At 48.9% G+C, this 126,135-nt stretch overlaps 5 protein-coding genes across 8 annotated transcripts in view; 3 read left to right on the top strand and 2 right to left on the bottom strand.

The window, feature by feature from the left end:
• Positions 1-7,912: 7,912 nt before the first annotated feature.
• Positions 7,913-15,595, bottom strand: TMEM74B (transmembrane protein 74B). Of its 2 annotated transcripts, none has more exons than XM_032420159.1 (2): positions 15,487-15,595; positions 7,913-11,519 (listed from the first exon to the last, which is right to left on the bottom strand). In XM_032420159.1, the coding sequence occupies exon 2, from the start codon at positions 11,476-11,478 to the stop codon at positions 10,777-10,779; it is 702 nt and encodes a 233-aa protein (XP_032276050.1). In that variant the 5' UTR covers positions 11,479-11,519; positions 15,487-15,595; the 3' UTR covers positions 7,913-10,776. The 2 variants fall into 2 exon arrangements, with proteins under 2 accessions (XP_032276050.1, XP_032276049.1); XM_032420158.1 differs by lacking the exon at positions 15,487-15,595 and adding an exon at positions 15,235-15,312.
• Positions 15,596-29,422: 13,827 nt separating this feature from the next.
• CUNH20orf202 (chromosome unknown C20orf202 homolog) lies at positions 29,423-33,606 on the top strand. The gene is made up of 3 exons (XM_032419941.1): positions 29,423-29,464; positions 29,687-29,782; positions 33,373-33,606. The coding sequence occupies exons 1-3, from the start codon at positions 29,423-29,425 to the stop codon at positions 33,604-33,606; spliced, it is 372 nt and encodes a 123-aa protein (XP_032275832.1).
• Positions 33,607-49,334: 15,728 nt separating this feature from the next.
• Positions 49,335-73,238, top strand: RAD21L1 (RAD21 cohesin complex component like 1). Its single transcript, XM_032420104.1, has 13 exons — positions 49,335-49,504; positions 50,643-50,772; positions 52,224-52,317; positions 54,639-54,745; positions 57,866-58,036; positions 58,933-59,028; positions 60,013-60,120; positions 61,719-61,945; positions 62,183-62,282; positions 63,124-63,248; positions 65,164-65,259; positions 67,782-67,859; positions 72,801-73,238. Exons 1-13 carry the CDS (start codon positions 49,361-49,363, stop codon positions 72,987-72,989), a joined length of 1,665 nt encoding a protein of 554 aa, XP_032275995.1. The 5' UTR covers positions 49,335-49,360; the 3' UTR covers positions 72,990-73,238.
• Positions 73,239-82,510: 9,272 nt separating this feature from the next.
• Positions 82,511-115,907, top strand: SNPH (syntaphilin). Of its 3 annotated transcripts, XM_032419363.1 has the most exons (7): positions 82,511-82,647; positions 82,907-83,012; positions 106,628-107,077; positions 107,178-107,274; positions 107,875-108,081; positions 111,250-111,399; positions 114,409-115,907. In XM_032419363.1, the coding sequence occupies exons 4-7, from the start codon at positions 107,225-107,227 to the stop codon at positions 115,583-115,585; spliced, it is 1,584 nt and encodes a 527-aa protein (XP_032275254.1). In that variant the 5' UTR covers positions 82,511-82,647; positions 82,907-83,012; positions 106,628-107,077; positions 107,178-107,224; the 3' UTR covers positions 115,586-115,907. The 3 variants fall into 3 exon arrangements, with proteins under 3 accessions (XP_032275254.1, XP_032275252.1, XP_032275251.1); XM_032419361.1 differs by lacking the exon at positions 106,628-107,077; XM_032419360.1 differs by lacking the exons at positions 82,511-82,647; positions 82,907-83,012; positions 106,628-107,077 and having other exon boundaries at positions 107,093-107,274; positions 107,974-108,081.
• A 5,948-nt stretch (positions 115,908-121,855) lies between these two features.
• Positions 121,856-126,135, bottom strand: part of SDCBP2 (syndecan binding protein 2) — an 8,699-nt gene continuing 4,419 nt past the window's right edge. The window contains exons 4-6 of the mRNA XM_032419939.1: positions 123,148-123,306; positions 122,406-122,581; positions 121,856-122,326 (exon numbers count right to left, since the gene is read on the bottom strand). Of these exons, the coding sequence (XP_032275830.1) occupies positions 122,005-122,326; positions 122,406-122,581; positions 123,148-123,306 (657 nt within the window). The 3' untranslated portion in view covers positions 121,856-122,004. The remainder of the gene's footprint in view (positions 122,327-122,405; positions 122,582-123,147; positions 123,307-126,135) is intronic.

Genomic DNA, 126,135 nt, shown 5'->3' with positions numbered 1-126,135 from the left:
CCACATTTTCTTTATCCGCTTAGCAGTTAATGGACAGTTGTTGGGTTGTTTCCGCTTTTTGTCTATGTGAATAATGCTGCTGTGGACATTTGTGTACAGGTTTTTGTGTAGAGCTAGGTTTTCATTTCTCTTGGGTCTATACCTAGGAGTGGAATTGCTTGATTGTGTGGCAATTCAGTTTAACTTTTTGAAGAACTGCTAGACTTTTCCAAACTGGCCGCACCATACCCTACGGTGGGCATGAAGGTTCTAGTTTTTCCACATCCTCGCTAGTACTTGCTAGTCTTCTTGCGTAGAGCCATCCTAGTAGGTACGAAGTGGTATCTCATTGTGGTTTTGTCTTCTGTTTGTTTTTTAAAAAAAGAACTTGACCTAGGCTGAGCAAGATAGAGACCAGAACCCGTCACCCCTGGGGAGAAGAGCATGGCTTTGGTAGGAGCCACCTTGGGGTGACCATGGCTGGTAAGCTACAGAGGGGTTGGTTTAACTTGGAAAGGTTCTGGTCAGGATGTGCTATAGGATGGGTCTTGTCTGTAGGCAAGTTCTCATGACCTCTCCAGGTCTAGTGCAGTTCATGGCACTGCTTTTGCTTGGTTTGAAATTTCTGTGTTTACCCAGTGGCTTACAAGGAAAAGAAACATTTGATTCCAAATCTTTATCTTATGGTGACCTGCCATAGACCACTTGTCCTACCTCTGGCAGCCCCCACCTCCCCATCTTCTGTTCCTTGCCTTGTTTCCTTCTCACTTCTAGAGCTGGCCCTGTTTCTCTTTGCTTCTCTCTACTCCGTGTCCTGGGTCTGGCTGCACCAGGGCCAGGGTAGAGAGGACTACCGCAGCCACACTTCCCAGCTTGCCTGGGCTTAACAGTCTCCTGTGGTGCTTGCTCAAAGTACACAGTACATCCTGGCCGCAACCCACACCTCGATCCGGATTTCTACGGTCGGGCTTTTAAATCTGTTTTTTATGAGTTCCTCAGGTGCTTATGATCCGGCAAGTTTGAGAACTCCGGAGAAGGAAAGGGAAGACTCTCTATATCCTTGCTACTCAGACCAGCTGCACCGGCAGCATCACCTGGGAACTTGTTAGAAATGCAGAATCCCAGGTTCCACCCCAGACTTAGTAAACGAGAATCTGCATTTTAACAAGTTCACCAGGTAATTCACGTGCACATGAAAAGTTAGAGACGCTCCGGTGTAATACCTGTATCACTTCCTTTCACCTGGCTATCAGGTGCAAAGGATTCAGCCAGTCTTCTTGGTTCATGACACACTATGACTAACGTATGCAAGAACTCCCTCATTTTGTTTTTCAAGTTTTGGCCCCATACCCATTCCATTCCCTTACCCCCGTGGGTCACTCACATGTGTTTCATATATGTGTCTAAATATGCATGTACCCTTGTAAAATAGCATACGTTATATCTTCAAATCGTAACAACCATAATGGGGTAGTGTCCTCATTTTCTAGATGAGAAAAAGAGGGTTTGAAAAGGTCCAGTAGGCTTGGCTTGCTCGAAGCCAAGCAGGAGTCTGAGCATCAGGCAGGTATGGGTATGACTCACAGACTTCCCTTTGCTGGTGTGTGGCCTTATCGGCAAAGTCAGCCATACCTCTACCTTTAGGATTGTTGCAGGGTCCTACCAAATAGTGTGTCTTATACAGATAGTTGGAGCTCAGTGGGTGCCAGTTATTATTACTGAGGCCATACGGATGGATACAGCTGAGGGCTCAAGATAAGGCTGCCCTCCAATGCAAGAAACAAGCATTTATCTGGTGCCCACGGTGTGCTTGGTTTTCCTAGTCTCGTGTAGTACTCTAGCCACCCGCAAGGTAAACACTGTTGGCAGCAATGGTTGCCGTGCTAGGCTTGCCCCTCTAGGGATGGCAGAACCATGATGGGAACCTGGGTCAGCCTGGTTCTCAAGCCAGTGCTCTTTCGTAGAACTGCTGTACCCAAATCCCCACACCCTCTCCAGGGGAGAAGCATGGATCTCTGTGCAAAACCCATTCCTGAAGCTGGAAGTCTCCTTCCCTTCCACCTCCCTCCCCCCTCAGCTAGGCTGAGTGTTAGAGGAAGGGGCCATCCAGGTTCAGCACCCTGGTCAGCACCATCCTTCTGTGCAGCTGCCTCTGGGCCAGGGTAAGCCCGACCGTGGTGGCTGCTCTCCAATCCAGGATGGCCCACTCCTGGGGCAGGCAGGCATCCCTAAGAGAAAGGGACCCGGACCTAGGTGTTCTGCTTCCAAGACAGTCCTGCCCTCCCCTCCTTCAGATTAGAATCACAGGAACGCAGTTTCATCCTGTAGGCTTCCTGGTTCCCAGGACATAAATTCAAGTGAGAAGCCTATGAAGAAGAGGGGGACAGGCAGAGGGCCTGAGCCATGGTGATGCTGGGCAAGTCCTGCCCCCTATGGGTTTCCACATCAGTACAATGGGGTTAAAGGTCGACCTGTCTCTAAGATCCTGCCCATCTGTGAGAATCCATGATTCTTAAGGGGCCATGGGCCTGGCCCAGTTCAGTACTCCCCTCCCCGCTCCTGCCCTCCGCCTCTCCCCCACAGAGCTTCCCAACACACTGAAACTACAGGCCTCAGAGTGGCAGCCCACGGCCCAGATCCACCCACCAACATGCTCTTGCCTGCATGTTATTAAATGTAATTAAGCATGATGGCATATTATTAAATTTGAGTCTTGACTCTGCTGGGCACCAGCCTGTGTGACCCTGGGCAAGTCACTGAACCTCAGCTTCCTCATCTGTACGATGGAAGTAATGACAGCACCTACTCTGCAAGGTAGTTGTGAGGTTTAAATGAGCTACTAGAGGCAAATGCTTAGAAGAGTGCCCGGCAGAGAGAGAACACAGTATTTCACTTACAAATGGGATGACTGACGTGTGTAATGCATAACTGGTTCAATGAAAGGTACAAACAGGAAGTGTTTTCTTTCATCCAGCTGACCTCTGTCAATGCCCCCTTTCTCATCTCTACATCTACAGCCCAAGCAATAACTACTGATTTCTTTGACTCTCAGACTCAGTCTAGTCCAGTTAGAACCGCAGTTGCAAGAGGTCTCCCCTGACCTCTTTTAGACCTTTGCTGCTCCTCTGTGGTAGGATGAGGAGAAGGAAAACAGAGAAGCGAAGTATCTCTTCACTGGCCTGATGCAGATGGGGTGGGGGGGAGGCGCTCTTGCTCTAGTTCATACTAGGTGCTTTGGGTGGGGTTTTTGATGCTGGGGTCCCCAGGTAACAGCAGGCGTAATTTTGGGGGGGTGATGAGAGCTTTGTCCTGAACCCTCGGATAGGATGGGAGCTTCCGTCTAGTCCACCAGAGGCTCACAGCCCATCTGCTTCTCGAATCAGTGTGCTGGCTTCACAGCCGCCTGTGCCCCCCCCCCCCCACAGCTCCAGCCTCCCCTCCCCTCTCTACACCAACACTCGGGGCCCCTCCAGCCATGGGGTCCTCCATGTGCCTACCTTTCCGGGCTTCAGAACACCAGGAGGGAAGGCAGGACTGCCTTTCCTCCCCAACACCACTGTCCCTTCAAGCCAGCACAGGCCACTTCATGGCCTCCCACGTCAGAAATTTTCCAGGGCAGAAACAGACCTCATTTACTTGTTCACAAACACCTCCTGAGTTCCAGAAGATATATCTCAAGCCCTCTCCAGAGTACTCTCTACGTTTTTCATCTGGTCAGTACTGTATCTCCAAACCTAGCAGAGAATTGGTGCTCAAATCTTTATTGAAAGAATGAATGAAGGATCTCGGATGGCCAGCACTCAGGTGGTCTGCAGGCCTTGCACTTCCAGACTCCAGGCAAGAGGCAGAGGTCGGTCCACTTGTTGAGGGCGTACCCATCTCTCGGAGTGACTTAGTAAGCCCCGGACAGGGGGCAGGGGGCAGATATCTGGGCCCGGCGGGCAGCATCTCATCAGACACTCCCATGTCCTCCGTTTCGCCTCACAGTTCTCAGGCCGTGGGATAATCCCTATCAGCATCCTTTTACCCACAATGTCCAGATGCCCAGTTGCTCTTGACCAATCAGGAGCTCTGGCAAGCCTGAGCCTATCCACCATAGGGCACCAGCCAGCCAGAGCTGAAGCAAGCGCCCCTTTAAGCCTGCCACCACTGACCACGGCCTCCTGCTTCCTTCGTGACTGTCACCTGCTGAGCCCTGCAGGCATGGGCATGTGGGCTCTGCTTTCATCTGTGATGGGAGAGGGTGGGGACTCTCAGGAGGGGAGTCGGGGGTTCAAAGGGAGTCAGCAATAGTAACAACTCACCTGTGGGCCCCTAACCCCCAGGAGTGGCTTCAGTGAAAGAAAATGTGGACACGAAGAAAGGAGCCAAAGAGGAGGAAGTTAAGGAGACTGGAGGAGGAGGAGAAGAGTTGGGAGAGGGAGGGACACGGCCTTTTCTGAATGCCCTTGACACTAAGTCAGTATTGGCCCCAATGCCCCACCTCCCGGGAAGAGGTCAGCACGGCAGCCCCTTCTTCCCCTGCCCTCCCTATTCCCCTGGGGCCAGCTTCCCTGCCAGAAGATCCTTCCACTCGCTAACCTCCCCCTAGGCCCCGGTGAGCAGCAGCCAGCACCTGACCTTGGCAGCTTGAGGGTGCAGAAGGAATGGGCTGCCGAGCCGGAGCCTGGAGGTCGAGGTCATGTCCTCTGGCTGCGGCTGGAGACCACAGTCCCATGGGCTGGCCTCCCAGTGCCAGTGTCACCCCTACAACACATCTGCCATCAGAAGAGTCTTCCTGCCACACACGTCTGCAGGCAGTCACGATGGTCGGCAGTGAGCTCTCTCCGTGTACCAGGCCCCGTGCCCTGCCCTATACAGTGCAAACTCAAGAGTCCTCATAACGACTCTGTGAGCTGAGGACTGTGGTCACCCCATGACGACATGCCTGCCCTTCAGCATGCTTCCTTGCAACACTCCAGCACAGAACCTCCAGACCCACTTCCCTCACTTCCCCCTCCCTGGTAAACCCCAGGCTTTGTATGCCACTAAGCCTCTGCTCATGCTGGTCCCCTGCCCAGTATACCCTTCCTGTTCCCCACGTCAGACACTCCTCGTATCAGACACTGCCTCCCTATTTAAGATTCCTGTTAGTCGTCATCCCTTCCAGGAAAGCCTTTTCTGACCCAACTCAATCAGATACTTCCTCCGCACACTTGTTCGTGCGCACGCTCACACACACACACACACACACACACACACACACACACAGCCTGATGTGCACTGTCCTGTTTCCCAGGCAGTCTGTGACTAACGTAGGGGCAGGGGCCATGTGTCCCCACAGTGTCTTGCTCAAGGAAGAATGCTGGTTAGATGCGAATGAATGAATGTGAATAGCTAGTCGTATTGGCTTTACAATACAAATTGGCTAAGTGCTTTACAGGTGTCTCATTTACTGCTCGCCGTGCTTTCTGGGGAAGGTGCTGTTATTAGCAGCCTGTTTTACGGATGAGGAAACAGAGGCTTGGGGACGTTAGACATCCACCAAGCATCCTGGTAATCAGACTCCGGAGCCAGTTCCCATATACTCTTACCGGATGGGCCATCTCAGTCAACCCCCTCCATGAGGGGCCCTGCCCCCAAACCTCTGAAATTTGAGTAGGGACAAAGCTCAGAAGTGCAAGGCCTCCTGGGAAAAGGAAGGCAATAACCCTGCCACCTGCCGCACCATTCAGATACCCTGGGCCTTCTCATTTGCTCCTGGATGACCTGACCCAGGAAGAGGAATGATCTGGGGAAGAGGGTATTTGGGCCAAAGACAAGAAGATACAGAGGGCCAGGCTCTGGCCATTGGGATGTTGGCTCTCCTTAAAGAAGGGAGGTTGGAAGCTGGGGGAGCCTCTTGATGAAATCCTCCCCAACTCTACTATGCTCCGTCCCTAAAGATACCCAACACCTGACCAGTAATCTAACATACCTGCACTAACAAGGAGCTCCCTGCCACTCCAGCCAGGACAAGGTCTCAGCAAGCTTCTCCCTCCCTTAGCTGAAATCTACCTCCTTGGTGACATCAAGGGGAGTCTACTCTCTCCCAGAGAAACCAACAGGCCCAGATGGAGGGCATCTCCTTGACTTTGTCAGTGCCACCAACACCCTACTTCCCTCGCAGACAGAACCCATAGACAGAACTCCAGCTCCTATGGCTTCATAATGCCCCCCTCCCCCTCTCCTTCTGCCCCTCCAAAGCTCTCCAGACACAGGGTAACATGCTCTTTACTTTGGAATGCCCTCTGCTTGTGTTTCCTGATCTCCTCAGTCCCCAGACAAGGCAGAGTGGGAAGGTTTCCAATTTCATTCTGGAGGACCAGAGAGGCAGTGACTGGCCCATAGGCCCCCAGGGAAGGGGTGACTTGCAGGACCCAGCTCATCTGGTCCCCAGCCAGGACCACACAGTCTCCTCCCCAAATGCCAGGTGGAAACACTCCACAGATATCTTTCCCCCTTGGCCCCACAGGGAAGCAGGAAGGATAGGGACACCAGCAGCACCTGGACAGGGGAAACTTGACTATTGCTGTGAGGTTAGCATCCTGGGAACTGCAAGGCTTGTGACTTCTGGAGAAAGAGAATACGTTCTCAATAATCCAGAGGTTGCCGTGGCTTGGAGCTGCTTCAAAAGAGGATGTGTCCTGGCTTCTGAGCTAGGTCAGACAAGAGAAAGTCGTGTGTACGCGTGTGCACACGCCCACACGTGCATGCACAAGTATGTGCTCCTGCACGTGTGTAGGTGTAGGTGTGTGCATGTACCGAGGGGGACGTTTTAAAGAGAATCCCAGAGAAGGTCATGCTTATTCTCAAGGAAGGGAGCAATCACGGTAGAATCTCAGACAGCAGGTATTTTCAGCCTGAAGACTCACAGGATGCCTGGGGGGTCAGTGAACAGAGGTGAGGGTAGACACTGTTTCAAAGGCCCAGGCCTGGGCACTCAAGATTCTTGAGTAAGAGAGAATCAGGCTGGTGTGTCTCACAGGCTCCTAAATATCCAGTAAATGTCCCCCAAGACTAGCTGGAACCCATCTCCAACAAGGCTGGGGAAGAACCGCCTTCCTCCATCGGAGGAAAAAGCTCTCTACCTCTCCGACATGAAGCAGTACCAAGGGCCTGAGAGAGGAAGGCAAATGGGTTCCCAAGCTCCAACTTCAGGTCCCAGGGGCAAACTCTGTCCCTACTTCCAGCCACAGGATCTTCTGCATGACTATCTCCCACCCCTAGAGGGGGTCCCAGGGGGTGAGGCAGGGCCTGCAGGTCTCTGGGACCCTGCCCAGGGAGGGCCTGAGTGCAGTGCAGCAGACAGAGAAGCTTGGGTTACATTCATTCATTCGACACGGAATACCTACCATGTGTCAAGCACTGTTCTAGCCCTGGGCCCTCGTGTGGCTTGCAATCCAGTGGGGAAGGTGGTGGGAGAGAGAGACAATAAGTAAGTATAAAACACAGCAGTGGCGATGAGTGCTCTGGAGAGAAATAAAGCAGGGAAGGAAAAGAGAGAATGAGGTTGAGATGGGGGAAGGGTGCAATTTTAAATAGGCGGTCAGCAGGGGACTCACTGAAAAGGTGATATGTGAATAAAGCCCCTAAGGAGGTGAGCGAGTGGGCCTTGCACTTATTAAGGGGAAATGCCTTCCTGGTAGAAGGAGCAGCAAATGCAAAGGCCCTGAGGTGGGGGGTGTGCCTGGCAGGGTTGAGGAATGGCAAGGAGACAAGTGTGGCTGGAGTGAACAAAGAGGCAAGGGGTGAGAAATAAGGTCAGAGAGCCACAGGGGCCGGATCGTGTAGGGTTTCATGGGCCACCGTGGGGGATGGACCCACATCTAGGGAGACCTGAATTTATGCAATTTAAGGGGCCATCCTTTAAAAAAATCAAAATTACAAATAAAATTTTGACTCAGGGCTTTGGAAGGTGTCTGGGGCGAGTGAGGGGCCTGGACAGTACATCCACCTCTGGTCAGAGGGAGAATTTTGGCTTTTGTCCAGAGTGAGAGGGAGTCATAGGAGGGTTTTGAGCAGAGGAGTGACCTGACCCAATTAAATCTGTCTGGCTGCAAAGTGGAAGATGAACTGGGCACAGAGGGTGGACAGGAGAGAAATTAGAATAGCAATGTGCAATGTGGAGCAGGTAATTGTGGCCGAGGACTGGGCAGGGAGCAGATTCCTAATGTAGAACCAACCAGATGTGCTCATGGGTAGGATGAGAGGTACGAGAGAAGGCAGGCAGGATGTGGGCCCCGAGGTTTCAGGCCTAATCCAGTTATCCCTAACTGAAGTGGGGAAGGAGGGCTCTTAGTGACTGGACATCATACCTCTCCCGCTTCACAGACAGAGAAGACAACAGAGTTGGAGTAGCTTGCCCAAGGTCACAGAGCCTGGATTCAAAGCCAGGTTTACCAACTCCAAAGTGGCTATCAAACACACTAGGGAAGCAAGGTTTGGGGGACCCCAGTAGCATGTCGGGTAGGAGAGGCAGTTCCTGCACGTGAGGCACGTTCCAGTGACCACAGGGTCCCCTGGGACCACATCACACCTACCCCCAAAAAAACCTACAAAGAAAGTTCTCGGCACCCTGCGCCATGCTCCTCCAATTCCTTCCTAAACCTGTTTCTGCCCCACTGGCTGGGAGAGCTCAGCTGCAGTCTTGGGGAAATGTTTTTGGCATCGCTCAAGTTTTCTTAATTTACTGACGAGGTAATCACTGCCTCGATCCATTGTACACATTTTCTAAAGGAGTTTCTGCAGGAAGATGCAAAGCAGGCTTCTCTGGCTTCGAGCAAACCTGGGATTCCCGGGATTCCATCTTCCAACAGATTTAGCCCCTAAATACAATTCACTGCCTTTAAACTGATAGGCACTGATGGTCCCAGATGCATCCACTCAACAGGCTGGAGTCAAATGAGCCCCCGCCGTCATGGTAGTCCATATGGCTTGGACCAGTATTAGTGTTATCATCACTGTAGGGATTGGAAAGGCCTCAGCCCATCATTTGGGATGTTCAACTCGACTGTAGTTTACCTAGAACGGCTCCTGCCACTCTGTGCATCCAGTCCTCTGGAGCACGGGTGGGGGCAAGCGACACATCAGGGAAGCCCTGACTTGTGCATCTTTTACCCACTTGAGGCTTTGTTCTTTTCCAAACCGCACCCCTTCAACGCCAGGAACGGAACCCCGCAGGCCACGCTGAACAGCCCTTGTCCCCTCCAGTCCTCCCCCAACCCTCTACTCCTGGCAAAACCTGCCAGCAGGAGCAGATATTTGATCTGTCCTAGCAGCTGTGACGTTACATTGCCCAGATGTTCCGCTCGCCGGATCGAAGGCTCGGGTTACAGCTAATCAGGACGGCTCTATAGCCTACAGACCCCATCCCACCCCACCCTCCACCTCCAAGGGACAGTTAGGATCCAGGGCCCACCTGGCCAACTGAGATGGAGTGAGTAGGACCTGCATGGGGTCGGGGGGCTCACGGAAATGATGCCTTTAGAGTCTTCACACCAGTGGGGCCTAGAAGGCACGTACTCTCCAAGCCCCCGAGGGCCGTTCACACCAGGCAATGCCTCCCCCAGTCCTCAAGGACCTGTATCTCCCTGCCCCCTAGGGCCCACTTCCTTTCCTTGTCACTAGTTGAAAAGAGTCTGGACGGAGCCTGCAAACATGCCACAGGAAAAAACGGAACACAAGGTGGTCACTAGGAGCTTCTAGGCCACCAGAACGTGCCTGATTTCTCCCCACATACACTGGGGCTCGCTTTACTGCTAAGGGGGGGAAGGGAGGTTACAAATTCAGCATTAAAAATTTTTTTTTCCTGCTACCTGAATAAGGTGAGGCCCAGAGACAGTATTGAGAAGGGGGAGGTACTGGAAGCCCACATCATGTCCACGGAAATACAACAAAGCCCTCACCCTTTCTTGTATGAAAGAGCCCTCTTGTCTGTGCACTTGACCTTGCAAGATATGTGCTGAGATCTGGTCACTGCAGGTAATTCGATCCCAAGACCCAAATCAGGCTGTAGCCAACTTTGGACTTGAACCCAGCCTAACCAGGGGACTTAGGGGGCTCTTCGGCAGGACTGTGTGGGCTGCTACATGTATGACAGTGGGGGCCACCAGAGCCGGGCCAGAAAATGGCACCGAGAATGGTGAGCAACTGCCAGACACCACCCTCCTTTCCTGTAAGAGTGGCCAGAAGCAGAGATTTACTGGGCTCCCATTCCTAAGGCAGAACTGGAGGGGCCCTGGGGATCATCCAGTCCAACCCTCTCACTTCACAGGCAGGGGGGACTGAGGCCCGGAGAGGGGACGGTCACCTCAGTGTGGATTTCTCCTGTCGTCAGGAAGCCACCTCCCAACAGATGGTCAGGGCTGAAAGGGGGTCCCTCCAAGGTCGCCCAACACCCACACTTGGCTGATGAGGACCGCAGAGATCCCGGAATTCCCCAAGGCATGAGGAACAGAATGGGCAGCCTTTCAAAGGGCTCTCAATCCTCGGAAATGCCAAGAAACCTCATCCTCCAAGGGCAGTGGTTTCCAAATTTTTGTATTTTTAGCAGCAGAAGCCATCCTCCAAACAAACCTTAGGCAAAACCTCAAGCTGCAAACAGATCAGGGGACCGCTCTCCCACGTGCCGCCTGGGCCTGGCCCCGGGACTCCCCCCTCCAGCACCCACCCAAGGCTCCTTCCGCAGGGCCCTCCGTGGAGCTCAGTCTGCAACCCCAGGCTCTCGGGGGCCTTGGAGCCCTGCAGCTGAAGCAGCCACACGGGGTGGGCTCTTACTTAAGACCCCTGGAGGGTGTGGCTGGTCTCTGAGACCTGGACAACTTCGTTTTCCACCAGGGCCTGGCCCCCGTCCCCATTGAGCTGCCTCATGCGCAGGTTAATGGAGCCGTAGGTCTTCCTGGAGCCCCTGCCGGGGACGAAGGTGGGCCGGCGGTACAGCTCGCCCTTGCACAGGGAGACCGTCAGCAGCACTGACAGAAGCATGCCGCCCACGGTGAGCAGCCCCAGGCCCGCGATGATGCACTTGTCCAGGTGGGAGCCCAGGCGGGCATAGTACATCTCTAGCCGCTCCATCTCCCGCGCTGTCACTGTGTCAGGGTTGACTCGGGCCTCACGTGGGATGGCGTATGCTGTCACCACCAAGAGGATCCCACTCACCAGAAAAACGAGAGCAGAAACAAAGCCATAATCCACCGGGCGGCTCACGGGCTCTAGGCCTGGCCCCTCTTCTGAACGCAGGGATAGATCGTCCCGCTGGGATCGGGGCCATGAGGGGAACCCCCCTCCGGGGGGGCTGGGGGATCTGCCCAGTCTGGTGTCCCCTGGGTTCTGGAAATGGGTCTCACGCTCCTCTGAGGAAAAGCAGACATTCTCCACACCCTCCCTGGGCAGAGCTGCCGGGCCCACAGGAGCTGGTCTCCTTGGGATCTGGGGGCCATTGCGCAGTGTCTTCAGTTCCAGACCGGGGGGAGATGCCATTGGGAAGGAAGGCCCCCGCTCATGCCTTGGCCTCTTGGCAGCTAGAAGAGAAAAGAGAAAGTCAGTCGAATTTAACAAACCTCTACCAGGAGCCTGCTGGCACCAGACCTCAGTTGTGTGAGGGCGGCCGGGCACAGTTCCCACCTGGGGGAGCCTGCCAGACGGAGGTGGGGATAGATGGGGAATCAGACAATGACAGAGTGGTGCCATCCAATCCAGGCCAGGACCCTGCTTCACCACCGGCTGGCGCGCGGCTTTGGGCAATTTACTTATCCTCTCTGGCCTCAGTTTCCCTGTCTATTAAGTGACAATAACACTACTCCTCCCTACTTAATGGGACTGGCGTAGGGATTGAGATCATCCATATAAAGGACTCAGAACAGTAGGTGCTCAGTAAGTTATCATTAAGACAGTGGCTATCACGTTCAAATCCCAGCTTCACCACTCGAACTTGGACAAGTGAGGTGACCCCTCCAGACTCAATGTTCTCATCTGTTAAATGGGAATAAGTGAAACGCCTCCCTCCTAGGGTTGATGCGGGGATTTCATAAAATAATGTGAGGCCCCAGCCAGTTCAATTAATGGACACTGTCATGATGAAATGAGGGTGACTGCGGGCACGGGGAGGGGCAGAGATGATGACGATGGTGTGGGGACAAAGAGGAGAAAGTCAAGGAAGTTTCTAGGAGTTGGTGGCATTTGAACCAGACCTCAGAGGATGAGTGGGAAATCCCCCAGCTGTGGGGGGTGGGGGGTGAGGGCATTCTAGAGAGGGGTGCCTCAGAGGTCAGCTGGGACCAGCTTTCAAAGGACTCTGGAGGCCAGGCCAAGGAGCCAGGGAGGCGAGGTGTGGGCGCAGAGAGTGCTGATCTGCCTAGGTTTCAGGAAGCTCTCTCGGGCTCCTTCCTCCATGGAAGACAGAATTGGAAGGAGGAGAGCGGAGGTCAGGGGTCCAGGGAGGGATCTGCTGTGGTCAGGGGTGGAGGGATGGTGGCTGAGAGGGCAAAGAGGAAGGAGCCCATTCGAGAGCCATGGCTGAGGTCAAAGCCGAATGCCTTTATGGAAGTAGAAGATGGGGAGGACCTGGATGGGAACCACAGAAGGGGAGCTGAGGGGGCGGGGGGAAGGGGTCAGTGTCTGCTCAAAGAGGAGATACCCCACCCAAGTATCCGAACACACCCGCCCACACCCAGGCGGCACACGTGCATTCCCGTCAGAGAATGCCAGCTTCAGCCAATGGACCATATTTGGCTCGTCAAAGTTTTGCTTTTTTGTTGTTTCTGGTCTGTTCACTTATTTTTGAAGTAGTTGCCAATATATAAAAAGCAAAAGATTTTACATTTTAAACTCTGGATTCCTGGCTTCGCTTGCAAAATGGAAGAATCTGGCCAACGTAGGCCCTCATTCCCTCACAACCACCCTCAGCCGGAGTGGATGATGCGTCCTCCCTTTGGTAGATCCAGTGCTGCCCCCGCTCCCAGCACCCACCTGGCATCTAGAACTCCCGACCCTTCCCTGTACACACCCACATCCTGGGGGCACATATACCCAGGGCCCAGGCACATAGACCCAAGTGTCCGTGCTGTACAGAGACCCCCAGGTACAGAGTAGCTCGCACACCCTGGTATGTCTACACACACATATATACGATTCTAGATGTTTCTCTGCATTCCCACACCTGAGTGTATTCTCCCGTGCCCTGTGGTTCTGTGTGTGTGCGTGCATGCGTGTGTGTGTGTGTGTGAGAGAGAGAGAGAGAGAGAGAGAGAGAAAGAATATGAGCAAATGAAGTGCAAATGAATGGAACGAATGAATGAATGACACTCAGAGAGCCTCAGTGCAAGAAGGCACGTTTTTCAATCTTTCTGATCTTCCCTCCAACGTGGACTTTGCAGCAGATACCTCCTCTTAGCACACACAGGGCCTTTCATGTGAGTACAAAGCCCGTTTCCACTTACAACCCATTCCTACCACCACGTCCCTCTTTCCCGAGTTCCAATTTAATAAACGTTTGCTGAGCACCCGCCCACCCTATAGCCAGGCACTTCACTCGGGAGTCTCTCCTGTAACCTTTACCAGCCCCGTGAGCAGGAATTACTACCTCTGCTTTACAAACCGTGGCAGGACCCCTGGCATGCATGTGGGGGCCACAAGTTGAATACAGTTTCCCTAAGAATTGTTATCACCTACAAACCTGCAAACCCGCATTCTCTGCACGCGTGGCATCATTCCACCCTCCCTCCCTGGCTCTTCCAGCCCCCACTGGTAGACTCTACTTTGTCCCACTGTTGAAGACCACAGGGAGCAGCTTGAGGGCAGGGATGTGTCTGAATTCCGTCCCGGTCCCAGCCCCCTGGCTTGGAACACAGCCAGCCCTCAGGAAGGGCTTGGCAACCGGCCCAGGCAGACAATCCCTCCCCCGACCCGGGGTAGTGGGCTACCTACTCAGAGCCAGGCTCTGCCCAGGCTGTCCCCACTTTCCAGTAAACGGAGAGGAGAGGTGTGGTGTGGTGTGCTGGCTGGCTTTTTTACTCTTGGCACCAAAAGCATTTTCCTGAGTGCCACCACAAACAGGGAGGGGCGGTGACCATTCCCGCCCAGTGGGTGTCCAGATGTGCCCCCCTCCACCCAGATCTTCAGCACCCTCCACAGAACTCAGCTCCTGGAGTGGCCCAAAGAACTCCCCTCCCAGACCAGCATGCTGATACCTCCATATCCCAAGGAAACTCAGGGCACCCAAATTCTGGGAGCAGGGCTTTCTTTCACCTAGCAGGAACCCAAAACTTTTTCTTAGGATGCCAGAGTTAGGAAAAGGGCAGAGAAAAAAGAGGCTCCCTGTCACCCAGAGTTGTGATGTCTCCACACAGATTCAGAGATCCCCACCAGTCCCCACCAGTTATACAAGGGCATGCCCAATTACCCCCCCCCCAACACACACACACACAAGCAGAAACAAACTGACAAAGACGCTGGTGTCCACTGCTCACCGCACCGCGGCCCCGCCAACCGTACCAGTAACACTCCAATCACTCAAATTTCATCTGCAGTCCAACAGGACCCGAAAGACACAGCCCAGATCCACATGCACACTCCCAGGAACCTTTACCACAGGCAGCGCCCACAGACATGGGAAGCGGCGCAGTGTGACCCCAAGATCCGCAGACCACACTGGGACTCACACCCCGGGAAGGGGCAGAGCTGGTTACGCACACACAGTGAACTATCCCCGGACGGCACCCACCGAGACCCGCCTGGGGCCCAGCACCCCACCCCACCCCACCCCCGCGCGCACTAACACGCGGGGAGACAGACGCCCAGCGGCCGTGGGTGAAGCTTCACAGAACCCCATCGATACACACACGCACGAGTTGTACACAAAGCCTCGGGGCGCGCACAAACGCACACGCAGGTCCACGCTGTTATACCCAAAGTTCCGCGCAGAAAACCCCAGCACCCCGGCTGCCCGCCGCATCCCGCGCGCCCGCCTGCCCGCACCTCACACCCCCTGCTCCTGCCCTTGACCACAAACGCGGCGGGGCCGGGCCAGGCCGGACCCGGCCGGGCGGCGCGGGTAGCAGGGCGGCCAGGCGGCCCAGGGAGGCCCGGCTCCCCGCGGACCCGCGTGCGCCCGGGTTCCCCTCGCCGCGTGTCCTTCGGCCGGGCCGCGAGGTCAGGCTAGCTCTCCCTCGCCGGCCCTCCGCGCCCGGGGCCCTCGGCCTCCCGCCGGCCCCCGCCGTTCCCGGTCCGCGTGCGTACCTGCGCCGGGCCTCCCTCCCCGTCTCCGCGCGCGGGAGACGCGGGCACCGGCGGCCCGCGGGCCGGGGCAGGGGCGCGTCCTCCCCGGGCGCCCGCCCGCCTCCCCGCACCGGCGCCCGCCCGCCGGTGTCTCCGCTGCGGCGCAGCCCGGGCGCGCGCGGGCCCGGCCGCCACCGCCTCGCCCTCCCCGGCTCCCGCCCCCTCCCCGGCCCGGCCCGGCCCGGCCCGGAACCGCTGCGGAGGCGCACGTACCTGCTGGCGCCGCGCCGGGCTCTACGGCGGCGGCCGCTGGGGCCTCCGGGGAGGGAGGGGCAGGGGCGGGAGCCGGGGAGCTCCGAGCGCCGCCGATCGAGCTCCGCCCGCGGCCGGCGAGGGTGCCCGGAGAGTTAGCGCGGGGAGGGAGCGGGAGGCGGGTAGCAGGCTGGGTGTCGGGCCGGCGGGGGATCGGGCTCCTGCCCCTCCCCGTCCCCGGAGGGCTTATCTGTTTCGCCGGCGCGCCAGCTCGGGGAACTGAAGCTCTGAGCCCGCGGGGCCGGGTGCAGGAGCGGGGCGCGGGGCGCGGGGGTGGGTGCTGAGGGAGACCCCTCCCCCGCCGCCTGCCTCTCCCCCACCCCCAAATGCCCCGCTGGGACGTCCCTGCCGCACGGAGCCGCGTCGCTCCCTCCGCCCCCACCCCGTCCAACAAGCACAGCCCCCAGGTGGGACCCGAGTCCTCTCCCAGGTCCCTAGGTCGGGACAGTCTTCCCAGGCGCGAGCGGCTCCGTGGCTCAAGGGCGCCACCTGAAGGCTGAAAGGAAGCTTCTGACGAACACCCCCCCCCCCTTTCCCGGCTCTTCTTTGTGGGACAGTGGGGTGCGCAGTCCAAGGTGGGTGTTCTCTTGGGGAATTGCCAATGGCTGCACACACGGTCGCCCTCCCAGGCCCAGCTGCAGTGCCTCCTCCCCTGGGAAGCCGACCTCGGGCCCCTTCAGCTGGGCTGGCCCTTTGCCCGCATTATCGCTCTGATCTCTGGAAGTTATTTTCTTTGCGGGTCAGCCTCCCTCATCCGACTGGCCGCTCCTGGAGGCCAGGGCCCGGGTCTGATCCCCTAGAGCCCAGCGCAGTGTGTGAGGGTGAGAGGTGGGTAGGCGTCACTGTTTCCTTTACAGGGCCCAGATTAAGGTGGAATCAAGGGAGGTGCCCAGAGCACAAAAGTGAAGGTGACACTCCGTCTGTGGAGGCCCAGGACAAGCCCCGAGAGAAGTTCGGTCCGAAGATCGTGGGGTTTCCACGAAGACTTGGAGGCCAGCTCACTTGCATGTCCTCAGCTAGGTCATCCCATCTCTGTGAGCCTCAGCGTTCACCTCTGTCAGTGGGATCATGAAAATGCGGGCTCTGGGGGCTTTCAGAAGACCAGCCGGGGTCGACCACCTGGAAGGATAGGCAGAAGAGGATGCCCTGTCCTGGCTCCTCAGCCACCTCATGGGAGAGCCTGACACGTCCTGCTCCAAAGGCCTGTGCAGTCCTTGTCAACCAGGATGGCCTGGAAACTGGGTGTCTGTGCCTTTGAGGCCTGAGTGGTGGAGCCCTGGGTGGGACCTCGGGGGTGGGGAGGCTTCAGTCTCTCCCTGCCTTCAGAGGCTGGCCTCTTGCTCAGGACCTTGAGGGGAAGCTAGCTGTGACCCCAGACTCCCGTGTGCCTCCCGGCACTGCCACTCCCAGCCGTGTGTCACCTGGAGCCCAGCTTCTCATCTGTGAAATGGACGTAGTAGGGGCTCTGGTGATTGGCTGAGACCTCCGTGTGAAGCGCTCCCTGTTCCCCCCCTGCGTGTGCAGTCCTGCTTCAGAGCCTTTGCCTTTGCTCTTCCTTCTTCCCAGGACACTCTTCTGCCTGATATCCCCAGGGCTCGCTCCCTTCCTTCCTTCAAGTCCTTGGTCAGATGCCCCCTTCTCGGAGACACCTTCCCAGACCATCCTTTTTTTTTTTAAAGATTTTATTTATTTATTTGACAGAGAGAGACACAGCGAGAGAGGGAACACAAGCAGTGGGAGTGGGAGAGGGAGAAGCAGGCTTCCCGCGGAGCAGGGAGCCCGATGCAGGGCTCGATCCCAGGACGCTGGGATCGTGACCTGAGCCGAAGGCAGACGCTTAACGACTGAGCCACCCAGGCGCCCCCAGACCATCCTTTTAAAACTAGCAGTGCCCCAACACCTTTACTCCTTAACTCTGAATTTTTCTCCATAGCATTTATAAACTCCTGACATGAGCTTATTTGTTTTTGTCACACCCACTAAAAAGTAGATACCAAGAGGCAGAAGCTTTGCCTGTCTCCCTCCCTCCTGTATCCCCAGAGACTAGAAAAGGGGCCAACCCATAGAAGGCCCTTGATGAATATTTATTAAATGAAGAATGAAGCAAATGAGCCAGTATTTACTGAGCACCTGTCATATACTGGTTAACTAGATAAACTGCAGCCCTACCCTCAAGAAGCTCATATTCTAGTGGGAGGAAAGGGTGAGAAAACGTAACACTGCTTCCGTAGTAAAGGCCATAAAGCAAAAGTACGCAGTGCTGTGCTGAGCCTGCGGCAGGGTGCTGACCTAGTCCGGGAGATGGGGATGGCTCCCCTGCCCAAGCAAGGATTGGGCTGAGGTCCAAAGGATGAATAGGGGCAGCCAGATAAAGAGGGCAGGGAAAAGAGGCCTGCCCAGCAGAGGGACTGGCATGCGCAAAGGCCCTGGGAGAGAAGGAGGACGGTGTGAGGCTTGGCAGAGGTGGCTGCCGTGGAGGAACATGGGAGGAGATGAGGCTGGACTGTCGGCAAGCCAGGTGGCTGCAGAGCTCGCCACGGAGTTTGTTCTTACCCACAGAGCCGTGGGAGCCACTGATGCGTGTGAGTAAAGGGTTAACAAAACCTCTTCCACTTTTGCATGAGAATTTGACCTTTGGTTAACTATCTAGCTCTGTTTCCTTGGAAACAGATAACATATGTCCACTATGTTACTAGGCAACATTGCTATAATAAAAATGACCCCTGAGGAAGAGGCTGGGATGATCCATATGGTAATTGATTAGAAGCGGAGATTTCAGGGGCGCCTGGGTGGCTCAGACGGTTAAGTGGTTAAGCGGTTAAGCGTCTGACTTCAGCTCAGGTCAAGATCTCAGCGTCCTGGGATCTAGCCCTCCACTGGGCTCCCTGCTCAGCAAGGAGTCTCCTTGTTCCTCTCCCTCCCCTTCTGCCCCTCCCCCTGCTTGTGATCTCTCTATCTCTCTCTCTCTCTCTCAGATAAATAAAATCTTTAAAAAAAAAAAAACTGGAGATATCAGTATGATCTCATGTTTAGCTTAATTGAGACGCAGAAGATTACATACAGAAATATTTATAGATACGTGTATGCACACAGGTTAGTATACACATGTACATTTCCTTTCTCTATCAGCTCAGAGAGCCTAGACAATGATACTGGACAGCAGCAAGCACACATGGTACCCAAACTTGGTTTCTAATACCATCCACCAACACAAGGAACCAGGGAGAAACAGCTGATTCTGGAACTGGAGCAGGACATATACAAGATGAGCATGGAGTGCCTTAGGGTGCCAGGAAGGAAGGAAGTCCTTCAATACACTCACACACACACACACACACACAAGGATGGGGGTGTGTCAAAGGACATCGGGAGCACCTGAAAGAGCTTTCAAAGGCTGGACAATTTTGGTCAAATAAAATAATATTGGATTGTAACCTAAAGTATGACAAATGAAAAAGAGGGGGAGAAAAGATAAATCTCCCATGCACAATTCCAAATATATAGGATACTCCATCCCCAAGGAGGGGGGAACATAACTCCCCAGTTCTTAAGGGTGGGCTGAGCATAGTGACCTGCAGGGAGCACAGTATGAAGAGGGAGTAACTTTACAGGAGAGATACGTAACAAACCTGACTACCTCAGCCACGTGGTCAAGGTCAACATCAACAGTCAGATTATGTTGATAGCATGTACCTTGATAGGCTATCATGAGGATGGCACTTTACCTCTGTGGTCTTCCTCCCAAAACCCACAACCCCAGTCTAATTATGAGATAAACATCAGACAAATCCCAATTGAGGGACATTATACAAAATGCCTGACCAGTTCTCCTCAAGACTGTCAAAGTCATCAAAAACAGGGCAAGTCTGAGAAACTGTCACAGCCAAGAGGAGCCTAAAGGGACGTGACAACTAAATGTAGCGTGGTATCCTCAGTGGGATCCTGGACAGAAAAAGGACATTAGGTAAATACTAAGGAACTCTGAATAAGTACGGGCTTTAGCTAATAATAATGTATCCATTTTGGTTCATTAATTGTAACAAATGTCCTGTACTAACGTAAGATGTTAATAATAGGGGAAACTGGGTGCCAGGTCTGTGGGAACTCTCTGTACTACCTTCCCAATTTTTCTATAAATCTAGAATTGTTCTAAAAAATAATTTTTTAAAAAACAAGGATCGAGAGATTGGTAACCTACATCTGGACTGGAAGGAACAATAAATACCTGGTGGAAAATCATACTTTGGGTTTCCTGAGCACAGTGACTCATGTAACTGGGCAGGTCCAAAGATGTGGGCTCCCGTGGGGCATGAAGCTTTTAAGCTAGGATGGCTCCTGCACCCACTGATGGGATCCCATTTCCTTGAACCCGTGCTTTACTCTGCTGGCCGGCAGGAAGGACCCCCCACTGAGAGAAGTGCCTGGTGCTGGCATTCATTGAGGGCCATGCTAGCAGGCTAAGGTTCCTGTCGTATAGGCTTCAGAGTAGGTCAACGCCAAGTGTGGCTTATGGTCATCTGTTGAGTGTGAGTGTATAGTTGAACCTGAGGAGACCCCTCGTGCACACTGCAGTGGGTGATAAGCAGGGGAGTGATGTGATCAGATTTGCATTTTGCAAACGTTCTCTCTTCGGCTGCTCCCAGGTGCAAGGGGACAAGAGAAAAAACAGAGACCATTTGGGAGGTTATTGTGGTCATGTTGGCATGCCACAAGTCTTCAATCAATTTCCTGCTTGTGCATCTATCTGGTGATGTCTGAGTCTGTGTGTGTGAGAGAGAGAGAGCTCACGCTCTTCTAGAACATTAGAGCGTCACTTAATCCAGAATTTTCCAAGAGTAATGATGCATAACATGATTTTAGTTGTTATACAGATAAATGTGCTTTGGTTATATATTGCTGCATAACACACCACTCCAAAACTTAACAGCCTAAAAGAAAATCACCATTTATTTGCTCAGTTTGCAGTTTGGGCTGGGCTCGCCGGGGACAGCTCAGTTCTGCTCTACACGGCGTCAGCTGGAGTGGTCCACAGTGCTGGGAATTGGCTGGAAAAGCTCAGACATGGCCATGTATCTGGGACCTGGTTCTCGCTGTCAGTTGTCAGCTGGGTTTTTCTGTTTTCTTCCACGTGGTCTCTAGGTAATTAGCTTGGGCTTCCTCACACAATGATGGTCTCGAGGTGGTCACAGTTTTTATACAGCACTCAACTTTCCCCAGGATACAAAAGAAGGAGCTGTGGGAGTTTCTTAAAGCTGGGGGTTGAGGGGCACCTGGGGGCTCAGTCAGTTAAGGATCCGACTTTTGATTTCGGCTCAGGTCATGATCTCAGGGTTGTGAGATGGAGCCCTGTGTTGGGCTCCGTGCTCATCACAGGGTCTGCTTGGGATTCTTTCTCTCCCTCTCCCTCTGACCCTCCCCCTGCTCTCTCTCTCTCTCTAAAATAAATAAATAAAATCTTTAAGAAAAAAAAAAAAGGCTGGGGGTTGAAACAGGCCTAGTGTCACTTCTGCTGCATTCTGTTGCTTTACTGCAGGTCACAGTTCAGTCCAGATTCAAGGGGAGGGGTCTACATAAGGGTATGAACAAGCAGAGGCCTGGGTCACTGGGGACCGGAGCAGTCTCCCACCCTCTAGTGTATATTGATATCTGTACCTAACACACATGCCTATATGTATATATGTATTTATTTTAACGGCTAGGTATTTATTTTAATGTATTTTAGAAAAACATATAACTAGCCCATGAAATCAGAGATATCATGGATATTATTGCTTAGAGTGAGAGAGAAAACTATATGAGTCTCTATAAAATTGGGGCAACGTAATCTGCTGGTTTCCTCTAATATTTCCTCTCCCTTTCTCCCACTGATCAGTACCTGGCACAGTGCCCTTGAAATAAGGACTCCATTTCCCAGCCTCCCTTGCAGTTAGGTATGACCAAGTGTAACAGTAAGCCGTTAGACTGACAGAGGAGGTGGTGTGTGGGCAAAATGTATTGAGTGTTCTTAAAGGAAGGGGATATGCTCTCCTTCTCTTCTTTTGTTATTCCTGCTGCCAGGATGCAGACCTGATGGCTGGAGCTTGTGCAGCCATATTGGACCATGAGGTGGAAGCACGTTAGGATGGAGGAGCAACAAAATTGAAGGAATCTGGATCCCAGATGACCATGGGACAACCAGCTTAGGATAGTTTCCCATACTTTTATTTGTGAGAGAAATAAACTCCTATGTTATATAAGCTACTATTACTTGGGATTTTCTGTCACTCAGAGGAACTATTCCTATCTAATACGGTGAGTTTAAAGACAAATATAAGTAAATCAAAGTAGAGGTGGTAGGCAAAAATTGAGAAAGAGGTACGTGAGTGGCTGAAGTTTGAAAAATACAGATCCAATCCACCCCCCTGTGTTCCAAGTGAGAAAACTCTGGAAACAGTGTGTCCAGGAGGGTGATACGAAAGAATAACCCAGGTAAGATTGAGGTTTTGCTACATGAAGGAGGATGGAGAAAGGAAAAGTGTTCCTGGAAGAGGTAACAACACTTAAACAGAGATAAAGTAATAGTGACGAGTTGTGTGTTTGACAAACACTTACATAAACTTCCCCATATGCCAGACACTATTCTAAGTGCTTTACAAATATTAGCCCACTTAATCACCTTAACCACCTTACCATATAGGTGCTATTATCCCCATTTTAAGCTGAGGAAACTGAGGCACAGAGAAGTTAATTACTTGCCCACAGTCAGTATACCACAGACCTCGGATTCAAATCCAAACCTCAGGAGGGCCTGGGTGGCTCAGTCGGTTAAGCGTCCAACTCTTGGTTTCGGCTCAGATCATGATCTCAAGGTCATGATCTTACCGTCATGAGATCAAACTCTGCCAAACTTGAGGCTCAGCACAGAATCTGCTTAAGATTCTCTTCTCCCTCCCCCTCTACCCCTCTCGCCCCCCCCCCACCACCCCCCTGGGGTGAGCGTGCACTCTCCTCTCTCTCTAAAATAAATAAATACATAAATAAAATCTTCAAAAAAAAAAAAAAATCCGAACTTCAGCTCAGCGCCCATAACCACCATGCTGGGTCCCATCATAATTTTCAAAGCACATGTAAAATTTCCGAGTTATTGATATTATTCCCATTTTTACATTTGGAAAAATTGAGTGCCAAAGAGAAAAGAGATTGATCTATGGCCACACTGAGGGTTAGTAGAAGTGCAAGCAGAGCCAAGGACCTCTGGGTTCCAGGTTGATTCGGGGACATCAGGCAGACCTAAAGTTCCAGCGCTGATCGGCCACATGCCCACTGTCCCCCACCCCGTTCACTTTCATCTGTCTCTGGGCATCCTGCTGAGTTCTGGTGTTTGGGTATGTTCACTTGTTTTATATTTACCCTCGGGTTCCAACCTGGCCCATCTGGTTTTCCTGGCGCTCTGATGCTCTTACCGAGAGGCTCTAATGTCACGGTAATGGGACATGGTTCAGGGATCAGAGGAAATGAATTGGCACGGGGTTCCCTGGATTTAAAGCACCCCCTGGGAGATGGTGGGCGCACGAAGAAAGGAGGCGGGGGCTTGCTGGAGCCCCTCCCCTGTGCCACCTCTCCCCATGCTGCACACCACTTGGGTTAGCTCCCCTGCGCCCATGACAGCTTAGTCACGTGGGGCTCATCCACCAGGGGAGGGAACTGGAGCTGCCTCAGAGTCACACCCATGTCCAGCTGGGGTCCAGGACATTCTTCCCATTGTCCCATTCAGCTTCACCAGAGTCTCTAGTGCCTCATCGGGGGCAGGGGCTACGCTTGCCTGACCTAGGATGTAGGACTGTGTACTGGGTACCTGGCCGAGGACAGGTATGTGTAGGACACCTGTGTACCACGGGGCTAGCGCACCGTGTACAGGACGCTCACGTGCAGCACAGGTGGGCTCAGAAAGAGGTGCATGGGACTCGTGTGTATGGGGCACGCGAGGATAGGACGTGTTGTAGGTTCGGTTCCCCCAGAAGTAAACATGAGATAAGAATTTGAGGGCAAGTGGCTTTTTCAGGAGGTGGTCCCAGGAAGCACAGTAGAGGAGTAGGAAGGCGAAGCCGAAAAGGGAAGGCCTCCCACACACTGCAGGTGCATCGACGAGCATGTGACTGCTGTGGGCACCTGGGCCCCATCCTGCTGGATTCCTGAGAGCCAAGGGAAGGGAGGTATTCATTCACCCACTGGCCCCTGTTTGTCATTGGTGAGGGTTGCTCCCATGCTCCAGCCCGTCCTCTGCATAGGTCAAGCGTGTTTCCTAAGCAGAGAGTCAGATGTGCTTTGCGGTAGGAGGCCTGGACACATATGGAGAAGGTGGGTGTTGAGGGGCTATGGATGGGGCTCTCGCAGCATTCGCTACAGGATACGGGGGTACGGGGCATGTGCTCAGGACCTACAAGTGCAGAGATGCAGGGCAGGGGAGCAGACAAGTGATTGGATTACTGGCCTTGTTGGTCTGGGCTGAAGGGGGGGCCTGCTGGAAGGGGATAAGCAGCCACAGAAGGAGAGGTGGTGTTGGGCCCCCCATGCCAGCTGGACTCCATCTTTGTGCCCCCTCTGGTTGGTGTGTTAGTGTGTGCTTGCATGGTGGGACGGGAGGCTGGGAGGGCTCGAGGCTGTCACAATGCGGAGGCTTCTCTCTGCTAAACTTCCACCTCACTTGTATTTTGAGAAGCGGGGATGAGGGCAAAGGTGCCCAGGGTACAAGAAGGGACAGCACCAAAGGCTGGGTAGGACCCTAGACTAGGAGTCAGACATGGAGGCAGAACTAAATGACATCTCTGAGCCCACTTGCCCCATCCAAGAGATGGGAATAACTCTGCCCATGTGCCTCAGGGCAGGTCACCTACCATTCTCACCTCCTGGGTTCCCTCTCTGCCCAGTGAACATCACGGACATCCTGTCTCTGCTATGGACTTCACAGAGTTGTTGTGAGGAACAGATCAGGTCATGAACAAGAAAACATGTGGGAGAAAATAAAATATATGGGGGGGGTGGATTACGGAAAGGGCCTGAGTGGGGAAAATCAAGGAGCCTGGCTTCTGCTGCTGGCTCTGCTGCTATATTTTTAGGACATTGGCTTGACACCTGTAATAGAGACCCAAAACAATAGTGTTTTCAATAAAACAGAACTTATTTCTCCCTCACGTTAAAGTATACTTGGCAGTTAAGGCTGGCGTGGTGGCTTCACCAATCACAAGAGATCCAGGTTCCTTCTATCTTGTTGCTCTGCCATCTTCCCCCTTGTGGCCCAAGATGGCTGCTCCACCTCCAGCCCTTCTGTCTACGTTCCAATCAGCAGAAGGAGGACAAGGGGAGGGGGCAGGAACCCTTCTCCTTCCTTTTAAAGGCACAACCCAGAAAGTGGTCGCATCACTTCCATTCATATCCCATCAGCCAGGATTTAATCACATGGCCACACCTACCTGCAAGGGAGTCTGGGAATGTAGTCTTTCGCCATGTGTGAAAGGGCGAAGAGATATTGAGGGACAACCTACAATTTTTTCCACAGTTGCTGACTTGTGTGGGCAATTCACATCTGCAGTGGAGCCATAGTTTCTTCGTTTGCAAATTCATTCATTCATTATAATATAATACAATATAATATAATGTAATATATATATATAATATAATATATATATAAATTATATATTTATATATAAAATAATAATATATAATAATATAATATATAATTATTTAATATATACATTATATATTATATAGTATATTTTGGCATATATATTTTATAATATGACACATAGATATCATATGTTTTGGCATATATATTATATAATATAACATATATTATATATATATGCCATGCTTGTAGTATAAAGAACCACTTGATTGCTAATGGATCCTCTCACTAGCTGGACCATAGGCCCCCAAGGTCTGGTGTGAGGTCTGTCTTGCTCACCGCTCTATACCCGCAGCTTCCAGTGCAGGGACCGACACGCAGAAGCCATGTTATTAGCTGCCCATGGATGATGAATGGATGGCCGTTCTGGCTTTTGTATTTGGTGAGGACATCTTTCCTCACTCAAGGGTTTAAGTTTTTCCCTTTTCAGGCCTCCTGGCTCCACCACCCCTTATCCCTGTGTGCCAAGCCTTGCGGAGCCTGTGAAGTATAAAATGTGCTGTGAGCCAGAATCTTGAGAGTGGGATTAAAAATAAATGAAAGGGCATCAAAACAAGTCAACCACAAGCAATGGCTTTCCAGGGTAATTCCAGGGTAATTAGGCCTCAGTGGTAGATGCAAGGACAGAGCGCAGACTCGAACTGCCAAGTGTTCCTATCAACACCACTACTGTGTCAGGCAGAGAATGCACTGGGCCTGGCTTGAGCCCTTCCATGACCCTCCACTCCTGGGAGACATCAAGCAAGACCGTCCCGGTCAGGGACAGGTCAGGGAGGACAGGTTCTAGTTCTAGGCCTGCTGCTCACCTGCTGGATGGATCCTAGGAAGATCCATGCCCCTTTGAGCCTCAGTCTCCTCATCCATGAAAGAGGTTAATAATAGGATCTATCTATTATCAACTACCAAGCACGGAAAACAAGGGTACCCACCTCATGGGCAGAAGTTCACAGCACCCTTAGCATCTCTGCAATTTTTTCACAGTGTGCCAGGCTCAAAGAAATACCAGAGGGTTGGGGCGCCTGGGTGGCTCAGTCAGTTAAGCGTCTGCCTTCAATTCAGGTCATGATCCGGGGTCCTGGGATGGAGTCCCGTGTCAGGCTCCTGGCTCAGCAGGGAGCCTGCTTCTCCCTTTCCCTCTGCCCCTCCTCTCTGCTTGTTCCCTCTCTTTCTCTCTCTCTCTCTCTCTGTCAAATAAATGAATAAAATCTTAAAAAAAAAAAAAAAAAGAAAGAAATACCAGAGGGTTGGTCATTGAGCAGTTAGGTTCAAACAACTTAATAGTAGTTTGCCCAGTACCCAGCAGATATCATTGTACCTCCCTCAAAATTGTAAAATATTTTGCAGTGTCTCTGTGAGTTGTCTGCAGGGACTCGGGGGTGCCGGGGCACATGGTTTGGGAACTGCAGCCCTAAGGTTTTGAGGCTGAAATGGGGTTATGTGTGTCGGGGGCTTAGCATGATGCCTGGTCTAGAGTAGATCAATAAATGTTGGTGGTCCTAAATTATCCTTCAACTGTCATTCAGAAATCAGCATCTTTCTCGTTTTTTCTGCGTCTCCCGCCAATGCCACGGCAATTCCTTCTGCCTCGGGCTCCTGCCACCTCCTGGTTTCTGCTTGCCACCTTCCCCCGGGCCCCTCTGCACCCAGGGCCCCTCCTCACCGAACTTCCTTCCTGGTCTAGAATTGGGGCTCCCACTTCTCCACTCCTCCCTGACTCCACACGCTTGGCAGGATCTCTTTGCGGGCAGAGTGGGCGTCCCTGCCTCGTCACTTTGGGCCGGGCCACGTGATTCCCTCCGTTCAGTGGTACCCGGCAAAGCGGTAGCGCGGCAGTCTTGAGTCTCGGCCGTAAGAGACATTGCAGGGTTCCACTTGCTCTCCCATCCTTTGCCATTGGCAAGAGAAAAACCCGCTTAGTGATTCCAGTGGCCCACGCAGCAGGCTCAGAGCTGCACCCCTGCAGACCATCCCAGTCAAGAGCAAAAAGAAGTGATTGTTGTTGGAAGGTATGGCGTTTTGGAGAGCTGTGTCACACAGTGTTCCGTGACAATCTGACCTCTCCATCAGTGGCAAATTCCCCTTCTCTGAGAGAAGACCTGATTGAGTCATTTGGTCACCACGCAGGACCCAGCTTCTCTCACACCGTTTCATACCCGCAAACTGTCCTGTCCTGTCCTATCTGCAGACAGCTGCCTCGGGCTGGGGCACCCACCTCTGACCCAGGCAATTGCCCTCTAATTACAGGGCCATGGGACACACAGCCTGGCGACTTGCCTGGAAGAAATCATTTCTGGCCCCTGTGGTTAGGAGGTAATGTGAATGTGGCAGACAAGAGTTTCTCAGACCCTCTCTGGTTCTAAAGAGTGACCGCGGAACCAGGAGAAATTGCACCTAAAATTTTCTCTGCGTGTGGCAGAATGCATCTCAGGCTGTAAACCCCGGGGCACAAGAAAGATAACTTTTTTTTTTTTAAGATTTTATTTATTTATTTGACAGAGAGAGACACAGCGAGAGAGGGAACACAAGCAGGGGGAGTGGGAGAGGAAGAAGCAGGCTTCCCGCGGAGCAGGGAGCCCGATGTGGGGCTCGATCCCAGGACCCTGGGATCATGACCTGAGCCGAAGGCAGACGCTGAACGACTGAGCCACCCAGGCGCCCCGAAAGGTAACATTTCTTACAACTCAGTTTGGTAACTATTTTGAGTCTCATTCTACCTAAGATGGAAAAGATGAGGCCCAAGTTCACATAGAAAGTTTGGTAGAGCTGGGGGTTAGATCCCAGGTGTCCTGGCTTCCTGTAGGGACCCCTTTTCTTGCCTGGTGGATCACAGGCTTGCCAGGACCCCCAGGTCCCGCCTCCAAGACAGTGGAGGCCCCCCCACATCATTCAGGCTGTGCCTCCTCACTCCACTGAGTGCCTGCTGAGGAGAATTCTGCACGGCACTTTCCTCCTGCTGAGTCCCAATCTGCCTCCCTAGGTCCTGTACCCACCGCCCTAGCTCTGAATCCAGGACTACTCTAAAGGTACACTCTTTTTTTCTTTAATTTATAAACATTTGCTTTCATTTTTACTTCTATGAATTTGATTTAGTTCTTTTTTGAATCTGCCTTTTTTAGTAATCTTTTCTGTTTTTTATTCCTTTTTGTAATGAATTTAATTCTTTCCAAAATACTTTGTTGTTATCTTCATCTGAAGTTGTTGGGAGAAGAGGGGCCTAACCCTGCTGTTGACGGTGTTTGCTGACTCTCACTTATGGTGGCTGGTTCCTTGTAATTCTGAATTCTGAATTCCTCTGTAGGGGAGCTTTGTCTCTGGGCAGCTTGGGCAGCCTGGGTTGAGAGCAAGTCCCTCCAAAATGGGTTGAGTTGGTTTTACTGGTCCCCTCAGCTCTTTGTCTGGGATCACCGTGTTAATTCTTAGTTTGGGGTTCCTAGTTCATGTGGCTAGAATAAATTATTTTAAACCCCATGTGAGAATATACCTTATTTATTTCCATCATAATATTAATTTGATTATTGTTTGTTTCCAACCACTCCAATGTCCTCCAGAAAAGTGGGACCTATGTCTCTCTGATTTGGGGTCGTATCCTCAGTGCCTAGAGCAGAACTTGGCACATGGTAGACACTCAATAAGTGTTAACTCAAAGAAACAACTAAAAAATACCCACTTGATAGTGTGTTGTGAAGAATAAATGGTGTGTCCGTAAGCCTGTGTTTGCCCAATTAAAAATGAGGTTTTATTGTCTCACATAACAGGCCAATGCTGTTGGCGATGCTGTGACTCAATGGTTTCTAATGTCTCTGCAATTTTTTTGGCCTTTGTCTGAGGGTGGCAAGATGATTACTGTAGCTCCAGGCATCACGTCCACATTCCAGGCCAAAGGAAGGAGAAGAAAGTTGGAGTTTAGGGGGAGCTTCATTGACATTTTTCCTTTTATCAGGAAGGTAAGTTTCCCTAGAAGTCTAACAGCAAATTTCTGCTTTGATCTCCTTTTCTAGAAATGGGTCACAAGGACACCCCAGAAGCTAGGGGACCTGGAAAGTGACTCTTCGGAGAGGTGAGGAAGGAGGGAGGGGTTAGGGACACAGATGCAGTATCTGCCCCAAATGGGGTCCTACCTATGTAAAGCACTTGGAGAAAACTAAGCCTTCAGAAAGGGACACCTATTCTCATAATTATTAATTCATAATTCATAATATATTGATAATTATTATCATTGAAAGCTTTACAGTCACTATGATCCTGTTGGCATCAGACTTTGGACTCTGGAACCACTGGGTACTGAAGTGCCCATACCCCAGTGGTCTCCCTCCCTCCCTCCTTATTCTGTTCAGAGCACTGAAGCCCTTTAAAAAAAAAAAAACCAACTACATTTTTCCAACGTAAGCCACGTCCTGCTCTCATTAACTCCATCCTCAGTGACTTAGCCAGACCCTGCTCCCTGCCAGAAGCAAGTAGGAGAGACTGTACAAATCAAAGGTCCCTTGGGCCCATCAACAGGTCAGCGTCAACTTTCCCTCCAAGGACGCTGCGATGAAAACAGAAGAGCCAACCCCAAGTCTTGGGCAGACCCTGGAGTGGCTGCGAAAGGAGCTGGTAAGGCTTTGCATTTCTTTTCACCGGATGACTCCACCCCATATCTTCTCAGGTTCCCTGGGACCCCCTCGCAGGAGCCCCCCGGCTGGGGCAGAGGCTGCAGCTAGGGTGTAGGTCCTGTGGGCCACCCCCCACCCCCGATACCAGCCATAAAGCACACAAGCGCTGTCTCAGGCGCCTGGATAAGTAGGTCGTGGCCTACATAGGAGGAGGCTCCGGGTGCAGTGCCGGCCAGACTGGCCTTAGAATTACACCGAGTCCTGGGAGTGCGCCCAGCTCTGTACTGTGTGGCCCCGCCGGCGGCTTTACCTCTGTGAGCCTCAGTTTCCTCACCATACAATGGGGATGATAACAATACCGACAGTGCAGGGGTTATTGTACTAGTTTGGGAAGGAGACAGGTGTAATCCACTTCGTGTCTGCTTGGCTGTCACCACCGTTGCCCAGCACACCCACTGTCCTGGCCCAGACCCTCTAGAAAGCAGAAGCCCACACAAGGATTGGGGTCCTAACGATTTATTTGGAGATGCAGCTCAAAGCAGTGAGAGCGAAGGAAACAGGGAGCAGCGGCAAAGGGCGATGCTATGTGAGACGGCGCCCCTTGTCACCAAGCAGGCCACCACTTTGTAAGGGGCCTCAAGAGGCCCAGCGCTCTCTCAGCAGCTGGTTTTCCTGGCCGCAGGTTTCTCTGCAGGAGGGCAAGGGGAGCTGCACCCCGGGGGGAGGGAAGAAGAGGAACTCGGCCTGCCCAGCTCACTGCCGTCTCCTGTTTGCTGTGGTAAAGATCCACCCCGGAGGCATTAACTCTCCTGAATTTATGGATTATGTTACTTGGTCCCTTGGGGGCTGCTCAAGAAGCCAGGCCTTATGCCCCTCTTTGTGCTGTTTTCTCCAACTCCAAAAATTGAGGGATGCCCCCAAAGTGCATGGGGACACCAGGCAAGAGAGAGAAAGAAGTGGTTCGGGGAACCTCAAAAAGCACCCAAGGTTTGGATCCCAATAGGCCAGCTTCTCAGTCAGGGGAGAGACACATGGGATTATCCAAAAATGACCTTTCTGGGTTGCCAGGTAACAGACCAGCTGGGACCCAATCCTGTCCTCACCCTAGTGGGTAGGGCTGACCCAGTAGGGCCTCTCATGGGACCAGGGGACTCCAGCAGCAGGAGGGGCAGCTGCTCATAGTCCACAGGGATCCAGAGGCTGGGCAGGGGACTTCCCTATGCTCCCCTAAACACTGGGCTCCCACACTGAGTCTGCTTGGTGCCTAAACACAAAAGGCCAATATCCACCTGATAAGGTAACTCTCTCTCACCACATAAAGAGGGAAAACAAGGCAGGGCTGGGGGAAGCCCACCTGGGGCACAGCCTCCCAGGCCCAAGCACCACCCCCACATGATGCCAAGAGACGGGAGCCATGAGTCTCCACTTACAGATGCCAGACTTGTAAATTTCCCAGGCGAGGCTGTTTTATCCTCGATCACATGGAATTTACATGACTCCAAAAGGACACCTAAGCTCAGCCAAGAGGCTCCATTTGACGGTCAGGGAAGGATCAGTCCTGGACAGTGACTTCATGCAGCAGAAGGAACAAATCGGTAACATGACTACTATGGACAATAGTCCGGTGCTGTCCCCTCCCTTTATGGCCCTTATGTGATGAGGATCATGGAAGCCCCAAAGATCTGGTGGGATCTAAAAGAGGGGAGAGAACTGTTGCCATCTTGTGACAAGGCAAACCAGCCTGATGCCTAAGGGACACTCACTCAGAGGCAGGAAAGAGCTTTCAGTGCGGAACTTGAGCAAACTGAGCCCAGAGCACACCTTATCACCGCAGGACCTCTTGCCCCGTGCGATGGGACACCTCCCTCCTGTGGAAGCCAGTTTGCTCAGGATTCCTGGCCCTCGACTCCAAGGGCATGGAGTCTCCCACCTCCCTTACCACTGCTTCCCCGCTGGGTGCCTCACTGTGTTCTCGAGAGCATGGGCCCAGAGCAGCGCTAAAGGTTGAATGATAAAAACGTGTGGGAGGACAACCCTAAAATTGAGAAAACACAGACTTAATGTTTTCCCAAGAATTTGGGAAGGCATGGCAAGGGTGGCCCTGCTACCACTCGCACTGCAGCCTGGGGAGCCCCAGTGTTCTCAGGAGGTGGTTCTCCCTCCTTCCATCTACTCTCTTGGAAGGAAGCTACGGCTGGAGTGCAGGAGATGGGCTTAATCTTCACACTGTGAAAGAATTAGTTTGTCATGAAAATAAAAGGCTATTCCAGTGGAGAAATAATGTTAATAATTATCTCTTGGAGAGACAGACAGATGGGAGGGATACTGTTCCCAGTGACGCCTCTGGGGGAGCAGACTGAGCTGCGGGCAGGGGTGGGATGAGATGTGGGAAACTTCCCCACATGCCCTTTTGTAGCTTCTCAATTTTGCATCATGTGTGAGAATTACCTAGTCAGAAAAGGAAAGTTTTAACGTCTTATTATGTGAGTTTATCTACCAGTGTGGACAAAGGAGAAATTTTTAGTGTTTACTTAATGCATTTAAAAAGAACAATAGTAGGGGCGCCTGGGTGGCTCAGTTGGTTAAGCGACTGCTTAGTGATCCTGGAGTCCCAGGATCGAGTCCCACATTGGGCTCCCTGCTCAGCAGGGAGTCTGCTTCTCCTTCTGACCCTCCTCCCTCTCATGCTCTCTATCATTCTCTCTCTCAATAAATTTTTAAAAATCTAAAAAAAAAAAAGAACAATAGTAAACTCCTTAACGGTAGAAAACTGCTGGGTTCTCCTATCTGCTTCTGCATGCAATCAGATACCATATCATGCATCACGTAGCTTCTGAAAAACTCCACTGTAGGCTCATAAGAGGATGAAAGGGCAGACAATATCTTAGTATTGTAATGAAAGTCATTTTGACCTTCTGAACCCCTGAAAGGGTTTCTGGGATCCAAGGGTTCCCTGGACCTTACGTTGAGGATCACTGTTCCAAAGGGCTCCTGCCTGCCTATAGGGTGCACTCCACTTTGTTTTAATATGAAGTCACTTTCACCTTAATACCTATAAAGTGATTTGTTTGTTGCAGTGAGGATTAAAGCATACAGAGGGGGTGTAAATAAGAATAACATTTGATAATGATGATGATGATGAAGATGATCACAGAGCTTGGTAGTTGAGCATCCCGTATTTTAAAGATTTATTTATTTATTTGAGAGAGAGAGCGCATGAGTATGGGGGCAGAGGGAGAGGGAGAGAGAGAATCTCAAGCAGACTCCCTGCTGAGCGCAGAGCAGGATGCAGGGCTCAATCCCATGACCCTGAGATCATGACCTGAGCCCAAATTAAGAGTCCGAGGCCCAACTTACTGAGCCACCCAGGCGCCCCAAGCATCTCGTATTTTAGAGCACGGGCTAACTCATTCAGTCCTCCTAAGGGCCTTGAAAGGTAAGTAATTTGCTTTCCACTTTGCAGATGAAGAAACTGAGGCTTGGGTGGACACGGCTTCTGCGAGGCTGTGGGTTTGTCTCCAATGAGACAGTGATGTGGGAATAAGCTTTCTGGGGAACGCCCAGCCCCCTCACACTGATTCTCTCTCCCAGGCTGAGATGCAAGTTCAAGACCAGAGACTCCTGCTCACACTGAGGCATCTTCACAGTGTCCTGCAGGAGCTGCGCACTGAGAGTGCCCCCTGGGAGGACGCCAGGTCCAGCGGAGGGACGTCCCCCCGCAGAGCTCGAGCAGGCTCGGAAAGCAGGGGCCGCCCCCCCATCTCCTCCCAGGGGCTCGCCCAGCTCCTCCAAGGGACAGACAGCAGACGAAGCTCCCTCCCTTAACTGGTCAGGCCTGACCCTGGTGCTTGAACCCTCCCACCAGCTGTCCAAACTTCGACTGTGATGTTGCTGGGGGAGAGCACTACAATGGGAGTCAGGGAGCCAGGGCTCTGGGTTCTTCTCTGCCCTCATCCGCGGCGTGTCCCTAAACCCGTCACTCGACTCTTTTTCTGCTGTTCCTCAGGGTTTTTGGTGAGGCACAAATAAGATATCAGATGCGGACATACTTCTTAAACACGCCTCTGGCCAGTGCCATGACAGCAATCCTGCCCTCCGGCATTTAGAACAAAGAACTCAGTGTGCGCCCAGGATGTCTCGCGTTGCTATGGTGAAAAACAGAGCCCCCGCCCCCCTCATAGTGACTCAGCCATTGTTTCCTGGCTTCCCGGCACACCTGCCCTTTCCTCTGTCTGAAAGCCATAGGCGACCACTCTGGCCCGAGGGATGGCCATGTGACCAGGCCTGGCCAATAATAACTCACGATCACCCTAACAACATGATTGGCCCAACCGGGGACCACGGGACTCAACAGAGCAGCCAATCACAGCCCTTCTCTGGGATCCCTCTCTGGATGGTCTTGCCGCTGGAGTTGCAAAGCGGGGGACGGCCAAGGGCCATGTGCCGTGCCAGGTGAAGGACACCTGAGCGCAGTAGGAAAGAAAGAGAGGTAGAGGGAGGGCCACAGAGCTGGGCAGAGAGGAAGGTGCCAGCTCCTTTTAGTCCCTGGTTTCAGGCCCTAGTTTTGTGAGTTACTCCTGCATTCTTTGCATGACAGAAACCAGTAAATCCCACCACCACCATCCTCCACCACACACACCAATTTGGTTTTGCCTAAGCTGACTTGAGGAGGGTTTCCCTCCAGGTCAACCGACACGATCCTGAGGAACACAATCCAGATATTCCAAGAAGCAAAGAGAAATGCTGAAAAAAAAGGCACTTTGCTCACTCAGGGTTGGCAACAGCCCCGCGGCCGCAGACCAAGGTCTATGATGTGGCAGAACGCACAGTTGTATGGGGTGCTGGCCTCATCACTTTGACAGATTATGTCTGCCTATAAGAAAGACTTTAAATAAGACAGCAGAAAATTTAAAAGGTCTCATGTTAAGATGGCCCAATTCTTGGGGCGCCTGGGTGGCTCAGTCGTTGGGTGTCTGCCTTCAGCTCAGGTCATGATCCCAGGACCCTGGGATCGAGCCCCGCATCGGGCTCCCTGCTCCGCGGGAAGCCTGCTTCTCCCTCTCCCACTCCCACTGCTTGTGTTCCCTCTCTCGCTGTGTCTCTCTCTGTCAAATAATAATAATAATAATAAAAAAGATGGCTCAATTCTTGGTAGGACTTTTTATTTTTGAAAATCCACTTGCATGTTGTAGGAATATCATTTTTATGGCTTTGAGAAAGTAAACCCATTGTATACAGAGGCAAAGGGGGGAAGGTGTGTTATATGTACAATGTTTATAGTCAGACTAACCTGGGATCTTAATACAATATTTGATAGTATAAAAAATACTTGTCTAGCAACAGCTGAATGCGTAAACAAAATGTGGTACATACATAAAATAGAATACCGGTCAGCCTTAAAAAGGAAGGAAATTCTGGCATGTGCTACAACATGGGTGACTTTTGAAGACATGATGCTAAGTGACATGAGCCAGTTACAGAAGGACACTGTATGATTCCATTTACATGAGGCACCTGGAGTAGTCAAATCCGTAGAGACAAAGAGTAGAAGGGTGGCTGCCAGGAGCTTAGGGAGGGGGCAATGGGGCGTTAGTATCTAAAGGGTACAGAGTTTCAGTTTTGCAAGATGAAAAAAGTTCTATGGATAAATGCTGGTGGTGGTGGTATAACAGTGTGAATATACTTGATGCCACTGAACTGCATGCTTAAAAATGGTTAAAATGGGGACATCTGAGTGGCTCAGTCGGTTAAGCACCTGCCTTCAGCTCAGGTCATAATCTCCAGGTCCTGGGATGGAGCCCTGCTCAGTGGGAAGTCTGCTTCTCCCTCTCCCTCTGCCCCTCCCCCTGCTCATGTGCACTCTCTCTCTCTCTCTCAAATGAATAAATAAAATCTTTTTAAGAATGGTTAAAATGGTAACGTTTACCTTGTTATATTTTACCACAATTAAAAATAAATACTTAAAAAAAATACCTGTACTGTGATGCTGGATCTGGGACCCCGAAAACTACATTTCTGTGTTACCAGCTGCTCCGGGTTTGACTTTGAGAGGCTTTGCCAGCAAGCAGGGTGAACCTGGAGGGACACCGCAGGGCTAGAGCAGAGAGAACGAGCTTGCTTCTTCATCTCCGTTCTCTGCCGCTGCCCATGGGCCCCAGTTCCTGGGAGCACCAGCCAGCAGGGCTGCTTCTCACAGGAGCATTTCTCTTCCCAAGGTTCTAGGTCCCTGCCCCCAGGGGCCCTTCTCCCAAAGCCAGAGACACCAGCTCCGGATGGCCGGAGGCTCCTCCCCTAAAGCCCAGTTGCTGCCCCATCTGGGCCTTCTTGAGTGGGCGAGACATGAGCCCCAGGTGAGCAGAACTCCCTTCTTAAATTTCTGAAGTTTACTCCCCAGGGCTCCTCCTCTGTTTCTAAATTTTAATAATTTTTACCCTCAGCGCTGGGGTTGGTAAATGCTTCCAGCAAGCACTACCTTCATTATATCTTAGAGTTCTTTTTACAACCCTTCAGCCACCTAGTTAACAACTTTATACCTAGTTAGCAATTCTTTTTTTTTTTTTTTTTTTTTTTTTAGAGAGAGTGAGGGTGCATATGAGTGGGAGCTGTGCGCAGAGAATCTCAAGCAGACTCCCCTCTGAGCACGGAGCCCAACACAGGGCTCGATCTCATGACTCTGAGATCAGGACCTGAGCCAAAACCAAGAGTTGGATGCTTAACCGACTGAGCCACCCAGGCGCCCCAGCAATTCTTTATGTTAAATTCTCTCCCTTAGATAACGGGGGCGGCTTCTGTCTCCTGCCTGTCTCTGACTGACACAGTTCTGGCTAGTCCTACCAGTGCTGCTGGAATCCCTGGTGTCTAAGTCCATGGGTACGCAAGAACAAGAGTTTCTCCAGGGCGTGTAATGGAGGGTTGAATTGGAGGTAGGTGAATGCTCAAGTTTACGAGAAACCCGTTTTCCATGGTGGGCCACTTACACTCCCAAAAGCAGTGTCTCCGAGTCCCTGTTGCTCCACATTCTCACCAACACTTGGTATTATCAGTCTTCATTGTTGCCAAGAGAATGGGTGCAAAATGATATTACATCGTGATCTTAACGTGCATGCTCCTGATTACAAACATGGTTGTTAATCTGAGTTCTCATTCCAGCTCCACCATTAACTTACTTTTTTTTTTTTAGGATTTTATTTATTTATTTTTGAGAGAGAGAGAGAGAGAGAGAGAGAGAGCGTGCACAAGCAGGGGGAGTGGCAGGCAGAGGGAGAAGCAGGCTCCCCACTGAGCAAGGAGTCCCATGCAGGACTTGATCCCAGAACCCCAGGTTCATGACCTGAGCTGAAGGCAGACGCTTAACTGAGTCACCCAGGAGTCCCTTCTTACTTTTTTCAATTAGTTACTCAACCTCTCTGAGCCTCAGTTATCTTATCTGAAAAAAAAAAAAAAAGGATAATATCTACCTCCTGGGATGACTGTACAGATTAAATGAGATAATGCATAGAAATCACTTGACCCAGCACTTGGCATTGGAAAGGCTAATAAATGGCAACTTTGTCGTTACTGTCTTGTGATTATGTGCTAATTCATGAAACTGTGACTATTACATTTAGACAAGCTTGTTGGCAAGCATCATGGAGCGAGATACCTGCCTGGCCGTGCAAAGCAGAAGGACACCGGTCTGCCATGTCCAATGTCAACCACGAGCACCCACTGCCCCTCCCAGCTTCCCACAGCTGGGCCCCAAGACCAAAAACCCATGCCAAGTGTCCCTCTACCAATCTAGGAAGATAGACCCCTGGCCTGTCTTCTCTGCTGGGGTATTTGTTGTTCTCCAAGACCCCACATCTGGAGCCAAGGTTCAGTTCCTGATCCCCGGTCAGAGCAAACTCAGCCCAAGCCTAGAGGCTGGGGCACGGGGACTTGGAGTATAAGTGGCATCTTCAGCATGGGCTCCTAGAGGGCTGGGCTGGAAATCACGTATGTCCGGAACGGACGGTACGCACCAGAGGGAGCATGACATCGTGGTCTCAGAAAGGAAAATCCAATGTTTTCTCTGCTAACGCAGCAAAACAAGACTATACACCCAAGCCTTGCAACCAAGGGTGAGGAGAGGATGGGACAGAGATGTGAAAAAGAAAGATGAGGTTGGAAGCTAAAAAATGAGGAGCAGGAAGAAGAGCCATTCAAGATGTGAATAGCCAGAGTGGGTTAGGGCAGGCAGCTCAGGACTTACACTGTGACTAATGAGAAATAATCAGAGGCTCACTTTTGCATGGTGTCAGCTTCCAGTCCTGGGCCAGGCGGGACACCTTGCAGGGCCCCCTTTCTGGCTGTCTAGTATGTCACAGACTGTCCCCAAACTTAAAACGACAATCATTTTACTATTGCAACAACCCGTCATTATTGTAGTAGATCATATTTCCCACATTTCTGGGGATTGGCGGGGCTCAGCTGGCGGGTCTTGCTGCGGGTCCCTTGGGTGGCTGCAGTCACGTGGTGGCTGTGTGTGTGGCTTCTTCGTGTCTGGCAGCGGATGCTGGCTGTTGCTGGGGACCTCAGCTGAGGCTGTCAGCTGCAATGCCTACAGATGCCCCCTCCGTGTGGCCTCATAGAGTGGTGGCTGGTGCCAAGAACATAGCTTTGGAAGTCACATGGTTTCACTACATTGCATTCCCTGCAGTAGAAGTCAGGCAACAAGAGAGCTCATATTCAAGAGGAAGAGAATTAGACTCCACCTCTTGAGGGAGGGTGTAAAGAGTTAGCAGGCATGTTATAAGGCCAGCACACCAGAAGGGCCAGAGATCTTCCTGGTGGGGCACACGGGCTGCAAGGAATGGCGCTAACTCAAGCGGGGCTTGCTGTAAAGACAGGCAGCTTGATAAGAGAGGTAGAATGTCATCACCATCCAGGAGCAGAAACTCTTGGTGGTGAAGGACACGCCTGGATCTAGAAGAGTTCACTCTGTTGTCCCAGCTTTCCAGTGTCACAACGTGGTACCGACAGGTGGGCTCAGCTCTGCTGCTCTGACAAACCCTGGCAGCTCAGTGCCTCAACACAGCCAAGGTCCACTTCTTGCTCACGCCACGTGTGCAGGTTGGTCGGGGAATATGCTCCTGCTCAGGGACCCAGTCACCATCCGGAATGTCACCAGATGCCACAGCAGGGAAGATACATCTGGAGAGTCACTCGCTGGCTCTTTGACACGTCAGCCAAGAAGGGATGTATGTCCCTTCTGCCCCCAGCCCTTTGGCTAGACTTAGTCATGTGGTCTGTCCCAGCAAAAGGCTGGGACGGGTGGGGAGTGGATGGGGAGCACCCTCACCTCAGACACACGTCCCTTCTCTCTGCGCAGATCAGCTGTTCGCCCTGTCACAGCGGGTCCTCATCAGTCTCTCATCAGAAGCTCCTCGGGCACACGTTAGAAATGCTGGCACTTGGGTGCCACCCAGGCCTGCTGAATCTGAGCTGCTGGGTGAGGGCCTGGGGACCGAGTCTGCATGACCCTACCCGCCACCCCCCACCCAGGGGAAGTCTGGGAACCGGGGCTGTAGCCTGTTCTGCACAGTCTGTCCTACCCTGTGGCTTCCGCTTCTGGTCACTGTGCCTCCTGGGCTTTACTTTCTGGTCTTCTCTCTGCATCTTCTCAGTCTCCACTCCTATGGCGAAAGATTTTGCCCTCCTGCTATCTCTCTACGTCAGAGTCTGTACAGAGGGGACTTGATGGATCCACTCAAATTTTGACACCTGGACACACTGTAGGTTGTTAGCGAAAGGTAGGTTTATTCTCCCCTCGTCCCCCTCCTCCTCCGCCTCCTCCTCCCTCCTCTCCTTCTCATTATCATCAAATACACAGGTAATATAATGTAGAGATTAAGAGTGAGGGCTCTGACTCCAGGCTGCCTGGGTTTGAATCCCAGGTCTGCTCCTTACTAGCTCTGTGACTTGAGGCAAATCACCTTTCTTGCCTCAGTTTGCTCCAACATCAAGTGGGGTAGTAACAGAAGTTACCTCATAGGGCTATGGAGCAAATGAAATGGGTCAACATGATCTTGGCCACATAAATTTGTTATTATAATTCATAATAGCTACCATTTGGAGCACCTGCGTGGCTCAGTCGGTTAAGCGCCTGACTCTTCATTTCAGCGCAGGTCAAGATTTCAGGGTCGTGAGATTGAGCCCCACACCTCGGGCTCTGCGCTGGGTGTGAAGCCTGCTTGAGATCCTTTCTCTCCCTCTGCCCCTCCCCCTGCCCTCGTGTGCAAATGCTCTCTCTCATAAATAGATAATCTTAAAAAGAAAAATAACAGCTACCATTTTTAAAGTCAGCACAGTGTAGTGGTTGTAAGAACAGCCTGGAGCCTCACTGCCTCTGTTCAAATCCCAGTCACTAATTATGTGCCCTTGGGCCAGTCGTTAGACTCTCTGTGCCTCCGTTTCACCGTCTGTAGAATGGGAACAATAATATTTCCTACCTCCTGAGGTTGTGGTGAGGAACAAATGAGTTAATAGCGTCAAACATTTACAATGGTGCCTGTCATCTAATAAGGGCTGTGAATGAGCCACGTAAGCTATTCATTTTCATTGTTCATCACTCACCCTGACTACCAGCACCATATGAAACACTGTAAAGATTTTATTGCACGAACCCACTCGACGGCTCTGCAAGAGTGATGTTACATCTCCATTTTATGGATGAAGGAACTGAGGTTTAGTGGAGCTAAGTTGACCGAAACAACACAATGAGTCAAGGTCAGCAGTGGCATTGAATGTTTAGGGAGACGTATCTCCTGCCAGAGCAGAGCTCTTACCCCGGGATGATGCACTCTTCTGATCAGCAACAGTTGCGGGAGGGCTGCCGTGGGAGAGAGGAGGCAGAAACGTCGGGCTCATGTGCCCCATCTTCCTCCCGCAGGGGCTGGGTGAGAGGGTCTGTGTGGAGGAGGGGAACTCAGACGCATCCCTAGGACAACCCCCCCCCCCCCCCCCGCCCAGTGCAGTCACCGTGGTTAGTAAGCTGACCCAGAATCTGGTGTCCCCAGTCAGGTACCTGTTCTCTATCCCCAGCGTCTCTTGAGCCCCGGCTCTTAGGTGGAGTTCTGCCCTTCCTCCGCCTGTCCTGCCTCTGCCCCGCGGGCCCCAGTGAGTGTCTGGGCCAAAATCAAGGTGTCGGCCAGGCCTGCACTCCCTCCAGGGGGCCCTGGGGGAGAGTGCGTTCCTGGCCTCTCCTAGCTCCTGGTGGCCACCAGCAAGCACTCCTTAACTTGAGACCACATCACTCCCATCTCTGCTCTGTCTTCACATTGTCCTCTAATCTGTGTGAGAACTCTCCCTCTGCCTTCCTCTGACGGAGGATATATGTGAGTGCCTCTAGGGCCCACTCGGATAATCCAGGATAATCTTATCTCAAGATCCTTAACTCAGTCACATCTGTGAAGACAGGCTCCCCTTTCTTGTTTCCATGTAAAGTAACATTCACAAATGCCGGGGATTAGGGTGTGGGGGTCGCTTTTCAGCTACCACCGTAGGTAATCAACAGAAGGGAATTTCCCCTCATTCCTTCTGGAAATCATACTCTGGCCAGTGTGCAAGACTGAGAAGAATTCTGTATAGCTGGGGAGTGCCTTGGGCCCTGTCAGAATACCTACTATGCACAGGCACCACATATCACCTGGCTAGGGACCACATATTAATATTCCAGTTTGACAGAGGAGAAAACTGAGGCTGTGTGAGATAATAGAAAATGTATATTGATCTCTGCCCTTGGTTCCTGGTAGAGAGCTTCTCAGTCCCTTGTAATCTCTTCAGTGATAAGAGCACTAGGAGCATCTCTTGTTCTAATATTTATCTTTGACCCTGTCCCTGACACAGAGCACCTAAAACCCCTTGTAAATTCCTAAGTGATAAGAGCACTAAAGGCATCTTTTGTTCTAATGAGACGACTCTGGTGGGCTCCTGGATGGAGACTGGTCACCAGAAAGACTAAGCCATGAATAAAGCTTGGAATTTTCAGTGCCCTTCTCCCATCCTCCAGAGGGGGGGAGAGGGGCTGGAATGGAGCTCAAAATTGATGGTGCCTACGTGAGGAAGCCTCCATGAAATCCCAGTATTAGGGGGTTGGGGGACTTCCAAATTAGTGAACACAACCATGTACCAGAGGGTGACATACCCCAACTCCACAGGCACAGAAGCTCCTGTGCTCGGGACCCTCCCAGACCTCATCCTATGTATCTCGTCCTCTGGCTGTTCATCTGTATCCTTTAATAAACTGGTAAAGGTAAGTAAATGTTTCCTGACTTCTGTGAGCCATGCTACCAAATTAATTGAACCAGGGAGGGGGTAATGGGAACCTTCAATTTGTAGCCAAACCAGACGGAAGTTCTAAGGGCATCTGAAATGGGGAAGAGAAGTCTATGGGACTGAGCCCTTCACCTGTGGGATCTCCAAGTAGATAGTGTCAAAACTGAGTTAAATTGTAGGACACCCAGCTGGTATCATGGAGAATTGCTTGGAGTGGGGGAAAAAACCACACCTTTGGTGACCAGAAGTGCCGCAAGTGTTCTATGTATAAATAAAGGAGAAACACACAAGTGTGGAAAACTGGGTTTTTCCCCACTCGGGAGGAAAAGACCACGTTTTTCTATCCAGGACCAAAGAGCAATAGCCAAGGAAGCAAATGCAGGACAGTTGAGAGCAAATTAAAGGGGCGGTTCAAAGTTTGATTTTTGACAAACGTTTTTTGCGTTCCTTCCCAAGGACTGTCAGACTGGGGGAGCTACTCTGTGCACGGGCGCCACCTGGTGTCCATGCAGAGTAATTCCTCCGGAAGCGCCTGCTCTGGGTTGTAGGACTGGCTCCTTCACCATCTGCTTTCTTGTGCAACAGCTTACCGGGAGGGCCATAGAGGATGAGGCTTTCTGGTCCTCGAGCTCTGGGTTTGAATTTCAGCTCTGCCACTGACTGAGTGACCTAGGGCAAGTCACATTGCCTCTGATCCTTAACTCTGAAATGAAAATGACACCTCTCCGAGCTGTGGAGAGGGTCTTGAGAAAGTGCTTTGTAAACTGGGAATAATTGGAGGCAATGGAAAGAAGCATTATCTGCAGTCGAATAGGCCTGGATTCAGTTTTAAAAATATGAATTGTGCGCTTGCTATACGCCAGGCAATATTCTGGATTTGGGAATGTAGCAATGAATCAACAGACAAAATGTATGTTTTAATGTACTTAACATTCTAGCATCCAGTTTCTGAGTCATTCATTCACCTACAAATATTTTTCTGATATTACTATGTGCCAGGCACTCTCCTAAGCAGTGGGCATAGAGGGAATCCAATATGGCTAAGAACAGGAAGCAAGGGGAATGGGGTTGAACAGGGACAGGACCAGATTTTATGGGGCCTGAAGCTTTTAAAATCTAGGGTATTCTTTTCTTAAAGAAACAGAATACAAGTCATTAATACAGAACTAGTTTAGAAAGGGAATTTTTAAAAGAATGACAGAAGAAATAACAAATTACAGTTTATAAAGCTGACAACCATCACAAACATCATACATTCTAGAGACATTGAATATTATTTTTAATAATCAGCTCCACGATATAGTTCTATAATAAATTTTCTCTACATTTTTTGCTGTGTATTCTTTGATTATCCAGTCATAAAACAATGATTTTTTTTGTCTTTCTATAAAGATAAGGAAGATAATTCAGTCTTTACAAGATTGATTAACATTTTTGTGGCTAGTTTAAACAATTTTCTTTAAGTTGTAAAGCTTAATGCCATGTAAAATTTTCAGAATATTGTCAAATTTGGGAAAACTTCTAAATTTCTTTTATGTATGAGCTGTGAGTCTTCTTATGTACAGTAGGGACTAATTAATGTTAAGTTGACAGCACCTTAACCAGTTGGTCAGAATCAACCCCCAAAAGATGAAATCTTTATCCGTGTCAGTATTTCATGTCAAATAAGGGAGAAATTTTCATCTTTTCCCAATGAATTTTCTAATTCACTCCTTTAAATTAACTAGACTATTAAACAATCCAAGTCTATTTATTACTTTGATTTGAAATGTACCTATTATTCTTAATAAATCACTGCTTTTGTTATGATCTGCAGGCCATTCTATCAGTAAGCACCAGACATTGCTAGGACAGAAATGCTAAGAAAGACATGACACGATACAATGAGGTCATGAAACACGCGACTTCCCAGACAGATGTACTAGCTGTTTGTAATCCTGCCAAGTGTTTGCCACATGGCCTATAAACCCAGGACTCCAATATTTCTAGTTTGTGCAAGTCCTATTAGAAAGGAAGAAAAAACATGCAGTGCATTTTTAATTGCATATGCTGCACTGCCCAGTATATTTCTGACGGGCAAGAACGTCTGCTTTAACTAGGCTTTGCTGAGAACCACATCCTCTGCTTATAGTTTAATATGTCTGATGATTGCAAGCATTGTTTGTAGCCTGGCTTCTGGCTCTGTATGTTTCAAACCTTATTTCCCACCCACTATGTACTTACTCTTGATGCTGGGCCCTAAATATGACGTATGGCTTTTGCACCTTCATGTCAAAGAGCAGGATGAGTCAGCAGTGGCCAGTGGGAATATTCCTGGGAGAATTCCCACACTCACATGGACAGCAGTGACGTTACTATAGAGGAAAACAACTGTGAACCATATAAATGGATCCCTCTTGCCTTAGTCTTTTGGGGCTGCTATAACAAACTACCACAGACTGGGTGGCTTAATCAACAAACATTTGTTTCTCACACTTCTAGAGGCTGGGAAGTCCAAGATTCAGGGGCTAACACATTCCATGTCTGGTGAGACCCTGCTTCCTGGTTCATAGACACCTCTTCTCGATGTGTCCCCACTTGGTGGAAGGGGCGAGGGAGCTCAGCAGGGTCTCTTTTATAAGGACACTAATCTCATTCATGAGGACTCCACCCTCATGGCCTAATCACCTCCCAAAGCCCCACCTCCTAATATCACCACATTGGGGGTTAAGATTTCAACATACGAATTTGGGGGGGACACAAACATTCAGTCCAAAACATCTCTGAACCAAAATTAGATGTACGCCTAACTCAACTCTGCCTTAGTTGTGTGAAAATTAATAACAGGGAACCTCACTAAAATGGAGTGGGGAGGTTTTGGCAGGAGCTCTCACACGGGACTATTCATAGTCAATTGCAGAGCCAGCAGGAAAAGCCAGACTTGACCTTTCATGAACTTGACCTTGGACATGGATACTAATGTACTCTTCCAGCCCTAGGAAGAGATGTTTTTTTTCCCCTTATCTCCCCAGCAACAGCTCAGCCAATAAAAAGCCACCATACTTCAAACTCCCACTTTACTCCAATGGACTTTTAGTTCATAACAGCCTTCCCAACTTACCCCCTTTCTCCTTAAAAAAGCGTGCCCCTCACCTGTTCCCCAGCACGCCTACAGTTCTGCTGCAGCTTATTCATTCTGGATTGCAATTTTCTTTTATTCCCCAATAAACTCATCTTTGGCGGGTAAAATTACTGGCAGTTTTTATTTTTAAGGTTAACAGCTACATCCTTCAGGCACTCCACTGCCACCACCATACTGTGAAGGATAAGAAGCTGGAGTGGAAGGAGACATCAACCTTAAAAGGATTACAGTTAAATATCTTACTTGTGCAATGTTTACAAAAACATACACCCAGATGAACACATTGCTATGTTTCATCCAGGGCCTTGGGGGGACCCATGAAAGCACAAGGGCCATGAACCTGAAGATTCACTATTGTCACGATAAACCCACCCGCATGAAATGAAGTGAGAATAATAAGTAAGGGGGAGACTATGCAGGACCCTGCAGTTGTTAGGAGGGAGTTTGGATTTTATTCTAAGAGCAACAGGAAAACGTAAAGGCTTTAAGGGAGGAAGACAGGGTGTAATGTGATTTGATTTATATTTTTCAAAGACTGATCTGGCTTCGGTGTGGACAGTGGGCTTAAGGGAGGCAAGTGACATGAGGGACACTGCTGAGGAGGCTGGGGGGCCTTCTCCAGGAGGGAGGTGGCTTAGACTAGGGTGGGCTGGGGAGGTGGTGAGAAGTGGTAGTGTGAAGGTGAGTGGTGGGCTTGCTGATGGACTGACATTAAGCAGAGGTGAGGTGGGCATCAAGGCTGTCTCCCAGATATTCTCTTGAGTGGTTGCAGTGACACCACCCCGAGGTGGGAAAATGGGAGCTAGTCCTGAGTTTGAATCCTGTCTCTACCATTCCCAGCTCTGTGACCCATGACAGGTCACTTGTTCTCTTTGGGTCATCTTCTTATTGCAAAATGGGGAAAACTAACAACTACATTGTGAGGTTGTCTAAAGAGAGAGTATTAAAAAGAAAACCACAGGCCCAAAATGATGTCACTTGGGCCGAGTCCCCAGATTGGGGCTTAATACATAAGCTAAGTGCAGTTTCAACCTCCCCCAGAAATGTAGTCTTAACTGGTCAGTCAGGAATTTTCTGATAGGCACCAATGAGTCAGCCACAGGGGCCCTCTCCATCCCCCGCAAAAGATGAGTTAATCTGCACAGTAAGACCCCTTGCTCTTGCCCCTAAGTGAAAGCAAGCTTGCCTGAAACAATCCTTTTCTTTTACTAACTCTCATGCCACACTGCTCTTCCATAAAAACCTACTTTGTACTTTTCCCTCTACTTCCTAGATGGGGTACTGCCTGATTCACGAATCGTTTAATAAAGACAATTAGATCTTTTAAATGTACCTGGTTGAATATGTGTTATTTAACATGAGTAAATGAGACAACCTATCAGGAGGAGCCTGGGACCTTATCAATAACCTACATATTGGATGTCATTGTTCTTCCAGGGTTTATTAGTAGTTACTATGAATCTCAAGGGGGGAAACCAGCCTTGGATCCTTATTCTGTGGAATGATTTTTCTTAGGTTCTAGCAATTGTCTTTGTCAATTGAAAGCTGTGATGTTCCCAGGCAGGAAAATAATTGCTGTTCCCAAAGGGTGGTTCAATGTGATTTTTTAAATAATGACAGTAATAATAGCTAATGTTTCTTGAGCATTTATTATTGCCAGGTTCTTTACATGCTTTGTCTCATTTCTCTCTTACAATACCTATGGCACAGGTACTTTTATTAGCATCATTTCCATTTCACAGATGAGAAAACCTGGGGTTCAAGTGATTAAATAATTTCTCCAGGGACTCCTTAGGTAGTTAGCGGAAGAGAGAATCGCAGGGGGGTCAGATTACCTTTCACAATTGTTCTGCAGGGCCCGGCCCCGCCCCTGTCATACTCTCTTTAGGCCTAGTGCCCCCCACCCCCGCACCACTCACTGCTTAAGTCCTTGGTTAGAGCTCTGACAGCGCAAGCACCACGCAGGAGACTGCAAGCCAGGACGCCCCGCCTCCGCCCTACTGCCCCGCCCCCTCTGCCGCCCCGCCCATCGCCCCACCCCATCCCCAGTCAACTGCCCCGCCCCGTCCCTTGCAGCCCCGCCCATCGCTCCGCCGCTCACCCCTGACGCCTGGCAGCCCCGGGAGCGAGGCGCCTCTGACTCGACGCGTGGACCCCGGCGACCAGTCCTCCAGCCCCTGCTCCGGCACGCGTCTCCTCACACCCGGCGCCGAAAGTAGGGCGCAGCCTGAGGGGCTGGGCGGGACCCGGGGGCTGGTGGCGGGCTGAGAGATGGGGGCGGAGGCCACCCACATCCCCACACGCGCCCCGCCAGCTCCTCAGCGGCGCGAGCCCGGCGGACCGCGCCTGAGGGAGGAACGCAGCCTCCCTCAGCCCTCCGAGGCTGGAGGCGCGACCCGGCGCACTTTGCCCTCTCGGGGAGGAACGGGCGCCTGCGGTCACGTCTCTGGCCTCAGTTTCCCTCTCTGAACAGGCGGCCTTGAAGTCTGAGGAGTAGTTTGTGGAGGAAGCCCCTGGCGTCCTTGCCCTTGCGTCCGCCGTCTTTCCCTCACAGCCGCGGACCCCCCCACCCCGCCTCCAGCGCCTGGTCCTTCCTCGCCCCTCACCCGGCTTCGCCCTCCTGAAGGAGCCCTCTGGCTCTCCCCACGCCCCTGCCCCGGAGCGGCCCGCCCGCTCGGCTGTGCGCCCCTCACTCCCCGCTGCCCGCGGCCGCCCTCCTCCTCCTCCTCCTCCTCCCCCCTACCCCAGCCCCCCCCACCCTTGCCCGGGGCCCTCTCCCAGCAGCGGCCCCTCCTTGGCTCCCGGTTCCCGATTCTCGTCAGCTCCGCTTTGCGCGAAGCCAGTCCAATCTAGAAATACCCGGAGGGACTTGCGGGGCGGGGGGGCGCTTTGGAGGGGTGGGGGAGCGTGGAATATATGCTCGGGAAAATCAGTGTCTCAGGAAAATTAAATCAGAGTTGTTGTTTTTCCTTAAAATACATCAATAACCATATACCTGGGAGCAATTTTGTAAGATAAATTGCCATTTATTCCAAGATACCAAACACAAAGCAGAAAAGAAGAAAGTGGAACCAGGGCAGGCACAGGCCATAAACATTAAAATCTCCTGCTCTCTTACTGGGGAATGTGGTTTGGTAGATTGCCTAAGTTTTAATTTGGGGCACAGTGATTTGATTTTGGGGGTGGAAATGGGTATTGATCAAAGTTCACCTAAATTTTGAATTCTGTGGCTGATTTTGTTTTTGTGTTCATTTTGGCTTTTCTTTTTTGATCAGAACTTTAAGTAGGAAAGAAGCAAAAAAGCTTTTATAGTGGCAGCTTAAAATATTACTTTGTGTGAGCAATAACTTGATTCTTCTCAAGAAGTCAAAGTATTATAATGTCCCTTTGCTTAAAGTGGAGCCTTATGCTAGTCTCAAGGATAGTACAGTAAGGTAGAAATGTGCATAAATTGTTTTTGTTCTGAGTTAAGGTTTTCGTTCACCATTCTTGTTTGGAAACATTTAAATTTGATTCTTGTTTCCTTTTTTGCTTTGTGATTCTATTCCTGTAGTTTCTTGTTTTCTTCATTTTTCCACTTTATAATCCTTTGGAGTTGCATTATTTTAACTTCAAAGGCTAATACATTGTTGAATAAATCAGAGCATCTTGCAGAAAACAGAAATTCAACACCTGGTTATAAGCCAATGATCCAACATTTCTCAAATTCCTAAGTTTTAGAAAAGAGGTGACATGTGTTCACTTTTCTTAGTTTTGTCCACCTTTTCCTGTTGTTTTTTTCCCTATTTCCATCTCCTATTTTTCCCAAGCTTTCCCCTCTTTTTATTTGACTATATTAATAAGAGAACTCAAATCCTTTGCAAGATAAAATAAGTAGAATGTAAGAAGCCATCAATGATCAGAATACATTTAAACCAGGTGTGGGTCACAATCTAACAGAGCTCTTGTTAGTTTATAATTTTGTATTTTAAATAACGGTTTCTTCTTTAAAGAAAATAATTTGAATAATGCCTTGAATTGGAAGATAATCTGAGTGTTATTTTATAGAACTAATAAAAAGTGTTTTTGCTATAAAATAGCACTGAGATGTTTTTGTAATCAAATTTTAAATATCTTTTAATGTTCCTTCTAGTTTGTTAAATACAGCTAAGGAATACAGACAACATGTTCTACACACATGTGCTTATGAGTAAGCGAGGGCCATTGGCCAAAATCTGGCTTGCAGCTCACTGGGAGAAGAAACTTACAAAGGCTCATGTATTTGAATGTAATCTAGAGATAACCATTGAAAAAATTCTTTCACCTAAGGTATGTTGTTGATTAAAATTATAGATTAAAATTATAAATAAATAAAATTAAATTAAAATTATAAAACTTCCAAGGAAGTTTTACTCCTGAAATGGTCTCCTCTCTTTTAATTTCTACAACATTTATTACCTGAGCTTAAACATATGTCAGTTTCTGTTGGTAATTACTATTTCATGTGTTTATCATGAACAGATTGGACCCTGAAAGAGAAAGGTCATGTTTTATGTATGTTTTGTAATCCTTTCTTATTCCCTTAACAAAATACCATGTAAGTCATAGGAACCAAATAAGTACTTCTTAGAAAAATAGTGAGCGAATGAATATGGAGAGTAGAAAAAAAGGAGGATTGAGTATAAATCAAAATATATATGAAAATACTTCATAAAGTACTATGTTCATTATAAAACACTATAATAAGATATTAGAATTTGCATTAAAATATTGTTTTTGTATATTTTTAGGTTAAGTATTTTTCTGCTTAAAAGAAGGATGAATGATAATTGAAAACCTTCTATGTGTCAGGCACTGGGCTAGGCTTAATCTTCACAACAACCCTATGAAATGGGTTTCTTTTAGCCTCAGTGAAGTGTGGTAGTTAAGAGCATTAACTTTTGGGTTAGTCGAATTTAAGTTTAATTCCTACTCCATTAATAGTTGTGTTACGTCGGGCATGCTACCTAACATTTCTGAGTCTCAGGGTTTGTTTTTTTTTTCTGTAAAAAGAGGATGTTGTCAAAATTAAATAATAAATGAAGAGCTCTTAAGACAATGCCTGGCACAAAATAAGTGTATAATAAGTTATAGCCATTATTAATAAACTGAAGTTCAAGATGGTTGAATGACAGCCTCAGTAACTGAGCCAAGACTTGAACCTGAGTCTGCCTGACTGCAGAGTTTATATTCTTCTCATGAAACCAATAATAACATATTTCACTTAAATGGTACATGAGATTATCTTCATTGAATAAGTACAAAAGTTCATCATTTTACAAGATGAGGTAAAAGTTAAGTAATTTACTTTAAGTAAGAATAAGCAAAATGTTTGCTTTATAAAGAGAAATTCTATGATTTTATAATTTTCAAATAGGGTTTATGAGTCTAATTCTTAACATTCTAATACTTTAAAAATTATTGAAAGGTGAAAATTGCACTTCGAACTTCAGGACACCTTCTTTTGGGAGTTGTACGAATCTATAATAGGAAGGCAAAATATCTTTTGGCAGATTGCAGTGAAGCATTGCTTAAAATGAAGATGACATTTCGCCCAGGTATACTTGCAATGTTGATTTGTCTCACTTATCTTGGTCCCCTTTTGCATTTTTATTTGGGGTGGTCTCTTTTAATTGGTGGTGCTCTATAATTCCAGGGTGTATAGTGAATATAAACTTCCTTTTCACTGATTCTAAGTTTCCATGGTTAAGGACAAATTATATTCTTTCCCTTGCTCTTTTCCTGTGTTTGCAGGAAAAGGTTATACTTTCAAAAACTTGTAATGTTCCTGTATATTTACATAAAAAATATACATAAAGCTACCACACTTATGTAAGAAATTCTGGTATCAGTTTTAATGGATTGCTTAGCTTGCTGTATCTGTTTTTGCCTTTATGAGATGTGTTAGAAATAGTGTAATTGACAAAACCCAGATATCATAATTGTCATTGTTTTCAGAATTCTCAGGACTCTAAGCAGCATGCTATTATGAAATATTATAGAAAATCTCTAGGCATTCCAAAGTGCTAGAGGTTTACATGCGTCATAAATATAGCCTTTAAATTTAATTTAAAGACATTCATCATTTCTACCTTTTATTATGGTTATTTAGGTACAGACCTTGCCTCTCACACTAGTTTGCAAGCTCCTTGAAGGCAACATCTTTGTCATATTTATTTTCTGAATCTGTTATAGTACTTGTCTCAGTGCCTTGAACATACTACTCCCTCAATTAATATTGTTGAATTGAGGTTGACAGGGTTTTTTGTCTTTATTTAAAATAAAATATTTGTAGAATCTCTACATAAGTTTATACTCAATCAAATATGGTTAATTTGTTCATTATTTCATTTATATAATCCACAGATATTTATTGATCCCATATTTTGTGCCAAACACTGTTTTAGGCTCTGGGATACAAGGACAAACAAGGCAAATGAGGTCCCTTTCAGTTTGGTGAGGAAATCAGATAATGAAAAAGTTTTTTTAAATTATTACAATAATTATAGATTGCGATTGCACTATGCAGGAATATAAACAGAGTATTACAACAAAAAATAACAGAAAACTTCACTTGAGTTAGGCTGTGATTGGGAAAAGCCTTTCAGAGAGGATAGAATTTAAGGTCAAACTTGAAGAATGAGAAGTACCCAGCCATGTAAAAAATCCCTGAGGGAATAGCATTCGGGGCAGAGGGAACTGTGAGAGCAAAGGTCTGGAGGAACAAAAAGGCCAGTATGGTTGGAGTCTAGTGAATGAGGGAAAGATGATGCTGATAGGTTTGTAGGGCTGCAGAGGCCCTGATTAGAAATTTGGGTTTTATTTAAATGCACTGGGAAAGTCACTAAATCATTTTAAGCACAGGAGGGAGCTGATCTGGTTGCTTTTTAAATATTTTTAATATCACTCTGGCTGTTTGTTGAGAAGGGACTGAAGAAGGGCAGGAGTTGGGAGTTTCTTACTTATATAGCATTATTGCTCACTGAATGTGGTTTTTGATTCTTTTCAGGACTGGTTGACCTTCCAAAAGAGAATTTTGAAGCTGCTTACAGTGCTATCACATTGCCAGAAGAATTTCATGATTTTGACACCCAGAATGTGAAGTAAATTTTTTTATTTATTTTCCTTCAATTTGATTTTCTTGATATTTTGTTGTTTTCACCTTCGTATTTCATGAACACAAGTGGAATCTAGTTAACAACTAAAATACACATGCAGTTGACGAAGACTTGAATTCAGTGTGAAATTTTGAAATACACTGCCAAAAATGTATAATTTTATTTGCTGAATGTAGTTTGCAATATTGACAGTATGTTCATCCATTCATTCAGTAAATATTTAATGGGTGCCTTCCACATGCCAGGCACTGCTCTAAGCACTAAGGAGTTAGCAGTAAACAACAGCTCTTGTCTGCGTGAATCTTACATTTTAGACAAATAATAAACAAATAAATAAATATACAGTATGCCAGGAAATGATCAGCGGTATGAAAAGAAATAGAAAATAACGTAAATAAATGACAGGATGGTCAGGAAAGGCCTTTTTTTTTAAGGTCAGAACTGAAACCTGAAGGAGGTATAGAACCAAATCATTCAGTAATGTGGGGAAGAATGTTCCAGGTAGAGCAAGTGGGAAGGCCCTAAGGCAGAACATGTTGGACATTTTCAGGGGACAGCAGGGAGGCAAGTGAGATGGGGGAGTGCTATAAATGAGCATCTGAGTGGTAGGAGATGAGGTCAGAGAGGTAGCTGGGGGTGCAAATGATGTAGGGTGTTGTAGGCCACGTTAAGGACTTTTGTTTTACTCTGATAGGAAGCATAGGAGAGTGACTGGATCTGACTTGATGTCAACATGCTTCCTCAGGCTATCTACTATAAGGGGGAAAGGGTGGAAGCAGAGAGCCTATGAGAAGACTATTTCAGGACGCCTCGGTGGCTCAGTCGGTTAAGCGTCTGCCTTCGGCTCAGGTCATGATCTCAGGGTCCTGGGATCGAGTCCCGCGTCGGGCTCTCTGCTCAGCGGGGAGTCTGCTTCTCACTCTCCCTCTGTGTACTCTCTTTCTCTCAAATAAATAAATAAAATCTTTTAAAAAAAAAAAAAGATTATTTCAGTAAGAAGTCCAGATGACCCTCCCCACCCCAACACCTAGCCCGGGGCCCCTGCCCCCAGGGGCTGCAAGGGAAATTCCACCCCAACTCTTACCAGAAGCTGGGTAGATCCCAGCACTGAGAGGGTCTCCCCGCCCACACCGGGCCATATCCCCACCCCCCATTGATCTGAAAGTGAAGGCCCAGGGGACATGGGAGGAGGGTATTGGTGGTTGAAAAGTTAGTGCCTTGGGTGGGGGATGCCAGGACTCATGACTGAGATGGGCAGGAAGGGGACATGACAATCCTGCCCTGTCTGTGGGAGCCTGAGAGCCCAACTGGGGGCACGTGCCCTCCCCACAGATGTGGGGTCAGGATGCCTGGCCGCTGTGTCCTAGAAGGGACCCTCCTGTGGTCTTTGTCTTATTCTTCCTTAATAAACGGTACTATCCCCGCCAAAAAAAAAAAAGGAAGTCCAAGGGAGAAATGACAGTGTCTGTGATCACTTCACTTCGCAGTTTTCATGTTATCAAGGTGGTAACACTCAAATTATTAATATATTTTGAAGACAGAGCCAACAGGATTTCCTGAAGAATTGGATATGGCTTTAAGGGAAAGAAAGATGACTATATGATTTGAGCATGAGAATGGAGTTAACCACCTAATGAGATGAGGATAACTAGGGAATGGCAGGTTTAAGAGGGGCAGGGTAAAGGCTAAATTAGGCTTTATAAATTTTACAAATTTTGAGATGATTGTTGTACATCCAAGGGGAGTAGGCAGGTAGTCGAATATCTTTGTCTGAAATTCAGGAAAGCGGTCTGGATTGGGATATATAAATTTGAAAGTTGTGAGTATATAGTTGGAACTTCACCCATGAGTCATAAGAGACCTCCAGGGAATGTGTGTTCAATTTTTTAAAAAGAGAGAGATCTGAGAACAGAGTGTTGGGTCATTCCTAGTAGCTAATAGTCTGATGAGGTAGAACTAATAAAGGAGATAGAAAAAGAGCAGCCAATGAGGTAGGAAAAAAATCAGGAGAAAGTAGGCCAAGAGAAGACTGTTCCATGAGGGAGTGAACATCTGTTTCAATGTGGTTGGTTAGGGTAAGTAAGATAATGACTGAGAATCGACCACTGGATTTGGCAACCTGGAGATCATTTGTATATATGCATGTACAATACACTAGTGTTTGTAAATAATACTATTGAGGAAATAAAAGTATTTTTATAATAAAACTTGTTTTTTGTTTTAGGGGTTTTGGGTTTTTTTTCAGTATACTGCAAAATCCTTGGGTTCTGTTCCCATGTTTTTCTCAATCTTCTGTTTCTCCATAGTGCTATTGACGTTTCAGAACACTTTACTCAGAACCAAAGCAGACCAGAGGAAATCACACTTAGAGAAGATTATGGTAATGATCTACTTTTCCAAGCTGGAAGCTTTGGTGAGAATATTTGAGAAATTAAAATTATAAGCTATAATCAATTGTACTTGCATTTTTGTACTGAAACAATGTCAATAGAAATAGCTATCTCTACGCCAGTAGAAATATCTTTAGAATGAATCTCTTGTTGTGTAAATGCAACTCTCAGTAAGTTTGCCCTTCGGTTTTTCTAAAGAGGTGTCAATGCCAAGACTCAGTCTTAGGCTATAAACTTCCCTTCTTAGTGTACAAGCATTTATTGAATACTTACTCTACATAGGTACTATCATAGGCATAGGCAGTACAAAGTTTGCAGAAGCATTTCCTGAAGGAGCTTCAGGCTGTGAGAGAGACGTGAACATAAACATTTGCTGTGGTAACATATATATAAGGTTTTACATGTGTGCTACATAGAGTGTACCTTCAAAATATGATAATTCCTCCAGTATATGATGATATCAATTGTAAAAAAAAATAGATTTTAACATGGCTTGGGACTGAGGAGGAAATACCACATGCTAAGTACGTACTCATTGATTGTGAAACAGAAACTGTTGAGTGTATTTTAGAATTGAAGCCATATAGTATTTGTTCTTTTTATGGCATTTACCTCTGTCTTGTACCATGATACTATATACATCCTGTGTTGGTCTGAGAACTCCAAGATGATAAGATCTTGTGTCATATTCATCTTTGACTCTTATAGGTGGGAAGGTGAGGAGCAGAGGGGGAGGAAGGGGGAGGTGGAAAGAAACTCAAGCAGACTCTGCGCTCAACGTGGAGCCCCATGTGGGGCTTGATCCCACAACCCCGAGATTGTGACCAAAACCAAGAGTTGGATGCTTAACCGACTGAGCCACCCAGGTGCCCCACTAGGATCACTTTTATCCACACTTTCTGTAAGCTTCATACCAGTGCTGATTTACAACAACAACAAAAAATTGGAAATGCCTTTTAGGTCTTCTTTCTATTTCCCTAGCCACCTATATAGTTTACCAGTAGTGGGGTGCCTGCATGGCTCAGTTGATGAAGTGTCCGACTCTTGACCACAGCTCAGGTTGATCTCAGGGTCATGAGTTCAAGTCCCACATTGGGCTCCACGCTGGGCATGGAGTCTACTTAAAAAAAAAAAGTGTGTGTGTGTGTATGTATATATGTATATATATGTGTGTGTGTGTGTGTGTATATATATATATATATATATATATATATATATATATAGTTCAAAGGTACTAAAGGCCTGGAGTACTAGAATACCCTCCTACACATTTCCCAGTCTCTTCCCACATTTTATATATCTCTGCAAGAACAATTGTCCTTAAATTCCATTTTTTTTTTCATATCACGTTCCTCTACTTAAGTATTTTGGATTCCTATGACTTACTTTAGACACCCCTCCCTATCCTCAAGGCCCTATACCAGTTTATCATCTTCTTTGTTTTATCAACTTTGTTTTATTCTCACTACAGAGTTTTGCTCTAAATGTCTTACCAGCCAACCAATACAATTTAGCTGTTCTCAGTCTGTGTCTCCTACAATTCAAAAAAGGGGAGGAACATGTTCTTAGTATACCAACAGACCTGAGTTTGAATCAGCTTTCTCTATGGCCTTGCTGTGTGATATTGGGCAAATGACCTAGCTTCCCTGAGCCTTACTACCCTTTTTGTAAAATTGAGATACTACTAGCATCATCAGAGTGTTATTTCCCTTATTTCCCTTTCAGTCCTTTTCACCAATAAGTGATTTTTCTCTCCTTCAAAAACTAGCTCAAACATCATGTTTTCTGAGAAATGTTTAATATTTATACTATTCTGAACTACAATATAAGATTGAAAGCAATGATTATTTTTTAAATTTTTTTTTGAGTAATCTTGGTATCGTGATGGTAGTGCTCATAATACAATGTCTGCTCATAAATGTTATTATCTTATTGGCCAAGTCTGGTTTTTCTTTTGGGAGCTTTCAAGCTGCTTCTGGAAGATGTGAACATATTTTTGGTTTGGGGAGGGGGGTTTGGTTTGTTTGTTTGTTTTTAAGTCAGTCTTCTATTGAGCAAATCTTTAATCCAGTGCAATGAAGACTGCCTTTTTCAACTCTTCCTTTCTAGGAGATGTAGGCCTGTAGAAGAATCTTAATATAAGTGATACTTCATTATTTTCTTTACTGACTAACACTAATTAACATGGGTTGTTAAAGAGAGGGAAGAGAAGACCAACCTCTGTCTGACCGCTGGTTTCAGACTCCTGGACCTAGAGACTGAAACCGAAGAAAGGCAAAGAATATACATGTGCTGATGGCCAATCTGGAAGCAAGTCAGTTTGAAGCAGGGCATTCATTTTATCTGCTGCTGTGGAGTCTTAGGAGTTTGCTCTCATAAGTTGCCATTTTGCAAAATATTTTACCAGTGAAATTCTAACAGATACTGTCCTGTCTCTGCTAGGTTCAGATCCTGGCTTTGTCATTTATTAGGGTATGCCTTTGTGCAAATTATAAAACCTTTCTATGGACATGTTTCCTTGTCTGTACAATAAGGATTATAATAGTATCTTCTGTTACATAGTATAATGCACATAATAAGTACTCGGTTAATGTTAGCCTCGGTTAATGTTAGCTGACCGGGTTTTGTCTTTTTGACTGCCGTATCTCCAACACCTAGCAGATTGCCTAATACCCAGTCATTCAATAAATGTTTATTGAATGAGTGTTATAAGCCCATTCTTTAATATTTTACCTACCTTTCCATTCCTAAGAAGACAGATATGCTTCTTATTTTCCAAACCTCCATTATGGATAAACAACACAAGCAATTGTACTTGAAATAACATGAAATAATGCTTATCAAGCAGGACATGACCTATCTAATGTAGAGAAATCATTCCACTGCCAATAATAATCCTCTGGGAAATTATTCAACTGAACTACAACTAAAAACTCTATCCTAATGTATTTTCCTATTGCTTTAGAAATCCAGTCTCCACTGATTAACTGAGTGACATTAGTTGAACAATTCAAATAAGTTTTTTAGCTCTCATTTTTCTTATCTGTAAAATGGGAGGGGCTACACAAAAAGATATCTGAATTTCCATCTAACCCTAAAACTCTATGTTTCTATGGCTAACTCAGTGATATATATTTATTTAGGGGAGGAACCAGAAATTCTCAGAAGACATAGCCTCTTTGATGACAACATATTGCTGAATTCCAGTGGTCCTTTAGTTGAACATAGTTCTGGAAGCCTTGCCGGAGAAAAATCTCTGTTCTATGACAGTGGAGATGGATTTGGAGATGAAGGGGGTGCAGGAGAGATGATTGGTATGCTGTCTGGTTATATGGAAGTTGGGTATTTCAATCATACTAGAATGTATTAATAGGTTTATTAGATCAAACTAAAATTTCAGGTATGCCCCTGTGTCATATAAATCAATATATTTTTTACACAAGTTTTCAAAATCTATTGTGTATTTAAACATTTAGGTTAGGTCTAAGTGAATAGCCATCTATTTAAACTTTTCATATAGGTTATAAAATACTACTTGTTTTTTTTTTTACAAATTCCTAATTTTTAAAGGGGAAGGAGTGGAGTTAATATATTCCTCACAAAATATATTAGATCGTATATTAGAAAACATTGTTTTCCTTAATAGAAATTGTGAAACAGCTATTCTAAAGGATCTGTCCAACATTTTATAATTTTATATTTATATTATGATGTTATTATAAAATAATCATAGAAATAGGGTAGACAAAAACTAGGAAATCTAAATACACATTTTAAAGATATTGATGGCTAAGTAACAAATGTTTTTTTAATTCTCTAGTTTACTTTAAAAGGCTGGTTATGGCAAACTTTTTGAAATTTCAAAATTATGAAAAAACAGTGGTTCTACCTTAAATCTCTACCAAAGAATTTTGAAAGCTTTTACTTCTTGATTTGAAATCTAAACATGGCTGTGTAATAAGGTTACTATCTTGGTATTAGTTTAGTACATATCTCTTGAAATTAAACATCTATTTAATAAAGGAAAGGAAATGATATATATAAATTTTTATATTATCCTGCTTGAAATATGATAGTCTGTGTAACAAATCAAATCTACTTAAGTAGGGTTGTACTTTATAATCCTGTATACAATATTGTCAATAAATGTTTAGTGAACAAATGACAGAGTCAACTCTGTATGACAAAAGTATTTATTGTGTTTTTTAAGACAATCTACTGCAAGATGATGAAAATATCCTGTTAGAAGATGTGCATTTGAGCAGAGAAATTTCTCTGCCTCCTGAGCCTCCTGATACTGTAGTGGGTATGATGAAATTATCCTTTGTGTAGAAAGTGAACAGATACTAATATTCAAATTAAGCCTTGTAACTGCACAGTTTAGGTAGCAATATAGTATAGTGAATGATAGTAAAGAATGTTGTCCCTCAAACTCTCTTGAGTCTGACCCTAGACAATATGGAATAGGAAACTAGGCTCTGAGAAATGTACAACAATGTTATTTAACCAGGATTGGGTTTTTTTGGTATGAGAGCACATTTAAACACTGCCAGAATACTATGCTTTTGAATCATTAAAATAATATGTGCTACATGTTCAAAACATCATTAATGTTTGTCATTAATATGGTTATTAATTATTAATATTGTTAATTATTAATATTAATACCATATTGGCATTAATATAATTGGACAATCTATATACAATTTGAGAAAAATTACAGATGTGGGGATATTTTCTACTTGAAATTCATGTGAAGGTACCTCAGATTATTTAAAGTCTTTCTGTCTGATTTTTCCTGAGAATTAAAACCATGAATAAACCCATTTTGATTCTTCACTCTTTTTGATGTTACATTTCCCTCCTAACACATAGTAGAAATTTAAAATGTAAAAAGAGAGGCGATATAAGTTTACTTATGGTTCTTTATGGGTCAACTAATAATTAAGTGATTTAACAGAATACAAGTTTTTTAGCAGACATATAATCAAATTTATGTCAGTCATTTATTGTGGTTGCTACCACTGTTTCTACTAAGTCTAACCTTAGATGTTACATGTGCAGAAGAAGGTGATGATACTTGACTCACCTAGACACTGGGCCCCAGACCATATAATCTCTGTGTCTCTTCAACTCCATTAAGTACATGATTCTAAAAATCAGATTTGGCTCCAGTTAGCAATATAAATCTTCAATTATCATTATCTTTTGCTTTCGTTCTCATATAAGCATCTAACTCATAACATAACCATTATTTTTTTAATAATTCCTTTTATGGTGATGTTATTAGTGGAACCAGATAAACCAGAGTATATATGTCTACCTGAAAATGGAAAAATGGATGAAACATTATCAAATGAAGAACAAGGATTTACCCTTGACCCAATTGATGCTGCAGGTCAGACTCATTCATGTTTTTGTTTTTATTTTTTATTTTTAAAATTTTTTTAAAGATTTATTTATTTGAGGGGGTGGGGCAAAGGGAGAGGGAGAGAGAGAATCCACAAGCAGACTCCCCACTGAGTGTGGAGCCTGATACAGGGCTCGATCTCACAATGCTGAGATCATGACCTGAGCCGAAATCAAGAGAGTTGGCTGCTTAATCGACTAAGCCACCCAGGACCCCCTTTGTTTTTATTTCTGATACACTACCTTATTTACTGTGAGATAATCTGTGAAATATTATTGGAGGTAGTCAACCCAGTAATAACATTTGCAATATGATAGGGAAAGAGTGTGGAGGAAATTTGAGGTGATCCTTTCATTATTGTCAGTCATGGTCAAGCCATATACCCAGTTTGGGAAACTGGAAAATCTAAAACTGAGTTCAATGCCAGTAGTTACAGAACTATTACTCTCTGTTGGGCCGAGAAATGAAGAAGATATAGTACCTGCTTTTAAGAGGCTTACAATCTGATTGGGAAGATAGATAAACATGCAAATGAATATAAAATAAGGCAGAATAAAAGGATCAGAAGAGCGCCTATGCCCTCTAACATTTAACCTCATGCATATTTTTAGGAATAAAAGATAAATATGAATCTAATATATAACTTGACCTTGTAAGGACATCATAGTTTTAAGTGGTATAATTGATAGGAATTTCAGTTATAAACTCAGGCATGCAAGGAATAAAGCACTCAAGTTTTTTTCTTTACTGTATGCAACTCTGAGCTTCTATCTCACTGGGTTGGCAAAAATTTCAATCTGTACAGTTCCCCTGTGTGCCCTAAGCCATGTAGTGTCAAAATTTGGGGGAGGGGTGTGGCAGGTGGAAAGGAAACTTAGGTCATCAGGCACAACAATTTGTGGTACCCACTGTCCCAGTCTATATAGCCTCTGGGGTCATCACACAGCAGCCCTTCTGGGATCTTGTCACATTCCCAGGATTTTACTAAGGCACATTAGCAGGCAGGTTACTTTTCCATCTGGCTCCATCTGATCTCAGATCTTCACCCATTCTGGGAAATCTAATCTTCCCTTTTTGCATCTTTACTAAGGAAAAGCGTAACTTCTGCTTTCTTTCTACCTGGTAAAATTATCTAAAGGAGTGAAATCCCATGGGCCTAGCTACCTACTTGGAATTTGTGTATGAATTTCAGTGGAGGAGGGAAAAATATACTGGCCAAATACAAATTAATGTTTCAAAATATCCTATTATATGGATATTTTAGGGAATTTCAAAATTGAGCAACTTCCCTCATTATATCCTCTGCTCCAAATTTCCTCAGTTGTCTTCCTGCTAGGTCAACAGAGTCCCTCCTAAGCACTTGGAAGGAACACTTTACAAAATGCATCAACTGTTGGCTACTCAGATACTTTAGCTGTGCAAAAACCTTGTGAAGCATAATTTTTCAGTAGAGAGAAAGGGATTTTCTTCCCATGGCAACTCTGTAGGTTACACTGTGGTAGATGTTTCTTGGATATGCAGTGCCTAGAATATCATTTTACAAAGCTGTACAACCAATCACATTTGTGCCTATTTCTTATATTTAGACATTGCTGAGAAGAGAAAAGGCAAAAAGAGGAAATTGCTCATAGATCCAATCAAGGAGATCAGTAGCAAAATTATGCATAAACAACTTACTTCCTTTACGGACACACTTACGGTTTTGGAACTTGCACCTCCTACCCAAAGATTGATGATGTGGAAGAAGAAGGGAGGAGTGGACACACTTCTGTCAACTGCTGCCCAGGATTTGACTCATGCTGAACTGAAAATGGTAATAGTTTTCATCTTTTTATGTAGGTGCAATGTTTGGTTATAAATAAATAAATGCATATTTACATTCATGTATACAACAGAATATAAACTTGTAAAAAATACCCCTTACTTTTGAATTAATTTGCTTGATGTGTGTGCATGAGTTATAGTTTTCATTTTTTAGCACATGTGGTTGTATTTTATTGAATTGTTTTACTTGTACAAAAACAAGAAATAAAAATGTATGTTTTTACAGTTGTTTACAAAATGCTTTCTGTCCTCTGGCTTTAAACTTGGAAGAAAATTGGTACAGAAGGAATCAGTAAGGGAAGAAGTGGAAAGCAAAAACATAACAGGTGAGACATCCTAACTGTTGGTGTTGAAGGGAATGTTATAGAAACAAAAATATCATTTTACATTTCAAATGAAAATGGGATCCAGTTCCATATTCCCATGTATAAATGCTATCTCTAGAAGAGTATTTCAACTTAAAAGAAATTGTTACATCAGCATTGCCTGCAGATTAATTTTTGTCCAACAAGCTACATTAAAAAGATGAGGTATATATACCATGTGGATTCTTCCTAATCTCACTCCTCCCTATCTCCCCCATCCCTACAGGCAGTACTCTAAACCTTCAACAGATAAAACTATTTTTATCTAGGAGGGTAATGTTTCACTTTAAGACAGCTAACATGAAAAGTCACCTAGTGATAAGAATAGCATTTAAACCATACAATTAACCTGAGACATAGATACTTCCATCCACCTAGAGGATACATGGAGTATTAATAATTACTGATTATTATTGTGACTATTATAAAGGAATAATAAAACCAGCTTTGGTAGTAAATGAATCTCTGCTTCCTGATCACCTGTCCTCAAGGCATAAAATCTACTGAACCATACACCAAGATGGGCTTGAACTATCCATGTTGTCTTGTGAGTGCATGTGTTGGAGTGAGTGTGGAGGAGATAGTTGATGGAGGATGGGGAGTGGAGGTGGTAAGAAGCAGACAAGGGGAAAGAGAAGATAAATATACATGAGACTTGGGAAACTATAAGAAAGTTTGTACACACTTTGCTTAAATTCTTGGATTCCAAGTTTTCTGTCAGAAGCTCTCTTTTTTAACAACCATATTCCAATTTAAGTTTGAAAGATATTTTGGTGAAATCTTTACTTCCATAATAATTCAGAGACCTCCGTGATGGAAGAACTAAATTCCCAGCAAGACTTAAATCAATCCAAAACTTGGAAGAATGTGATCGATGGATCTAAGTATAGCTCTCATGAGGATATCAATAAAAATATTAATTCTGAGGTAAGTTAATCAAAGAAAATCATAAAAATACTATTTTTCTGACACAGAGTGAAGAAAACTTGAGACTCTGATATGTCTTCTTACTTTTATAGTTTATATTTCATCTTACTCTGTTATTTGTTTAGTAAGTGGCAGTACTATGTAAAGCGTGATTTTCTGAAGCTTGGATAGTAAATTACAAGATAAGTAGTTTCATACTGTAACATTTTGCATGGTACATCAAATAGATGAGTGTACTTGAATCCAATTATATCCTGAGAATCCTACTGGGCCCCACATTCAATATCATGGAATTTTTTAGGACTCTAGACAGTGAACCTATGTTTTGTTTCTGATCATAAATTCACTCTTCTCACCTCTAAGACTATGTTTTAGACCTATAATTACCTTAACCTTGAATCCAAAAGACTGTCTAAAATCCATGACCAAACAAAATTTTTAAAAAGTTTTATTTGAAGATGTAATTTTTATTCAAAAAAACGTAGTTATTTAAAAGCATCATCGGAAACGATGTGCTTTAAAATATATTCCCCATTGTCACTTTAGTGGTTGTACAAATATAAATATTATAGCCAAACCAGATAAAAATAAACTAGTGCTTTTCCGGTTTGTTCCATCATCACTGTATTTTGATAACCACTCAGGGAATTCAAAGTCAATCCATATTGGAACTGAATGCCCTTGCAAGGAAAGACAATTTTATAATGCATTAAAACAATGTATTTTACTAAATATTTGATAGTATACTAGATATTGAGATATTGGGTTGCCAGTAGTACTGTCTTCCTTATTTGGGCTCAGGCATTTCTTAGAGTGCACCTACTGAAAATTATGATCAGGCAAGTTTGTTTAGTTCATAATTTTTTAACATAGTAACAAAATAGATTTTCCCAAGTGCTTGAAGTATAGAGATTGATATAGGAGTTCTCTTGACCCTCTTAACTCCTTTACTCTATACTTATGCTTTAATTTTTAATTCCATTCTTATTCTGCTTCCAAAAATAGTGAACAGATGTGAAATATAATCAGGAATGGGAACACATCGACAGAACAGAAAAATAATTGATTCTGATTAATCATTTTCAAATTTTCATAAAACATTTTTTATGTAAAGTAACTGCAAAATTGAGAGTACCTAAAATGTAGAATATTCATAGAAATTAAGAGAGAAAAAAAAATAAGTCTCCACAAACATGTAGATTAAAAAATAAAATGCAAATCCTTATATTCACTAAAAATTTTAAAAGCTGAAATGAAAAATCAAGTACCCTTTGTTGTAGGAGGCTCCTAACTTAAAGACTGGTTAAAGATGAAAAAGGGGCCGACTGTTTCTATAGCAATGAAAAAAGGAGATGAAAAGGAATGGAGAATTTCTGGCTTTCTCTTGTTCCTTCTTCCTTTATGCCTTTGCTCCCCTTCCAGAGGACACAGTTTTTCTCCCCTTTTGCCAGTGACAGCTCCAGCAGTGGTGGCAAGAATCTTGCCATGGCCCAAGGTAGGGATATTAATATCCCTTCCCCCATTTTCAGCCCTCTGTTTATAGTTCTCCTTCCTCTGCCACCTGGTACTGGTGGTGTGAGGATAGAGGTAGGGGCTGGGGCTAGACAAAATGCTTCAAAGGAAAGTGGTCTTAGCCACACAGCTATGAAGGTGTTTGATATGAGGTCTGCAGTGGTGAAGGAGGTAGGAGTGGAAAGGATGGGCAGCAAAGAGGGCAGGGTTGTGCCGGTTCTTCATTTGTGGAGGCATATGGAAAACAGGGCAGCCTATCTAGGATATTTCAGAAATAATATTTTGTGAATGCAGGTAGTATTTTAAATTAGTTTTAGAAATGAGCATTCATTAACAAAATAAAATTGTTCCTGTGATTACTACTACTGTGATGACTTACCTATCTTTCCCTAATTTGCTTTAGCAGGATATTGTTGAAATGGTATCTTCAGCTACTGAGGGATCCTCTTTAATGAATGCCATCTTAGCACAAGAAATTGAGAATTGTACAGTGGAGTTGGTAAATATATGCATAGTCTTGAGAATGTTCCTAAAAACTTTGTCCCTGGGGCTCCTGGGTGGCTCAGTCAGTTAACCATGTGCCTTCGGCTAAGGTCATGATCCCAGGGTCCTGGATCGAGCCCTGCTTCTCCTTCTCCCTCTGCCTGCTGCTTCCCTTGCTTGTGCACTCTCTCTCTCTAATGAATAAATAAAATCTTCAAAAAAACAAAAACAAAAACAAAAAACTTTGTTCCTAAATAGTTACCACCTTATTTGCCTAAAAATTGGTTTTAGAGCTGTCATGTTACTGTCTAGAATTATTATTTAAATTAGTCATCTCAACAAAGAGGTATGTCAGTAGTTTGATAAAACATACTCAGAATTGCTTTGACCTTTTTCCTTTCTTTAACTTATTTTGAAACTTCAAATAATTTGAAAGAAAATTGTGAGATTTTTATGTTATCAAAGGTAGTCATAGGTTAAAAATATTGAGAATCACTGTTTTAACTTACAACAGCTTTAAAGAAGCAGAGCTATAATAGAGGTACATCTTAGGGCATTTGAAATTTTACTTTATTTATAAATGGAAAACGAAAAAACAAGAAACAAGCATGGCATTTTTTTTTTTTTTCCAAAACATTATATGGATCAAGGCCTATATCTGTCCAAGATTTCTAGAAATCAAAAAAAGAAAGTGGTCTGCTCAAAGGGACACAATTCAATAGCAAAGCCAGAAGTAATATCTGACTCACCTGGCTCCATAAGTATCATGTTCTTATTTCTCCAGTCTTTGTACCACAGTGCTGAAAGCATTTTTAAGATTGTAATGAATTTTAGCAAAAGTTTCTTATTGAATAATATCAAAATAGCTATTAGTGCCCGATGCTAGTTTGTTCTTAAATAAATTATCTTTATAATGAGTTCCAAGACTACTAGATTGCTTTTTCATATGTGGAAAACAGACTGAATTCTCTAGATAATCTAGGACAGGATAGATACCTGAACTTTTTACCTGAAACATCCAAACAGCTCGGCCAGAAGTGGGTTGATTCATTTTCACCTTTCTCTTTGCTTCTGTAGACACAGGTTATTTTCATACATGGTCAAGCAAACCACAACACAGCACAAGTTCAGCTGTTTTAATAATCCACTGGGCTTTCCACACAATGGATTCAGCGGTAAGGTGTCCAGATAGATCAAGTAGACAGGCTTCAGCAAAGCGCACAGACTATTTTTTCTGAGCATTTTCCTGGTTAGTTTAGTTGTGCAGTTATAGGTGAAGCTGCAGTCTCACGGATCTTTAACAAAGAGTTGGTCCACTGCTTTTTATATTTGAAAAACAGCATTTGTGTATTTAACTATATAATAAACACCAGTAATTGGGTGAACTCATTTATCCCAGGGCAGACCAGAAAGAAATAAAAGTAAATTGTACCTAGAGGGATTTGGAAAACTCTTCAGGATAAAGTGACCATATTTTCAGGTCATTCCCACTGGAATGTAAGAAAGGAAGCTATATAGGCAGGACCAGGAAGGCAGTATAACTGGTAGGAATGAGGACTCTGCAGTCCCCTTAGTTTCAAGTGATTCAAAATATCATCTAGAATATTCTGGAACTTTCTGAAATAATTTTGGAGTCTGTGAAATTGAAAACAGATAGGAAGTGTCTGGGCTCCAAAGGTACCCGTGAAGTGACGCTTGACAAACAGTGTACCTGTGGTAAGGATGATTGCTTGGTCAGAGCTAGCCTAGGAAAAATTATAAAGTAGGTCAGTTCTGTGCCACCTTCCTCCCCCCTACCCCCCCATCCCCCGCACTTTGTAGACTTGCTCTTTTGTCAGATTCATCAGCACCTTTCCTATCCCCAGTTCTGTTCTTAGCTCATAAAGTGTTAGTTGATAAGAACTTAGAGTGAGTTCCTGTGAAGGGATTTCAACTTGACAATTTTTAAATATTGAGGTGTTTCTGAAGGTGGCTAAATTTTAAAGACTGAAAAGAATGAATCTATTCAGATAATATGACAGGAAGTGGGTTGATCTTTTTTGGGCAAGTTACCCTTGAAATCAAAAAGGTTCTAATCCAATTGTACACAGATTGCTAAACATCACTTATTAATTAGACCATCTTTATCACCAGGTAAGTTCACATAAAGGCCTTTACAAGGCAGTTTTTCTATAGCTTTATGTTTATTCCTGTCAACTCAGTTCAAATTGACCAGAGCTGGGATAGTCCTAACCAAAAGTCACTGCTGATTTTACTTTTGAAAGTAAGGACATAATCCTCTTGGATGCATTACCAAAACAGACTGCAGAATCTCCTACTCCGGAGCCTCTCATTGCGTAGGTAGCATAGATATAATCCTGCAAAGATTGATATATATTTGTATGTTTCCTATTCTCTCTATCATCAGACTATAAACTCTATTTAGCAGGACCCAGTGTTATAGTTGGGTTTCTTGTAGCAGCTAACACTATGCTTGGCAAATAGTAAACATATGGTAAAATTTGTTTAAATGAAATATTTTATCCATCATTCAAACAGGAGTCATCAGGGAATGAACAAAATATTGAGACAGAGAGATGGAATCGAAGAATTCTTCAGATGTTAAATAGTTTGCGGGTAAGATGGTAGGGTTTGTCAATCCTATTTTTGTTTTTAAAAATAAAATGTTGATGTCAATCTTCCAGATATTAATAAAAATGAATTCGTCTTCATTATTTTTTTGTTGAGACCAAATTCCACTAGAATGAAATGATTTTGAGCAGTATACCCAGGGCTAACTGTGGGAGTTTGCTTTTGGTGCCTGCATATTCTAATCAACTTCTTACCTATACTCATGCTCCTAAGACATCTAGTGTATGTCCCATTCTTGTGTTTAGCAGGCTATCAACTAATTCTCTATATGAAACTAAGTTTATAACAGTTTAAAACAGATCATTTTAAAATTTAACTTATATTTTGGGGCACCTGGGTGGCTCAGTAAGTTAAGTATCTGACTCTTGATTTTGGCTCAGGTCATGATCTCAGGGTCATGAGATAGAGCCCCAAGTTGGGCTCTGTGCTGGGCATGGAGCCTGCTTGAAATTCTCTCTCTCCCTCTGCCCCTCCCACCTCCTTCCCTGCTCTCACTCTCTCTCTCAAAAAAAATTAACATATTTTAATCAAAATAATACATGTATATAATTTTTAAAGTTCAATAGTTCTATGCTATAAGGCTAAGAAGGAAACAGAGAAGTTTTTTGTCCTACCTTCCTTATTTACTAAGTCCTGCTCACCAGAGGCAACTATATTAAGCTGTTTCATTTAGTATTTATATCTATATTTCTAATTACATATTCTTACTGTTCTTTCTTGATATTTCAGCTTTAAATTTTATCTGTTGACTTCTTTCAACGTAAAATGAAAATTTAGCATGGTTATCGCTTTCTCACCGCAGTCTGTTTTTAGCACAGTATTCAGTGTTTACAGTGTTATAATTGTAATAGTTATGATGTAGGTTTGATTTTGACAAAGAGCCAAAATATCAGTGGTTTAAAAAGATAAAGTATAATCTGGTATAGCCGCTATGCTCACAAAGTTGTCAGAGACCCAGGCTACCTTTATCTCATTTTCTTTATTCTCAGAATCAAAAATGGCTCAGTACCCACCATGTCTGCATTCTGTTCAGCAGCAAAACTTCCTTTAAGGGTACAACAAGAAATTGTGTGTATCACTTTTCACATTTCATTGCCCAGCACTTAGTCACCTTGCCACATCTATCTGGGAAATGTAGTCCTTATCTGGCAACCTTGGGCCCAGCTAATTATTCTATTGCTATGAAAGAAGACAAGAATGGATATTAAGAGACAATCAGCAGTCACTGCTACAAAGACTATGTAAAAATTAGTGTAATTACATTTCTTTTCTTGTCAACTTTATATTGGGTTTTTTTGGAGTTAATCATTGCCTCATTTTTCCCATTTGCTTAGTGTCTATATACTCATCCTTAATTCTTTTCTCAAACTCTCTGACAATATAATGAAACCCCTTTTAATATGCTCAAATGTGTCAATTGATTCATCAGTTCCAGTATGTTTTCTTGCAGATATTCCTTCCTCTTGTTCTAATTGGACTAGCTGCTCTCTAGGTCTTTTCCCCAGTTTTTATCTTGGGACATTCCTTAATCATAATATGGGAATTCCTTTGTCTCTTTCCTATATTAGTTTCTTTATTTCTCAATGCTTTGATCTTCTTTACCTTGAATTTTTTGGTGGTTAACATCCTTTCATAATTTCCTGAGATAAAGAGTGCATAGGAGATAGACACCCTATGTACAAGTCTGAAAATTTATTTTTTTTACCTTTAACTTGATTTGGTGTCTCTAAATATAGTTTGAAAATAATATCTTTCAGATGTTGAAGACTTTGAACATATCTAGGCTTCTTGTGTTGTTACTGAGAAGTTAGATGCTGCTTGGTTGGCAATCCTTTGTAGGTGACCTTTATTTTCTCTCTGGAAATGTTTAGGTCTTTTCTTTACTCCTAGTGGTCTGAAATTTCATGATGATGTGTTTTGATATGGGTCTTTTTTCATTTATTGTGCTGAGCAGGTAATGGGTTCTTTATTCTGAAAGTTCATGTCCTTGAATTCTAGGAAATTTTATTGTATTTCTTAGATTTCCTTCGTGTTATTAATCTGTTCTATCTTTCTGGATTGCCTACAGGTTAGATGTTGGGTCCCCTGAGTTACACCTTTAATTTTTAAAAAATCTTTTATCCCTTATATTAATTCCCCTTGTCTTTTTATTTTTTTCTACCCTCTAGAAAATGTCTTCAACTTTATCTTCCAGTTTTTATTGAATTTTATTTCTACTTTCACCTTTTTTGTTTTCCAGGAGTTTTTTTCTTCGTTATTAATTGTTCTTTTGTTTTGTAGCATCCTAATCTTTTCATTTATTTATTTAGTTTTTTAACAGCTTTATTGAGGTATTATTAACATACAATAAACCTATTTAAAGTATACAGTAGATAAGTTTTGACATTATGTATGTATCTGTGAAACCATCACCACAATCAAGATAGTGAACATATATATCTACAACCCCAAAAAGTTTCCTGTGCCTCTTGATAATCCTTTGTCCCATCTCTCCCACTGGTCCCCCTCCCCCCTCCTCAAGCAACCACTAATCTGCTTTCTTTCAATAATCATCCTCATCATGTTTTATGGATACAGAGTCTTCTCTTTCGTAGGTTATGGTTTTCTTCTGGTCCCTACATTGTCTGTGTTTGCTTAGTGATTCTCTTGAATGTTAGTGATGCTCTTGAATGTTAGAAATTAAACTCAAATGTCTGGTAGATCTTTGGTTATCTGTTCTTATTTAAAAGTGAGACAGCAAAGGGGGGTGCCTCAGTGGCGAAGCTGGTTGAGCATCAGACTCTTGGTTTCGGCTCAGGTTGTAATCTCAGGGTTGTGAGATCAATCCCAACCTCAGCTTTGTGCTCAGCGAGAAATCGGCTTGAGATTCTCTCTCCCTCTCTCTCTGCCCTTCCCACTCATGCTCTCTCTCTTTCTGTCTCTAAAATAAATAAATCTTAAAAAAAAAAAAAAAAAGAGTGAGCCAGCAAAAATCAGATTGGAAGTTATATAAGCAAGGGTGGGGCTTGTAGACTTATGGTCTTAATAGTGAGATCACTGGGCGGTGCCCCCCCCCCCCCACACACACACACACTTGCACACACACAGGCGCCATTATCTGTAGTTCTCCTAACCCCCAGGCCCCCGTCAGTTTTCTGAGCTAAATCTTCAAATCTACTGCCCAGGAGATACAAGCATGATGCTGCTGGTTCAGGAACCAAGAGGGGGAAGGCAAGACCTTGACTGTCTCATTGTTTAGCTTGTAGAATTTCACTTAACCCCTAGCTTGTGGTATGACACTTCTCCACCATCCACAGTGCTTGGTATCCCAACTCTAGAGCCTCAGCGGTTGGAATCTCTAGAAAGGCAACTTCCTGCCTCCTGGCAGGATATTGGAGTCATGGTCTCCTGGCTCAGTGAAGTGGTAGAGTGGACCTGAGGGTCTGACTACTCCCAAGTAGACTTCTGAGGAATTTTTATCTCCATCTTAGAACATACTGTTACCTGCAATTCCTGAGCTTTTCCAAGGTTCTATAGCTCACACTGGCTTGTTTTCTGCTGGCTTTCCTCCCTGCTGGCACTTAGGTTTTAACTTTCTCTACTCTGCTAAGTCAGTCAGTCTTTCACTTTGTCTTTATCTCCTTCCTTTGTCACCTTTTATTCTTTTACCTTCGTTTTAGAGAGGTTTCTAGAGGGAACAGAATAAATAAGCATGTGTGTTCAGCTTGCATATTGGGATATTTTTCAAAAGGATTATTGAAATTGAAAAGGGGGTCCCTCTTCTCTCCCAGGGGAAAAAGTCGGTCAATCCACATCTTGTCTCCTCAAGAGCGAATAAGCAAAGTTTTGGCATGCTGTCTCTGAAAGGCGGCTGATACCTGTCCACTCCTTTTGTTGAGATAAAGTATGATAAAGTATTTAATTTATTAGTTTGCTAAATGTTGTGGACTAGCAAAAAAAAAAAAAAAAACTGTATATGGTATTTCTAAAAATACTTCACAGCTATCAAAGGAATTAGAAGCTCAAGGGATACTGACCAGTATTCATCACAGTATTTCTAACTAAAAAAACTATACTGTACTTCTATTCTAGAACTCTGATTCCAAGTACTAGCCTTCATAAAATGAGTTATCTTTATCCATAATTACTTTATTGTATCTCAGTTTTTTCTAGTAGGTTCATAGGCGCCCTATGGTGAATCCAACATCTTTTTAATCTGTGCCAAGAAACTGGGAGATGTTTATATAGTCATACTCCTCTGCCACTAAGATATAAATATAATTTTACATTTATAACTATAGTTGTTTATAGTCACCCCCACCTCCCAGTACCTTTAAGGAAAAGAAGCCTGATAAGGCCGATAATTTTCATTGTATTTGAAGCCTCCCAAAGTCCTGTGGATTGTTTTCTGCCTGCAAGTCTAAACTGACTTCACTTTCCACAAGAGCCCATTTATGTTAACATCAAATTTTTTTTTTTTAAGATTCTATTTATTTATTTGACAGAGAGACAGCGAGAGAGGGAACACAAGCAGGGGGAGTGGGAGAGGGAGAAGCAGGCTTCCCGCAGAGCAGGGAGCCTGATGTGGGGCTCGATCCCAGGACCCTGGGATCATGACCTGAGCCGAAGGCAGACGCTTAACGACTGAGCCACCCAGGCGCCCCAACATCAAATTTTTAAAAGGCCTAACATTTGTATAACACATCAGAAATTTATATAACACTTTAAGAGTTCTTTTGAGTGCATTTTCTCAATGAACCAAGCTTATACTCAATGACCTATAATGTTTTTTAAGTTTATTAATGAGTCATTTGCATTTCTCCATTTTAGGATTTCACTCTCACTTACCAAAAATATCAATATTTTATTCATTATGCATCCACAGCCTGCTGTACTTTTAATGATGTTGTTTCTCTTTCCTTTCTTCTTTTCTAATTATTTTCCCAGGAATCCAACAAGATGGGAATGCAGTACTTTAGTCTGATGAAGCTCTGCAGAAATAGTGACCAAAAACAAGCTGCTGCCAAATTTTATAGCTTTCTTGTCCTAAAAAAACATCAGGCTATTGAGCTGAGCCAGAGTGCTCCCTATGCAGATATTATAGCTACAGTGGGACCAATGTTCCATAAAATGTGAAGGAAATCCAGAACATACAGATTTATGTAATCATTGGAATTTCTGTGTAGATTGTTCAATTTAATGCAGAAGCTGTCTGGAAGCAGCTAAAGGTCTGATCCATTTCATATATAGTCTGACTCCTATTTCCTCTTTGTAAATTCAGGAATAATCATAGCCAGAATTGGAAACCTATATGCTTACAGAAATACTTAATTGTAGCTAAATAATATTTTTAACTTAGCTAACTTGAATGTATAGTATTTACCATTTCCCTGACTTGAATGTTGCATTTAGAATACATTTTTAAAATACTATGTACCTTCAAGAAACATTTAAGGATATTTTTTAAAAGCCATTTTACATGGGATTATTTACTTAAATTTCATGGAGTAATTAATAATTAATACTTCCTTACTTCCCCACAGACAATAATTAATTTGATTCTAATGCAGATACTCCTTGATTTGACTTAACATTATGGTTTTTAATCTAATATCTTAATTTAAAGGTTCTAAAATACATCTTCGTTTTAAATTATCTGAGTGGCTTTTAGCCTATTTATAGGTCATTTAACATTTTTATTTATTATTTAATGATTATTATAACTACCATTCATATATCAACAAAACTAAATCTGCTTATGTTAAAAAATTAGCAGACACTTACTCAGCATGTTGTCTGCAGCTACAATTCAAGTAAAGGTCATTAAAATAAATGTTCTTTTACTTGGTGTTTACTGAGCATTTTTGACATTAAAACTATTGTTTTTCTTTTTTCTTAGTTGAAGTTTGAGTTAGGAAATTTTCATATAATGCTCTGTGAGCTCCATCGTATACTATAAAGTGAAGCCTATAGTAGTCTCTTCAATCCCCTTGGATCTGGAATTATGCTGGAAATGAAATTCTAAATGGCCTCTTTGAATGTATTAATTATATAAGATTGGAATGTCAAAATTGTCTTTTTAAAAATGTCTTTTATTTTTTGAAAGATACATGATTTAGAGTCCCCTAAAAAGTATTTTTTTTAAATTAACATACAGAAAAATTGACTTTTTCATTTTGGCACACAGTTCTGTGAATTTTAACACACATCTAGATTCCTTTGACCACCACTACATTCGGGATACCAACAGTAACGTCACCCAAAAAACTCCTCTGTGTTATCACTTTGTAATCACTCCCTTCCCCATCCTAACTCCTAGCAACCACTCTTTTACATGACTATAGTTTTGTTTTTTTAAGAATGTCATATACACGGAATCAAATAATATGGCTTCTTTCACTCAGTATGCCTTTGAGATTTGTCCAAGTGGTTGCACTTATCAGTGGTTTGATACTATTAATTGCTGAATAGTATTCTGTAGTCTGGATATACCACACTTTATCCATTTACCCCCTGGAGGACATTGAAGTTGTTTCCAGTTTTGGACAGTTATAAATGGAGCTGCTGCATACACTCGTGTACAGCTTTTGTGTGAATAAAAGTTTATTTCGCTAGGGTAAATATCTAGGAGTGGGATTGCTGGTTCATATGGTAAGTGCATGTTTAACTTGATAAGAAATTATCACGTCATTTCCCAGAGTGGATGTACCTTTTGCACTCACACTAGCAGTGTGAGAGTTACAACTGACCTTTTGTTACTTTTTATTTTGAGATAATTGTAGGACTCCATGCCATTGCAAAAAATAACAGAAAGATCCTGTATACCCTTCACCCAGTTCCCCCGACGGTAACATTTTGCATAATTACAGTACAATAGCACAGGAAATTGACATTGATACAGTCTATTCCTCTTATTTATATTTCACCAGTTCTGCATGCACTCATTTGTGTGTATTTAGTTCTATGCAATTTTATTACATATGTAGCTTCATGTGACCACCACCACAGTCAAGAAACAGAAGAGCTCCATCACAAGGATCACTTGTCATACCCTTTTGAATCCACAGCCACCTCCCTCTCTGTCCCCTCCTCCCTAGTTCCTGACAACCACTAATCTGTTCTCCATCTCTATAATTTTGTCATTCATGCAATTGACTTTTGTGGATGAATTTTGTATTCTATAGTGACCTTGCTAAACTTAAAAATTAGTTCCAGGAGTTTGTTTTTTTGTAGAGTCCTTGGGATTTTCTACATAGACAATGATGTTGTCTACAAGAAAGGACAGTTTCATTTCTTCCTTGTCAATCTGTTCCCAGTGTGAGAAGGAAAGCATTCACCTTCACCATTCTGTATGATATTAGCTGTAACTGGTTGGGGGGGGAGGAATAATTTTTGTCAGGTTGAGGATATTCCTTTTATTCTTAGTTTGCTGAGAGTTGGTTTTGTGTGTGTGTGTGAATGGATGAATTTTGTTAAACACTCTGAATTGATTGTTTCATGAGGTTTTTCTTTACCCTGTTAATATGGTGGATTTCACCAATTGATTTTTGAATTTTTTAAATCAGTTTTGCCTTTCCAGGATGAACTCTACTTGGCGATGATGCATTTCCAGGATAAACTCTACTTGATCTCCAGATTCAATTTGCTAATTTACTTTAACAGCTTTATTGAGACATAATTTACATACCATAAAATTCACCCCTTTTAAAGTGTTCACTTCATGTTTTTAGTATATTCACAGTGTTATGCAACTATTCCCATTATCTAATTTTAGAATATTTTCATCACTCAAAAAGAAACCCCATACTTATTACAGTCACTCCCCACTCCTTTTTCCGCACAGCTCCAGGCAACCACTAATGCACCTTTTGACTCTCATACAGTATATGTCTTGTGTCTGACTTTTTTCACTTAGCATAACATTTTCAAGGTTTATCCACGTTGTAGAATGTATCTGTACTTCATTCTGTTTAATGGCCAAATTAATATTCCATTATGTGGATATACATTTTGTTTATCCATTCATCAGTTGGTAGACATGTAGTTGCTCCAACTTTTTGACTATTAGGAATAATGCTGCTGTAAACATTAGTATTTAAGTTTTTGTGTATGCATGTTTTCATCTTTCTTGGATATATACCTAGGAGTGGAATTGCTGGGTCATATGATAACTCCATGTTTAACTTTTTGAGGAACTGTCAAGCTGTCTTCCAAAGTAGCTGTGCCATTTTACATTTCTATCAGCAATGTATGAGAGTTCCAATTTCTTTTTTTTTTTTTTAAGATTTTATTTATTTATTCGACAGATAGAGAGCACAAGTAGGCAGAGTGGCAGGCAGAGGGTGAGGGAGAAGCAGGCTCTCCGCTGAGCAGGGAGCCAGACATAGGGCTCAATCCCAGGACCCCAGGATCATGACCTGAGCCAAAGGCAGCCGCTTAACCAACTGAGCCACCCAGACACCCTGAGAGTTCCAATTTCTTTACATCTTCATCAGTGCTTGTTATTGTTCCTTTTTAAAATTATAGCTATCTTAGCGAATGTGAAATATCTCATAGTTTTGATTTGCATTTTCCTAATAACTAATGATGTTGAACATGTTTTCATATGGATTTGGTGTTTTGTTTTTGTTTAGGATTTTTGCATGTGTGTTCATGAGGGATATTAGTTCATGAGGGTATTTGTCTTTTCCTATATTATTTTCTTCTGGTTTTGGTATCAAGGTAATACTGGCTTCATAAAATAACTTGGAATGTGTTTCCTCCTTTTATTTTTCTGGAAGAGACTACGTAGAATTAGTGTTATTTCTTATTTAAATGTTTGGTAGAATTTACACATGAAATAATCTGGATCTGAGGATTTATATTTAGGAAGGTTTTAAACTATGAATTCCATTTTTAAAATAGTTGTAGGGCTATTCAGGTATCTTTTTCATTTTGAGTGACTTTTGGTAGTTTCCAGTTTTCGAGGAATTGTTCCATTTCATCTAAATTGGTGATTATGTGTGTAGAGTCATTTGGAATATTCCCTTATTATCATTTTAAGGTCTGCAAGGTCAACAGTAATAACCCCTCTTTCATTCCAGATACTGTTAATCTGTGTCTTCTCTCTTTCTCTTTTCAGTCATACTAGAGATTTATTAATTTTATTGGTCTTTTCAAAGAACCAGCTTTTGGTTTCATGGATTTTCTCCTTTTTCTTTTTTCAATTTCATTAATTTTTGCTTTGATATTTATTATTTCTTTCCTTTGGCTTGCTTGGAGTTTATTTTGCTAAAATGGAAGTTTAATTGATTTGAGGTCTTCTTTTTTTTTTTTTTAAAAGATTTTATTTATTTATTCGACAGAGAGAGAGAGCACAAGCAGGGGGAGAGGCAGAGGGAGAAGCAGACTCCCCATTGAGTAGGGAGCCCAATGTGGGTCTCGATCCCGGGACCCTGGGATCATGACCTGAGCCGAAGGCGGATGCTTATTTGCCACCCAGGTGCCCCAAAACCTTTCTTCTTTTCTAATTTAAACTCTTAATGTTATGTATTTCCCTTCAAGTACTGCTTTAGCTGCATTGCACAAATTTTGATATGTTGCATTTTCACTTTTGTTCCATTCAAAATATTTTCTAATTTCTTTTTTTTAAAGATTTTATTTATTTATTAGAGACAAAAAGAGCCTGAGTGGGGGGAGAGGCAGAGAGAGAGGGAGAAGCAGACTCCCCGCTGAGCAGGGAGCCTGATGTGGGGCTTGATCCCAGGGCCCCAGGATCATGACCTGAGCCAAAGGCAGGTGCTTAACCAACTGAGCCAACCCAGGTACCCCTATTTTCTAATTTCTTTTGAGACTTCCTTTTTGACCTGTAGATTATTTAGAAGGGTATTATTTAATTTCCAAGGGAGGTTTTCCTGTTATCTTTCTGTAATTCATTTCTAGTCTAAATCATGATGATCAAGGAACATACTTTAAATGAGTTTGATTCTTTTAAATTTGTTAAGGTTTGTTTTATGACCCAGTATAGGGTTTGTCTTGGCGGATGTTCCATGGCTCTTGAAAAGCATATATTCTGCAGTTGTTAGGTGAAGTGTTCTATCAATGTCAGTTGGACCTAGTTGATTGACAAGTGCTCTTCACTTCTCCTTATCCTTACTTATTTTCTGTCTACTCATTCTACTGATTATTGAGAAAAAGAGTATTCATCTCTGCAGCTGTAATTGTGACTGTGTATTTCTCCTTTCAGTTCTGATGGCTTTTGCCTAATGTATATAGAAGCTCTTTTATTAGGTGCATACACATTTACAATTAAGTCTTCCTGGTAAGTGACCCTTTTATTTTTGTATAATGATTCTCTTTATCCCTGGTAATTTTCTTTGCTCTGAAGTCTACTTTTTCTCATCTTAAGCCATTCCAGCTTTCTCTTGATTTGTGATTGCATGGTATGTATTTTTCTATGTCTTACTTTTAAACTACCTATATCATTATATTTAAAGTGAGCTTTTTATAGACAACATCTGTTTAAGTCATTTTTTATCCATTCTGATTATATCTGTAATTGATGTATCTAAACCATTTATTTTTAATATAAATATTCATATGTTTGGACATCAATCTACCATTTTATTATTTGTTTACTATTTGTTCCCCCTATTTATTGTTTCTCTGTTCCCCCTTTCTTGCCTTATTTTGGAATATTTGAACATATTTTTAAAATTCCATTTTAATTTACCTGGTTTTTTTTACTATATTTTTAAGGATCTCTAAGAATTACAGTATATATACTTAACTTTTCACACCCTACTTAGAATCAGTATTTTACCACTTAGAGTGTAGAAACCTTACATCATAGAAGTTTCCTTTACACTCCCTCCTTTATATTGTAATTGTCTTACCTACCTATATTGAAACACCATCAGACTGTGTTATGATTTCTGCTTTCAACTGTCAGACTTACTTCAAAGAATTCAAGAAGAGAAAAATAGTCTATTAAATTTACCCAGATATTTACCATTTTTATTGTCCTTTCCTTCCTTATATTCCACGTTTCCTTCTAATATTTCTCTTCTGTCTGAAGAATTTTCTTCAGCAGTTCCTTCAGAGCAGATCTGCTGACAATGAATTCTTTTAGTTTTCCTTTATCTGAGAATGTCTTCATATCACCTTTATTCCTGAAGTATAATTTTGCTGGATATGGAATCCTGGTTGACTGATCTTTTCTTTCAGCAATTTAAAAATTTTGTTCCATTTTTTCTTGCCATCTATGGTTTTGGTTGATAAATCCACAGTTATTCAAATCACTCTTCCTGTATAATTAATACATCATTTTTCTCTGATTGCTTTCAAGATTTTTTTCCTTGTTTTCAGTAGTAACTGAAAATTATTTTTTTTCTATTATTATTATTCGGTTTCTCTCTTTGGGGTTCACCAGAAAGCTGGAGTGTGGAGATTTATTTACTCTTCTCTTTTGTTGGCTTCTTCCCACAATTGCACCTGCATCTGGAGCCAAATGATGGGAGGACAGAAGGAGACAAAAAACATCAGAGGCTCACCATCTCTCAGGACCACAGTTACTCTGATTGGAGAAGTCTCCTTCCTCAGAGTTTGAGGCATGTGGGTCCCTGTTGTCCTAGCCACCACTGCAGGATTGCCTGGGGGCTGGGTCATGAGACAATGGAGAAAAGATTAAAAAAGAAAAATTATTTTCCCCCACTCACCCTGAACATAAGGGGCTCTCCTTTCCTGAACCACAGGTCAGAACTAGAGAGCTGCTTTGGGAGCTCTTTCTGTGTTGATTCCCCAATTCCAGGTTTGGGCTGCCTTGAGACTAGGCCAGGGGATACCAGAGGAAACCAAAATGGTAAATTTGCTAGTTCACTAGGCCAGAAAATTCTGGCCTTCTTCCCCAATTTGCCTGCTAGTATTTTCTCTTCATACTACTCATGTAGCTGCTACTTGTTCACAGGTTTTATTGCTGCATTCAGTGGGAGGAGTGTTTACCCAGAATTGGAACCAAAATTGCTTTTGAAACTAAACAAATTTAAGTATCTCCCAATTAGGGGCGCCTGGGTGGCTCAGTCGTTGAGCGTCTGCCTTCAGCTCGGGTCATGATCCCAGGGTCCTGGGATAGAGCCCCGCATCGGGCTCCCTGCTCGGCGGGAAGCCTGTTTCTTCCTCTCCCACTCCCCCGCTTGTGTTCCCTCTCTTGCTGTGTCTCTCTGTCAAAAAAAAAAGTATCTCCCAATTAGTATAAAACAAAACTAATTTTTTAAAAGATTTTATTTATTGGGCGCCTGGGTGGCTCAGTTGTTAAGCGTCTGCCTTCAGCTCAGGTCATGATCCCAGGGTCCTGGGATCGAGTCCCACATCGGGCTCCCTGCTCGGTAGGAAGCCTGCTTCTCCCTCCCCCACTCCCCCTGCTTGTGTTCCCTCTCTCTCGCTGTGTCTCTCTCTGTCAAATAAATAAATAAAATATTTTTTTTAAAAAAAGATTTTACTTATTTATTTGAGAGAGAGAGCTTGAGCACGCACGCACGAGTGGGGGGGAGGGACAGAAGGAGAAGCAGACTACCCGCAGGGGAGGGGGGGGCTCCATCCCGTGACCCTGAGATCATAAACTGAGCCAAAGGCAGCCACTTAACCAACTGAGCCACCCAGGTACCCCAAAACTACTAATTTCTTTAGAATAATTTGATTTATGCTTAAAATCCTCATTTGTTGTAATTTACATTATAACTAAATACTGGCTCTCTTCATCACATGCCTTATGATGCTGAGGAGAGAATTCTTTACTAGCTAACACCATCCCAGATGGAAGTAATGTGGGTGGAGGTGCTCTCTTGATTGAGGGAAGTTCCTTGTGAAGATTTCTGGGAAATGTAGTCTTCTAAGTACCAAGCAAAAAAAAAAAACAACAACAAAAAAAACCCATGGGGACAGACAAAATTTATTTTAATGAGGATCTTAGAAATTATCTCCTGATAGAACAAATTGTATGGCTTCCTTTGGTTTTGCTTCAAGTGCAAAGAAGTCACATAATTTAAGTGGGCTTTAGGGCAGATAGAACATATTATTGATTGACTTGCTAATACAGCATTAGTTTTGGGGGTTTTTTTTAGACAGCAGACCTTATTTCACATGGCTTTTTCAACAATTTCCTGTTCCTGCTACAATTGCCCTGCCATGTTTTTCCACAAAGCATAATTAATGATGGCCATCTGATAGGAAAATTCAATTTAATAGAATAGAAGGAAAAATATAACCAACACCAAAAAAATGTATAGGCATAAGTTTCAAAATTATAGGCATCATTACAGAGTGGTGGATTTATCACAAATTCCAGCCACAGAAAAAGACTTAACTTTGAAAAGTAACAGTAAATTTAAAGTAACTGTTTTTTCCCCCTGTACTTTGTAAGTACTATTTCTCACCAGGCCTGTACTGCAGAATCATGATATAAAGTGGGTAAAATCACTTTACAAATTCTCTCTCAGCTTTGGTGGAGGGTAGAGGGTACAAGTTCAGCCTTGCCAAGAGTAGACAAACTTGACGTGAGAGTCTTAGGAGACAAGGATGGCATCTGGCCTAGTGTTCATATGGAAGACTGGGCCTGGCACAATGTATGCTTGCTCTCTCATTCACTTAGTCAATATTTACTGAGCACCTGATAAGTGTCAGGCACTATTCTAGGCACTGGGAATATAGCAGGGGAAAGTACCAAGTTCCTTCCCTCAAAGAGTGTACATTCTAGTAGGGGTGACAATGACAGACAAATAGTATATATATACAACATGTCAGCTGGAAATACAGCAAAACTAGGGCAAAAGGAGTAGGGGAGGAGGAAATTACTATGTTATGTACGGTGGCCAAGGAAGGCCTCCCTGAGTCAGTGACATTTGAGCAGAGATCTGGAAAAGTAAGGGATGGTTTTGAGGCAAGGAATGACTGACCAGAGAGGCTGCTTCAGAAGAGCCCCTTCCTGCTGCACCCCACTTCTCACACATGGAGCAGATAAACAGGTCCAGAGAGGTAGTTAACTTTCTAAAGTTGCATGGCTAGAAGTGGAAGGGCTAGGCAGAGAAGCCACTTCTCTGGATTCTTTGGTCCCCTTATCTCCCCGGCATTAGCAGATCGAAGACAGAGGGAAAAGGTGTATAACGAACATTTAATTTAGGTTGTGATTATCTCTCCATGTTTTCAAAGATTCACCATCTTAATACTTCAAAGACAAACATTTTCGTTTTCAGATATTTAAGATTCTTGCCATCATTTTTCTTAGTAGTCCAAATGCTGTTCACATTAAATAAGTAACCCTGGTACTCAGAAATGAAAAGTGTTCCTCACGGAATTCAGATGACATTACTATTTAACATAAGCCGGCAGTGTGCCAGGAAGTGAGATTGGTATCATCAACCCATGTTACAGATGAGAAAGCTGAGGCCCAGGGAGGTGAAGGGATTTGCCCGGGATCCCACAGCCTGTCAGTGGACAATGCACTTTCCTCCGTGCCTCACTGCCCAGCTCTAAGCACAGGGTGGCGTGTAGGTGCGAGAGGACCCCACCCCATGCGTGCTCGGCCCCGGCTCCCGCGTCCTCTGGAGCAAGATGCCAACTATCTCTTTAAGAAGGAAAGTGAAGACGGGCCGCTTACGCAGCTGCCAGCGAGCCGCCCACTGGCTGGTCCCTTCCATCCACCTCACCCTCCCCTACCCTCCCTCCCGGCAGCCCCAGCCCTGGCGAGCCGCCTCCAGCAGGGGCTCCGGAGAGCAGGTCGGCGGCCTGGGCAGGGCAGCCGAAGCCATGGAAGCCTCCGCAGGTGATGACAGGGACCCCGGGGACCTCCGGGCCCCCCGCCCAGCTGCGCCCACCGCAGCGGCGAGTGCCGCGTGCGGTTGGGGGGAGGGGAGGCGCGGGCCGCGCCGGGGAGCAGACGGGACTGAGCGCCCGGCAGGCAGCCTGCCCTCCGGGCTTTCTGGCTTCAGCGGCCCAGCTGTCAGCTGCGGGGGGCTCGGCTGCCCGGTGTCCCCGCCCGCGTTCACCCGCCCCTGTCTGTGTGTTTTCCCCCACCGCCGCAGGTTGCTGATCAGGGCCAGACAGCTGCAGCCGCGACTGCAGAGGCGCTGCGCCAAGCGGGGCCGGAACGGTGCGAGCCGGCGGGCTGCGGAGCGCCAGTGGACTCAGGTGAGGAGGCCGCGGCCGAGCCCGGAGGGGGCCCTGAGCTGCACCCGGCGGGCGGGCGGGCGGGGGCCGCTGGCGACCGCCCGCTGCGGTAGAATCCCTCAGAGGGCACTGGCCAAGGAGGAGTTAACTGTGACTCATTCTTACCCTCCCTTCATTCCCCCCCATCCCTCCCCCAAACCCTGAAAATCACTAATTACAGGATGCTGATTGCTGCAGGGAAGATGCCCAAGGTGGGCGATTAGGAGAGGTTTAGGGACCACCCCGTTCCTAAATGTCTTCCTCTTCAGGCATTTAGCAAATATTTAAGCCCCTTTCCTTTTTTGAGGAAGAGCAAGGGTACCTAGGGGTGGAAGAGGGGTGGAACCCCCCCCCCAACCCAAGGTCAAGTGCCAATGACTGCTTCTTTACCACATTCTCTCCAGCGAAGCCTCAGGGCCCTGGAAAACATGCCCATGACCGCTACAGGGGGAGATCTGAGCCTCAGTCTCCCTGGAGCTCCCTCGGGATAGGATGGTTTCTCCCTCCGCTCCTCAGCAGAACACCTACTAGCCTGGGAAGCCCCATATTCCCTTCCTCAAGCCTGCAGACTGAGGAGAGGCCTGGTCACACAGCTGCCTGTTTCCTCTGCCCTCTCTGCCCATCTGGAGGTGTGGGATGGGCTAGAGGAGCTTCTCAGGAAAAGGTGATCTCTGCAAGCAGGGTGGTGTAGGGAAAGTGCCAGAGATTGGGCTTCGATTCCCTTAGCCTCCTAGTAGGCCACCAGTAGCCATCTTAAAATCCTTTAGGCGTGGGTGTCTGTCTGTTCATCTGTTAAATGCAGGAGTTGGATTCGATGGTCTGTATAGTTGTGATATGCCACTCAAGTAGCTCTTACATGTCAGGGGGGCCCCTCTAAAGCAACCCAGAATTTAAGCTTGGGTTTATGAAATAATTGGGGTTTCCTCAGTTGGTCTCTTTCAACTCTGGACTTCTCTAGTGAAACATGACCTTGTGAGCCTCATGGAACGGGAGGCATCAGACAGTCCTAGAGTGGGGTGACCTTCGTGGGGTTACTTTCCATCCCCAGGCTTCAATTTCCTCATCTGTAAATCTGGGAAGAGACAGGCATGCCTCAGAGGGTTGAGTGATGATTAAATGAGACATATAAGGAAGTACCTAAAACCGTGCCTGTGCCCGGCACATAGTAGGTGTTCAGGGCCGTAGGACTTGAGAGATAGACTGGGGGAAGAAAGGAGGGGTGGCTGCTTTTAGCCTCTTCTCCCCCTCCCCCACCCCACCGATCTCTTCCGCATCCCTGCGGATGGCGTCCCTGCCAGGGCATAATGAATGCTGGAGTGTGTTGGGCTGAGGGCCTAGGAAGCATCCAGGAGGTACAAACACTTCCACTGCAAGGACCGTGACATCATTCTAGCTAATGATGGACCCAAGCAGGTATATACAGTCCAGCACTGGGTTTGGAAAATCTTGGCATCCGAGGGCAAAGTCCCTAAGGGAAGAGAAGCATCAGAATCTTGTGTGCTGGCAGGGGTCGGGGCCAGGGCCTCCCGATCCCATATGGGGCCTGCTGTTCCTCCCTTGCCCTCCCTGCAGTCTCCCACTAGAATCTCCCTGAGACAGGCAGTCGAGTGTTTGGTGTCTGTATTTCCTATTCTTTATCTTCCCTCCTGCTGTCCTTTCAGCCTAGCACTCACCCTTTCTTGCTCCAATTTATTCCACAGATACACTCTGCCTCTTGACAGCATGATAGAGAAGGCTCCCCGTAGGCTGGGGCAGGGCATTTTGCTGCTGCATCATTTGGGCCAAATGAAGTTATGTCCCCACCTGCCCTAAATCCCCATTAGATTGTGAGCTCCTCCCAACAGAGGCCCCATCTTTTTCCTCTCTGTGTCTCCAACCTCTAGCCCATGGCTTGGCACAAAGTAGGTGCTCAGTAAGTGTTGAATAAGTTTGAGGAAGTTATGTCCCTAAGCCTACTAGGTTAGGGAGAAACGGCGGGAATGTGTTGACGGTTGTCAAAAAAGTGCTGCTAAGCACAGGGCACTGTGCAGGTTGCTGGTTGCCATTAATCACTATTACTAATAGTGTCATTAGTGCGAATGCCAGTAGCCAGCAGTTGGTTCACCTTCTCCTCGAGGCAGGCTGGAAGGGGCTCAGTGGGCCTGGCAGAGGGGTGATGTTGGCAAACAGATGGTGCTGCCTGGTTTAAGAGGAGCATGAAGGGAAGAGGGTTGGGAAGAACGGGATTCCAGCCCGTCAGTGTGCTTGGAGGTATGGGGGGTGGGGGGGCAGATGAGGAGAATCAAGTGGGCCAAAGTGGACACGCAGTAGAAAATCCAGAGACCCAGGCCCCAGGTCTCACTCCACCCCTGCCCCATTGTGTGACTTTGGGCCAATCAGGACCTCTGGTCCCCAGCTATCAGATGACAGGACTGGACTACTTGATCCCTAACGCTCCTTCTGGTTCTGACATTTTGTCATGTGCGTTTTGTTAAATGAAAATGGGGCAAGTATTATTACTCTTAGTATCATCTGTGGAATACCAGGCTGTTACCTACCTCAGGTGATCCTCGTCACAAATTATATCTATTTGAAAGATGGGGAGCCCGAGGTTGAGAGAGATTGACTTGGCTGCCGTTGCACAACTAGGAAGGGCAGCATGTTACCTGACACCAGGTCTGTCTGACCCGGAAGAGCATGCTCTTCCGAAGGTTTCACTCCCTCACCCTGTACATACCTTGCTGTCATGGCTGGGAATTGTGTGTGCCCTTGCGCACCTGCCTCGGGGTTTGGAGAAGGGAAAGCAGTGAAGGGTTCATGACCAGAGATCAGGTGCTTCCCCAAAGTGGTGACTGCAGGGGACTTGCTGGGTTGAAGAGCATGTACATCAGGGCTGGGAAGCCCTCCTGTCACCATGAGCCCTGCTTTGCTGATGGGTGGTGGGTGCCCTTTCCCTGCTGGACCTGAACGACAGTCACGACAGACACACTGTTTAAGTGCTCCCTATGTGTTGTGCTCTGTTTTATTTATTCCTGAGACAATCCCGTTACGACTTTTACCCATTTCACAAAAGAGAAAGCCAGGACGGAGAGACATAGAGCCTTGCCCAGAGTTACACAGCGAATGTGTGGCTAGCTGAGAAGGTTTAGCTGGGGGCACACTGTACTGGGAGTCAACAGGGTTGCTTCTAGTCTGGGCCCTCGCATTAACTGAGTAATTTTGGGTAAGCCAGTCTCCCTCCGAAAGTTGGCGTTTCCATCCTGCAGATGGACTAGATGCATCTATTGGCTCTAAAAGACCTAACTGCCACCTTGTCCCAGAATGGGGAGGGTGGGGGGATTCCTTGTCTAGCTAAACGTTGATCAGCATTTGCTTATTACTTCTTAGCCAGGCCCTGGGCTAAGCGCATGGGATACAGGATAAAGTAAGAGGTGATCCCTAGTTTCAAGAAACTGATACCTAAGCAGGAGACAAACATCTAAACATGTAGGTATGATAAACCATCTAGGAGCTGTGATGCATACTGATAACGGTGTGTAATGGTGGGTCAGAGAGGGGAGATGATCTTTCCTACTCCGAGGGATCAGGAAGGCTCTAGAGAGATGATGCCATTGTCATGTCCTTATTCTCTGAATTGAGTTTATGAATCACCATCATCCTCATCATCCACCCAGCTTAGGACATTTCCAAACCATTCTAAAGATTTGTTGGCTTTTGACCCCAGCAACACAAAAAGTGGCCACAGAGTCTGAGGGACCATTCAAGCTCACTCTGGCACAGCTCTAGTGGAATAATCCATCTGTCCCAGGCGGACGAGAATCTTTCCGGTCTTTAGAGGCTTCTAGAGGCGAGACTCTGAAATTCCTCTTGGAAAGCCTGTCTAATGCTAGATAACTAAGCCAATAGGCTTGGGGAGTTCTTCATCTCTATTCTCAGCATGCCACCTGTCTGGAGCACCTGACACCTGGAGAGGTGAAGGCATTTACCCAAGATTACTCAGCAAGGCTGGGATCATAACTCTGGCCTAATTGGGATTGTATTCCTGAGCCATATGGGGTCTTTCTGCATCCAGGTCACCAGGGGCTGGAGGGCCATTTCTTCATTTGATGGGCAGCTCACGCTGAGTGAAGGCTTAATGCCGGTGATATGTAGCTAGAGCAGAGAGCCCGTAGAGAAGAGGAGGCCTGTGTTCCCCAGGCTGCTGTGCCCCTCCTAATGGGCAGATAATTGATACAGCGTTAGTTACATGTTTAGCACTGTCCTCTGAATCCAGATGCTAAGCCAACCAGAAGGGAGTGTCTGGGGAGAAGCCTGGGGAAGTGGAAAGAGCCAGCACCAAGGCATCAGGAGACTCAGGTCCTCATCTCGGCTCTGCTCTGCCCTCAACTCCCTGGGTGGCCTGAGGCCAGGCCCTTGGCTTTTCCACACCTACAAACTGACAGGCAGAGGCAGGGGGTCTCTGAGGGCCCTTCAGGCGCTGACTGGCCAACTCTTTCTTCTGTTCTATAAGCTCTTCAGGGGGTGCAAGAGTGGATAGGATAGAGATAACTGTAACCCGAGGAGGAATGAGATAAATATAACAAGAAGCACGAGCAAATACTCTGCAGGCTTGCTGGAGGGAGGGGGCTTGGGGAACGCTCAGTTCAAAGGCCACCTCTTCAAAGGTATGATGAGGGGCAGGTAGAGGTGATTTAGGATTGGGTTGTTTTTGGTTTTGTTTTTGTTTTTTGAATCAGGAGAAATAACAAAAGCATGCTATCATTCTGGGACCGGAAGGCTATATAGCAGAACAGTGGTTCTCAGACTTAGATTTCAAAGATCAGTACATTTGGGAATCTGTCCTAGCTTTGCCAACTTTATATTTTGCCAGATGGACATTCAAATGACACTTAAACAGATTTCTGTTTACTACCACTGCCATACAGTGAGAGAAAGAGCATTTTAACACCTCTATCCCCAAAGCAAGAAGGCTATAAAATATCAGTTAAAAAAAAAAGTACTCCAAATTAAATGCATTTTGCCTTATTAAAAACTCTACTGTCCATGTTTTGCTCCGTTCGTCACAGACGTGTTCTTGTGTTTGGCTCTGGAGTCACGCTGCTCTGTTTCCTATTCTGTAAAATGGGGACGTGAGGCTATCTACCTCCTATTGTCACTAGGAGGTCTAGATGCCAGAATAAAACATGGCAAGCAGGGGACCTCAAGCTCCGTTGTTGACAGAGGCAGAACAGGGATTAGGGATTAGAGCACACTGCAGAGTGGTTGCTTGCAAGAGGCAGCTGCTGGCCTGCCTCTCTCGCCAGGCCAGCATGTGGGGCCAGTGTTTTGCAGATCTTCTGATTTATAAGACAGGACAGGGATGTTTGTGACATCTCTTGTTTCTAAAATGTGGCCAACTAGGCAACATTTTTAAGTGCGCCTATTAAAATGCGTCTGTGGCAGGCCGTCCGTCGGCATCCTCCCGTGTAAAGTTCTAGATACCAGGCACCTGGGCTTCGTAGTTGCCGGGCTAGAGTGATGGCAGAGAAGGGCAACGAGGCCGGAACCGCAGGCCTGGGCCAGAGCATCCGGCGTCCGCGAGGCCGCATGACTTTGGCACTTTGTGATCTCCTGCTTCTGGGCCCATGGCTCCAAAGGCCCTCCCTGTGCCCTTTTCAGCAGCACTGTCGGGATCGGGTCTCCAGGGACTGAGGCCTCCAGACACCTCGCTGCCCCTCTTGAAGCTGGCGCTGGCCGGGCCTCCCTACCACAGGCGTTCTGGAAGCTGGGTCAGCAGCCTCTGAAGAGGGGACTTGGCTGGCAGCCTGGGAGGCCCGGCACAGAAGCCACCCTTGAGAGACAGGCATGAGGAGAGGCTTCTGGCCGCTCCTCAGTGCGGGAGATGGGGGGCAGGTCCCATTCTTTGGAAGTCACGCTGGCCCTGGCGGCCGAGGTCTGCCGCTGTCTGATCGGGTCGTGCTGAGGTCTGGCCGCGAGCGCACTCCCCACGGACAGCCCTGCCGCCTGGCCGGCACAGAGGAGAAGCTGGCCTCTGCTCAGGGAGGAAGCCTAGAACAGAGAAGGACCTCAGATGGGGTGTGAAGGGAACCTGGCTGGGGTGTCTGAGGCGTGCAGCTCAGTGTCAAGGCCAGATTCTGGGGTGGCCGCACTACGGCTGACAGAAGAAATTTCCCAGGGCTAGGCCTGCGCGGGCTTCATCTCCGGGGCCCAGCTTGAGCCATGCACACGGCGCGGGGGACTCTGGAAAAGTCATGAGCAAATGACAAGTGGCTTGGTGTCCCTTTTAGTTGGAATCCTGGATTGAGAGACTCTTAGAGGCCAAGTGGCAGTTTCATAGTCAGCGTCTGTGTATCTGTTTGTGTCCGTGTGTGTGTGTGCCCAGTTTCCTGAGAACGACTCCTGCTTGCTGGGGTTGCTTCTCCTTCTCTTTCCCCCGCCCCTTCCCCTCTTTCTCCTTCTCCCAGTTTTATTGAAGTGTAGTCAACAGGCAACAAGCTGCACGCATTAAAATGTACGGTTTGGTAAGTTTTGACATGGTGTAAATCATCACCCCAGTTAAGATAACGAACAATCATCATCCCCAAAAGTTTCCTCTTGCCCCTTTGTAATTCCTCCCTCTCATACCTCCCCCATCCCCAGGCAGCCTCTGATGTGCTTTCTATCACTGTCCATGACTGTGCATTTTCTAGAATTTTATATAAATGGAATCGTACAGTGTGTGCTTTTTTTGTTGTTTTTTTGGGGGGGGTTCTGGCTTCTTTCACTCAGCATAATTATTTTGGGATTCGTGTTGTTTTGTATATCAATATATTCCTTTTTATTGCTGAGTAGTATTCCATTGTGTGGATAAAGAAAAAGCATGATTAGTTTATCGCTAATGGACAGCTGCTGATGGACAGTTGGGTTTTTTCCAGTTTTTTGCTATTACAAATAAAACTGCTGTGAGCGTGTGTGTAAGCCTTTGTATGGATAATACTTCCCTATTCTTTTGGGCAAATACCTAGGAGTGAAGTAGAAAGGCTGGATCATTTGGCAAATATATATTTAGCTTTTTAAGAAACCTCCCAAGGGTTTCCAGAGTGGCTGTACCATTCTACAATCCCATCTTCAGTGTCTGAAAGTTCCGGTTGCTCCACATCCTCACCAGCACTTGGTATGGTCAGTCTTTTCAATGTTACGTGTTCTAACAGGTGTGCAGTGGTATCTCTTTATGGCTTTAATTGGCATTTTCCTAATGATGATGTTGAACATCTCTTTCTGTGCTTATTTGCCATCCATATATCTTCTTCGAAATTTCTGTTTAAACATTTTGCCCACTTTTAATATTTAATCATTTGGTTGTTGGTCTTCTTATTGAGCCGTAAGCGTTCTTTATACATTCTGGATGCAAGTTCTTTGTCAAATATGTATTTTGCAAGTATTTTCTCCCAATGTGTGTCTTGCCCTGGAGGGCCCAGTGGGAGTTACAGACTCAATGTGGGCATGCACATGTGGGTGAGAGAGAGAGAGAGAGGCTTAGAGGGAGACTGGCTTCCTGAGGGACTCCTGCTTCTGGATTTATGTCTTCTCTGCCACAGGTAGAAGACAGAAGGACAGCTCCTAGACGTTCTTTTTTTTTTTTTTTTAAAGATTTTATTTATTTATTTGACAGACAGAATAGCGAGAGCAGGAACACAAGCAGGGGGAGTGGGAGAGGGAGAAGCAGGCTTCCCGCGGAACAGGGAGCCCGATGCGGGGCTCGATCCCAGGACCCTGGGACCATGACCTGAGCTGAAGGCAGACGCTTAACGACTGAGCCACCCAGGCGCCCAGCTCCTAGACGTTCTTAAAGCTCACACATCTCAACAGCTTCTCGGTCCCTGAGATCCCATGGGGTGTGGCGTCAGAGCCCACACAGACCTCTGATCTCGAGAGGAAGAGGGCCCTGGTGGAGTCCTTGATGCCTTTTGTTCCTGACCCGAGGCGAGTTAGGTAACCTTTCTGAGCCGCCCTCACCGGGTCTGTAAGGGGGGCGCAGCTCATGAGTGAGAGGCCAGTGGAGCTCTTCGGCTGGCCGTCCAGCTCCAAGGACGTGGAGTATGTGTTGGGGCTATCTGTTGCCATCAGAAGGCCTTTGGGAGGCAGAGGAGGAGGAGGAGCTCTGTACTCGCTGAGGAAGGTTTGTTGGATTCCACCCTGGGCCAGGTGGGGCGGCTGTGCGGGCTGGCGCAGTGCTGGGTGACCTTTCCTGCTGTGCCCTGGACTGGGCGGTGCCTGCTTGAAGGCTCGTCGCCTCTTCTGCCAGAGCCCTCCGACCACTAGCCCGCAGCACGCATGCCGCTGACGCCAGATGCCGGGGGGGGGGGCTTAGAAACCCTCAAAAGCTGGGAGATTGTGGTCCACAGGTGAGCCTGTGTGCACACAACCTGTGTCCTGTTGGTGTAAGAAGTGCTCTGAAGGGAGCGTGTGCAAGGGGCCTCCCAGGAGGAAGTGTGAGCTCCATCGCCCATGAAGCTACACACGGGCATCCATGCTCGAATTGAGCTTGGAAGACGAGGAAGAGCAGAGCTTGGAAGACGAGGAAGAGCAGAGCTTGGAAGACGAGGAAGAGCAGAGCTTGGGAGGGCTTTCTGGGCAGAGGGCACTGCATTGGCAAAAGCATGAGTCCACAGGGTGAGCTCAGCGAGATGGCTGGGAAGCAGACGTGATGGGAAACAGGCTGACGAGGAAGGCAGACGCCGGCTTAGCACAACCACGCCATCAAGTAGGGGGTGTGATCTCCATTTTACAGATGGGGAGACTGAGGTACCAAGAGGTCAAGGGAGCTGTGCCCTGAGGCTCATGAGTCAGTCTCTGGCAGAGCTGAGTGTCCTGGCTCCTGACGCCCTGCCAGGCTGTGTCCCAGGAGAGGTGGAGGGTGGAGCCCTCTCAGGGCCGCTTTCCCGGTACCTGGTTTGAGCTCGCGGGGTTCTCAGGAACTCCCGGATCATTCTGTTTGGCTGCCTGACTTCCGTCAGCAGGTGTCTGCTAGGCCTTGATTTGGAATCCACCATGTCCCCGGCCCCTGGGAGACCCAAGCCACCGGAGGCGTGATGCCCATTCCTCTGGGCCCTTGCAGGCTAAACGACACGTGGCCCCATTTGCGGGCCCAGGCGGGGTGCCGCTGCTCACAGCGCGAGGCCAGCACGGCCGAGGCTCTCTGCAGGCTTGTGTGGGTCAGGTCAGGTGTATCGATCACCACCCCTGACCCACACTAGGGTCCTGTGACTAAGGGGGAGAGTGAACACTGAGCAGGCAGTGAGTCATGTCCACCACCCCAAACCTACCCAGACACCTGGGCTCCACCACGTTTCTCCCCCTGCCCTCATTCCCCACCACCCCTCTCTTCTGGGCCCTTAGGAGCCTCCGTCCTCAGTTTCTCTGGAAGCCATCTTTGCTTCTCTCACTCCCTCTCCTCTGCTCCCCTCTAGGGTCTCCTGGTGCCCCTCCCCATCCCTCTCCAGCCCACCCCCAGCACAGCTGGGACAGCATCAGCTTCTATAAGACAAACCCAACCTTGTCATTCCTCTGCTCAGAACTTATAGGCTCCAAAGGCCCTCCCCCTGCGTCCAGCCTCCCTCTCCATTCCCCTGTGCCTTGAGCTACCCCTGGAGCTCTCCTCCTTCTTCGCCTCCTGCTGGCCCCCACCTCACCCTGCATCTGGAATGCTCCTCCCCGGGCAGCTCCGCACCCAACCTTCAGAGCCCCGCTCCCGCGTACCTCCTCCTGAGTTCTGTAGAGGGACTCTCTCCCTCCCATGCGCAGCCCCTCCCTGGCAAGAACTGTGAGTCCCGGGACCGTTAGGGAGGACTCAGCACACAGCAGAGGCTGGGTGAATTCGGACTGAAGCCACCTGCCACACGGGGAAGGAGTGCCATCATTAGGAGAGAGGAGAGACTCCAGGGACTTGCTTTCAGTCCTGCTTGGCGCTAGGCCGCTCTTGAGCTAGGTGTCTCCAGGAGTTTCCCTGCTTGCCCCATGCAGGTGAAGACACTTGTCCCAAAGCTGAAGAAACCCAGAAAGATGATCACGGATAATTCTCTGTGTTTGAGCTTGAACTTCTTGCCTTTTAAGAGGCAGAGCTAAGTGCCAGTGGTTTCGTCCAATGGGAAACACAGCTGATGTGCATATGTTATGGGTGGGAGAATCTTCTGGTAACTCAACCCTTTAGGAAAGCAGTTTGGCAGCATATTCATTGACGCTATAAACCCACCCCTGGGGATCTATCCTGAGGCAGTAGTTCTAAATACAGGAAAACAATTATGCACAAAGGTCTGTATGGTAGCATTCTTTTTGATAGTGAGAAAGTCTAAATATTCAACAAGGGAGAAAGTTAACTTAACCATGATGGACCCATGAAATGGACAATTATGCAGCCCATAAAATACTTTTTATGGGGGCGCCCGGCTGGCTCAGTCGATGGAGCGTGCGACTCTTGATCTCAGGGTTGTAAGTTTGAGCCCCACGTTGAGTGTGCAGGTTACTTTAAAAAAATAGAATCTTTAGAAAACATATTTTTTATAAAGAATATGCCATGGCATAGGCAATTCTTAAACTATGTTAAATTTTTTAAGAGATATAAAGGTGCATATATACCATGGTTATAACTATGTAAAAGTAATTCCCCACCTCCCCTCAAAAACATTTTTTTCTGTGCTTAGAAAAAAACTGGAGGAAGCAGCAATGAATTTAATCAGTGGTTTATCTTTGAGTAGCAAAAGTGTAGGTTTTTTTTTTTTAAGTGTGCTACTTTTATAACTATAATAAATACCTTCGCAATTCTAACTATATTTAACCTTTTAAAATTATCCAGTGGGAGCTAAGGGAGTCCCTTTCAATTCCTTAAACTTCTTGGAATGAATCATTCCCTTGTCTCCAGGCCCTTGCTTTATAAAATAAGGGAAAGAAACTAGCGTTCACTGGGGCGTGTGTGCCAGGCTCTTCACACGCATTATCTAATTCAGCCTTGCCAGCGGATACCCCATTTTGCAAATGAGGAAGCTAAAGCTCGCAGTGGATCCTCTGCTAAGAACTAGGTTTTGCCCCAGGACAAAGCCCCTGCTTGGCATGCCACCCCCGACCCCGGGGGCCCCTTATGATTATGAAGATCTTCACCTTGAGGGGGAGGCAGGGGAGGTGGGAGGGGGTGGGGGGTGGGGCAGCACAGGTGAGAGGGACACCTGAGAGCACTGTGTCAACAGAGCCTGTGCAAGAGTTTATCTTACAGGGTGGGGAAGGTCAGCTCACCAGCAGGTGGGGAGAAGAGTTCTGCTGACTGCAAGCAGAGCAGGTGTGCTTTTTAGCTCTCCGTCCGGCCCCAGCAGCCTTCTGCTGAACAGGATCTCCCCCTCAGCCCACATCCCCATTCTGCAGGTTCCCAGCCTCCTGTGCCTCTCAGTGCCCAGGATGCAGAGCTGCAGGTCTAGGGTTCGAGTCCCGGCTCCACCACTGACTTACCTGGGGCCTCGGGCGAGCACCCCCCACCCCCCACTTACCTGTAAAGTGAGAGTGGACGAGACCAGAGGTTCCAGACTCCAACACTAGGCAGCTAACAAGCAAAATAGCCGAGGTGTGAGAGCAAGAGGGCCGATAAGAACACTAGCGAAAAGGAGCCGCCTCCCAGCCTCGGTGGGTCAGTGCCATGCAGGAATGCAGACGCAGAGAGGCAAGATCTTTTGGGGTGTTTAAGACAAGCCAGAAATATGGATTTTTTAAAATACAAAATGTCTCAATTTATTAATGTCGACTCAGATGAAAATATGTACATATGCAGGCCGAGGGAAAGTGGTCTGCTGGCATGATGATATGGCCTGTGGGCCCCATCCGGGACCTCTGGAGTCACCTGTCTCTGGCACCTTCTGGCTTTGGCCGTCTGGTTCCTGGACTCCTAGTCTACAAATGGAGACGGTGCTAGGCAGAAAGAGGCCCAGGCCTGTCAGAGGAGGAAGGCCAGTCCGCTAAGGAGGAGGTGGCCCTAAGTGGCTCCCCTGGGCCCCCTTACACACCCTAGGCAAATGCGTGGGCTTTAAAAGGCTCTGCCCTGCTGCCTGCCAGAAACTCAATCCCAGCTGTGGCTTGTGTGCTGGGCACGGTGCTTGGCAGTTGTCCCGCACAGCCTCGCTTTATCATCGTGACCCTGATGAACCTCACACGCCCACAAGGAAGTTGGCCCTGAGTGTGACCCGCCTGAAGGCATACAACCCCAGCTGTGCTGGGAGTTGAATCCAGGAGTGTCTGCCTCGATCCCCTGAGCTCCTGCATGTGGTCGTTACACCCCTCGGAGGGGACCTGGCAGGTGCTGGTGCTAACGATGGTGTTTGGTACCTGGAACCGAGCACATGTGGAGTGGGAGTACGTCTGCACGCTGTGTGTGCAGATCTGTGTCCTGGAGAGCTGGACTTAGTATAGGCGATGCTTGTTCTTTGCACTGGTACGTTCTGCGAAGCGGCTGCAGACCTGGAATTAGTGACCACGGCTCCTGAGGGAGAACACGGGGCTGGGTTCCTGCGAGCCCCCGGTCACATCGTTCCCATCAACGGGCCAGTGCGTCACCTTGTTTTAGGGTGTTTCTGTCTAAAGACACCTTCTTTAATATAACTTGTTGATGTCATTCACATGGAACTCACATGGACAGCACTGTAATTCCTACTGCACAACGTCACCTGACACACGGATTTTCTCCGGAAGGCACATCACCGCTTCTCGTGCATGGGAACACTAGCCTCCACACTACACTACGGGTCATTTTACACAGCAAAATCACCAACAAGAAGGACAAAAATGTTTTTAAAAATGTGGCACTAAATAGGCTGCAGAAAGGACCTCTTAGCAGTATAAGAAGTGAAACGAGGTTGCCATCCCCCACAACTGGAAACGTGCACATCAGGAACTCCCATTCTTCACCCCACTGTGCGTGTCCGTGCAAGAACCACAGGTGTTGATTTGGGGGATACAGATCATTTTTAGTGAGTAGGTGAATTCGCAAATACAGAATCCGCAGATAGTGAGGCTCCATCCACTCTAATTGTGTCTCCTTCATCTTTCTCTGGGGGCTGCTACCAGGATTAGGAGTTGTCAGCACAACTACTTGGACTTTCTGGTGTGGAGATGTAATTTGGAGGGGCAGCTGCACCGGTCCTGGGGCCCCCCTAGTGCTGCCACCTCATACATACCAGTGGGTCCCCCGAGCCTGAGCTTCCTTGGTAGTAAAATGGAGAGGACACTCCCTAACCTGTGGGGGGACGTAAGTGTGAATTGAGAGCATAAATGTGGAGCCCCCAGGACTCCCGGGGGCCTGGTGAGGTGCTAAGTGACTGCTTTCATCCTTTTCCCTCAGGGGTGGTTATTAAGGGTTTTGTCCTCCAGTCCGTGCTACATCCTGATGACTCAGATGACCTCTGGCTCATGGTCTAGCAGGAGAGACAAGCCCCCAGATAAGACACCATGTGTACAAAAGACTGTAATAATATTAACCAAGTGCCATAGAGGGTTTTTTTTTTTTTTGCCCCGTTTTGATTTGCTAAGAAGCCTGCACGTACATGGGTGGCGACATCAACCCAAGTGCATACACACCCACTTATTCAGCAAATATTTATTGAGGGCCTGTGATGTGCCAGGCACTGGTCTAGGTGCTGAGAATTATATAAAGAACAAAATGCACAGACATCCTTACCTTCCTGGAACTTATATCCTAGAAAGAAAGTAAACGCAGAAATATCTGTTGCTAAGGGCTGTGGAGAAAATGCATGAGCAGAAAGAAGGAGTGCTGGAGAGGGAGGGTTGTATTTTAAACAAAGTGGTTGAGGCAGGTTCACGGAGAAGGTGGCCTTGGAGTAAAGACCTGCAGGGGGAGAGAGAATACACGCGGCAGAGATCAGGGAGAACATTCCAGGCAGAGGGAACAGCCTGTGCAAAGGCCCTGAGTGGGAGTGTGGCTGGAGCAGCGTGCATGAGGGGAGCAGGAGGTGAGGTCAGAGGGAGAAGGAGGGGGGACAGGATGCAGGGCTCAACATCAGCCAGAGTAAGGACTTTGGCATGCATTCCAACAAGGGACCATTGGGAAAGGTTTTGGGCAGAGGAGTGACATGACCAGATTCATACTCTAAAAGGATCCGTCTGGCTACTGTGCGGAGCTTGTAGGGCTGAGACTGATGCATCACCCGGATGGAGCTGGTGGCTTGGGCCAGAGACGGAGCGGGGAGACCTCACATCCAGAGCAGGACTTTGTATTTTGGACACGTTCATTTTTTTTTAATTTTATTTTATTATGTTATGTTAATCACCATACATCATTAGTTTTTGATGTAGTGTTCCATGATTCATTGTTTGCATATAACACCCAGTGCTCCATGCAGAACGTGCCCTCTTTAATACCCATCACCACTGTGAATTGTGGACACGTTCATTTTTAAGACCTTCTGTTAGATCGAAGTGGCAATGTCCTGAAATTCTGCCATTTGGTAGACAATGATTGGTTTGTGACTTTTTCTTTCTTTTTGCCCGTGGACCTAAGTGTATATAAATGATTCTGTAGTCAGGAGCCCCTGAGATACCAGCTATTATGATATTTCAGATTAGACGCTGGACTGGGGTAAAGATGTAATATATATGAATAACATTAAAAGAAGACTAGATTTAGGTTAATAAATAATTACTACTGTTTGTGGAATGCTCTCTATAAACTGGGCTCCTGCTAGGCATTTAGCGACCTTCTCGCTAACCATGACCGTGCTCATGCGCAACAACTGGAAGTAGCCCCACCTTACAGATAAAGAGACATAGGCTCAGAGAAGTCAAGTCCTACTGTCATAGAGATAGTGGGTGGTGGAGTTTGGAATTCAAATCCAGCTATATTTGAGGCCAAAACCATGGTTCCTTTCTTTTAGATTATTAAGTCTCTTAACCTCATTCAGAGGACTTTCAAAATAGAACATAGATGTTTGCGGAATCTGCCTTTCAAAGCATTTTTAAATGCTCATTTTCGGTAAATGAAGGGGTGGGGCAGCCCCTCCAGAGAGGGAAGGCTTCTTGAGAGAAGGGTTTATATGATTCCCCACCCTCCTGTAGCAAGTGTGAGCCATACCGGGCCCCGCCAAAAGCCCCAGACCTTAGCGAAGGTGAAAGAATTGGACCTGACACGGGAAATGCCTGCTGGAAATCAGCCAGACAAGGATCAGCTGCTGAGGATGGCAGGGAAGCCAGCAGCTGGGAAGGAAAGGGGCCCTGGGAGGAGAGACGAAGCGTGCTGACAAGGGGGTGCGGGGGGCCATGGTTCCTGGGCTCAAACAGGAATGGTTGGGTGAGTGGGACTAGTATCCCCGCACACAGCCCCCAGGAGCTTCAAGGAGCTGGATGAGACTTGGCTCCCAGCAGGAGCGGCGTGCCCAGGATGGTTGGTGGGATGGGAATCAGTTGGCCCACCTTCGGTCTCATGTCCCCGTCCCGCAGCTCACACTGTGGCCTTTGGCAAGTCTGCGGTTTTCTGCTTAGGAAAGTGTGGCAGTTGGACTAGATTGTGGGGCAATGCTCAGAGAGAGGGAGGGAGGGAGGGAGAGCGAGCCAGAGGCAGCAGGAGGTGATGTGGGTCCCAGGAAGATGGAAGCCCTCTGATCTCAGATTGGGAGGGGGCTGTCTCCATGGAAAGGGGCTGTGGTCCTGGGCAGAGGGGATGACAGGCTCACATCCCTTCGGTCCTTGTGTCCCATGTGTTCATATGTCCTGCAGCTTCCTGTAGGCGGAGCACAGCACACACAAGGTGCCCCGGGTAGGCTCTGGGGGCACCGTCTCCCCTTGAACTTGCAGGTTCCCGGGGGGCAGTCCTTCCCCACTGTAAATCCCATGCCAAAGTGTCTCTTGTAGCATTCACTTCAAGATCCTTATGTCTCCTGGAGAACTGGTCTGCTTCTTGCTCTCCCATAACCACGAGAACAAGAAGACTGGGCATAATTTCTTGTTTTGCATTGGTGGCCAGGAAGCTCAGAGCTGCATCTGAACCTCGTCCACGGTGCATCGTCATCACGCTGTGGCACCCCCTTCTGCCCTCCCGGTTTCGGTGTATGTTTTATCATGTGCCATCATGAGCTGCCCTAAAGTGGGTGGGATGTACACGGTCTTACCTCTAGGCCTCTCTTCCATGACTTTTTTACCCAAAAAGCTACCTTTTGTTCTTACTTTCTAGAACTTCTGCCTGGATTCAAATGAGGGCAAGGGGTGGGGGCTCGTCACTGGCGTCAGGAGTGGGGCTCCCAGCCTGGTGCTGGACACAAACCTCAGACAGATCTCAGGCTCCTCTCTGGGTTTTGTTTTCTCGCTGTACAATGATAGGTCATGACAAAGTCTACCCAGGATCCCTTCCATTCTGGACTTCTGAGAGCGTGTTCGCCCTGTTGGTACTTGGGGGTAAATGTGGGAGTGGGGAAGGGGGCCAGGCGGAGACCTGGACCAATGGGAGAGTCCCTAGACATGGAGGCCCCGCCATCTTCCCCTTCCTCTGATGCTTTAGAGCTGGAAGTTCGGGAGGAGGGGGTAGGGAGAGAAGCCAGGCTCAGGCTTGACAGCTCTATCAGCCAGGAAGCCCAGGAGAGCATATGCTGTGGCAAGGTCGCTGAGGACCTCCATCTGCCAGAGTCACTTGCCAGGAAGCCACTGAGCTGGGGCCAGCACCAGAACCCCCCAGCTCCCCTACCTCCCCGTGGGTGTCTGTAGACAGGCAGCCCTGGAGCAGCTGGGGGTGGTGGTGCGGGATGGAAGCCAGTGTTCCCTGCTGCCCCCTCCCCACATAGGAGGCCACCCTGGGGCAGCTGGCCTGGGAGAGGGTGCCAGGAATTTCAGAGTCACTCCTGGGCCTGCTCTGACAAGCCCGAGGTGGTGGTAGAGCAAAGACTCTCTCTGAAGAAGGGAAAAGAGAGATCCCCCTTCAGGAGGGAGGCCGTGACAGAAATAGCTGGAAACTCTCAGTCCTCCGATGGCCCAGGACTTCCCCAGCTGTCCATCAGTCCTCTCCCTTGCCTGGGTCCTGAAGAGATAGGTGGGGTCAGAAGGGTGACTCCCACCAAATGCACGGTGGCTGAGACTCAAGGTCACCGAGAGGAACCAGGCGAGGTGGCCGGGAGGAGCTGAGGGTCCCTCAGTGGAGGAGGGCTCACGGAGCCCCCCCGGGCTAAGAGGCAGGATGCTGCTTCTGCTGAGGAGGTGAGAACGGTGGTCTTCATGGTGAGGGCTTCTCCTTTGCCCTCAGCCTGGGTTCCAGGGGGTGCAGGGAGAGACACTGGCTAGGGGAGAGGCACATGAGAAATTTCTTTTTTAACACTGGTCCTTGCTCTGCTTACCTCCTGTTTTGGTGGTGTCCTACTTTGTAGAAGCACCCTGTCACCCCCTCTCTTCCACCACACTCTTAGAGTCTTCTAGGAAAGCAGATTTCTCCTCTCTTGTGCAGCATAACGCTATGTATCCCAGTTCCATTGTATTATGAGACCTTCTGATGCAGTAGAAATGCGGGTGCCAACGGCCTGGAGGTCCAAGGTGTGACCTTGGGCAGTCTTGCCACCTCTGCGGCTTCAGGTTTCCCACGTGTCAGACGGAACAGTGTCCACCCGGCCTCCCTGCACGGGGGACAGGTGAGCATCAGATGGGCTGGTGGAGACACAAAACTTCAAAAGGGGCAGCCTCCATCTCCTGTCTCCTCCGGGCTGACCCAGAGTCAGGAGTGCCAGGAAAGCTCCCAGGGCCGGCTGCCTGAAGTCAGGCAGAGGGTTGGAGGGGCTGCTTCTAATTCTCACCCCGTGGCACCTGGCCAGGCCACCCTAGGCAATTCCCTTCCCCTTTTTGGACCAGGCCTGTCTTTTTACAACTGTTCATTTAAAATATATATATTATGTAGGTTTAAAAAATGTGTTTTTTATTATGATAAAAGTTCATACATCATAAAATCCACCCTTTTAAAATGTACAATTCAGACAATGGAATATTACTCAGCCATGAAAAAAATGAAATCTTGTCATTTGCAACGATGTGGATGGAACTAGAGGGTATTATGCTAATCGAAATAAGTAAATCAGAGAAAGACAATGAGCATATGATCTCACTCATATATGGAATTTAAGAAACAAAACAGGATCATAGGGGAAGAGAGGAAAAAATGAAACAAGAAGAAACCAGAGAGGGAGATAAACCATAACAGACTCTTAATCATAGGGAACAAACTGAGGGTTGCTGGAGGGGAGGTGCATGGGGGGATGGGGTAACTGGGTGATGGGCATTAAGGAGGGCACGTGATGTAACGAGCACTGGGTGTTACATGCAACTGATGAATCACTAAATTCTACCTCTGAAACTAATACACTATATATTAATTCATTTAAATTAATTAAAAAAAGGAATACCTCCCCCCCAAAAATGTACAATTCAGGAGGGTTTAGTATATTCACAGAGTTGCGATCCATCACCGCTATCTAATTCCAGGACATTTTCCTCTTCCCCAAAAGAGATTCCCGCTAGCTGTCATGCCCTCTTCCTCCTTCTCCTAGCCTTTGGCAACCACTGATCCACTTTGGGTCTCCACCGATTTGCCTGTTAGGGACCTTTCATATAAATGGAATCAGACAATGTGTGGTCTTTTGTGTCTGGCTTCTTTCATTTGGCATATTTCACAGTCATAAAAACACTCCTTCGGGTGTTTTTAGGACTGATACCCCATCCGCCATATGTACCACATTTGGTTCATCCATTCCCTAGACGCTGGCGGACTCGTGGGTTGGTTTTCTCCTTTCAGCTACCGTGAAGAGTGCTGCTATTCCTAAACAAGTTTTTGTGCGAGCTTCTGTCTTCTGTTCTTTGGGGTATCTACCTACCAAGGCAATTGCTAGGCCACGCGGTAACTCTACGGCTAACATTTTGGGGAACTGCCACTGTTTCTCTCTCGGCCGCCCCGCCTTCCCACCAGCGGGGCATGAGAGCTCCAGCTTCTCCCCTCCCACCCCCACGCTGGTTATTGTCCATCTCTTTGATAATAGCCATCCTTCTAGACGTGAAGTGGCTCACTGTGGAAAATACACAGTACGTAGATTTTAAGCTGCAAAACCTTTTTAGCTAGAGCAGCAATCTGACTGCAGATCTCGCCTGTGTGGAACGGATGCGGGAGGGGGTCCCTGCAGGCGAAGAGGGGAAGGAGCCCTGAGCCCACCCCCCCCATCCCCCCCACAGCCCCAGAGGCAAATTCTCTGGATGGTTTGCAGCCCCCCACGGGGCTTGGGGCCCCAAGGCTCGCCAAGGTCGGAATCCGAGTCTAATCTCTGAAGGCCGCCTGTGGAGTGGCCGTCGCAGCCCTCAGCCAGGTCCCCCTGGCCTCGGGCAGCCCCCCGGGGACTGTCTGTCCTGCTCCCAGCTCCGGGTCCAGCGCCGAGGGCACCTTGTGCAGGGCACAGGCAGCGAGCTGGAGAAGTGCCACCGCCGCCCCCTTCCCAAGTTCAGGAAGAAAGGTCCTATGTTTCTCTGAGGGTGCGGCCAACCGCAGGGGGCCGGTGGAAAGTTTACTGAGCTCCTCAGCCGTGGAGAGCCCCCAGGGGCACTAATCCTCTGAGACGCAGAGCACGGCTCCTGGCACTGACCCAGGCGAGCCTTCCACCTCCTGCTTCTCCCGGCTTTGACATTCGAGGGGCACCGGGCGCGCTGCTGTTCTGCCTTCTCATGTTGCCTTGGCAGAGAGAGGACCACCCCCCCAAGTTCTGTTCTGTGGATCGCAAGGCTCTGCTTTCCACAGCTGTCAGAGGCTTGAGTCATGAGACACAGATTGTTCTGTTCCCTTGGATTTCAGGATAGCTTTCTTCTTTTACTGATGGCCGAGTCTTTGCAAAAAAAATCATTTCTAGTACATACGGGGACTTTCACTTAGCTAGAATATTAGATTAACGCAAGTGCCTGGTTTCTCCCCCATGACATGTTGATTGAGTAAAAGGCCACTGAGTCTTTGAAGAATGCAGCTTTCTCATGTTGCAGGGGGGAAGCTGAAACCCAGGAGCCCTAGGAACGGAAGAAGAGAGCATTCATTGGAAGTCCGTCATTTCATTAACAGCCCAGAATCAGAGAAGGTTGGATCCAGAAGTGTCCTAGAGACCATCTAATCCAACTCCTGGCCTCCCAGTCGTGCCTGCTTAGACCATTGTGTCACTAACAGTTGTGTGTTGATTGTGTTTATTTTTATGAACTCCCCCAGAGGGTGGTGTTCCCTGAGATTCGACCCAAGGCATGGCATGCTGAGTGGTCATGACTGTGAGTGATGGGAGAAGTCCAGGGGAGAAGACACACGGGGCAGAGCCTTGCAGAAGGCGCGTGACGTGTGCATGAGGACAGGGCAGGGAGCGGGCTGCAGGCTGGACCGACAGCCCGTGCGGAGCTGCAGGAGTGACTGACGGGGCCTTTCTGGGGGGCCGCTGAGAGCACGGGGGCAGGGGTATAGAGGAGCGGGCCTTGAATGCCAGAATCAAGCATTGTGCCCAATTTTTACGTAATCGGGGGCCCCTGTTGCATCTGGAGGTTTCATGGCTTCCTCTGCTTCTGCTGCCGCCCTGACCCGGGCTCTTCTCGTGTCTCACCTGGGAGGTCTCCATAACCTACCTGGTCTCCCTGCCCGTATTCTGCCAGCCACACTCCACAAAGGCCCCCTGCCCAGGGGCTTTCTGAACTGCAAGTCTGATCATGTCCCTCCCCCTTCCAAGGCCCTTCCTGGCTTCCTGTTGCCCACAGGACAACAGGACCCTGCCTTAGATGGCGCTGTGTGGCCTGGCGCTGCCTCGTCCTGCAGCCTCACCCCCACCCTGCCTCTGATCTCACCAGGCGCCCTGGTTCCCTCGGCTGTCATGCCATTGAACTACTCACTGCCTTTGCCCAGCCTTCTCCTTCTTCCCCACTTGCTTTCTCCGACTGACGAACTCCTATTCATCCTTCAAGACCCAGTGTAAATTTCTTTTTGGACAAGCTTTCTCTGACCCCCAAGAGGTCATGTGTGATGCCTTGAATGTGTTTCTGTTTTGAAGCTCACGTCGTGTTACAATGATCTACTTCCAAGATACTGGCGATTCCCGCTTTTGAGTGCGTGTTTTGTTGTGTGCTGGGCTGAGCCCCAGGCACGCATTATCCTGCCACAGGAGCCCACGAGGTGCATCTGTCACAGATGAGGAAGCTGAGATGCAGAGAAATGGTGTGACTTGCCCAAGGCATGCACCTGGAGGGCGACAGAGCTGGGATTTGAGCCCAGATCTGTTTGACTCTATTTCTGCATCCTTCTGTCTCCTGTTCCCTGGATCCCGCTGTATCCCCCGGACCCCCACTGTAGGCCTTCAGGAACCTGCTGCGTGTGTGAGGCGCTGATCAAAGGGGGCGTGCAGCAGCGTTGTCATGGTGCAGGCAGGATGGGGAAGTGGAGGGAGGCTGGACGAAGGGGCTGGCTTTACTCTGGTGTTGAGGTGATAAGAGACTCTGAGCCCAGCTCCCCAAGGTACGCCTTCCCTTCCCTTCCAAGCAGCAGCCTCTGGCGGCCTGGGCACAGGGCTGCGGGATCCAGGGGAGCAGGCAGGCGGCCTGGCGACATATGCCATGGCAACCTGCCTCCTCTCTGGGGCCTGGAGTGGGAGGGAGGACTGGAGAGAGCACGCCCGGCCTTCTGAGTAGGATCCTGGAGAGGTGGCTCCCTTTGGGCCTGGGTGGCTTCTGCCCTCCCATGAGGGACCCCCACCTGCAAGGTCCCATCCCAGCAGGGGAAATGCCACTTCCACCTCTGTCCCGGAGGAATGGCCAGCTCTGGCCTCCCAGGAGACCATTGGGTCCATCCAGGTTCAAACGCTGTCCCCCGTCCCCCCACCCGCACCCCCTGGGCCAGGGAGGAAGGAAGAGGGAGCACAAGAGGAGAGAGGTATGGGGTCGTCAAGCGAGGTAGGAGCAGGGACAGCTGAGACAAAGCCCTCATTGTACTGAGGCCACACTCGGCTCCAAGGCAAACCGGGCATGTTGCCTGCCTCCCCGGACAGAGGCCTGGGACTCCACCTGGAGTTTCCGAGCTCCGTAGCAACCCCGGCTCAAGCTGCCTCGGAAGAGTGAGGCCGGTCCTCCAACCCGAGTCCTGCCTCTGCCAGGCTGTCCTCCCGCAGGCACCGCCCCCTCAGTGCATCCTCCCAAAAGCAAGAAGGGAAGGGGGGAGGCTGCCAGGGAAGCCAGGCTGCCTGGGACTAGAAGCCAGGGTCTGTCTGGCCCTGCAGCTCGGCCACCTCGGGCCCAAATGTGATAAATGTGATAACACATCGCCCCTCTGGGCCCCCCAAGCCATGCCAGGAGGCGCGGAGTCCTTGGTGGCCTTCCTGACAAGTGAGGGCAGCACTGTGGTCCCATGGTTCCTCCTCCAGGGGCTGGCCCAACCGTGCGTGCGTGACCGGGGACGATGGGTGGGACACGTCCCCGAGCTGGGGCGAGCAGCTCAGGTCACAGGCCTGGTGTCGGCAGCTCCTGGGCCCGGCACCCGACACCTCCGGGCAGACAATGCCGGCTCTGTCCGAGCCCTCCAGGGGCACAGGCTCCGCTCGGTGTCACAGCCGGGAAACAGGCCACCTGAGCGGTGCCTTTGTCCCCTCAGGAGGCAGCCCCGCCACTGGGCAGGATGAGCAGGCTCCCTGGAGGCCCTGACGTGGGAAGGGGTGGTGCCCGGCCAGGGGACTCCGGAGTTTGAGGCCCAGCCCCTGGGCATCTGGTGTTGGTCTGGTTCCACTGTTGGCCCGGCCGCACGCTGGGGTTGTGAATGGGGCGCGTGCCTCCCTCTCGGAGGCTCAGGTTCCTCATCTGTAGGGGGACTAATCACAGCACTTCCTCATAGGGTTTTTGGGAGGAGCCAATGGTGCACTGTACGTAATGTGCTTGGCCCGGGGTCTGTGCGCAGCGGGGCTCGGTGACCGCTTCTCTCCAGCATGCGGGAAGGTCGGGGCACGGTGTCCTTGGCCACGTCTCCAGTAACCCAGGCTTCTGTCCTTAGTCCCTGCTCTGAGCATGGAAGGAGGGAACAGGGGTCTCTGGGGCTGGCAGGACTCGTGGCTGCAAAGAGCCCAGGCCCCTCCGTCTCTGGGATGATGCCCAGGACAGGACTCCTTCCTACAACAGCCAACGCCCAGCCCAACAGGGGGCTTCTCCCCTCCTTAAACCCCTGTAGGGCTGCCCCTGGAGCCTAAGCCTCTACCCGCTTGTCAAGACTGCCAAGGATGGTCTCTACAGGCCTGGTCACTTCCTACTCCTTCCAGCCCACCGACCCCACCCCCCCAGAGGAGGGCTTCTGTACCCATTTGCCCCCTTCCTCGTCTGCTTTGAGCCTGCGCTCTGAGGTCCTGACGCGTGCCGAAGTCAGCATGCATGTTTGCATGGACGGGTGCAGGCATGCCTGAGTGCCGCATGCACGCGGGAGGGCCCGGCCGCGTGTCCTGCATCGTGGGCAGGTCCCGAGCATGCTCCCTGAGACAGGTGCGGCCTGTCTTGGAATGGCAGGGACGTAGTACCTTTTCACATTCGTTGTATCCATATGTCTTTCTACACATGTGCTGGTATGTTGGTCTGTCTTGTCTCCCCTGTAGACAGGAAGCCCCAAGCCACACGCCAACGGGCGCTCTGGGAAGGTGACGTCGAGACTAGCCCAGCCTAATTTGGGGATCCTGGTCCTGCTCCAGGAGTCCTCCAGCCTGCAGCCCCCACCGAGGAGGGAGGATTGTCCAGCGCAGGGTGGGGTCCGAGTCAGGGATCGGGGTGCCTGGCTTATAGCGTAGAGGACTTGGTGCTGCGCTGGGGGTCAGGAGGCCCTGCCCCGATGCCCGTGTGACCTTGGGCAAGGCCTTCGAGCTCTGTCTCCACGTTCAATCATCTGGAGAACCCGGGGTTGGATCTATGATTCCTGGCTGCCCCTGAAGCCCTGACGATCGAGATTTTAAGTCGGGGGCAGGAGTGCGCTAACTTCGTTGGTGGAGGCGGCTGTGGCTAGTGCCTGGCCTACCCGGCCCTCGCTCGGTCCTGGGGTGTCCTGCTGAAGGGTAAGAGGAGGAGCCATGCCAGGCAGCGGCCCTAACGAGAGGATGACATGGCCTGGTCCGGCCCTCCCCGCGGCACCCCCAACGCGCCCTCTCTCCTCAGCCCCGGGGACACCACCCATCCCGCCCTTCACCCGGACCCGCAGCCTCATGGCCATGTCCCTGCCGGGCAGTAGACGGGCCTCTGCTGGATCCCGCAGGTGAGTGTCCCCTTGGCTTTGGAGGGTGGGAGGAGGGAGGGTCTCTGCCCCACCCCCCCACTGCCACCAACTTACAGTGTATCCTTGAGCAACTCATTTCCCCAGTTTTCCCAGCTTTAGAATGGGCTTGCTATCACTCACCTCCTCCAGGAACTACTGAAAGGCTCAAGGGACACAGTGGATATAAAGTTCTCCGAAGCAGTAAACCACTGGACCCAAACCAACCTCAGTATTGCTGTTGAGCTTCACAGTGACCAGGGGGGACTTGTGCCATCCTCCACTCTGGCTCACTTGGCCCCCACTTTGACCTGTGCGTGCCCCTCCTCTTGTCCCTACCCCTGCCTGCCCCCTCTCCCCCACCTCCATCAGCCCCTGCAGGGCCCTCCTCGGGGCTCGGGGGACCCTGGAAGTGGAGGACCCCTGGCGAGGGCAGATGGGACCCCACCCTTGGCCCCGCCCAGCCTCCATTCCTGTCCTGGGGAGCCAGGAGGACCAGCCTGCTCCTGGTTTTCCATCTTGATTTGCGCTGTCTGTTCTGTCACCCCTGTCTGTGCGTCCCCCTCTCCCCTCTGCTTCTCTTCCCGGCCCGTGACCCTGCAGCGGGGGCCCTTGGGGCCGCAGCGGCCTGGCGGTGTTCGCCCAGTGTCCGCAGCTGCCTGCCAGCCCGAACGAGCACCTGCCTCTTCTTCCTGCCTCCAGGCGCACCTCTCCCCCCGTGAGCGTGCGGGACGCCTACGGCACCTCCTCTCTCAGCAGCAGCAGCAACTCGGGCTCCTGCAAGGGCAGCGACAGCAGCCCCACGCCCAGGTAACCCCTCCCCGTGCCCGGCTGGTGATGCACCTGCACCCCGCGCCCCGGCTGCGCGGGTGGGGACCAGCCGACTCTGGCTGTGCGACCTCCAGCAGCTCATTCCCCCAGAGCCTCAGCTCCTGCCCGAGAGAGGGAAAGGTGACGCCCGGCTGCACACTTTGGGACTCCCTGTCCCAAAGACAGGGGCTTACATGAGTCGGGGGTGATGCTTTCAGAACCGGGGCCCAGCGGCAGGCAGCTCCGTCCCGTCTTCCTGCTCTACCGTCCTTGGGGTACGGCTTTTGCCCTCGCCCTTACCAGAGGCTCCTACACCTCCAGGCATCAGGTCAGCCTCGGGGCCAGGAAGGAAGAAGGTAGAAGGGCCACCCCCCCCCCCCCCCGACAAGAAGCTCATGTTTTCTGAGAAGGGACACTTCCCCAGGAATTCCGTCTACGCCTTGCCGGCTGGCACTGAGACATAGGATTGGGTGACAGCTGCTGGCCAGGTGGTACGGGGAGCGCCAGCATTGTCCCCAGTACCCTGCCACCGTGCACAGAATTGGGATTCTCTTGGGGGGAAAGGCAAGAATGGAGAGCGGCAGGCCACTCGGGCGTCTGCCATCCTGCTCTCCTCGGGGGATCCACCTGCGCCGTGGCAGAGGTGCGGCAGGTTTGGGAGGCAGAGTGTGTTACAATGTGGCACATGCTATGTTGGGAATGGAACCGGAAGAGCAGGCTGGGGAGGCAGGTGAAGGGAAGCTGAGCGCTCCATCCTGATGCCCCAGAGGAGCCCGGAGCTCGGGGAGCACGGGCTGGGCATTCATTCTTCCAGTCCCTGAGTCTTTCCCTTATCCGTCAAGTGGGGCTAACATCTCGCAGGCTTCAGTGAGCTGATGTCTGCAGGTGGCCCAAACTGGTAGCTGCCATCATGAGGACTTGGGTCCCACATGAGCGTCCCAGGCCACCAAGGCTGGCTTGCGGCTCCCGCGGCCAGAGCACCTCGTGGGAAGGCTGGTCTTGTCCTTCCAGTGGAGAGGGTGTCGTTGGTGTGAAGTGATGTTCAGATCACGCGGAGGGAGCCGTTCTCAGAGTTTTCCACCTCAACACACATGATGGGTGACCCACACACGCAGGACCCACGCCCCAGCCTCCTGGCCGGGACCCCACCCCGGGTGCAGGGGGCATGAGCGGGATGATGTGCTCACATTTTGCAAAGTATACGATTGGCAACTTGAACACTTTCTCATTAGTAGCAGATTTTTGCAGCGCACGTCATAACTGCAGCGCAAGGGACTGTCCCAGCCCTGAGGTTGAGCACTGCCCCCGTGGGAGGGTCTTCTTGCCCATGTGGATGGTGGCCGTTATGGGCGAGCAGCGGGGCCTCGGCTGTGGCCTCAGTGCAAACAGGTGTTCCAAGGCGGGAACAGCGGAGACCCACGGATTATAGTATATTCTTCTTCTCAGTTATTTATATATTTTTTCCGCAAAGATAGAGCTAGTGACTAAAAATGTATGAGTGTGAAATGTCATATTAGAAAAAAACCACTCATGAAAGCAAATGGGAAGAGTGAGAACAGCGTCTTCTCTGACTCTCCACTGTACTAGTTTAACTGGTTTGCCCGGGGCCCGGGGAGGAGCCCCTTCTCACTCACCGCAGCTCCGCGCCCCTCTAGCGCGAGTCCTGGCACGGCGGCCCACAGACGGGGCGTCCCCAGCTCCAACCCGCGCCACCCCTCTGCCCCTTGTCACGCGGAAAACAGGCCGGCGTGTGATAGGCCTTGAGTTAAACCTAGGGACCACGGGGTGAGTCAGTAGAAGAGAACCCGCCCCTTTCTCTCCACCTCTAGCCCCACGCTCTCTGCAGCGGCTGACGGTTTACGAAAACTTTTCCCTCCGTAAACATGAGGCAGCTCCCGCGGAACCTTTCAAACTGCCTCCACGGCGGCTGCTTCGGCAAACCCGGCCTGTCTTCAGACCTGTGGGTGTCATCGCCCCTCCCTAAGCCCCGGGGGTCCGCGTGCCCTGAAGGGGCAGCGTTGGGTGGCCACAGGGCCTCTGGCGGGCTGGGTGAGAGCCCGCCCGACTGTTCGGCCGAGCCCCGGGCAGGCGTCCTGGCACACCGTAGCGTGCTGGAACCGGGTGCTGTCCTTCTGGGGGCGGGGCCGGCCCTCCCCCCTCCTCCACTGGGCCGGGGTTCCTCCACCGTGCAGTGCTGAGACCAGGGTGTGCTCGCCACACACACACGCACGCACACACGCGCGCACACGCACACACACGTACGCACACGCACTCACACGCACACACGTACGCGCACACGTCTGTGCCCCCCCAGGCTGGGCAGCAGGTGGAGCTGGCTTGCTGCCACCTGAGGGCACAGCTGTGGACGAGGGGATGCCCAGAGCCGGTGGGTGTTCACACTTGTGTGTGTGTGTGCCCTCGAGCACGCGTGTGTGCGGGGGAGGGTGGAAAGCGCCTGCATTTGTGTGAACCCGTGTGTGGGCTGCTGTGCTGGTCCTTGTGAGTGTCCCTGAGGGTGGCCGCAGGGCGGTGGGGAGGCACGGGCACGCGCGTGTACACACGGAGGTGGGCGTGCAGGCACACGTGGACCAGGCGTGTGCGTGGCCGGGCGAGCGCGCGTGTATGTGAGGACGGCGAGGAGGGCACCAGAGTGCGTGTGTAGACAGCGGAGGCTGCACGCGCGTCTGCACTCCCGGTCCCCCCCAGGGTCCGGCAGGCCAGGCCGTAAAGGCTCTCAGCTCTGGGGGTGCGTCCTCCTGCACAGGGCTGGGTCCTTACCCCCCCGCCGCAGGCCCTGGGAGAATTACACAGGGAAGGCGCACCCCCCCCCAGCCTCTGGCCCCCACCTCGTTCTCTGGGTTCGGAGACCGGACACCGGAGTTCTGGGATCCCCCCCGGGACTGAGATGGCAGCATCAGTGGGACGCCCCGCATGGTGCCAGGCCGTGCGCTTGCTCTGTCATGCGTCCCCACTCTGTCATGTCGGCCTGCCCCGGGCTCCCCACTGTGGCCTTCACTCAGAAGAGCTTTGATAAATCCTGCCTTCCAGAAGGCCCGGGTGCTCTCAGGCCCACACGGGCCGCTGCGGAGGCCTAGCCCGGAGCCATCTGGTGGCCGTGGGAGCAGGACGCTGAGGGACGTCTTCCCCGCTGACGTGTGTCCCTTGCAGGCGCTCCATGAAGTACACACTGTGCAGCGATAACCATGGCGTCAAGCCCCCCACCCCGGAGCAGTACCTGACCCCCCTGCAGCAGAAGGAGGTGTGCATCCGGCACCTGAAGGCCCGGCTGAAGGACACGCAGGACCGGCTGCAGGACCGGTGAGCTGCCGGCCAGGGGACACGCTGCCCTCTCCACACTCAGAGGCCCCAGGGCCCCGGGGCACTTTTGGGAGGAAGGAGTGGCTGAGGGCTTCCCAGCACCCAGCCTGCCCTTTCCCTTCCGGCAAAGGCCCGTAGGACCCCCTTTCTAGAGCCCCCAGCCATCCCCCTCTCCCGGCCGGCCCGCTGGTCCTCCCCACACCCATGGCGGTGCTCTCTCAGTTTGAGCCTGGCGGCCCCTTTGGGCCACTTCTTGTCCCCTGGCTCCTTTCCAGCTGGAGAGCAGGAGCCCAGGGCATTCTTCTTGGCTTACCTTCCCTGCGGGGGGAGAAACAACCCCCCGGCCCCTTTGCTTCCACCCAGGGAGTCACGAGGGGGCTCTTGGCCCACGGGTTCAGGCCCCAGAGGCCTTTCTGCTCATGTACTTACAGACGATGGGACATCATGAGAAACCTTTCTCGAGCTCCTACTCAGCCCAGGGGTCCCCCGGGAGCCCCCGCGATCCCCTCTGAGCTCACTCTCTGGACCTGAGGGCCAATCCTGACCCTTTCGGCTGCTACCTTTCTGGGCCACCGGCTTCATCTTTATGACCGCAGCTTCAGCGCTGCCCCCGACTCTTCGCCATCTCCTCTGGACGGTGTCTGAACAGGCAGCCGACTCTGAGTTGCCCTGGGCACTGGGGGCCGGGGCAGGCCGACACGATCATGGCTTCTTTCCTCTTTGCTCTTTTTGTAAAACTATGCAGCGTGATGCACACGTCACTCACACCCCGTACAGTTCCCCTCTCTCAAGTGTACCACTCAGCGATGTTTCGTATCGGTACCAAATCATGCAACCCTCTGGGACCTGTATCCGGTCCCAGAACATTCTCATCACCCCAGAAAGGAAGGCCATTCCCGGTAGTAGTCATGGCCCAGGCCCCTGGTAACCACTCGTCTTTCTGTCTTTATGGATTCATCTGTTCTGGACATCGCATATAAACGGAAGCATGTAACACGCATGAGCGCAGCTTCCATGACCAGAGCTTTGCCAAGCAGCCGATGCGGTTTGGCTCTGCTGTGGTTCTGAACTACGGGAAGTTACAGGTGGCATTCTGTGGCCTCCTTCTCTGTTGAGTTGGCATTTCTATTTTTATTTCCCGTCATCTTCTAGGTGATGCCCTGGGTCTGCCTGGGCCCTTGCACTCACGGGCTCAGGAAGCAGACAGCCCGTCTCCCGGCTTCCCTTCTGGGGCTGGCCCAGCGGCTCGGGCAGACCATCTGCCCTGCGTGGTTTGGGCACGCTGCCCTGGCGTGGACGCGCCCCACCTTAAATCCCCGGCCGCTCTCTGCCTGCTAGTCCTGCAGGGACCCGTGGCAGCTCCTTGCCGCACGCGCTCCACGTGTTCACTTTGATACCCGTCTCCTGCGGTAACCTACCTTCTCCATAAAGAAGCTTCTACACCCTGTGCTTTTGTTTGCTGTGTCCCCACTTCCTGAGATGGCCTTGCCCCCATCCTGCTCCCTGGGCAAACTCATCCTTCAAGGCTCAGTTCAACTGTAATGTCCTAGACAGGGTGGGGAAGCCAGAGCTCCCTGGCCTGGGGTCCCACCGGCTCCAAGGAGAGAGGGGCAGGGCCCAGCCCCACGGAGCATGCCCAATCCCTTCCTCCAAGCAGCTTCTCCCTCCCGGCACTCGGCGTCAGTGTGGCAGGTTTCCCTAGAATGAACCCCAGTAAGGGCCCCCGTGCCCAGTGGTCCATCTGTCATGGCCACTCTGAGCGGCTCTGGTTCCCCGCTGCCATCACGGGGCTGTGTCCTGGTAGGCGGGCCAGTCCGCCTCTTCCCAGGTAATGCCATTGCTGACCTGCCGGCCACCGCAGCCCCTCAGCCCGGACCCCTCGACGTTCTGCAGAGCACACTTCCTGGCCTCATTTCCTGAACTGACCCTCCCATCTGACTCCGCAGAGCGCACGATGCTTGATTGGGGATGGTCCCTCTGCTGGGCTTCTCACCCTCAGAGTGACAGTCAGCCCTGCGTGCATTGCGTTTCCGTGAATGTGGGGCACGTGGGCCGCATGGCTGGGGGGGGTGCCGGGGTGGGTGTGCCCCCCCCCCCCCCCCCCCGCAAGACCTGCTGGCTCAGGAGTGGCTTTCCTTCACCCTCACGGCCTTCACCGCATCCTGCCCCGTCTCACGCTGCCTCTTCCGCCAGACTTGATAGGATGTTCTTCTAACTCGCCTCCCTCCGCTGCACCCCGGATTCGTCTGTGACTCGGGGTGCCTGTGTCTGCTTTGCCTGGCGCTGGCCTCTTCTCTCGGAAATGGCCTGTGCCTTCTTGTCCATCTTTTGGGCCCATCCCCTTCACAGTAGATACAAAGCAGAGATGACCAGTGTGGATAAAAGAGAGCCACCTGTGGTCACCGCTTTCCTCTGTCGCACCCACCACGTTTCATCCCCCGCACTGAGGGGAGACGTGAGGCCGGTAGCCCCCCCCCCACATGGTGGCAGTAAGTTCCACAGCAAAGCAGAGCAGCCCACTGCCTCTCCCCCGGGGGCTCCGGCGGGGGACCCCCGAGGACAGTCTGCACCACCGGCTTTCGTAGGGGCAGAGATTTTACGTTTAGTTCTTATTGTCTTTAGGTTAAGATTTTAAAATAGATGTGTTTGGTTTTTATAGCAGTAGGCATTTATTTATACACTGAGCGTCTTTCTTGTCTAATGTCTCCTGTAGGTAATGGATTTAAGTGGGGACGGTCATCTGCATTTCGGCCTCCAGGGCTGAGGATGCAGAGGGGCCTAGACATTTCTTCTCCCCCTACCCTGACCCCGGGGGATGGGGGAGGAGGCCCCTTGGCCACCCCCTCACCCCCTCTGGAGTGAGAAGGAGGCACTGAGTCAGGGCTTTTGTGTCTGGCTCTGGGCCGGGAGGCACACAGGCCCTCTGTCCTGGGTGACAGCCCTTCCCTGCTTGTCCTTGGTGGTGGTGACAGGCCGGGCAGCGAGCATGTGTGTCTCCTCTGCTCCCAGGGACACCGAGATCGATGACCTGAAGACGCAGCTGTCGCGCATGCAGGAGGACTGGATCGAGGAGGAGTGCCACCGCGTGGAGGCCCAGCTGGCCCTGAAGGAGGCTCGCAAGGAGATCAAGCAGCTCAAGCAGGTCATCGACACAGTCAAGAACAACCTGATTGATAAGGACAAGGGGCTGCAGAAGTACTTCGTGGACATCAACATCCAGAACAAGAAGCTGGAGACGCTGCTACACAGCATGGAAGTGGCCCAGAACGGCACGGCCAAGGAGGACGGTGCCGGGGAGTCGGCCGGCGGGTCCCCTGCCCGCTCCCTCACCCGCAGCTCCACCTACACCAAGCTGAGTGACCCCGCCGTCTGCGGCGACCGCCCCCCCAGCGACCACCCCGGGGCCTCTGCCGAGGACGGGGCTGACAGTGGCTTCGCGGGGCTGACCGAGGACACGCTGAGCCGGACGGACGCGCTGGAGGCCAGCAGCCTGCTGTCGTCGGGGGTGGACTGCGGCCCCGAGGAGGGCTCGCTGCACAGCAGCTTCGGCCTGGGCCCCCGCTTCCCCGCCAGCAACACCTACGAGAAGCTGCTGTGCGGCCTGGAGGCCGGGGTGCAGGCCAGCTGCATGCAGGAGCGCGCCATCCAGACGGACTTCGCACAGTACCAGCCGGACCTGGACGCCATCCTGGAGAAAGTGACCCAGGCCCAGGTGTGCGGGGCAGTCCCTGAATTGGGGGTCGGGGGCCCAGAGCTGGAGCCCCAGCCCCTGGGGCCCAAAGACCCCAACTCCGCCGTGGTGACGACGGTGGGTGACGAGCTGGAGGCCCCGGAGCCCATCACCCGAGGGCCGAGCGCGCACCGGCCGGGTGCCAACCCCAGCCCCGGCCCGTCGGTGAGCGTGGCGTGCCCGGTGGAAGAGGAGGAGGCGGCGGCCGCCGAGAAGGAGCCCAAGAGCTACTGGAGCCGCCACTACATCGTGGATCTGCTGGCCGTGGTGGTGCCGGCCGTGCCCACGGTGGCCTGGCTCTGCCGCTCGCAGCGGCGCCAGGGCCAGCCGGTTTACAACATCAGCTCGCTGCTGCGGGGCTGCTGCACTGTGGCCCTGCACTCCATCCGCAGGGTCAGCTGCCGCTCGCTGAGCCCGCACGGCCCGGGCGCCGCGGCCCGCAGCTCCCAGCTGTGAGCGCCGCCTGACCACGGATGGTAGGGGTGCCGCGCTGCCTCCCGCTCGTGCCCCGGGGGCCTCATCTTACTTCAGTTTGGGGTTTGGGAGTGGCTTTTTCGGGACGTGAACAGTGTCGGGGGGCTGGGAGTCGGGGTTGGGGGAAGGCACCCTCAAACTGTGACAGAGGACAAGGGAAGAGAGACCAAAGGCAGGGAGGCACGCCGAAGGGGCGCACTGCAGAGAGGGGAGGTGGGGAGGTCCCCCCACCCGGCCCTGTCCACCTGGACCTCCGCACGGGGCCGCCCGCCCACCCCCCCCCCCCCCCCCGAAGTCTCCGGTGTGTCGATGTGGGGAGGCGGGGCCTGAGGTGCCCACGAGAGCCCCCCGCCCCCACCCCCACCCCCGTGTCCCGATCCGGCCCGCCCACGCCTCTCCAGCCGCCCCCTGCCCTCAGTCCAGCCTTCTGGGCCAGTATTAGCTCCTCGCCCAGAGCACAGGCCACCGGCGCAGGACTCGGAGCGGGGTCTGCAACCCCCGGGCTCCGGCTGCAGTTCCAGCGTCTTCCGGCTGCTCCCCGCTCTGGGATTCGGAAGCCTCGTCGGGCCATAGGCACTGGCCGGAGGAAAGACGGGGCGATGTTGGGCACGAGGTGGCAGAGCGCAGCGTGGCTCTTGTGTCTGTTCATCCTGGACCTTCCCCAGGCTCCGCTTCCCTGTCGGCGCGTCTGGCTGTGTCAGATCGTTCTTCCCGTGAGAGCTGAGCCGGACAGGCTGGTGCTGGGGCTGGAGCGTCTGCGGGCCCCAGAGGAGGAGGCAGGGGGCTGGCAGCCCAGGGGGCCTCCTCCAGCCCTTCTGAGACAAGGTCCTGCAGTCCGGGAGGCGGGGCTGGACTCGGCAATCCTCAGCTGCTTTGAGAATCAGACGACTGCCCCTGGAGCTCACCCCAAGTTTCTCTGGGGGGCCTCGGGCCCAACTTCTGCTTTGCACTATGTTCACTTTGGGGCTTGGCTCTCATGCACCCTAGCATCTCCACTGAGGGGCTGCTTGCGTTCTAGGGGGAGGGCTCCTAGACTTAGACCTGCCTGCCTCTGGAGGGACTCCCAGCAGGACGGATGGCACGATGGGATGCTGAAGCCATGATGTTCGTCCCGGCCAAAGCAGGGTGCCCCGGGTTGTCTCTCAGGCGGGGACGGGGCAGGGCAGGTGGGAGCCCTGCGGCCTCCCTGCTCACAGCCTGAGGCCAGGTGGCCTGGGAGCTTCACTGTCCCCCCTTCTTCTCTGGGACCCCATGTGGTCCCCCAGCAAAGCTGCTGACCTTTTACCACCACTATTATTTGACAAAGTAAACGCACTCCTTCTCCCTTGTGGGGCTTACACCCATCTGGTGGCCCCTCCCACTCTTCAGAGGTTAGGCCCCACATCTGGGGTGGGTTGGTGGGACCCCGTGTCTCACTCATCCCTCTGGCCCCAGGGCCATTCTGGTTCTCTGCCCAGGTTGCTCGCCCACCCCTGCTGCTCCGACAGCCGCTGCCTGACTTAGGGGGCCCGCCTTTCCTCTCTGCGCCCTCCACTCAAGGGGGGGGCACCTGCATGCACTGGGAGTGGGCAGCCAGCTCAGCCATGGGGGCGACAGCCCCCTCTGCCACACGCTTTGTGCGTCCAAGGCTCCCCCCACCGGTTGGGGCCTCAGACAGACCAGCCATCCTTAGTGGAGCTCCCCCACCCCAGCTGAACCAGACCCGAACTCCTGGGGCCTGGCTGGGGCTGCCCACAGACGCTGGGGTCGTGACACGGGGGCGGAGTGGACAAACCCAATCCAAAGCCAGCCGGGCCTGGCCGTGGACCCAGCCTCCTGTGCCGTGTACTCGCGAAGCTGCCTAGTGTCTCCTTAGAAGTAGCCCAAGCTTTGCCGAGAAAATAAATGTATGACTCCATTTGACAACATGAAATCCATGTATTTTTCACACTGGAATTCAGTCGAGCCGCGCAGCCCCTCTGCTCCTGTCTGTGTCCTGCTATCTGTGGCCTTCCTGTCGTGTCTTGTGTTTCGGTGGACGTGGTCGGCGCCGCAGCCGCTCCGTCCCGCCGGAGGACGCCCCGCTGAAGGGCCGCGCCTGAGGTGAGCGGGGCCGCCGCTCTGGGTTGCGGGGCCCTCGCCCACAGCGTCGAGGGTCTTCTCTCTTGGAGCCTTCAACGGGCTTGTCCTCCTCGGGTCAGCGGAGGCGGTGGCTCTGCGCCAGGTCCCGGGACGGACCCTGCGAGCACGCGGGCCGGCGGCCCGGGCCCTTGTGCGCACGCGCGCGCATGCTCAGTAGCCGCATCTCTGCAAGGGGGGCAGCGCTGCGCGCGCAGCTCCAAGCACCCAGGCACGGCGCCCTGCTGGCTCCCGGCCCTGGCGCCGCGGGCCACGGAGTGTGGGGCAGGAGGGCAAGGCCAGGGCCGGGGGGCCGCCCGCGCAGTGCTCCTCCCCCAAAGCTCCCCCTTTACTTTCTTGCTTAATACCTCCTCCTGCTGGGCCATGGCCTTGCCCTCCTGCCCTCGGCTCCTGGCGCAGAAATCCTCGGGGGGCCTCCCCTGCCCCCCGGCCTCCGGCTGGCGCTGATTCGATCCTAAAGGACATTTCCCCAGGAACCACCTACTGAACCGCTGGTCCCTTGGAGCCCAGCGGCCAGAAGTGGCTTCTGCTTAGTTGGAGGGCCTGGATCTGGGCCTCTCTGCTGCTCCTGCTCCGGGCTCAGGCAGGAATCAGAGCCGGGGCTGCGACTCTGCACCGAGAGCTGGCCTCCAGCGGAGTTTAATCCGAGCATCTCCCAAGGGGATAACTTAGCTTTTCACTGAACAGCCTTCCCAGGCATCCCTAGCACCAGGGTGTCAGACAGCGCTTGGGGAGGGGCGGGCATCCACAAAGTTCTGGGACAAGGGTCTACCGAGGGCCTGAGCCCAGGGAACTCAGGACCTCCTTCTCTGACCTAGGGGGCCAGTACCAAGAAGTCACAGCATACTCTCCCATTGGGCCATCCCCTCGACAGAGAATTCAGGGGATACGGGAAGATGGAAAGTGGGGAGGGTCTTCATTTTGTCTCCTTTGTCCTGTTCAGACAGAGTTGTACCCACAGCAGACAACTCTGAATTAAAGCATGAGAACACAGCAAGACCCTGGGCCTGTTTTCTTTATATTGTGTTTCCTCTCCACCCCGAGGAGCGAGGCAGGGGGCTCAAACCATCCCTGCCAAGCTGGGAGGCACAGTGAACACACAGGGAAGGGCTGAGGGGAAAGAGATGCTTTCTGAGGTTGCGGGAACCAGAGAGCCGCATGCTGGCTCAGCGCTGCCATGCGCCTGTCCCAGCAGCTGAGAGTCACCCCCCTCCTGGGTCACACAAAGGATCTAGGATCTAGAAGATCCCCACTGCGGGTTAGCCCTGCTGGGGCCTGTAAGCGCACCTCATCCCCTCCGGCACCCCTGACGTGGACCCCCTATCTGCTCTGCAGATGCAGAAGCAGGTTAAGCAGGGGTGCTCCAAAGCCAGTGTCCCTCCTCCAGAGTCCCTCACGGCTCCCCCTCTCCAGTCCCTGCGCCTCCAGTCACCCCTGCAGGCAGCACGTGATGGTGGCGGAGCCAAATCTCTGCTCTCAGAGACCATGTGTCTTAGAAGAAAACCAGGCCTGGCATGTCATGGGACCAAGGTTTCTGGAATTTTCAATTACTTTTGAAGAAGGGCTTGTATTTAAAAGCAAATCTTTATTCAAAAGAAGTGAAGGTTGTAACTACGTACAGTTTGTGACACAGCAAGCAAGGGGAAAAGAAAAAATTCTCACAAAGAACGAGGTCGTGTTCTCTTAAAACGTCAAACTGTTTTTCTGGTAGAGGCAGCAAAAGTCTTGCAAGGGACCCAGCTGCAACTTTAAGAAGTGTTTGGCCGGCTTGCCTACGTGAGCCGCATTTCAACCCATTTCAACCGCACAGAGAGTCACCGCCTGTGGGCCCCAGCGCAGCTCCGAGGCTCCGAGTCTGAGGCTCCGAGGAGGTCTGCGTGCGCCCCCTCAGGACAGCCCCGCCCCAGGCAGCCGGCCTCCCCCCACACCTGTCCTCGGACGACTCTGCCCTTTCCTGCAGGACGGTGGGAGGGTGAGCCGGCTGAACGGCCCTCCTCTGGCTTCAGACATCTGGGATCGAGTGGTCCATGGCATGGTGGAGCAGGGTCGGGGACAACCTAGATACAGCAACAAGGACAGTCGCCAAAACTGGCAGCAGGTTCTCCTCCCCACTAGCCGGCAAATCCCCAGGGGACCTTCATTTCCACTTCTAAGGCTTTCAGGGCTTCCACTGGGAGCCACCAGCCACCTGCCCCTGGGAAGGGAGGGCAGGGGAGGGAGGAGGCTGGTGTGGTGGGAGGCGGGGAGGTGAGGGAGAAGGCAGGAGGGGGGCAGCCTTACTTTTTGACCATGTGCTCGTAGATCACGGTGGGGATGACCGTCAAGGTGACAACGTTCCTGGCCATGGCCAGAATCTCTGTGACTTCTTTGTCCTGGAGAGGAGGTGAGTGAGCGGTCACCCTGGGGCCAGGGGCGACTCCGAGGCACCTCTGCAGAGGGGGGGGCAGTCAGCACGGCCCCCCGCTAGAGGACCGTGCTGCCATCAGGTGGGGTCTCGGGCAGAAACCCGGGAGCAGCCTTGCTTGAGCAAGAGCATAAGTCCCCTGACCTGAGGATCTCTGCAGGAAAAGCGGGCATGCCCCTCCCTGCCCTCCCCCTGAAGGCCTGTCTGTGGGAGTCAGTCACCCTCAGGCTCTGGCCCCAAAGCACAGGGAAAATTACCATGCAGTGGGGGCCATCAGGTGCAGCCACCCACCCACTGGGCTCCTGTTGGCCGCCAGCCCAGCAGAGCCCTCATGGGCCCTCTTCGTCTTACACCTTGCTGCCCAGTAAAGAGAGGAAGGTCTGCGGACGCCATTCAGACCAGGGGGAGAACAAGAAAGGACAAGGCTTTACGCAAACTGGGCCAAATAGACCAAACTTGGAGGCATGGCCACACAAGAGCTTCCGGCCCTTACTCAGAGACTAGGGACTGTCCACATATACCTAACCTGCTTATGCACTCGGTTGTTGCGGGACAAGCGGCAAAGACAAGCTAGATGGGCCTAGTGACAGCCACAGGGTGGAAATGGATCCGCTTTCAGGAGACAACCCATCTCACAAAGCACAGCTATGTGGGGCCATTCAGGAAAGGGAGAGCCCCTGTCCTCAGAGGCTCGAAGCACCACAGTTTGCCAGGATAACGGACAAGTTCATCACGATGCCCCGAGCCTTCGGGGAGGAAGAGAGACTCTGCAGCACATTGTAGCACGACTGCTCTCTGGAAGAGTTAAGATCAAAGAACTGGAATGCTTTGAAAGGAGTGGATTTGCTAGATCCAGAGAGAGACAGCGACTCAGAATCCGTACTGGCAGAGTCAACTGTTTAGGGATAAAGGGCTCCCTTTGGATGGTCATGTCTGAGCCCTGGGTGGGGGGAGAAATGCAGGGGTAGGGATCTTAGACACCCGCCAGGAAGAACTTCCTGATCACAATGCTCATGAGCCCCCAGAGCAAGCCTCCAACGAAGGTGGGGAGACTGCCGAGCACGGGCAGCAGCTATGGGGCAGGAATGGCTTGGTGATGGCCCTCAATAGGGGTGGAGAAGTGGCTTCGAAGCCTGTGCCGGCAGCGGAACGAGATGCCACTGCCCAGGCCGTGTCGGTCAGGGGAGCCCTGCTCTCGGTCCTGGCGGCAGCGAGTCAGGCTCAAACCACTTTCACCTGTTCAGGGACCAAAAGCCACATGACTCATCATCCCTGGTCCCTGAAGGCGCCCACCCCTCGGTCAGGGTCCACTAGACCCTGGACCCCTTGTTCTTTCTTGCTTTAAAAAATAAAACTCGGGCGCCTGGGTGGCTCAGTTCGTTAAGCGACTGCCTTTGGCTCAGGTCATGATCCTGGAGTCCCGGGATCGAGTCCCACATCGGGCTCCCTGCTCAGCAGGGAGTCTGCTTCTCCCTCTGACCCTCCCCCCTCTCATGCTCTCTGTCTCTATCTCATTCTCTCTCTCAAATAAATAAATAAAATCTTTAAAAAAATAAAAAATAAATAAATAAATAAAAAATAAATAAAACTCACCACACACACACACCCTCAAAAGATGAACAGAGGTCAGAAGTATGTTTCTGAGCAGCAATGTTCTCAAATATTCCACTACGGACTGTGAGCCCGCATGCAGACAGAAGCGCCGCGCGGAGGAGGGAGGCGTCCACGCAGTCAACTGCCCCTCCCCCGGCACCCTGTCCTGCCGCCTGCCCTCACCCCCTCCTCGCCTCTCATCTGGCCTCCACGCGTTGGTGACAGTAGCTCATATTTACTGAGCACTTACCACGGGCCTGGCACTGTGCTCAGAGCTCTACCTACCTCATCTCAGTGAGCCCCCACAGCAACTGGAGGATGAGGGACCTGAGGCTCGGATGGGGACAGCAGCTCGCCTGCAGACATGAACCTTCCGTCCACCCAGCAAGCTCTCAGCCACTGCAGCCCCCGGGCCAGGGCACAGCCGCTGGCCTACCTTCAGCCCGATGATGTTCTGCCCGTTCACCTCGCACATGGTGTGGTTGGTGAGGAGCCCGTTGCGGGCCGCAGAACTCCCTTTGACCACAGAGATGACCTTCCCCTTCTTGATGACAAAGCCGATGTGGCCCATGCTGTCCTTGTGCATGGTGATGGTCCGCTGGAAGGGCCTGGTGGAGAGAGACAGTGAGCTGGGCCTGGGACGTGGCTGGGGCCAGACAGGGAGGCTCTGGGGGCCCGGCTACCCACCTGTCCCGAGCGACCATGACGATCTTCTCGGCCGATGCCCTCTTCAGCACCCGGTGGGCTCTGTCCGTGCTCCACCCGGTACAGTCACGCCCGTCAATCTGCAGGATCTGATCCCCAAAGCGCAGCCCCACGAGAGACGCAGGGCTGTTGGCCTTCACCAGCTGCACGAAGAGCCCCTGGAGGAGGACCCACCATCAGCTCTGCAGCCCACTCTGAGCCCAGGTCCCTCCTGTGGCTGTGCTCCTGATCATCTAGGAGCTACAGCTCTGTGTGGGCAGGACAGCGGTTACCCCATTTCCCTGGGGAGGAAACACTCCAGGCCACATAGCCAGGGAGCAGCTGAGTCAGGCTTTCAACCCTGGCTGGAGGCTGCACCCCCAGCCCCCGGACTGCCTGGCTTCTTACAATGGCATTGGCGCCCCTGGCTTCCACTGTCTACAGACAGCTGCCTGGAAGCCAGATCCCTCTGATGGAGGGGAGGGGGGAAGGGAGGCTCTGAGTAGTTGGAGCCCAGGAAGGGTAGGTGGATGGTCCCTATTGCTGGAACCCAGCACCAGCCCTGAGGCCCTGTGGGAGGGAGATTGAGAGGAAGAGCCTGGGCTTGAGATTGGGTAGGCCTCGGCTCACCTGCCTGCTCTGCACCTTCCTTACTGTGGACAGGGCCCGCACTGCCCCCTCCCAGGCTGGTGGGAGATGTGTGTGGGAAATGCCCCCTACTCTCCTGCCTAGCCCCCAGCCCTACCTGGTCAATGGCCTTTAGCCGCAGCCCAGTCTTGCCATGCTCATCCTTGCACAGGTGGATCTCACGCACCCCGGGCTTGATCTCCGCACGCCGTGTGCCAAGGCTGTTCCCAGACAGTGGTGCCACCAGCTGGCCCAGCGAGGAGCCAGAGCCCACCGTCTGCAGACAGACACCAGGGTGGGGTCAGCTGGCCCCTGGGGCCTCGTAAGGATGAGGAAAGAAGGATGCAGTGGTCCCTGGGCCCTATCCCATCCGCAGACCATACTCTTCTCTGCAGGGGCTGCTAGGGGACATGGCTCCATGAAGCCACTGGGGGGCATCAAAGTCTACGTCTCTGAAAAACAGCTAGGAATATGAGGAGAGACAAGAGAGTATGGGTATACAGAAAAAGGACCCTCATTTTGCAAGGCACGTTGGTATCAGGAGAAGACCCCTTTGAAATCCAACTAAAAAATAAAATTTTGCAGCAAATAGGGAGCAATTGGGAGGAAAAGGACTTGATTTAATTTTTGTCTTGAAAAGAATGTAAGCAAAAAGTATAAAAATGAATGCTTTCCCCCTAAAGCCCAGAACAAGTTAGGATGTCACTCTCACCACTACTATTAAATATGGTACTGGAATAACTAGCCAGAGCAATAAGGCAAGAAAAGAAAATAAAAGGCATACAGATTGGAAAAGAAATATTTGCTGATGATATGATGATCTACTAGGAAATTCCCAGGAATCTACCAATAAACTCCTAAAACTAATAAGTGAGTTCAGCAAAGTCACAGGATACAAGATCAACACACAAAAATCAACTGTACTTTTTATACACGAACAGCATGCACATGGAAACTAAAATTAAAAGTACACTACCAACTATAATCACTCAAAAATAAGAAATAGGAGTAGAGCTAACAAAACATATGTAGGAATTATACACTGAAAACAAAAACAAAAAATGACTGATAAAAAGATATCAAAGGAGATCTAAATAAATGGAAAGGGGGGCGCCTGGGTGGCTCAGTCGTTAAGCGTCTGCCTTTGGCTCAGGTCGTGATCCCAGGGTCCTGGGATCGAGCCCTGCATCGGGCTCCCTCCTCGGCAGGAAGCCTGCTTCTCCCTCTCCCCCTGCTTGTGTTCCCTCTCTTGCTGTGTCTCTCTCTCTGTCAAATAAATAAATAAAATCTTTTTTTTAAAAAAATGGAAAGGTATTTTCTATTCATGGATTAGAAGAACATAGTAAAGCTGTCAATTGTCCCCAAATTGATATAAAGATTTAATGCAATTTCTATCAAAATCTTTACAAGATGTTTTGTAGATATAGGCAAGGTTAATCTAAACTCTATATGAAAAGACAAAGGAAGTAGAATAGCTAAACCTATTTTGACAAAAAGAATAAAGCAGGAAGAATCACTCCACCAAATGTCAAGACTTATTATTTAGCTACAGTTTGGTAACAGTGGAGAGACAGACACATGGATCAATGAAATAGGGCAAAGACTTGAAAAATAGCCTCACACAAGTAGGGCCAACTGCTTTTTAACAGAGGTGCCAGAGCAGTTCGATGGGCAAGAAATAGTCTTTTCAACAAAGGGGATAGGAGCAGTTAGTTGAACATCCATAGACAAAAATATGAACCTTGACCTAAGCTTCATACCTTATACAAAAATTAACTCAAATTTCATCATAAATTTAAATGTAAAACATGGGGCGCCTGGGTGGCTCAGTCAGTTAAGCATCTGACTCTTGGTTTCGGCTCGTGTCATGATCTTAGGGTCCTGGGATCAAGCCCCACAATGGGCTCTGTGCTCACGGCTGGAAATTATCTCCCTCTCCCTAGGCTCCTCCGCCTGCCTGCTCGCGCGCGCACTCTCTCTCTCTCTCTCTCTCTCAAATAAATAAATAAATACAATCTTTTTAAAAAATGTAAAACATAGGTTTTAGATAAAAATAAGGGAGAAAATCTTCAGGATTTCAGGCTTGGTGTAAATGTCTTCAGACAGGCCAGCAAAGCCTGATTCACAAAAAAAAAAGAAAAAAGAAAAAGAAAAAAGATCCACAAATTGGAACCTCATCAAAATTAAAAACTTTTGCTCTGCCAGAGATCCTTTTAATAAGTTGAAAAAAGAAGCTACACTTGGGAGAAAATTTTTACAAAGACCTGACAAAGGACTCTAGAATAAAGAACTCTCAAAACTTGACTTAAAAAAAACAAACTATCCATTGAGAAAATGAACAAAACATATGAAGAGCATTTTACTGAAAAGAATTTACAGCTGGTAAATAGCACATGACAAGACGCTGAACATCACTAGCCAGTGGGGAAATGCAAACTGAGACCGTGAAGAGACATCACTACACACTTATCATGACAGCTAACATTAGTGAGAAGCTGGCGAGGATGGGAAGAAACTGGAGCAGCACGTTTTGCCGGCAGGAAAATAAAATGGTAGAGCCACTCTTAAAATAGTTTGGCAGTATCTTTTAAAAATTTAAACATGCATTTATCATACAACCTAGCAACTGCACTTCTGGACATTTATCCCAGAGAAATGAAAACTTATGTCCATACAAAAAACTGTACACAAATATCCATAATAACTTAGTTTGTAATAGCCCCAAACTGGAAACAACGAAAACGACCCTCAGTGGGTTGAACAAATCTCGGTACATCCATACCATGGAATACCACACAACGGGATGAACTTGGGGAGGGGGTGGGAGGTGGGGGTAACGGGATGGGGATTAAGCATACACTTGTTGCGATGAGCCCCAGGTGATGTATAGAATTGCTGAATCACTATATTGTACTGAACTGATATAACACTGTAGGTTAACTATAGTGGAATTAAAATAAAATGAAATAAAAACAAACAAATAAATAAATAAAATGGGACGAGCTATTAATAGAGTGAACAACCTAGAAAAATTTCAAGGGCATTACACTGAGTTGAAAAAGCCAATCTGAAAACACTATATGATTCCACATAGATAACATTCTGA

The sequence above is a fragment of the Phoca vitulina genome, unplaced genomic scaffold (assembly GCF_004348235.1).
Source record: "Phoca vitulina isolate PV1807 unplaced genomic scaffold, GSC_HSeal_1.0 scaffold22, whole genome shotgun sequence".
Classification (NCBI taxonomy): Eukaryota; Metazoa; Chordata; class Mammalia; order Carnivora; family Phocidae; genus Phoca; species Phoca vitulina.
The sequence above is the reverse complement of the archived record's forward strand: the minus strand, read 5'-3'. Positions and strand labels throughout refer to the sequence as shown.

Bases quoted from the DNA above. Each gene is read 5' to 3' on its own strand.
- RAD21L1 (XM_032420104.1), top strand. From the start codon at position 49,361: ATGTTCTACACACATGTGCTTATGAGTAAGCGAGGGCCATTGGCCAAA. The intron at 60,121-61,718 runs GTCAGACTCATT...TCTTATATTTAG, and splicing joins TGACCCAATTGATGCTGCAG to ACATTGCTGAGAAGAGAAAA. The intron at 62,283-63,123 runs GTGAGACATCCT...ATAATAATTCAG, and splicing joins GGAAAGCAAAAACATAACAG to AGACCTCCGTGATGGAAGAA.
- TMEM74B (XM_032420159.1), bottom strand. From the start codon at position 11,478: ATGGCATCTCCCCCCGGTCTGGAACTGAAGACACTGCGCAATGGCCCC.
- SNPH (XM_032419360.1), top strand. From the start codon at position 107,093: ATGCCAGGCAGCGGCCCTAACGAGAGGATGACATGGCCTGGTCCGGCC. The intron at 107,275-107,973 runs GTGAGTGTCCCC...TCCTGCCTCCAG, and splicing joins GCCTCTGCTGGATCCCGCAG to GCGCACCTCTCCCCCCGTGA. The intron at 111,400-114,408 runs GTGAGCTGCCGG...CTCTGCTCCCAG, and splicing joins CAGGACCGGCTGCAGGACCG to GGACACCGAGATCGATGACC.
- CUNH20orf202 (XM_032419941.1), top strand. From the start codon at position 29,423: ATGATCCTGTTGGCATCAGACTTTGGACTCTGGAACCACTGG. The intron at 29,465-29,686 runs GTACTGAAGTGC...GCCCATCAACAG, and splicing joins TTGGACTCTGGAACCACTGG to GTCAGCGTCAACTTTCCCTC. The intron at 29,783-33,372 runs GTAAGGCTTTGC...TCTCTCTCCCAG, and splicing joins AGTGGCTGCGAAAGGAGCTG to GCTGAGATGCAAGTTCAAGA.